The 144179-nt window shown below is 41.5% G+C and overlaps 5 protein-coding genes across 13 annotated transcripts in view; 3 read left to right on the top strand and 2 right to left on the bottom strand.

Annotated features, from left to right (window-relative positions):
* LOC136699394 (uncharacterized) overlaps positions 1-4956 on the bottom strand; it is an 18701-nt gene extending 13745 nt beyond the window's left edge. The window contains exons 1-5 of the mRNA XM_066674089.1: positions 4944-4956; positions 4717-4805; positions 2354-2444; positions 885-992; positions 318-414 (exon numbers count right to left, since the gene is read on the bottom strand). Coding sequence (XP_066530186.1) covers positions 318-414; positions 885-992; positions 2354-2444; positions 4717-4805; positions 4944-4956 — 398 coding nt within the window. The remainder of the gene's footprint in view (positions 1-317; positions 415-884; positions 993-2353; positions 2445-4716; positions 4806-4943) is intronic.
* A 26030-nt stretch (positions 4957-30986) lies between these two features.
* LOC136699355 (meiosis inhibitor protein 1-like) lies at positions 30987-86127 on the top strand. The gene is given in 32 exon segments (XM_066674019.1): positions 30987-31369; positions 32008-32128; positions 32432-32482; positions 33371-33444; positions 33852-33954; positions 34264-34467; positions 34898-35034; positions 36077-36191; positions 36473-36589; positions 38023-38122; positions 39008-39142; positions 40070-40178; positions 40423-40514; positions 42906-43041; positions 45928-46039; positions 47905-47965; positions 48150-48192; positions 48195-48258; positions 50858-51017; positions 51701-51848; positions 53435-53713; positions 55751-55925; positions 57750-57845; positions 58128-58238; positions 58649-58803; positions 60534-60618; positions 60723-60901; positions 61038-61119; positions 62315-62421; positions 65590-65721; positions 84906-85009; positions 85292-86127. Coding segments are annotated over 32 exon segments (3771 nt in total). The 5' UTR covers positions 30987-31252; the 3' UTR covers positions 85359-86127.
* On the top strand, positions 66989-69820 carry LOC136699350 (uncharacterized). Its single transcript, XM_066674008.1, has 5 exons — positions 66989-68462; positions 68559-68624; positions 68705-68740; positions 68827-69129; positions 69220-69820. Exons 1-5 carry the CDS (start codon positions 68444-68446, stop codon positions 69810-69812), a joined length of 1017 nt encoding a protein of 338 aa, XP_066530105.1. The 5' UTR covers positions 66989-68443; the 3' UTR covers positions 69813-69820.
* A 1644-nt stretch (positions 86128-87771) lies between the features above and the next one.
* On the top strand, positions 87772-116691 carry LOC136699351 (coiled-coil domain-containing protein 134-like). Of its 6 annotated transcripts, none has more exons than XM_066674012.1 (7): positions 87772-87853; positions 109985-110128; positions 111953-112074; positions 112478-112562; positions 113197-113378; positions 114468-114539; positions 115656-116691. In XM_066674012.1, exons 2-7 carry the CDS (start codon positions 110020-110022, stop codon positions 115779-115781), a joined length of 696 nt encoding a protein of 231 aa, XP_066530109.1. In that variant the 5' UTR covers positions 87772-87853; positions 109985-110019; the 3' UTR covers positions 115782-116691. The 6 variants fall into 6 exon arrangements, with proteins under 6 accessions (XP_066530109.1, XP_066530112.1, XP_066530108.1 ...); XM_066674015.1 differs by having other exon boundaries at positions 87806-87849; XM_066674011.1 differs by having other exon boundaries at positions 87823-87951.
* A 681-nt stretch (positions 116692-117372) lies between these two features.
* LOC136699343 (GTPase IMAP family member 8) lies at positions 117373-128749 on the bottom strand. Of its 4 annotated transcripts, none has more exons than XM_066673991.1 (5): positions 128634-128749; positions 126768-126881; positions 125408-125460; positions 121373-121990; positions 117373-119527 (listed from the first exon to the last, which is right to left on the bottom strand). In XM_066673991.1, the coding sequence occupies exons 2-5, from the start codon at positions 126857-126859 to the stop codon at positions 118590-118592; spliced, it is 1701 nt and encodes a 566-aa protein (XP_066530088.1). In that variant the 5' UTR covers positions 126860-126881; positions 128634-128749; the 3' UTR covers positions 117373-118589. The 4 variants fall into 4 exon arrangements, with proteins under 4 accessions (XP_066530088.1, XP_066530091.1, XP_066530089.1 ...); XM_066673992.1 differs by lacking the exon at positions 128634-128749 and adding an exon at positions 128360-128464 and having other exon boundaries at positions 118065-119527; XM_066673993.1 differs by lacking the exon at positions 128634-128749 and adding an exon at positions 128191-128324 and having other exon boundaries at positions 118065-119527.
* Between the last annotated feature and the right edge of the window lie 15430 nt (positions 128750-144179).

The raw sequence follows: 144179 nt of genomic DNA, 5'->3' as shown, positions 1-144179 counted from the left end.
TTTAGCTCTCCGTGTTCTAGTTTAGCCTGTTTAGCACTCCTTGTCAAAGTTTTTTGCTTAGCTCCCTTAGTCTATGTCTCTGTTAGCTCCCTGTTTATTGTCTTTCTGTCAAAGTCTCTTTGTTTTGATATTTTTTTGTAAATAAATTTCACTGTGTTTTTAGCGAGTGCATCCGCGATACTGACATAAGGTTAGCGTAAAGCTGTGAGAATCATTCATTAGCAACCACTGGTCAGTGGAATGACGAAGAAATTAATTTATTTAAATTGTCTTCAGCTTGTTATCAAATCGTGTGAAAGATGTTATGGATGTCAAACCTCTGCAGGAGACGCACAAACTTGGTGGTAGAATGGAAGAACTGTTTGAGTCCTCGGGACATGGACATACGCTTGGAGTTCAGCTGCCTTGAGTTTTCTAAACACACACAGGCACCCATGCACACACAGAGAGTACAATTACAGCACATAAACTCAGGTGGAACGTGAGGGTTCTAGAGTGATGTTCATTGGCAACCCCAGTTGTACTGGAAACATAAGTATTTTGCCACCTGTGCAGTGCCCTCTGTTGAAATATGATCTAATGTGCCTGTGCAGGTGTGTGTGTGTTGTGTCATCTGTGCAGCTGTGTGTCTGTTGCATTATAAATGTGCAGTTTTTTAGTATGCGCCTGTTAATGTGTTATTTCATCTGTGTAGGAGTGTGTGTGTTTCACTACCAGTTTGACTGTGTATGTGTGTTTAAAGTATTGATGAATATGTGTTGCGTAACCTGTGCAAGTGCGAGAGTCTGCTGGGTCACCTGTGCAGATATGTGTTTGTGGCACTACTAGTTTAAAAGTGTGTTTGTGTTGTGTTACCTATGGAGGGGTGTGTGTGTGTGTGTTACCTGTGCAGTAGGCCTTGTGGGTGGGTTCTCCAACGTGTTCCAGTAATTTCTGCAATGCTTCCTCCTGACTGTGTCCTCTGATTTTTACGCTGGTGCACTGCCTCCAGCCTGCAGGGGTCACAGGGCAGAGTCGGCCTGTTTATGTGTGGCTGAGACAGTGGGTGGATCTCATTTCTTAAACTGTTCTTCCCTGCTTCCTTTCCTAGCTTCTTTCACTCAGTTATTAATTATTGGCAATGGGCAGGTTTGACTGGGGGAGTGTGTGATGCTCTGTAATGGACTTGCACCCCGTACAGAGCGCGTTCCTGTCTTGCACCCAGAGATTCTAGGTAAGTTCCAGACGCAGGATCAGAATGAAGTGAATACAGAAAACGTTTTTAATTCCTAATGTCTTAGTTTTTAAGTCCTTTAATTTTTCTACTATTACAGAGCCAGATATTTGTCTTTGCTGACACACAACACAGTATAAGGCAGGTGTGTGATGTTAAAATTTTGCAATTAGCGCAATGTTAAAATGTGGGGTAAAAACTTCTAAAATTACTTTACTGGGCGGCACGGTGGCACAGCAGGTAGTGTCGCAGTCACACAGCTCCAGGGGCCGCTCTGGGTGACTGTCTGTGAGGAGTGTGGTGTGTTCTCTCTGTGTCTGCGTGGGTTTCCTCTGGGTGACTGTCTGTGAGGAGCGTGGTGTGTTCTCTCTGTGTCTGCGTGGGTTTCCTCCGGGTGACTTTCTGTGAGGAGTGTGGTGTGTTCTCCCTGTGTCTGCGTGGGTTTCCTCTGGGTGATTGTCTGTGAGGAGCGTGGTGTTTTCTCTCTGTGTCTGCGTGGGTTTCCTCTGCGTGACTGTCTGTGTGGAGCGTGGTGTGTTCTCCCTGTGTCTGTGTGGGTTTCCTCTGGGTGACTGTCTGTGAGGAGCGTGGTGTGTTCTCTCTGTGTCTGCGTGGGTTTCCTCCGGGTGACTGTCTGTGAGGAGTGTTTTGTGTTCTCTCTGTGTCTGCGTGGGTTTCCTCCGGGTGACTGTCTGTGAGGAGTGTGGTGTGTTCTCCCTGTGTCTGCGTGGGTTTCCTCTGGGTGACTGTCTGTGAGGAGTGTGGTGTGTTCTCTCTGTGTCTGCTTGGGTTTCCTCCGGGTGACTGTCTGCGAGGAGTGTGGTGTGTTCTCTCTGTGTCTGCTTGGTTTTCCTCCGGGTGACTGTCTGTGAGGAGTGTGGTGTGTTCTCTCTGTGTCTCTGTGGGTTTCCTCCCTTCCTCACTGTGTTGCCCTGTGAAGGACTGGCGCCCCCTCCAGGGTGTATTTTCGCGTAGGCTCTGGACCCACCACGACCCTGAACTGGATAACCGGTTACAGAGAATGAATTCCTTTTGCTCAAAACAGAACTAAAGAAGCATCTCCTCAGACTCTAATCATGCCTTAGCTCATGTTCTGCAATTTAGCAAAAAATGCTGCCAGGTGTAGTTCCACGTACTTACTGGAAGGAGCAGTGCTGCGGGGGGTGCTGTTTCGTGGTGGTCCCCAGCCCTTTATATTGTAGGCACTAACTCTCACATAATATTGCACTCCCTATAGACACAAACAACACAAACAAACATTGTTATTCATTCACACATATAACACTGCTAATTCAATACACCAAACATTGGTATTATTATTATTATTATTATTATTACAGTTTTAAGGCCAGTGATGTGGAACACAGGGGTTTTAGTGTCACTAACAAATCCACAGCCAGTCAGAGGAATAAAACACGAATGCATACTCCACTCCACTAGAGAGAGAGAGAGAGAGAGAGACTGATTATCATTAGTGCTGTGCATATGTAGTAACATAAATCACAATGTTAACTTTTGTACTTGTATTATAAATCTGAATTACATGAAGAAAAATAGGGATTCATATATAATTTGTGTTATTTTTTATACATATCTAATTTCACTGTTAGTCTTGGAGATGAAACACTAGGCATACTTTAGTAGACATAAGAAATATATATTCCTGCAAGGGGCAAATATATATTCTGTTTATGAATTGCGAATTGAAGGTTTGCATCAGCTTTTGACAATAAATCTATAGGCGTTCAAAATGAAAAGTGAATTACTGATTGTTTTCTTCTTCTTTGTATTCAGTTCCTTTTTCAGATCTCCAGATTTGCATTTTGTCTAAAGGTTGAACGGTTCATTCACTTTGTACAATTCAGTCTTTCCATTTTAACACCTGACACTATTTACACATAGTTTCACATATCCACTTGATTATAGTTGATTATATCTGGATAGAGGTGATCCACGTAAAATTAACGCTGTAAACGCACCCACGCCTTTTAAACAGATTTGCCCAATCCAATTCATTTTGTGGTCTGCAATGTACTCATACACATACAAGACATTACATTCCAAAATTATAATTTAAAATGATAACTGGATTTCAGGGCGGCACGGTGGCTCAGCAGGTAGGTGTCGCAGTCACACAGCTCCAGGGACCTGGAGGTTGTGGGTTCGATTCCGACTGTCTGTGAGGAGTGTGGTGTGTTCTCCCTGTGTCTGTGTGGGTTTCCTCCGGGTGACTGTCTGTGACGAGTGTGGTGTGTTCTCTCTGTGTCTGCGTGGGTTTCCTCCGGGTGACTGTCTGTGAGGAGTGTGGTGTGTTCTCCCTGTGTCTGTGTGGGTTTCCTCCGGGTGACTGTCTGTGACGAGTGTGGTGTGTTCTCTCTGTGTCTGCGTGGGTTTCCTCCGGGTGACTGTCTGTGAGGATTGTGGTGTGTTCTCTCTGTGTCTGCGAGGGTTTCCTCCGGGTGACTGTCTGTGACGAGTGTGGTGTGTTCTCTCTGTGTCTGCGTGGGTTTCCTCCGGGTGACTGTCTGTGAGAAGTTTGGTGTGTTCTCCCTGTGTCTGCGTGGGTTTCCTCCGGGTGACTGTCTGTGAGGAGTGTGGTGTGTTCTCCCTGTGTCCGCGTGGGTTTCCTCCGGGTGACTGTCTGTGAGGAGTTTGGTGTGTTCTCCCTGTGTCTGCGTGGGTTTCCTCCGGGTGACTGTCTGTGAGGAGTTTGGTGTGTTCTCCCTGTGTCCGCGTGGGTTTCCTCCGAGTGACTGTCTGTGAGGAGTTGGTGTGTTCTCCCTGTGTCTGCGTGGGTTTCCTCCGGGTGACTGTCTGTGAGGAGTGTGGTCTCCCTGTGTCACACGTTGGTAGGTGGATTGGCGACTCAAAAGGGTCCTTAGGTGTGAGTGTGTGAGTGAATGTGTGTTGCTCTGTGAAGGACTGGCGCCCCCTCCAGGGTGTATTCCCGCCTTGCGCCCATTGATTCCAGGCTCTGGACCCACCGCGACCCTGAACTGAATAAGCGCTTACAGATAATGAATGAATGAACTGGATTTCAAAATAAGTAATCAAAGAATTTTGATTACTATGAATAATGCATTTGTTTAAAATCTTATAAATTTCAATCTACAAACTAACCTCCTGAAATGAACAGGTGTGACTGATGTCATATTTAAAGTAGTTTTGTAATGTACACAGAAACGATTTTCAGTGTTTTCAATGACAAACCTAACTATACTTCAAAAAAACAACAAACAAGAAAAAAAACCCAAACAAACACAAAAAATTGCTTGCAACAGGAAACCAAATGCATATTGGATTATGTCAGTTTTGGGCCTCATTTTCCAAATATATTCCAAATGTAGTTGTACTTTGTACTTTTTTCTTCTTCTCCACCTTAAATATTGTTTAAAAAATGACACCATGCCACTCACTCTTATTGACTTGAAATTTTACGCAAAATTAAAGTGCTCACACAACAGTAACAGAAACTAACCCTTATAGGAGGTAATAAGGCTAACGTTGTGGTCTTGTGGCGGCGTAATGGACACACAGAGGTCAGTTTCACTAAGCACCAGCAGAGAGGCAGCACTCGGAGGCCCTGGGGTTTCTGGACAAGAAATAGATACAAAGGAGAATTAATTTATGCCACATTACACCTATTTTCAGGTTTTGTGATCCTGCTCTTGGTAATATAATGCAGTTTTAGGCAGATAAATAGCTGTTGAAAATTTAAACACACCTTTACCCGATATGGCCATGCATTTACGGCTAAGATCAACACGATGTTAAATTTGTGTCTGCTCATTTTGCCATGGACATCCCAGTAAACAAGGAACGTCCCTGGACGTTCAAAATAGGTCTAAAAGTAGTCTGTCCGTCAAGGACATATTTTAAACGTCAATGGACGTCCAAAATCCATCTTAATAAGTTAGTTAAGTGGTGACCAATCGATAACGTCAGTGGACGTCCAAAACACGTTTTATACACATAATGTATTTCGGGACCAATTAATAACGTCAATGGACGTCCAAAATACGTCTAACAGTCGTCTTTTCAATGTCTGTGTTTGGACGTGTTTTCAACTTTCATTTTCAACCTTAAGAGTACGTTGATTTGACGGCAGTCATTACGTTATTTCAACGTTGATTCAACGGCTAAATGTTTACTGGGATATCTGTACAGAACACTGATGGATAAGGGCTAATTAGCAGTAGTTTTAACCTATAACACGGTTAAACATTTAATATATATATTTAATGTATTCTGTATGGCAGTTTTATACTGTAAGTAAATGTGTGTATATGATGTGAGTGTGTGTGTGTGTTGTGTGTACCAGTTAGATGGAATCTCTCTCTCATCTGTGTGTACAGCTCCTGCCGTAGTCTCCACAGATGTAACTCTCTATGACTTTCACTCTGTGCTGATATCCCCGCTCCATGTGCATTTAGCTCGGCCTTCTTTTCATCAACCTTCTGTTCAGTCAGAGAAACCAGTTCATCCAATTTTGTTGACCAGTCACATGGCCTACTCACTTGGGCGGGATGAAAACCAGATGTAAACAGATTCCATGGAAGTTATACATTTAAAACTAAAAATATAAATGTATTAAACAGTTATTACAGAAGCATTTACTGACATGTGGCTTTACATAAGAAGTGTATAAGTAGAAGGTCAATCACGGTAAACAATTCTATATCAATGTGAGTATTAATGGTATTTGTGAGTGTATCCATTGACTGCAATCCATGCAATTTATTTGTTTGAGGAGGTGGCAATTATCTGGTTTCTGAGCACAGCACTAATGTAAACAGATGGAAACTCCCCTCCCTGCGCTAGAGTCTCAGAACACTCAGAAGCAAAGACGATAACAACCTCCTTGTGTCAGGGGGGTAAAGAATCCCACTGTATTGCATAATGAAGAGAAAAAGCCTGTCTTTTGCTAACCATATTAGCATTTTCTTCATAGGAGATGAATGGAAAACTGTTAGCTTTTATCTGCTCTTGTGACCGAATCTGTGGGAGTATTCATACACAGATCATATAAAAGCTTCAGTAATTGTGTTATTTCACTCATGTTTTGTATTAGTGTGTATAAGACTACAGACATACGCCACATATTCTTTTCCCCCTATTTACTGTGTGGCGCAGCAGGTAGGTGTCGCTTTCACACAGCTCCAGGGACCTGGAGGTTGTGGGTTCGATTCCCGCTCCGGGTGACTGTCTGTGAGGAGTGTGGTGTGTTCTCCCTGTGTCTGCCTGGGTTTCCTCCGGGTGACTGTCTGTGAGGAGTGTGGTGTGTTCTCCCTGTGTCTGCCTGGGTTTCCTCCGGGTGACTGTCTGTGAGGAGTGTGGTGTGTTCTCCCTGTGTCTGCGTGGGTTTCCTCCGGGTGACTGTCTGTGAGGAGTGTGGTGTGTTCTCCCTGTGTCTGCCTGGGTTTCCTCCGGGTGACTGTCTGTGAGGAGTGTGGTGTGTTCTCCCTGTGTCTGCCTGGGTTTCCTCCGGGTGACTGTCTGTGAGGAGTGTGGTGTGTTCTCCCTGTGTCTGCGTGGGTTTCCTTCGGGTGACTGTCTGTGAGGAGTGTGGTGTGTTCTCCCTGTGTCTGCCTGGGTTTCCTCCGGGTGACTGTCTGTGAGGAGTGTAGTGTGTTCTTCCTGTGTCTGTGTGGTTTTCCTCTGAGTGACTGTCTGTGAGGAGTGTGGTGTGTTCTCTCTGTGTCTGTGTGGTTTTCCTCTGAGTGACTGCCTGTGAGGAGTGTGGTGTGTTCTCCCTGCGTCTACCGAATTTGAGCAACTTCGAAATGTATTGTTGGAATTTTTTTTAGCTTGAATATTTTTTATCTGAATTTATTAACCTTGAATAATAACAGCGAAAACATGTTCTTGAAAATTCACAAGTTCTATTCAAGAGCAATTATATTCAGATGCATAATTTCAGTGCAAAAAATAAAAAATAATTCAGTGCTACAAACTCAAAGGTGGTAATATTTCAAAGTCTGATGAGACAGATTTGCTTCCATAGTCTGGTTCCTAAAGTTAGTGTTTTATAAAGCCCTGCTCTGGGCTTGTGGTCAGTAACGAGAGCACAACAGATAGCAACAGAGAGCGGTCAATTACAGTTATGAAAGCGGCTTTTATATAACGTCTTGTTAGGATTACAAGATATCAATCTGACTCAGACTCTCAGGCAAAGAGAAATGCTTTATTAAACTTTAAGCCAAACTAGAGAAATAATTCACTCAGATCCAGACAGAAGAGCAGAGAACCGCATTAGAGACTGAAATGCTAGTTAGCTAGCTAACAGTTTCCCATTAGATCCAATGATGAAAATGCTAGCTAATGTGGCTTAGCTAGCATTTTCGTCATTGTGTGTGTATATATATATATATATATATATATATATATATATATATATATATATATATATATATATATATATATATATATATAATTATAAATAAACAATTAATTCAATAATTAAATAAAAAAATAATGCTATAATTAATTATATATAAATATAAGTATTATTATTATTATTATTATTATTATTATTATTATTATTATGCACTATAAAGTACATAGCCCAGTATTAAAATAATGTACTAGTAGTACGTAAGGACTTTGTATAAGAGCAAACAGAATATAGGTTAAAAGTTAAAATAATAATAATAATTAAAACACAGCTGTAACTCACATTTTGGGTTGTTTTTGGCTCCAGACTTCAGAAGCATGTGTAACATTGGGGAATTGTGGGTTAAGATGGCTACATCCAGAGGAACTAATCCTTGTTCATTCATGCTGTTCACGGCTCTTTCTTTCTCCTCTGCCCCATCTCTGTTCCTCTGCATTTCTCTCTCTCCTCCGTTACTCCATTGCTCCTTACAAAGCAGCATCTGCACTGCCAGAGCATCTCCATTCTCTACAGCTTCCCACAGAGATGAATACTAGGGAGAGAGGAAGAGGTGGTGGAGCAGGTTAATGGAAATGTCTTAAGTTTTAAGATTTAAAATGCAGGTTTTCTGGGGCTAATTGTCTGATAAAGTTAAAACTACTACAGTCAATTCATGGAACTAGTTTACCACAGTGTTAAATTGTTTTTTCGTTTTTTGTTAATTATATTTTTTAGCCCACAGGGAACTGAGCATAACAAATTGTTGCAGTTTTGTAGATGAATTTTTGACCATTCTTGCTTTTGCAAGGACTGAGCCTTTTGTAACTGCTACATTTTTTAAATTTTATATTCACCTGCGTGAGTGGAATGTATGAAAATAGTCTTTACAATTTTGACCCTGCCCCTATCTATTTATCTGTCTGTCTATCTACTGTACTTATTTTTTGAGTGTAATGCAGACATCAAATTCTATTTTTTTATATTTATAAAATAAAATCCAAGTAGGTCACTAAAACAATGGGAATGTTGGTTGTATGTTTGTTTGTCTTATCATCGTTTGTCTTACATTGGCTGGCACTTTGCTGTGGTGATTGATGTCCTCAGGCCCCTCCCCCTCGGATGTAGTGTCCCTGCCCCTCAGTCTGACAGACAGGTTCCTGTAAATCCGCTTTGGGGAAACAGGGCCCAGAGAGCGCCTCCTCTGGGGAGGATCCCTCACCGACTCAGACATTATTCAGGGAGCTGAAGAGGTTACACCATGTAGGCAGAATCAGGGAGAAGTGCAGACTTAAACCTACAAAAATCCAAAATGATTGAGAATGTGATTTCCTGTGTAACTGTGTTTAATTAAGCAATTATTGATTCTTACTAGTCCGAATTATATTTAAGAGCTCTCTATTTATGGAACTTCTCAGAATTTTGCATCCTATCGTGCTTATAACGCCTCCATTAAAAAAAGTAAACAATGTCTAAAATAAAATAAGTTCACACACTATTCACTAGTTTACTAACTAGCAGCGACCCAACGTTCACCCTGCTACACAGAGCAGGTCAGGAACAAAATTATACACATATATAAAGGAGCCAGTACACGATACTGTACCCACTAAATAATAATTTTTGACACGCCATGAGTGACTCTTAAATTGAAATGTAGTCTAAGGAAAGCACCAGATAGAATGAAGAGGTGTGCTAGCTGGTGTAAATTAGCATGTGTTGAATATGAGATTTGACTAGCAAGAATTGGGTCATAAAGCTCTCAAACTGCATTTATTGCTATTCACAACTCCATTTTTATGAGTAATAATTATTTTTCAATGAGTAACGATTTCATAATGGAGCTCTGTAATGTTCATTTTCACTAGTAAAAATGTAATTAATTTCTTTACCTTAGCGAGCTCTCAAAGTCTATTCTTACTAGTGAAAATATCTTTTTTACTACTAGTAAAAACTGAACTAAATTTTATTGTGTCATTTTTGACTAAAACGGCTTGCCATAGTGCACAATTTTCAGTGCACTTTAACAATCCAACAATGCACTGCAATAACTAATATACATACGATATACACTAGCGGATACCCAGTATAACACATGTTTGACAAAAACATGCATGAGGTTGTGTCCAAAGTCATTCACTACCCTCCTAAATTTAGTGCACTACATAGTGAGTAATGTATGCAACAGTGCAACCCGGTCTCACACTTACTTGTGATATAGTCACATATATAGGAGACTGCAATTTGTGACAATATCACAATCATAAGTGAATGGGTAATTACCATAGAAACACTATGTGACAGTAACACGAAAACTCTTCCTCATTACAGGCGTCATTACTCACAACATAGAAAAAGGCATAAAGCGAATTACATATTATAGGTTGTTATTCCAACAAAGGCATAAAGTATTTTATTATAATATTTCTCCTAAGCGATGTTTATTATTGGTGTAATCTAACGAGAACATTTCTTTCACTTAACGTTATTTTGACTATTTAAATTCAAAAGGTTAACACTGAAAAGGGCATTTCTCTAGCCATTATTTACTTCAATATTTTAGCAAATAATGAATTAGAAGGTTATATTTTCTGTAAATAAAAATAAGACAGTGGTATTAACGGATGGTAAAGGCCCCTTAATGAGGAGGAGTTTTCGTGTTACTGTCACATAACACGGGGCACTGGTACGAGTGTTTCTATGGTAATTACCCATACACTTATAATTGTGATATTGTCGCATAAAATGTGGAAAATATGCGCCTATGTCCCGAGTTGCAGTCTCCTGTATATGTGACTATATCAGGAGTAAGCGTGAGACCGGGTTGAATAGTGAGTAGGAAGTCAATTTCGAACACAGCTGAGAGATGATGCTACAAACCTTGCAGGGCATAGTTCAGATTAAAAATACACAGTGTGTGTCTGAACACTGTCTAATAATGTAGTATTTATAGGGTGTTAGACACACGTTTTGTCTGAACTGAATGACTGTATAAAAGGCTGTTTTGCCTCAGTATCTTCAAAGCGCACCAATGCCATTAAATGTGACTCAGTTACAAAAACCTTTGTTATAAAAAAATACTGACATGTGAGAAAGCAAGGCACGGAGGTGACTGCCTTTGGTTTCAGACAGAGCAACTGTGTAAAATCTTCAATGAATTATAAGCCAGTAAATTATATCCACATTCTAAATCTATGCCATTAAATGGACTAAACTGCATAACATGGGCTATGGCATTGTAACGACTGGCTGGTGAGCGTTCAACTGAATGCTGTGCTACGTTCTTCAGTAGAAGTCTCATTTGTTTCCCATTTATCCACTGCTAGGGCAGGAGCAATTAAAAAAAAGATTCTGGACACGAACACTGTCATTGTCTGAAGGTCTGAATAGCACCTCTTGTGGTTAGCTTTGTTAAATGTGAGTGAGTATGGTACATAAAATACCAATGCTCCACAAGATAACACAGCTCCCTGGTGTTTTAATGAAACACGTCATGCACCATTCTGCTTTTTCAACGTATTTAATTAGTACCGTCTTTGCCCTCAACGCGGTCCCAGTGGTCTGAGGAGGCAGGGCAGTTCTAAAGCGGCCGCACTTTATGTAGGAAGCAGTACACAATCAAAACAGCTCATTTTATCTCATGTTTACTGACTAGACCACAAAAGAAAAAAAAACTAAGAAAAAAATTTCACAGTTTGTGGGTTGCTAGGCCACAAATCACCAATGAAATCTTGTTTACATATATACATATTATATCGCCTTAAATATCAACTTGTTCTGTGGACCCTGAATGAATGAACCTGTATGTGTTTATTTTATTTAGTTTATTTTGTAGGCCACAGCAGGGTTTGGCCATGTCCTCTGTAAAACCAACACATTACACACCCTGATTCCCACACTGAACACGTATTGCCGTCTGTACGCTGGGAAATGTAATCCCTTAATGCCATTCTCATACACACAGAAAACTCCCACTGGCTGCACATAGCTATTTCTCACACTCATCCTTTTCAGCCATCTCTCATTGTCTTTCATACTCAGTGATGTATTCTGATGTAAAGGTTGTGTGAGTTACTGTTAGTAAGACTAGCTTCAAAATAAAACCCGTCAGTAATGCAGTGTGATTCCTTAAACAAGCAATGTTTGTGCAGCTGAGAGCAGGTCTGTAAAATGGCTACCGCAGTCACAATTCAAAACACTGGAAAGAGATGTCTACTCTGTTCCGTTTCTATTCCTGGTTAAAAAGGTGAATATTAGAGGCTGAATTTAGTTTTTAAACAGTTATTCCTCACTTCCTTCATATAAACACATACACCATGGAGTTTAAACACTTTTAACCCATACATACTCACACACATCAACCTTTGAAGGTTTTCGTAATTGATTTATTAATAAAATGGATCTTAAAATGGATCGCTGAGTTTCGGGTGAATAACTATAATGGAACAACAGAAGTAAAATACATACATTTTACATCAAACACTACTTTATTTTGTGTTAATTTTACTTAGGATTAACTTTCATCTTCGGAATAGGACTATTCTGTTTATTACATCAATATACAGATATTTTGTCTTAATTTAATGTTGTATCACATAAAATTTAATAGACGTATGGCTAAATTTTTCTAATTTTAACGTGTTGACATCCGAAAAGAATTTGCGCCCACATCTAGGTACCACTAATGTACTATTCCCTCTGTTTCCTTTTCTCCTGACACCCATCAGCTTTTAATGGTGTTCTGCTTGTGGATTTGTGGGAACCTCGACAGTCAGAGCTCATGAATTCTGTGTTTTGCCACAAGATCCACAGCAGTTTCAGCACCAGGTTCACTCACTGGATCTTTTACAGATGCCTTTTCTCTGTCTCTTTCACTTTAATTCTTTCTCAAGATTTCTTTTTGCATCTCTACCTTCCTGTTTACATCTTTCTATCTTTGGACCACTATCTTTAACTCTCTCTCATTTTGTTTTTCTCTTTTTGTAATTTTGCTTCACAATCTTCTGCACAAATACATATTCACAAACCTTCATGCTCAATCCTCTAACTGTGTGTGTGTGTGTGTGTGTGAGAGAGAGAGAGAATAGGAAATGTTGTCTAAGACTGTGCACAATTGGTATTGTTTCTTCTTGTATTGTTGTTTTTTCTTATTTAATTTGGTGCATGTGTTGGTTTGTACTTGTTGAGGCAGGGTTTAAATGTAATGCTGTAGATAAAACTATTCAAGTTAAGAAAAATAAAACTTAGACAACACATTTTCAACTGAACTGTGTGTGTGTGTGTGTGTGAGAGAGAGAGAGAGAGAGACAGAGAGAGTAGAGTAGAATAGTGATATCTTACCTTGCACTCTTTGCTCTGAAAATACATGAAAACAACTAAGTCACTCCAGTCTCTCTATCTCTGTGTGATCCTTTCCTTCAGCGGTGTAAAACTGTGTTAGTCCACACCCTTTCATTGTTTCACTTACTGGCCACACACACACACACACAGACAGGAGTGCAGGAAAACGTCAGATGTAACATAGCTACTTTGTAACATATTTATTGTAAATTTGGCATTAAATTTCTGGGAGCACTTAAAAATATGAAGAAAAATAACATCTATTGGACAAAGCATGTGCTCATTGCTAGCACTGGGTGATGAAGAGCTGAGCTAGTGTTTACAAATGATTATGAAATATTTGTTAAAAATGCCACCCTCAATCAAATAAAGTACATATATAATGCCACAGAGCAACAAAATACTTTGTGCTTGTCAACAATCCCTGTGAATTAGGCTTTAAAATATAAGAATGTTTGTGGTTATGGTCAATGATCAAGTAAAACTAAACACAAAGAGGAACAGAGTCTTAATACCAACAAGAAGGGTTTAATAATAGAACCACTGCCTTAACTGGTATCTGTCTCTTACATTTATAAAGCAGATACATCTTTTTATAGAAAATGACACATAATGGATCTGCTATTTCTTTTAAAATAGTACATAATTAATGCTAAGTAGTCTACAATTGTGTGTTCTCCCTGTGTCTGCGTGGGTTTCCTCCGGGTGACTGTCTGTGAGGAGTGTGGTGTGTTCTCCCTGTGTCCGCATGGGTTTCCTCCGGGTGACTGTCTGTGAGGAGTGTGGTGTGTTCTCCCTGTGTCTGCGTGGGTTTCCTCCGGGTGACTGTCTGTGAGGAGTGTGGTGTGTTCTCCCTGTGTCTGCGTGGGTTTCCTCTGGGTGACTGTCTGTGAGGAGTGTGGTGTGTTCTCTCTGTGTCTGCGTGGGTTTCCTCCGGGTGCTCCAGTTTCCTTCCACAGTTCTAAAACACACGTTGGTAGGTGGATTGGCGACTCATAGTGTCCATAGGTGTGTGTGTCTGTTTTGCCCTGTGAAGAACTGGTGCCCCCTCCAGGGTGTATTCCCGCCTTGCGCCCAATGATTCCAGGTAGACTCTGGACCCACCGTGACTCTGAACTGGATAAAGGTTACAGATAATGAATGAATGAATGAGTCTACAATTGTGGGTAATCACAGTTCCCTCTGGTTGGTTACATTCAGAAGCTAAGCGTGTTTTAAAGTGGAACATTTTGTTTGAGAGGGGAAAACCAGACTGTTTCTTGTACGTGGATGATGTTTAACTTGTCTGTAAGTTTCTATTCACTGTTTGAACTACCACATAAACTCATTTTTAAATTGTTAGTTAGTTTTATAGCACTTTCCGTAATGCAGTTAGCCATCTCCCGAGTTTGGAGGCATTTCCTCTTTAAGTGACCCCAAAACAGCAAAAATATGTGTTATTTTAATATTACCCACATTTGCAGCAGTCGTGAGGAATAATCCTCATTTTGGTGCATGCTTTTCAACATTTGGAGTTCTCTCTGATGTTTAAAAACAGTCCAGATGCCTCTGCCATGAGCAGAGAGAGAGAGAGAGAGAGAGAGAGAGAGAGAGAGAGACAGAGAGAGAGAAAAAGCCTAGCATACTCATTTTCAGACACTGGAGCTTCATAAACATCTCAGACTAGTTTCCCACACGCAAACAGAGTAAAGAACTCGCAAATGGTTATGTAATATCTTCTAAATGTTATCAAATTTATTTTTCATTACAATTCTGAACGTGGCCTTTGAAGTAGAAAATGAATGTAAAAGACTTTAGTGGTTCTTTTTGTTTTAAGACTGTGTGTATGTGTGTGTTTCAGCTTGTCTGCAGTGTTTTGGTGTGTCTTTGAAGAACTACATTTGTGGTAGGGGGAACAAATAGCCCACACATGCAGACACATACACGTCCCATGTCACACCGAGCGTGCTGGAAACATTTGGTCTGACTGGTTTAATCTTACACCTACTAAGCAGAACACACATACGCATAGCCCTCTGCTGCAAATGTGTCTCAGTGAGGTGAGAGGAGAGCAGGAAGTGGTTTCAATAGCTGTCTCTTGAGCGTACACACACACACACACACACACACACACACAGGCTTGCACTGCAATGTTGGATTGAGACATTACACATCCATACTATATAATAAAGGTTTAGATATTTCATAATGACAAACACAGACGATTCTGACATTTTATTCATCCGCCACCACTCATGCCAAGGTTAGTCCAGATCCAGACAATACCAACAATTGTTATTGGACTGTGAGAGGAACGTGTTATACCCGTAGGAAACGTACGCAGACACAGGGAAAATACCATTTTGACTGGATATTCTTACCTTAAACCTTCTGAAACATCACTGTTCCTTCGCAAGTAATGGTTGAACGAAGTGTAATCTTTTTAGGGACCGTGACTAGGTCAGGAACCACATTCTGCCACGAGGCAATTGTTATGGCTCCGTATCAGAAGTATTCAATTACGTATTCAAGTTACACTTATTCAAACTCTGTAGTGAAACCAAGAAATGTTTTAAATCTGCTCCAGTTTATTAGTGTGTACTCATTTAAAGTTAATCTACAGAGATATTTGTCATTGACCACTGACATTTACCCTCCCATTAGCAGGAACTCATAAAATCCCCTTCTTTGAGACGTCTATTGATGAGTCCCCACAAGTACAAAATGTATAATATTAATAATAATGTTGTTAATAAATTAATAATAATGTTGTGATATTGTGTACCCTGAAAATGTCTTCAGATTTCTTGCTGAAATGAGTTTTATTGCTCACACTGACAATGTTCACAGGGACTCTCCACTCTAGAACGTTGTTTCTTGTGTACAATATGATGTATTTCCCTGCTTCTTGGTTTATCTTACATTTGCAGTGTGTATGTGTGTGTGTGTGTCTGTGTGTGTGTGTGTGTGTGTGTGTGTGTGTGTAAATGTGGTTTACATTAAATTAGACTAGTCTCCATAGAGTTATTTTTATTACATGCTAAACACAGCTAAACACATTACATGACTAATTATTTTAAGAGATGAGTAAGAAAAGAAGACCCTTGGGGCAAGATGGAGTCATGCGGGAGATGAACACCTGCACTGGTGATCGGAGGAGTGGGGAGGGTGTGTAAATAGTTATACATCCATAAGCATGCAACCATGCTGTTGAACTTTAATACACAAAGAGCTGCCCTTTAACAAGACATCTAACACACTTTTCCATCCATCCATCCATCCATCCATTATCCACCGCTTATCCGGGTCCGGGTCGCGGGGGAAGCAGTCGGAGCAAAGAAACCCAGACCTCCCTCTCCCCAGCCACCGACGCCAGCTCCTCCGGGGGTATACCGAGGCGTTCCCAGGCCAGTCGAGACATATAGTCTCTCCAGCGTGTTCTTGGTCTGCCCCGGGGCCTCCTCCCCGTTGGACATGCCCGGAACACCTCTCCAGGAAGGCGTCCAGGAGGCATCCGAACCAGATGCCCGAACCATCTCAACTGGCTCCTCTCGACGTGGAGGAGCAGCGGCTCCACTCCGAGTCTCTCCCGGATGTCCGAGCTCCTAACCCTGTCTCTAAGGGAGAGTCCAGACATCCTGCGGAGAAAACTCATTTCAGCCGCTTGTACCCGCGATCTCGTTCTTTCGGTCACTACCCAAAGCTCGTGACCATAGGTGAGGGTTGGGACGTAGATTGACCGGTAAATCGAGAGCTTTGCTTTTCTGCTCAGCTCTTTCTTCACCACAACGGACCGGTACAAAGCCCGCATTACTGCTGACGCTGCACCGATCCGCCTGTCAATCTCACGCTCCATCTTTCCCTCACTCGTGAACAAGACCCCGAGGTATTTAAACTCCTCCACTTGAGGCAGGATCTCACTTCCAACCTGGAGAGAGCACTCCACCCTTTTCCGACTGAGTACCATGGACTCGGACTTGGAGGTACTGATCCTCATCCCTACCGCTTCACACTCGGCTGCAAACTGGTCCAGCAAGAGCTGGAGTTCCCGGCTCGATGAAGCCAACAAGACCACATCATCTGCAAAAAGCAGACATGGGATCCTGAGACCACCAAACCGGACACCCTCCGCCACTTGGCTACGCCGAGAAATTCTGTCCATAAAAATTGTGAACAGAACCGGTGACAACGGGCAGCCCTGACGGAGTCCAACTCCGACTGGAAACCAGTCGGACTTACTGCCAGCCATACGAACCAGACTCCTGCTCTGTTTGTACAGGGACTGGATAGCTTGTAACAAAGAGCCCAGTACCCCATACTCCCTGAGCACCCCCCACAGAATACCCCGAGGGACACGGTCGAATGCCTTCTCCAGATCCACAAAACACATGTAGACTGGTTGAGCAAACTCCCATGCACCCTCCAGGATCCTAGCGAGGGTAAAGAGCTGGTCCTGTGTTCCACGACCGGGGCGGAATCCGCATTGTTCCTCCTGGATCCGAGGTTCAACTATCGGTCGGACTCTCTTCTCCAGTACCCCCGCATAGACCTTACCGGGGAGGCTGAGGAGTGTGATCCCCCTATAGTTGGAACACACCCTCCGATCCCCCTTTTTAAAAAGGGGAACCACCACCCCAGTCTGCCAGTCCAGAGGCACTGCCCCCGATGTCCACGCGATGTTGCAAAGACGTGTCAACCAGGACAGCCCCACAACATCCAGAGCCTTGAGGAACCCGGGGTGAACCTCATCCACCCCCGGGGCCCTACCGCCAAGGAGTTTCCCTACCACCTTGGCCACTTCAGCCCCAGTGATAGACGAGCCCCCCCCGGGGTCCCCAAGCTCTGCTTCCTCTGCGGAAGACGTGCCGGTGGGATTGAGAAGATCCTCGAAGTATTCCTTCCACCGTCTGGTGACGTCCCCAGTCGAGGTCAACAGTTCCCCACCCCCACCATATACAGTGTTGGTGGAAAACTGCTTTCCCCTCCTGAGTCGCCTGACGGTTTGCCAGAAACTTCTCGGAGCCGACCGAAAGTCGTTTTCCATGTTCTCACCGAACTCCTCCCACACCCGAGTTTTTGCCTCAGCGACCGCCGAGGCTGCAAGCCGCTTGGCTCCTCGGTATCTGTCGGCTGCCTCCGGAGTCCCCTGAGCCAACCAGGCTCGATAGGACTCTTTCTTCAGCTTGACAGCCCCCCTCACCCGGGGTGTCCACCACCGAGTGCGGGGATTGCCACCCCGACAGGCACCGACAACCTTGCAGCCACAGCTCCGTTCAGCCGCCTCAACAATGGAGGTCCGGAACATGGCCCACTCAGACTCAATGTTACCAGCCTCCCCCGGGATGCAGTCGAAGCTCTGCCGGATGTGGGAGTTGAAGATCTTTCTGACAGGTTCCTCTGCCAAACGTTCCCAGCAAACCCTCAACACACGTTTGGGCCTGCCAGGTCTGTCCGGCATCCTCCCCCGCCATCTGATCCAACACACCACAAGGTAGTGATCAGTTGACAGCTCAGCGCCTCTCTTCACCCGAGTGTCCAGAACATATGGCCGCAGGTCAGATGATACGACTATAAAATCGATCATCGAAATGCGGCCTAGGGTGTCCTGATGCCAGGTGTACTTGTGGACACCCTTATGTTCGAACATGGTGTTCGTAATGGACAAACTGTGACGAGCACAGAAATCCAATAACTGAACACCACTCGGGTTCAGATCAGCGGGGCCGTTCCTCCCAATCACGCCCCTCCAGGTCTCACTGTCATTACCCACGTCAGCATTGAAGTCCCCCAGCAGAACAATGGAGTCCCCAGAATGAGTGTTCTCCAGCACTCCATCTAGGGTCCCCAAGAAGGCATGGTACTCTGAACTGCTGTTCGGTGCATAAGCACAAACAACAGTCAGAGCCCTTTCCCCAACCCGAAGGCGCAGGGAAATTACCCTCTCGTCCACTGGGGTAAACCCCAACGTACAGGCGCTAAGCCGGGGGGCTATGAGTAAGCCCACACCTGCCTTACGCCTCTCACCCTGGGCAACTCCAGAGTGAAAGAGCATCCAGCCCCTCTCGAGGAGATTGGTTCCAGAGCCCATACTGTGTGTCGAGGTGAGCCCAACTATATCTAGTCGGTACCTCTCAACCTCGCGCACCAGCTCAGGCTCTTTTCCCACCAGAGAGGTTACGTTCCATGTTCCAAAAGCCAGTTTCAGTAACCGAGGATCAGAATGCCAGGGCCCCCGACCCCGACCACCACCCGATCCACAATGCACCAGACCCGGATTACTACCTCTCCCACAGGTGGTGGGCCCATGGGAGAGTGGACCCATGTATCCCCTTCAGGCTAAGCCCGGCCGGACTCCATAGGTGAAAGTCCGGCCACCAGGCGCTCGCCAAGGAGCCCCTCCCCCAGGCCTGGCTCCAGGGTGAGGCCCCGGTAACCCTGCTCCGGGCAAGGGAGGCTGTGTCCTCGTTGTCTTTTTCATCTGTGTCTTTATGGATCACTCTTTGTCTGGCCCATCACCTAGGACCAATTTGCCTTGGGAGACCCTACCAGGGGCTATTGCCCCCGACAACATAGCTCCTAGGCTCACGCAGGCACGCAAACCCCTCCACCACGTTAAGGTGGTGATCCAAGGAGGAGTTTTATAACACACTTTTATGAGCAGATTATCTTATTTCTTTCCTGTCAAGGTTGTCAATAAATATATGAAAACACATAAATTAGAGACTAACCAGACATTTATGTAGGAATACTTATATTTCTTTATACATATCTAAGTGAAAAAAGACCAGGCATGATTGGCTGGAGCTTTAACTGCTGCATAGTGTTGGTCATACAACTGTCTTCTGGCATTTCAACAATCGGAAGGTAGGGTCCAAAATATATAGCTACTAAATGTCCTTGAGAAGCTTACTATTGCTTAATATCAATATCTTTGTTTATATGTGGTTTTTATGTGATTAGTGCAAGAAAGGTGATGGCAGAGCTAAAAAGAAATATGTAGGAATGAACAAAGTATCCATTATAATTCTAATTAGGGCTGGGCAGTATGGCCAAAAAGGTGTATCGCAAAGTCTGGTGGTTATCATATTTTTAATCCTAATTTTTATTTATTGATTTGTTTGTACAGGGTGGGCCATTTATATGGATACAACGTAATAAAATGGGAATGGTTGGTGATATTAACTTCCTGTTTGTGGCACATTAGTATATGGGAGGGGGGAAACTTTTCAAGATGGGTGGAGACCATGGCGGCCATTTTGGATTTTTCCGAACTTTTGTTTTTTCAATGGGAAGAGGGTCATGTGATATATCAAACTTATTGGGAATTTCACAAGAAAAACAATGGTGTGCTTAATTTCAGTCCAGTGGCATTGAGGTTTCCATTGATGAAGAACGGCCCCACTATCTTTGTACCCCATATACCACACCATACCATCAAGATGTGCAGCACCTGAAACTATGGCTACTGGAAGCCTGTGCTAGCATTTCTCCTGCGGTGTTGCTATCAGTGTGTGAAGAGTGGGAGAAGAGGGTTGCATTGATAATCCAACACAATGGGCAGCATTTGAACACATTTTATAAGTGGTCAGAAACTTGTAAATAACTTATGAAAGAGTAAAGTAACGTTAAAACCAATTGTATTTCTTCCACACCATTGTATTTCTTGTGAAATTCCCAATAAGTTTGATGTGTCACATGACCCTCTTCCCATTGAAAAAACAAAAGTTGGATCCAAAATGGCCGCCATGGTCACCACCCATCTTGAAAAGTTTCCCCCCTCCCATATACTAATGTGCCACAAACAGGAAGTTAATATCACCAACCATTCCCATTTTATTAAGGTGTATCCATAGAAATGGCCCACCCTGTATAATAATATATTTTATTTATAAAGAACACAAAGCGCTGACAACACTAGGACACAGAACAAAAAACATCTAAGGACAAAAGAAGGCAAAGTGACACAAAAGGCACAAACAAAATAAAACGAGAGTACATAGAGGCCAGCACCAAGCCACCTAGGTCCTGAGATGGACAGTCATTGTAAATAGTAGCAGGTTTAGTGGCCTGTAGCTGGAAATGGACCACCATTGACACAGCAACAGAGGTCGCAGTTCACAAGCCATAGCCGCAGATACTGAGTATGTGCTTCTTGGCCATATCAATAGCTGCTATCGTCAATGTTAGCATACACACCCCTGGTAGACATCTGCCAAAGCCAGCAAAAGCCACAGCAGGACACCAAGCATGTGTGAAGGAAGCAGACTCCTTGGCCTACAGTCCCAGTGGACAGTCGCAGTGAAGAGAGGCAAGCAACTGCCAAACAGTAGCGATGGAGTCAGCTCCCCAGGTCAGCAGGCCCAGCCGCTAGCATCGCAGACAGCAAACAACTAAAACAGCACCCCCAGATCAAATTTCATCACATATATGATTAATTCTTTGGGTGCTATAAAGTTTGATTTGCTGCATCCAGGCGGGACATCCAGGTGTTTCCACCAGTGTGAGTCTATAGAGCAGGCCCCCAGGATTTGTCTTCCAATGCGTGCCACAGGAACTGAGAGCAGAGCTATGAGAGGACCATTCAAGTGTAGCTCTCCATTCCCTCCCATTCATTTCGGAATGACATTGAACCAATAATAAATGTACAGTATCTCCAAGCTGTTTTTGATTCTGAATTAGCCCCGGTTCTCTTCTACAGAGAATAGACTTTCTGTAACTTGATCCACAAGCTTAACAAACTCTTCATAGTTTAAAAACGAATGTTTATCCACAGCAATGCTTAAGATGATGTGATAAAGCTGTGAATAAAAACACTGAGCTGTAATGGTTGAAGAAGAAGCTGAGTATAATCCATAAGCACAGAGATTTCCTCAGAGCTGCTCAAAACGATTTGACGGGCTTGTGGCAATGAAAAGTATAATCTCTTAATGGTGATGAAAACACACCTGTAAAACAGCTGTTCAAGGAATGAAAATGATTATATGGCAGACATCTGCTGCTGTTCATTTCATGAATCCTTGTAAGATGTCTTATATCCCATAATCTTTGATTTACTTGTGATTATGCCTTGTTCTGTGACATTCAAATCCATCTGGTTCTTCACTGAACTTCACTGAAGATTATATATATATGTATATATATATACCAGTTCATATTTTAGAATTAATATATGCTTGAAATTTTCATAATCAGTGATGGCCGTGTCATCTGCTGGTGTTGGTCCACTTTATTACCCACAGTATCCCTGTGCTTGACTGGCCAGCAAACTCGCTTCACCTAAATCCCATTGAGAATCTATGGGGTATTGTCAAGAAGAAGATGAGACCCCAGACCCAACAATGCAGACGAGCTGAAGGCCGCTATCAAAGCAACCTGGGCTTCCATAACAGCTCAATAGTGCCACAGGCTGATCACCTCCATGCCACACTGTGTTGATCCAGTAATTCATGCAAAAGGAGCCCCGACCTAGTATTGAGTGCATATACTGTACATACATTTCAGTAGGCCAATATTTCTGTATTAAAAATCTTTTTCTAAATTGGTCTTATATAATATTCAAATAATCTACTTAGTGAAAGTGAAACACCTGGTTTTAGACCACAGTAATTTATTAGTGTGGTGTAGGGCCTCCTTTTGCGGCCGATACAGCGTCAGTTGGTCTTGGGAATGACATACACAAGTCCTGCACAGTGGTCAGAGGGATTTGAAGCCATTCTTCTTGCAGGATAGTGGCCAGGTCTCTACGTGATGCTGGTGGAGGAAAACGTTTCCTGACTCGCTCCTCCAAAACACCCCAAAGTGGCTCAATAATATTTAGATCTGGTGACTGTGCAGGCCATGGGAGATGTTCAACTTCACTTTCATGTTCATCAAACCAGTCTTTCACCAGTCTCGCTGTGTGTATTGGTGCGTTGTTGTCCTGATACACGGCACCGCCTTCAGGACACAGTGTTTGAACCATTGGATGCACATGGTCTTACTGGTGCAGTGTGGAGTTAATGAAGATTGTCCACCAGGCTGCTCCAATTTAGCCACGAAACCTCCCACACTACAATGACAGGTGTTTCTCTTTCATTGTCTAACCCCTGTATATATATGTAAAACAAAAAGTGAGAACGCGAACACAAAACTGAGAAAGCAGGCGCAAAAGAGAAAGCAAATGCAAAAAAGTGACAATGCAAACCTAAAATACAACACATACAAAAGACAGAACGCAAACGCAAAAGTGAGAACACACACAAAAAAAGACAGAAAGTAAACACACAACACAAGTGAGAAGACAAGCACAAAAGTGATCCATTGGTATGGCTTTCCCATTGATTCTTTATATTGTTAAAATGTACAAGGCTTGTCTGTTCCTGGGATATTTTTTAATTCAGTGCCATCAGAAAATAACATGATATATGGGCCACCTTATATGTCCTCAGAAACAGAAGCTGTTCATTAGACCAAGAGGCAGGGACTTCTCTCTAACAGCTTATAGACAGTCTGCTTGCCACATAATTCCAACATTAATCTAAAGTGAAATAATATTGTAACAGGACGGCAGTGAGCATGCTGCTAAACTGTTACCTGGGACTTTGAATCAGGTCCTTCTTTGGAAAGAATGGTTTTCTTTCTTCCTCTTTCAAAACTCTAAACTTCATGAATGTATCAAGGATTTTTTTCTCCTGAAGTTTCTTTAAAAAATAAACAAACAAACACATGTAAACATCATTTACTAATTATATAAACACAGACAACACACACAGTGTCTGCTTTCATTTGTACCAGCACTGGTGCTAGCCTAGCATTAATCAGAGGTGTTTCCTGCGGAATCTTTAAAAAAAATTGATGTTTTCACGCACTACAATACGTATGGCTTTGGTCTTTTATCTTGAACCCACAAAAGGGACAGTAACAATAAATTAAATAAAATTAAATGAGTTTAATACAACTGCTAGTTCCATCCATGAGTCCAACCTGGCCGGCTAGCTAAGCTAACACTGCAGACAGCTTAAAATGGCTAATCACAGCTAGCTTATGTACTGTAAAAATAATGTTCAATTTGCGACATATAACGGTTCAAAGCCCATACTTGATATGACTGTATTCTACAAATGGGTTGCGGAGGCGGGGTAAATTTACTGGCAAGTGCTTATTCCACGGCTGAATGATCTTCAATATACATGTCCTACATGTGACAGTCAGTCCCTAGTGGTGCGAGCAACCATCAAATGCAGCATTTATTAAAAGCTTTTCGTTTCAGTTAATGCGGTTGTGTCCTGGCTTAAAGGGAACATCTATGATTGTGGGCATATGCAGCTCTAAGCTCTGTGTCTTTTAAAGTGTAACGGAATGGTGAACTTGTCTGCAAGTTTATATTCAATGTTTGAATTACCACAGAAACTCTTTTGTATCTCGAGTTTAGCTTTGTAGCAGTGTCTGTAACGTAATTAGCCATCTCCCAAGTTTGGAGACATTTCCACCTTTAGTGAAACAGCAAAAATAAGTAAATATTAAACACCTATACAGAGCAGGACCTGCTTCGTTTCAGTCAGTGTTTTTCAATGTTTGTAGTTCTCTCTGATGTGTAAAACATCTCTAGATGTATTTGCTATGAGCACAGAAAACTTTCATTAATATACAGACAATGGCTTTATAAACACATTAGACCAGTTTGGAGCACGCAAACAGACCTGAGAGCTAAGGGGGTTTTGTGTTGTGGGTGTGTATTTTTGGGTGGGGAGATTTGGACCTTTCCAGCTTGTGTGTGGCAGCTTCCAGTTTGAGTGTTAATCACTTGCCAGGAGTTTGGGGTGGAGGACGGAAAAGAGCTTTCAAGTCTGCCATAAACCAAGCCCAAGTTGCTGCTTGTACACTTGCTCCTTTCTGACCAGTGCCTTTGTAATGGCTCAGTCTCAATTTCCTGCCTCTGGTGATGTCACAATATATCATGCAGGCATACATATTAATCAGAACTGACCATTTAGAATTTATTATCGAATTATAAAATGTACTTATGCTGTTATTAAAGGGTATAAAAAACTTAAAATATTAAGCAGACATTGAGATGTACATTGTAAATACATTAAATGTGAAATTCAAGGTTATAAAAAAAAAAAAGAAAAAGAAAAAATGTATAAATGCCACGCCCTTGTCCTGTCGTGTCTGTTTTCCCTGCCATGTGCTCTGTTTGTTGTTGTTCATGTCTCCGCCCTTGTCCCGCCTCCTCGTCAGTGTCATTTGTAGTCCTGCCCTCTCGTTAGCTGTCCCAGGTGTTCCTTGTCTGTGGTGTGCATTTATGTTCCTCTCTCTCTCTCTCTCTCTGTGTTTGTTGGACATTCCACATTCGCTTGTCTGTTTGTCTCATCTCTCAGCCTCCTTCCTATCAAGTTGGTTTGTGGCTCTCTAGTTTGTTTCTCTGGTCTGTTAGTGTTTCCTTTCCTGTGCTTTGTGTACTTTTGTGGTTTCTGTCTGTAGTCTATTAGCTCTCTCTGTTCAGGTTTATCATTAGCTATCTCTGTCTGTCTAGTTCCCTCTGTTTAGGTTTAGTCTGTTTCTGTCTCTTTAGTCTAGGTCTCTGTTTAAGTCTCTGTCCAAGTCTCCCTGTCTAGGTCTTTCTTTGTCTAAGTATCCTGTCATGTGATCCAAGTCTGTCTGTCTTTGTTTTGTTATCTTTTGTTTAAATAAAAGTATTCTGTGTTTTAGGATCCTGACAATTCTGAGGATGCTTTCTCACCATCTGCTAACTTTCCAGTCTGTTTGCATGCTTGAATCTCTAATGCATTTATGAAGCCCCTGTGTCTGTTAAGAGAACTCTGGAGCTTTTTTTAAACAATGAAGAGAACTCTAAAGCACAAACCAAGGTGAGGATATTACTCTATTCCTGCTCCATCGGTTGGTAATATTGACTAACTTTTGCTGTTTTGGATTTCTACAGATGGAAAGGTCTCCAAATTCAGGAGACAGTTAACTGTGTTACAGAAACTACTACAGCACGAAACAACACAATTTACAAATCGGATTCTTTGGTAATTAAAACAGTGAATACAACTTATAGAAAAGTTAAACCTCAACCATGTGCAAACAGTCTTTTTTTTATTTTTTTGCCTCAAACATTCCACTTAAACGACACAGAGCTTCTGAATGCAAACAAAACAAATTTCCAAAACGAGCCTTGGGAAATGCCTTTTGGTGTCATGTGCTGCACCAATGCTTCTTTAATCCAATACCACATCAGCAGGTATAACGATGGTATACTGCAACTTGTCCAAGTTCTCTTTGGAGTACATGATTTTTTTTTTTTTCACTGAAACTGCACAGATGTCCGTGACCGTTGTAACTGGCTCCACCATTGTGTAACAGTGCTGCCTTTGAACATTTTCTCAGACACTTTGGGCTGTGAAAGTGCCATTTTTACCTTTCTCAGAAACATAAGCATTTTCACACACACTTTATATATAAATATACACACATAACACTGCCCCAAAAAATAAAGGGAACACTAAAATAACACATCCTAGATCTCAATGAATGAAATATTCCAGTTGACAATCTTTATTCGTTACATAGTGGAATGCACTGAGAACAAATTAACACAAAAATAAACAATGTAAATCAATTATTCCATGGAGGTCTGGATTTGGAATCCCACTCAAAATAAAAGTGAAAAATCAAATTACAGGCTGATCCAGCTTCAGTGGAAATTCCTCAAGATCAGTTCAAATGAGGCTCAGTGTGTGTGTGTGTGTGTGTGTGGCCTCCATGTGCCGTATGACCTTCCTACAAAGCCTGGGCATGCTCCTGATGAGGTGGCGGATGTTCTCCTGAGTGGTTTTCTCCCAGACCTGGATTAAAGCATCAGTCAAGTCCTGGACAGTCTGTGGTGCAACGTGCCGTTGATATCTCAGATTGGATTCAGGTCTGAGGAAGGGGCAGGCCAGTCCATAGCATCAGTGCCTTCATCATGCAGGAACTGCTGACACACATGAGGCCTAGCATTGTCATGCATCAGAAGGAATCCAGGGCCCACTGCACCAGCATATGGTCTCACAATGTGTCTGAGGATCTCATCTCAGTACCTAATGGCAGTCAGTGTACCTCTGGATAGCACATGGAGGGCTGTGCGGCCCTCCAAAGAAATGCCTCCGCACACCATTACTGACCCACTGCCAAACCGGTCACTGCTGGAGGACATTAGTGGCTTGCTGCAGGTCATTTTGCAGGGCTCTGCCACTGTTCCTCCTGTTCCTCCTTGCACAAAGGAGGAGGTAGCGGTCCTGCTGCTGGGTTGTTGCCCTCCTACAGACCCCTCCTCATCTCCCGGTATCTCCTCCATGCTCTGGACACTGTGCTGACAGACACAGTAAACCGTCTTGCCACAGCTCGCATTGATGTGCCATCCTGGATGAGCTCACTGCCTGAGCAACTTCTGTGGGTTGTAGACACCGCCTCATGCTTCCTCTATGGGTGAGAGCACTGACATCAGCCAGAAAGGATGAGAACAGAGAAATGGTCTGTGGTCACCACCTACAGAACCACTCCTTTAAAGGGGTTGTCTTGCTAATTGTCTCTCATTTCTACCAGTTGTCTGTTCCATTTGCATAAAAGCAGGTGAAATTGATTCACAATCCGTGTTGCTTCCTAACAGGACAGGTTGATTTCCCAGAAGTGTGATTGACTTGGAGTATATTTATGTCTGACAATACACCTGCTGTCAAGGATGGAGATGGTCATGGCCACTGTGGTATCTTCTTCAACACTTCAAATGATGTTTTCTAATGATTCATATTCACTATATATTTTTTTAAACAAATCCTACATTTTTGTCAGTTATAAGAATACATGACATATATAATTTACAGGGAATCAAAGACAGTGTACAGATGCAGTCACATAAATGAAAGAAGAGTGCAAAAAGTGCCATCCAAATATGGACAACCTGAGGGAGAAAATGAAGAATGCGTATGCTGAGAGTTTGCTTTGTTCAAATCCACTCCACTAGTGACATTCTTCAGGAATTCCTAGCTTTAAACCCCTGAAAGGGGTTAATGTGCAGATGTTTCACTTTTATTAGATTACTTTTTTAGTTTGTAATGTATAGAATATATGACAGCATGGTGGCGCAGCAGGTAGAGTCGCAGTCACACAGCTTCAGGGGCCTGGAGGTTGTGGGTTCGATTCCTGCTCCAGGTGACTGTCTGTGAAGAGTGTGGTGTGTTCTCCCTGTGTCTGCGTGGGTTTCCTCTGGGTGACTGTCTGTGAGGAGGGTCCAGAGCCTACCTGGGCGCAAGGAGGGAATACACCCTGGAGGGCATTGTGATTGTGATTCAAAACTCAGGTGACACGGAGCGCACAAAAGAGTTCCCATTGGTTGATGGAGTCATGTGACTGCCTGCTGAACCATGGGAATTTAAGTCGCCAGAGCAAGCCACAGACTCGAGTGGTAATGTGGTGTGAAGTGAGGGAGGAAGTGAGGCGTCCACAGAGATAGGTGTGACATTGTTCGTGTCTCAAAAATCTGAAAAGCTTAAAATATAATGTAACAGACAATCAAAATCCTGACGATGAAGACATTTTATTTATTTATTTTTATTATGACTCTGTGAACATAGCATGTGATTTGATAGAATGAGTGGAAGATGTAAAGATACCTTTGTATCTTTGCATTAGTGGCATGGCATTGCTATTTCTCTGCTGCAATTTATTAGTATAAACAGACATGGCTAAAGTCCAGGATAACGGTAAGTGAATTGATCATTAACTGGCGTTACCTAAGGGGATGGCTTGTGAATACCCAACACTATACAATTTGTGAGGTGTTATCTTGCGAGTGAAGTTGAATACCACAACACTAGACACATCGCCTCACCTGGGCTTTATGTTTTTGCAGGTTCAGTGTCTTTGGGAAGGTACAGTTTTCGTTCATTCATTAATTCATTGTCTTAAACAGCTTATCTAGTTCAGGGTCGCGGTGGGACTGGAGCCTACCCGGAATCATTGGGAGCAAGGCAGAAATACACCCTGGAGGGGGCGCCAGTCCTTCACAGGGCAACACACAACCACACATTCATTTACATCTACAGTCACTTTTGAGTCGCCAGTCCAGTCCACCTACCAACGTGTGTTTTTGGACCATGGGAGGAACCAACCAGAGCAATCTGAGGAAACCCACCCAGACAAGTCTAACTGTACCTAACAACAGGTGACTTCAGAAGATAAACAAAGAAACATAGAGATAGAGAGGATATTTTAATTATCAGACATGTATATTTAATGAGGGCGGCATGGTGGCGCAGCAGGTAGGTGTCGCAGTCACACAGCTCCAGGGACCGATTCCCGCTCCGGGCGACTGTCTGTGAGGAGTGTGGTGTGTTCTCCCTGTGTCTGCGTGGGTTTCCTCTGGGTGACTGTCTGTGAGGAGTGTGGTGTGTTCTCCCTGTGTCTGCGTGGGTTTCCTCCGGGTGACTGTCTGTGAGGAGTGTGGTGTGTTCTCCCTGTGTCTGCGTGGGTTTCCTCCGAGTGATTGTCTGTGAGGAGTGTGGTGTGTTCTCCCTGTGTCTGCGTGGGTTTCCTCCGGGTGACTGTCTGTGAGGAGTGTGGTGTGTTCTCTCTGTGTCTGCGTGGGTTTCCTCCGGGTGACTGTCTGTGAGGAGTTTGGTGTGTTCTCCCTGTGTCTGCGTGGGTTTCCTCCGGGTGACTGTCTGTGAGGAGTTTGGTGTGTTCTCCCTGTGTCTGCGTGGGTTTCCACCGGGTGACAGTCTGTGAGGAGTTTGGTGTGTTCTCCCTGTGTCTGCGTGGGTTTCCTCTGAGTGACTGTCTGTGAGGAGTGTGGTGTGTTCTCCCTGTGTCTGCGTGGGTTTCCTCCGGGTGACTGTCTGTGAGGAGTGTGGTGTGTTCTCCCTGTGTCTGCGTGGGTTTCCTCCGGGTGACTGTCTGTGTGGAGTGTGGTGTGTTCTCCCTGTGTCTGCGTGGGTTTCCTCCGGGTGACTGTCTGTGTGGAGTGTGGTGTGTTCTCCCTGTGTCCGCGTGGGTTTCCTCCGGGTGCTCCGGTTTCCTCCCACAGTCCAAAAACACACGTTGGTAGGTGGATTGGCAACTCAAAAGTGTTCAAAGGTGTGAATGTGTGTGTGTTGCCCTGTGAAGAACTGGCGCCCCCTCCAGGGTGTATTCCCGCCTTGCGCCCAATGATTCCAGGTAGGCTCTGGACTCACCGCGACCCTGAACTGGATAAGGGTTACAGATAATGAATGAATGAATGAATGAATCCCGTGTATGACCCATTCTTACCTTTCTCCTGACTAGTGTTTGGTGCTTTGTGTGTCTGACCCTCTGGTTTTGACTGCATGACGGTGTGTTTTGGACTTAATTGTACTTTAAACGTCAGTAAAGTAAACCTGTTCCTGCTGAAAACCCGCGAGCGTCTATTCTGTTTGCATATCCTGACAGAGAATAATACCTAGGATTTAAGCCAAATTTACAGGCACTGAAAAGATGTCATGTTCATATGATCACAACAAACAATTCCACAATAAAAAAGGTACATTATGCACTCGTTGCAGTGGTTCATAATAAAGAATATTCATCATCACTGTCCAGTGAAAAACATGTATCTCCCAAAAGAGTAACTTTACAGGAGTGGGAAATAAACTGTCAATATAAAAAGATGTAATAAAGTATTTTTGGAGCATTTCTGTTGGTCCATTCATCGTGAAATGTTCACAAGAATGTGAAGCACAGCTGCTGTGTTTAACTGATGTAGTAAAATGGACATACATGTTTTTCTTTTGAACGTGACAATATATTTGCATTTTCTCCTAGATTTTATTTATTTTTTTTGCCTAGTTTACATTTCTTGATTCATGTGTTATGTATTTATTACAATTATTTTATTTATATAAATTTATATCATTTTAAGACATGTACTTAAATTATTTATATATATATATATTGTTTATTTCACTATTCATTTTGTAAAATCGTCTTAGTTTTCTAAAAAAAACCGTTTTGTTGATTTCCCTTGATTTTTGTCCCCCCCCTTTGTTCTGATTGGCTGTGGGCTTTTATCACTTAACAAATAAAGTTTTCTGAGAGACACTTTAAACATTGAAAATGATAAATTTGAACCTTGACTGCGTACAGCTAACGGATTTTTTTTGCTTCAGCGTTTAAGATTATAGCTGAACTCATCTTATTTCAAGTTATGTACTGATATGTTACCTTAGCATAACATATCACCCTGTGAACCTAGTTAGCATGCTAGCCAGTTAGCCGTTTTACAATTTTTACACTGAAAACTCTGCATTGTCTTCAAGACACTGACTTTCTGTGGTACATTTTCGGGCAACGACGGTGAAATACGGTACAAAATGTCGAATTTGGGCGTTATTTTGGACGCGGCTCACCAAAAACACGACCCCCGCTGGTGCGCGCGCGGAGTGTGTGTGGCTTGTGTGGTGGAGCTCATGGATAGAGAAGACGCATCGGTAAAAATACAACTTGTAGATTTAATACTCTATTACCTGTTAAACACATCAATTCATAAACCACACGAGACTGAGCAAACAGTGATTTGACCTCCTGTAAGCTGGTTAAATTATGAACAGCTGTAATAATGCATCATTTTATGAAAAAACAGCGTGACTATTTTAACATATTTTCATATAGAAAAAGGCGCATCCTAGCTAACAGGAAACGTTCCCGGAACGTTTTTGTAACTTGAGAAAAACGTTCTTAGAACGTTAAAAAAAAACTGGACAAATTCACGTTGAGGGAACATTCCAGTGCAACGTTCCCACAACCAAAACTGGAACGTTGGGGGAACGTTCTGAGAACGTAATTTTGTTATAATATTCACTGAACATTTTGTAAATTCTAACTTGTACTAACTGGCCACTTCATTATTAATCCCACTTCATGAGGGCTGTCCCTTGCATATACTGGGTGTACAATGACAGATTGTGCAGCTTATTCCTTGCTGCACATTTTACCAGCTCCTTTGTAATTATGCATCTATTTTCAGTTTCTGACAGTACCAGAAAACATACTTTAGCATTCATGATCTGCTTTTAGGTTCCTTGTTTAGTGCTTGCTGTTTTATAACACTGTCCTCTTGTTTATGCAGACCGTGCGCAAGTCTGCAGCACTGGCAGGAGTTTTAGACTTGCTGAAGACCGCAGGTGTGGTAAGGGACATCTTCCAACAGGACGAGAGAGTGTGTCTGCATTTCAGCTCTGCACTGTTGAGTAAGACGTGCACACACACATGCATACAAACAACGTTATCCATTACACTTCAAATGAGCAAAAGTTACATTCTGGCACACAAGCTTCTTATTTGAAATTTTTGTTCCAAATTCAAATGATGCAGCAGTTGCATTCTATTTAATTAAATTCTGCAGTTTCTAAGTTGAAAAAATCAATTAAAACGATGACTAATATAAAGCCAGTGTCACACTTTTTGAAATTTTTTTTTAAAGCTGTCATTTGACTGCGCAATGTATATTTTAACGTACAATACTAATATGTTCTACATTTCCTCCACTGTAGAGATGCTGATATCTGTTGAAGATTCAGCTGTATTGGACCGGATAATTCAGGGTCAGCTTGAAATTATTTTCTGTCCCACTCTTTTCTCTAATTCATTCATTCATTCATTCATTCATTATCTGTAAGCGCTTATCCAGTTCAGGGTAGCGGTGGGTCCAGAGCCTACCTGGAATCATTGGGCACAAGGCGGAAGATCCTTCACAGGGCAACAGACACACACACACACACATTCACATCTACGGACACTTTTGAGTCGCCAATCCACCTACCAACGTGTGTTTTTGGACTGTGGGTGGAAACCGGAGGAAACCCACACAGACACAGAGAGAACACACCAACTCCTCACAGACAGTCACCCGGAGGAAACCCACGCAGACACAGGGAGAACACACCACACTCCTCACAGACAGTCACCCGGAGGAAACCCACGCAGACACAGGGAGAACACACCACACTCCTCACAGACAGTCACCCAAAGCGGGAATCGAACCCACAACCTCCAAGCCCTTGGAACTGTGTGACTGCGACACTACCTGCTGCGCCACCGTGCCGCCCTACTATAATTTATTGTCTCCTTTATTTTCTTTTTTTTTTCTGTGTGATACAGCAAACATATTGGGTTATAAGGTTACAATTCTAAGTTATATTGCATTTTAGAGTACACATAATAAGTTTAAAGAGAAAATCACTATGGAACACTGTTTAGAAAAATCCATTAGAAAATACATTAATTTTTATTTGCATGTTATATTGTTGTGTAATGTATCACAATAATGGCAAATTAACATTACATTACCTGCCCACTCTGTTTCTCTTGGTTTTTGTTTTCTTTCTCTAGGAACACTAATTGATATATGCTGTATCCCTGCAGCTGCAGCTATATACAATTGGATTAATTATGTCTAAAGTATGTCTACAATGTGTATGTTTGTGTTTCAGTGCTGGTTCAGCTCCTTCTGGATCTGAAAGATGAACAGTTTTTGCATTATATTCTGGAAGAGCTCCATACACAGGTAAGACACACACATACGTAAACAATGGGCATAGGTATCCACACAGATCACAGGGACAGCGCTCCTTGTTGGCCCCACAAATAACACTTTCAGCACCCACACAAGCAATTCTAAAAGGTCTCCCATCCTGGAGTCATTGGGCGCAAGGCGGGAATACACCCTGGAGGGGGCGCCAGTCCTTCACAGGGCAACACACACACATTCACTCACACACTCACACCTACGGACACTTTTGAGTCGCCAATCCACCTACCAAACCGGAGCACTATATAATCTATATTGGTAGATTGCAATAATAAATGATTGTGGAATATTTAATTGTGCAGCTGAGAGTCTTACGTTTCAGTAAAGTGCAAACTTACCTGACTTTATCTCACATATTTTTCTTGCAATACTTGGTCTCGCAGCTGTGTGAGGGACGTGGTGGAAAATTTCTCCCTCACGTCACGTTTCTGGGGAAGCTGGTGGATACTGTGCCTTTTTTGCCACAAATTTTGACAACAGTCCACTGTAAGAAACACACACACATGTTTGCAATAAAAAAGTGTGTATTGTTGCCTAAGTGGCTATATTCTTGGAAGTTATTATTCCATATCATGTCAGTTATTGTAGGTTAAATTCATGCCTCAAAATAACTCCTGATATTTTGTCTTTTCTGACAAAATAACAAAATGTTGTTGACGTCATTGTGTTAATCAGGATCATTTATTCTTAAAATGTTCTATGCATTTGCATAAAATGATATGCACAGAGCACAATATTTACACATTACATGTAGAATGCCTCTCTCTTTCTCTCTCTACCTCTTCCTCCTCTCAGTGAATGTTCTGGAGTGCATAATCCTGTGTATACTGAACCCTGATGAAGAGCTGAAGGCTGCAATGTGTTACGTGTTCCGTGGTGTTTGGGCATCGGAGGCAGCATTGCAGTCTCTGCCACACAAACTAAAGGAAAGCCTGTGTGTGTTACTGTTACACACACTCACACACGCCTGCTCAATACATCTAACTATCAACGGTCTTGGTAAGAGACACAGAGGGATGAAAAATATAACGACACCCAGGGTGTATTTTTGAAATGTGTGTGTGATGTGCACGCAAGTAAACTCAAATTCAACTTGACTCTCAATCCATTTAAATATAACCAAGGAATCACAAGACACTACAGGTGTAAAAACGCAGATTTGTCTTAGGTGAGATTCCAAGTGTTAATACTGTAAGTATCTGACAGAACAGCAGTCAAAAATCTGTCTGTTTATTTTACATGAAGATCATTATAAAATTTAAGGCAGTCCAGTTACTACATTTAGATTAAAACATGTAAAATGTTGCAGTGCTTTTGAAAATATCTGAGCAGCAAGTGACAGATGTGTATATTATCAAATTTATTACCATATAGACAGGGAGTTAATTTAGTTAAAATGGTACATGTTTGTGTGTGTGTGTGTGTGTAGGACTGCTGGTGCTGATGCTGCGAGAAGGAGATCTGGTGTGCTGGCTGATGAATCAAAGTCAGATTCCAAAAAATGAGGAGGAAGAGGGTACTGAACTGTCTATTCAAACATGTTCACTACCACTCATTTTAAAAGGGGTGAGTACTGAAGAAAAAAAAAGAGAAAGACGGCATATAAATGTGTAGAACAGTGGCATTCAGTGTTGAAATACATTCATTCATTCATTATCTGCAACCCTTATCCAGTTCAGGGTCGCAGTGGGTCCAGGGCCTACCAGGAATCATTGGGTGCAAGGCGGGAATACACCCTGGAGGGGGCGCCAGTCCTTCACAGGGCAACACACACTCACACATTCACTCACACACTCACACCTACGGACACTTTTGAGTCACCAATCCACCTACCAACGTGTGTTTTTGGACTGTGGGAGGAAACTGGAGCACCCGGAGGAAACCCACGCGGACACGGGGAGAACACACCACACTCCTCACAGATAGTCACCCGGAGGAAACCCACGCAGACACAGGGAGAACACACCACACTCCTCACAGACAGTCACCCGGAGGAAACCCACGCAGACACAGGGAGAACACACCACACTCCTCACAGACAGTCACCCGGAGGAAACCCACGCAGACACAGGGAGAACACACCACACTCCTCACAGACAGTCACCTGGAGGAAACCCACGCGGACACAGGGAGAACACACCACACTCCTCACAGACAGTCACCTGGAGGAAACCCACGCAGACACAGGGAGAACACACCACACTCCTCACAGACAGTCACCTGGAGGAAACCCACGCGGACACAGGGAGAACACACCAAACCCCTCTGTTGAAATACAATAAGATAATAATATAATTTGATTGATAGTAGATATGATTTTGCATAATTGCTGCTGCTCAGTTAAAGTTTATTATTAAAATAGGCCTTTTGGAAATTTCAATTAAAAAAAATTTTTTTTGACTAGTTTATGACTGCAATTATGTTTGCATCAGTAAGATCCTGTATTTTCTTACCTTCTTCCGTTTAGCTTGAGCCAAATGTGAAATCATTTACCTAAAATATATCTTTATTGATAGCTGTAATGTTGGATGGGTTTTGATTTTGAAGTAAAATAAACAATTTCTCTCAACATCCCCCACCCCTCCCTCACTTCTCCCTCTCTGTATAGCTGTTGCTGCATAGTGATGAATGCGTGCAGGTGGTGAGTGTTCAGTGTGTTTCTGCAGCACTAATACACTGTCCAAGCCAGTACTGCGCTCCATTCATACAGGCAGATTTGCCAGGTCAGAAACCATACACACTGTACTCTACATTCTGCTCAGATTACTCAGCTACTGTATATGTAAATGTTCTTGAACCCTATATTATTTCTCATAGACCATATGCAATAAATGGTCGTATTGCATGGTGGGTGTATGCTGTACTGGGAAATAGCTCTGTTCTTGTGTTGGGAGGCATGTTGTTTTTATAATTACATTTTTTTGCTGTTGTAAACATATGATTTCAAATCTCTCCATTTCTCTCTCAATCCCTCTTTCTCCATCTAACTCTCTGACTGTATTAGAGTTCCTGTTCGAGCGAATGAGCAGTAATAATGACGTTCTGCTCTGGTCAGTGTATGACTGTCTGCTGTTGCTGTGTGAGGATGCTGCATTCTTCTCACAGTGTCACTCCGTTTATGGTCAGGCTATGTGTCTGTGTCTCTGTCTGTGTGATTGTGTGGAACTCAGATAAAATGTCTGCATTTTCATCTGTAATATTGGGCTTATGCTGGGTTCTGGTTTGTTGCCTAATTTTTAAATACAGAGGACTTCATACTCTCATCCATTTCCTTTCTACAAATGCACTCGCATGGTCCCTATTTCCCAACCGCTCTCTTTATCTCTATATAAATGTTTAGTCTAAAGCTGTATTTGTAATAACCCCAGAATATGTGGAGGGATCGATTGTATCATTAGAGGCTCAGGATACAATATAATGGATATATTTAAGACAGGATAGAAGTGATGTGCAAGTACCATGTTAAAACATAATGCATAGTAGTATATTGTAGTTTAGTAGTAATAAACTACAATATGAAGCTCCAAAGAATATGGAGCTCTATAAGGGTCAAAAGTTTTGTTCATTTAAAAAAAATATCTCAAACTGAAAGTTCAAATCTTGGGATTAAACTTTGAAAAATACAACAATGTATGTATAGGATGATTTTTTCAGTTTAAATAGAATTTTGATTCAATTGTTAAATTTTTTAAAAATAAATCATTTATTTCAATTTTTCACTTTCCTATATTTTTGATATTTGAAGTTTTTATATTTTTCAGTTGCAGATTTTATGTTTTCAGATTCAGATCTTATTTTATTTTTAGTTTCATATCTTTTTTTTCAGTTGCAGATATTACTTTCACGTTCAGATCCTTTTTTTCAGTTTCTGACTTGACCCTTTTCTCGTGTGGGAGGCGGGACATCAGCAGAGAGGGGCGTGGTATAATGACTGGCAGCATAGCAATGAAGGCGGAGGAGCTTCCTCACTGTTGACTATGAGAAATATCACTGAACACTCACGTTATACTTACTTTTTAATACATTGTTGTATTTTTCAAAGTTCATTCTCAAGACTTGAACTTTCAGTTTCAGATTTTTTCAAATAAAGAAACTTTTGACCCTAATATCACTCCATATATTTACAGTTACCTCTAATGCAGTGCAGCATTGTGAAGTGGACAAAGTAATATTCTGTATTTTAAAAACATTTAAGCCTAACAAGATGAAAGCCTTGATCCCAGCCAGTCTTACGATTTTGAAACAATGTTGTTCTTTTGTTATCCTAACAGTGGGCATAATTCACTTTTAAATTAATATTTAAATAAAACATACACAGTGTAGTTAATATAACACCTCCTGCATGTGGAGCAGTTCTAAAAAATGTTCTCCTGTGCCTCTTGATATTATTTTCATATATTCACATATTGATTGCATCACTTTGCTGTATATTTATTCTAAAGTGGGACGTTTCTGTCACCTACTGGACATTTTAGCACATACATTTTGTCCACTTTGATAAGCAGGAGCAGAAATGTGCTCAGTAAATTGTGTGTGTGTGTGTGTGTGTTTTAGGTATTGAGTCTCTGGTGCGCAGTCTGAGGATAGTACTAAGTTTGACTAATGTTGAGGTTAAAATAAAAGGCTTGCAGCTGCTTACAACTATATTGGAGAGGTACAAATCTCAAACACATAAGCACAGTGTAAATGTTTTAATGTAATTCTAGAACTACTTTGACAATATTTAGACTAAAATACCATAGCCTTCCTGGAATCACTGGGCACAAGGTGCGAACACACCCTGGAGGGGGTGCCAGTCCTACAACATACACTCACACCTATGGACACCTTTGAGTAGTCAATCCACCTACTGACGTGTTTTTGCACCATGGGAGGAAATGGAGCACCCAGAGGACACCCATGCTGACATGGGGAGAACACAACACATACATACCAGCTCTCAAATACTTGATATACCCACATATTAACAGCAGGATGTTCACATTTAGGGACTGCTCCAAAAAATGATGCTATCAGGCTGGCTTCGTTATCTATGACACTTTATGTATTTGTTAATGTTTATGAGCACTGATACAGTATGAGAAGTAATTCTTAACCGTGAGTAAGTGAGAATGTATGTGAGTGAATGAATGAGGCACAACCCATATCCATGAGGTCCTTTGCCTCAAAAAAAAAAGCGCATGTAGTTTTTCCTCCTTGCCTGGAAGCTGGGGCCAGGCAGTAGTTCGTATAGGAATTAAACTGTTTTAAACATGCACTAAATTATAACCAGACTTCTGGGGCTGATAATAATTATGTGTTTATGAATATAGGAAGAGGTTGAGGAAAAGACATCTGAGACTAGTTTTTTTTAGCCAACGTTAAACGTGTAAAACGTGTTCAACAACTTTTAGCTGCATAATTAAAGTAGGCTTTTGTAAGTTTTAATAGGCCCAAGTAGCCACAAAACTTCTTCCTTCGGCTGCTTCCATCAGGGGTCGCCACAGCAGATCAACCGACCCGGTATTTTTCTTTCATGAGTGTGTGTTTGTGTGAACAGGCAGCCCTCCGCTGTGCGTCTATTCCCCACTGTTCCTGGGTTTGCGTATGTTGCTGAAGTTCTGCAGAGAGGCATAGCTTTATCCTGCTTCAGGGCAGCTACTCAGGCAGCATGTGCAGCTTCTGCACTGTTTAGGTAAACACACACACACACACATCATAGGTCTGTTTAACATCTCTGTATGTGTGCAAGTAAGTTATATGCAGTAATTGTTTGTCCTGTATTTCATGGTCTGAACAAAAATCTGTGTGTGTCCAATTATTCATTCATTCATTCATTCATTCATTATCTGTAACCCTTATCCAGTTCTGGGTCGCGGTGGGTCCAGAGCCTACCTGGAATCATTGGACGCAAGGCGGGAATACACCCTGGAGGGGGCACCAGTCCTTCACAGGGCAACACACACACATTCACTCCCACACTCACACCTACAGACACTTTTGAGTCACCAATCCACCTACCAATGTGTGTTTTGGACTGTGGGAGGAAACCCACGCAGACACGGGGAGAACACACCACACTCCTCACAGACAGTCACTCGGAGGAAACCCACGCAGACACAAGGAGAACACACCACACTCCTCACAGACATTCACTCGGAGGAAACCCACGCGGACACAGGGAGAACACACCACACTCCTCACAGACAGTCACCCGGAGGAAACCCACACAGACACAGAAAAAACACAGGAAAACAGGAATCGAACCCACAGCCTCCAGGTCCCTGGAGCTGTGTGACTGCGACACCTACCTGCTGCACCACCGCCTGTGTCTAATTAAAAATTTTTAAATTTATGACACAAACCTGCTTTCTTTTACACTGTGTTAATGTTTCATGATGAATGGACCAAAAGAAATGGAAATTAGTTCATATAATGATTAGTAAAGTTATTGTCCTTGTGTCACTGCGACTCTGAACTAGATTAAATGTTACAGACAGTGAATGAATTAATGTGCTAATCTTTAGTTGTGACAGAAGGAAGTATGTCAGGAAGAAGTTCATTCTACAACAAAATAATATCTCTGTAATATACAAATTCTGGTGATGGGTCTAATGTTTAGGCTCAATCATCAGTCCAGTCCAGTTCATTATGGGGAACTGAAGAAGATTGTTGAGGCTTTAACCTCAAGATGTGATGAGCTTCCTTCACACTTCATTTCACAACAGAGGGTGAGCAACAAACCAAATATATGGAGATTATAAGATACAGAATTGGATGCTCTGTACACATTTCTAATACACATACATATTTCTGTTTCTCTACATGCATAAATGCCATATATATATATATATATATATATATATATATATATATATATATATATATATATATATATATACACACATACCTTATTCTTTATATTATGTGTAATATATAAATGTTTAAAATATTTCTTTTGTGTGTGTGTTTAAGAGGTGTTTTTCAAATTCAGATTCTGGCAGCCAGTCATTTAGAGCAGGAGTGTTTTTAATCCAGGCCCTCGCCAGCTTTCAGGAAGTTAGCAGGTCAGTATTTTTACATAAAAGGGACTAAAACACAATATGTAAACATTGCAGAGTGCTGATTGGCCAGAGAGATTTGTCTACACAGCAAACTGCAGACCTCCTGGACAAACTAGCTGCTTGTAAAATCTCCAGTCTACAGTAACGAGCACATTTGATTTTATCTGACTCACGATGGCAGCTCATAAAAGTGTGCAGTGAGTTTTGCCAAAGAGCCATTTTCACTTACTGACTGACTGACTCCCACTGTTGAAACGCCTATGCACGAGTAGGAACTACCGTATTTTCCGCACTATAAGGCGCACCTAAAAAACTCAAATTATCTCAAAAGCCGACAGTGCGCCTTATAATCCTGTGCGCCTTATATATGGACCAATATTGAGCCACAACAGGTCTCGCAACTACGGTAAGCAGCCGCCTACTTCATTTTCTTCCGCGCGCGGTGCATGCTGGATATATACCAGTATATTTCATTTCCATTTGTTTTTTATGTAAAGACCCCAAAATGGCTCCTATTAAGAGACACGCATATGACGCAGAGTTTAAACTCAAGGCGATCAGTCACGCAGAAGAACACGGGAATAGAGGAATAAATTAGTAAAGTGAGCTTTACGTGTTTATTTTGTGTGTTGTGTGATTTTAACGTTTGAGCAACGTTGAGTTATTGATATATTGTTATCGCTTTGCACTATTTCGAGTGTTACTATATTGTGATTGTTATTATTATTGAATCGAGGAAAAGTCCCCCCCCCCACTATGTGGGGTATATTAACATTGCACTACATGTTTTACCTTAAACTACGCTGGGTTGTAATCTATTAATAAAGTTGAACTGACCTATCTGACTGTTTTGTTGACATTCCCTTTAGCGCAGCTCCATCTAATTGATGCATAACGTAACCCCCAGCCTCTACTGTAGCGTCTATTGTATGCGCCTTATAATCCGGTGCGCCTTATAGTGCGGAAAATACGGTACTAGTTCAGCCGTATTTCACAAAGAAAACATAAGGTGGCACTACTACACCGTCTGTTGTTAGTTCAGCCATATTTCGCATTCCATACGACTCAGACTGAGGATTTGGACAGAATCGACTTTTGGCTCCGATTTTAAAGCAGCAGCTCATTAGAAGATGAAGAAAAAAAGCAGTACGAGCACATCCAGATGTCATGGACAAATGTTATGGACCAGAATTATCCTGCTAATAGTTTAATAAACAAGGCTTGGGTTTAAATATTTTTTATATATAAAATTGCTATGGGTAGTGTCACATGGTTAAATATAAAGATGGATATTTTGCAGGGGATGGTGTCATGAAATGAATCACATTATCTGTAAGCGCACAGTTCGCGGTGGGTCCAGAGCCTACCTGGAATCATTGGGCGCAAGGCGGGAACACACCCTGGAGGGGGCGCCAGTCCTTCACAGGGCAACACACACACACACACACTCACACCTACGGACACTTTTGAGTCGCCAATCCACCTACCAGTGTGTGTTTTTTGGACTGTGGGAGGAAACCGGAGCACCCGGAGGAAACCCATGCGAACTCAGAGAGAACACACCACACTCCTCACAGACAGTCACCCGGAGGAATCCCACACAGACACAGAGAGAACACACCACACTCCTCACAGACAGTCACCCAAAGGAAACCCACGCGAACTCAGAGAGAACACACCACACTCCTCACAGACAGTTACCCAAAGGAAACCCATGCAGACACGGAGAGAACACACCACACTCCTCACAGACAGTCACCCAAAGGAAACCCATGCAGACACAGAGAGAACACACCACACTCCTCACAGACAGTCATGCGGAGGAAACCCACACAGACACAGAGAGAACACACCACACTCCTCACAGACAGTCACCCGGAGGAAACCCACACAGACACAGAGAGAACACACCACACTCCTCACAGACAGTCATCCAGAGGAAACCCACACAGACACAGAGAGAACACACCACACTCCTCACAGACAGTCATCCGGAGGAAACCCACACAGACACAGAGAGAACACACCACACTCCTCACAGACAGTCATCCGGAGGAAACCCACACAGACACAGAGAGAACACACCACACTCCTCACAGACAGTCATCCGGAGGAAACCCACACAGACACAGAGAGAACACACCACACTCCTCACAGACAGTCATCCGGAGGAAACCCACACAGACACAGAGAGAACACACCACACTCCTCACAGAGCGGGAATCAAACCCACTACCTCCGGGTCCCTGGAGCTGTGTGACCGTGACAACACCTGCTGGATTTGCACAGTATATTGTGCATAATTTACTTGGATGTAAATGTATACAACATTAGTTTGGGTTTATTTCAGTGATTGTTTTATAGCACACTGTAAATGTATGTGCGTTTCTCCAGACTGATGGTAGGGTTGGCAAGTGAGGCCAGTATGAAGGAAAACACACTTGATGAAAAGAATGAGGACGACACTCTTGAGTCTGTTTGTGTGTGTCTGCTGCACTGCTGTGACAGAGTATACATCCCCACAGTCACTGTGAGTAGTCACTCAAACACTCACTCACATATGGCTCTGCCATTGATTCTAATGTCTGAAAGTCGTATAAATTCTTGTATGTATAAAATTGGTTTCTAGAAAGAAATAACCTCATAATGAATCCAGAATGAGGATATGGTATAAATTAATATCCAAAATGGAGTTCTAAGTTTAGGAATAAACTTCTTATTGTCTTTAACGTATTTTGTAATTTATCCATGTGAACCACTGACACTTTTAAGCTTTTAAACTGAAACCAGGGATTCTCTGCTGAAGCACAATGCAAGATGCTGAAAAATATGTACAGTTTAAGGAGCAAAGTGCCGCCATTCCTACACATCCCTGTGTTTTTTTTATGGAAGGCTCATATTAGCAAGACAATGCTAATCCACGTTCTGCATGTATTACATTACCATTGTCCCATAGTAAAAGAGAGGTGTTAAACTAGTACAGAGCTTATAAAAACATTTGGGGTATTACATAATGAAAAATACAGTTTTAATGATTTGCACAACATTGAATTTTGTTAATATATATACAGAGAGAGAGAGAGAGAGTGAGTCATACTTATGAGTGGGGTTCATCAGAAAGGATTTACGGCCTGTCTAGGAAAACTGTTAAAGCTTCTGTCTGATTAAAATATGCAAAGACACCTTTTGGTGGATTTTTGGCAGCAGAATCAGAAGTGCTATAACAGCCATGTGCATACACTCACTTTTATGTAGGCCAGACATTTTGGGAACAGACACTCAAGGGAAAATGCCACATGAATATTATATGAGATAAAGAAATGTCACCTTAAATTTGCTTTTGAGCAGCTATAACTCTATACATTTGGTACTAGTAATTCTGTTTAAAAGCTGACCGGATCCTAATATAAATCACTGTTGCTATCATGGTGTAGCATCTTAGTGCCTTTTTCTGTTAGCATGTAAGTGTTATTCAAAAAACTATATTATGCAATGCAACATTCTCAATGATATTATCAGTGCTTATATGTGGGATTTCCAGCACAAGCAAGAGTTACTGAGGTGAAATTTCCATGCTGTTGTGTTTTCTTACTAGATGTCTGAAAATGCTTTGGTATTGTTTTATTATGTGTTATTGGACAAATAATTACATCAAAACTAAAAACCTAATCCTATTTTGAACAGTGATATATGTATACGAATACATTAACTAATTTTGTCTAACTGCTTATCTAGTTCAGGGTTGCAGTGTGTCCAGAGCCTAACCAGAATCATTGGGTTCAAAGCAGGAACACACCCTGGAAGGGGCATCAGTTCACACATTCACTCACACACTCACACTTACGGACACATTTGAGTCACCAATCCACCTACCAGCGTGTGGGAGGAAACCAGAGCACCCAGAGGAAACCCATACAGACACAGGGAGAACACACCACACTCCTCACAGACAGTCACCCGGAGGAAACCCACGCAGACACAGAGAGAACACACCACACTCCTCACAGACAGTCACAGGGAGGAAACCCACACAGACACAGAGAGAACACACCACACTCCTCACAGACAGTCACAGGGAGGAAACCCACACAGACACAGAGAGAACACACCACACTCCTCACAGACAGTCACCCGGAGAAAACCCATACAGACACAGGGAGAACACACCACACTCCTCACAGACAGTCACCCGGAGAAAACCCATACAGACACAGGGAGAACACACCACACTCCTCACAGACAGTCATCCGGAGGAAACCCATACAGACACAGGGAGAACACACCACACTCCTCACAGAGAGTCACAGGGAGGAAACCCACACAGACACAGAGAGAAAACACCACACTCCTCACAGACAGTCACCCGGAGAAAACCCATACAGACACAGGGAGAACACACCACACTCCTCACAGACAGTCACAGGGAGGAAACCCACACAGACACAGAGAGAACACACCACACTCCTCACAGACAGTCACCCGGAGGAAACCCATGCAGACACAGGGAGAACACACCACACTCCTCACAGACAATCACAGGGAGGAAACCCACACAGACACAGAGAGAACACACCACACTCCTCAGAGACAGTCACCCGGAGAAAACCCATACAGACACAGGGAGAACACACCACACTCCTCACAGACAATCACAGGGAGGAAACCCACACAGACACAGAGAGAACACACCACACTCCTCACAGACAGTCACCCGGAGGAAACCCATACAGACACAGGGAGAACACACCACACTCCTCACAGACAATCACAGGGAGGAAACCCACACAGACACAGAGAGAACACACCACACTCCTCACAGACAGTCACCCGGAGGAAACCCATACAGACACAGGGAGAACACACCACACTCCTCACAGACAATCACAGGGAGGAAACCCACACAGACACAGAGAGAACACACCACACTCCTCACAGACAGTCACCCGGAGGAAACCCATACAGACACAGGGAGAACACACCACACTCCTCACAGACAGTCACAGGGAGGAAACCCACACAGACACAGAGAGAACACACCACACTCCTCACAGACAGTCACCCGGAGAAAACCCATACAGACACAGGGAGAACACACCACACTCCTCACAGACAGTCACAGGGAGGAAACCCACGCAGACACAGAGAGAACACACCACACTCCTCACAGACACCCGGAGGAAATCCACGCAGACACAGGGAGAACACACCACACCCCTCACAGACAGTCACCTGGAGGAAACCCACGCAGACACAGAGAGAACACACTACACTCCTCACAGACAATCACCCGGAGCGGGACTTGAACCCACAACCTCCAGGTCCCTGGAGCTGTGTGACTGTGACATTACCTGCTGTGCCACCATATACAAATACACATATATGTATTCATTCTGTGTGTTTGTGTGTGTGAGTGTAGAAGGTGTGTGAACGTTTCCCTAGTCCGCAGTTGCTGGAGCCATTTTTCTCAGGTCTCACACTGCAGTTTATTCTCTCTCCATCACTCATGCCTGCCTTCGCTGCTAAACTAGGTGAGAACACACATAGGCAAACCTGAAAAGGTCATTTTCATTGCTGCAATGACACTGACATAGTGTTGGATTGTGTGATGCTGATACGTGTGGATCAGACAGTTTTAAAAGCCTTCAGTGTCATTGCTGGACTGAGAATAGTCCACCAGCCAAAGTCCATATCCAGCCAACAGCGTCCTGTAGAAACTGAAGAAGGACTAGATCACGAGCCACACTTATTATGCAGCATCAGATGAGGTACTGTCTATGACTTTAAATCTAAAAGGTGGACCAATGAGGTAGGTGTGTCTAACAGAGTGGAGAGTGAGTGGACACTAAAAACTCAAGCAGCACTGCTGTGTCTGATCCACTCATAACAGCGTAACACACACTAACCATGTCTGTGTCACTGCAGCACTGAGAATGGTCCACACCCTAATCAAACCTCTGTGGTGGTCCTGACATTTGAAGAACATTGTGAAATTGAGATAGAAGAACACATGCAGAGAATCATTTGATCAATAGCTGTAGAACTACAGAGTGCTGTATGGTCAGTGGAGCTGAAAATGGACAATGAGTTTAGATCGTTTAGTGTGGTTTCTTTCATATATATATATATATATATAATATGTGTATATACAGGGGTTGGACAATGAAAGTGAAACACCAGGTTTTAGACCACAGTAATTTATTAGTGTGGTGTAGGGCCTCCTTTTGCGGCCGATACAGCGTCAGTTGGTCTTGGGAATGACATACACAAGTCCTGCACAGTGGTCAGAGGGATTTGAAGCCATTCTTCTTGCAGGATAGTGGCCAGGTCTCTACGTGATGCTGGTGGAGGAAAACGTTTCCTGACTCGCTCCTCCAAAACACCCCAAAGTGGCTCAATAATATTTAGATCTGGTGACTGTGCAGGCCATGGGAGATGTTCAACTTCACTTTCATGTTCATTGTATCATTCAGGACACAATGTTTGAACCATTGGATGCACATGGTCCTCTAGAATGGTTCCGTAGTCCTTGGCAGTGACGCGCCCATCTAACACAAGTATTGGGCCAAGGGAATGCCATGATACGGCAGCCCAAACCATCACTGATCCACCTCCATGCTTCACTCTGGGCATGCAACAGTCTGGTGGTACGCTTCTTTGGGGCTTCTCCACACCGTGACTCTCCCGGATGTGGGGAAAACAGCAAGGTGGACTCATCAGAGAACAGTACATGTTTCACATTGTCCACAGCCCAAGATTTGCGCTCCTTGCACCATTGAAACCAACTTTGTCATTGGCATGAGTGACCTAAGGTTTGTCTACAGCAGCCCGGCCGTGTGTATTGACCCTGTGGAGCTCCCCACGGACAGTTCTGGTGGAAACAGGAGAGTTGAGGTGCACATTTCTGGATATTTTTGGATACAATCCGGGTCAGCACCTGAACATCCCTCTCAGACAGCTTCCTCCTGCGTCCACAGTGAATCCTGTTGGATGTGTTTGGTTCTTCTTGGTGGTACGCTGACATTACCCTGGATACCGTGGCTCTTGATACATCACAAAGACTCGCTGTCTTGGTCACAGAGGCGCCAGCAAGACGTGCACCAACAATCTGTCCTCTTTTGAACTCTGGTGTGTCCCCCATAATGTTGTGTGCTTTGCAATATTTTGAGTAAAACTCTGCTCTTACCCTCTACTAATTAACCCTTCACACTCTGCTCTTACTGGTGCAGTGTGCAGTTAATGAAGATTGTCCACCAGACTGCTCCAATTTAGCCATGAAACCTCCCACACTACAATGACAGGTGTTTCAGTTTCATTGTCTAACCCCTGTAAATAAACAATGGCAAAATAGACATGGTCTATTATCTTTAATTGGCTCTGTCTTTCTCCCTCTAAGCCTCTTCTGGTTTCATTAGACTGACTCTAGAACTCAAGGCTCGTCTGTGTTCAAGATACAGGTACAGCAGTCACACTCATGGCAGGTTTGGTAAGATATTTGAAGCTCTAACAGACACTGCACTCTAAAGAAATATATATTAAATCTGTCTAAAAGGTGATGTGAGTGTGGAGGACTTTACTAACTGAGATGTCATATTGCTTTTCTTGGTTGAATGGTTCTGTCTGTCTGTCTCTCACTTTCAGACACTCGTCTTTAAATGCAGCTTGCTGTAGTTTCATTCTGAAACTAAACTGTGTGTGTGTCTTCTGTCCCAGCCAGACCCTGTGACTGGCAAACACATGCAAGGTATGTGTGCGTGTTGCTATTATTCTGCCTGGTCTTATTACAGATATCCTGTGGTTGTATTACAGTAAATGATTAGTTTATATTGAACTAGTATACATCCTGATATTAAACCTATCGGTAGTCAGTAAAACCCTACACTGTAAACTCGAATAACTTTGCAGAAGTTACCACTCACATTTATGGACATTTATGCACAGCCAGTCCACCTACCAACGTGTGTTTCCGCACTGTGGTGGAACACACCAAACTCCTCGGGGCAGTGACCTGATGCAGGACTCGAACCCACGACTCTAGAGCTAAGTGAGAGTGATTCTCCCTCACACTGAAATAAACATACGAACCTGTCCATATTCACTAAAAGCAGCGACCCCCAGACCCCATCCACCATCTCGGCTGAAAATTGCTGCACTGTTCTGTCTGTGGCTGATGCATAAACTCATAACATTTAAGTTCAGTTAAATCGCTCATATCCAGCTTTTTTTTATTTAAAACCACAAACAGGACTCTGGCGACACGGTGGCACAGCAGATAGTGTCGCAGTCACACAGCTCCAGGGGCCTGGAGGTTGTGGGTTCGATTCCCGCTCCGGGTGACTGTCTGTGAGGAGTGTGGTGTGTTCTCCCTGTGTCTGCGTGGGTTTCCTCCGGGTGACTGTCTGTGAGGAGTGTGGTGTGTTCTCCCCGTGTCCGCGTGGGTTTCCTCCGGGTGACTGTCTGTGAGGAGTGTGGTGTGTTCTCTCTGTGTCTGTGTGGGTTTCCTCCGGGTGACTGTCTGTGAGGAGTGTGGTGTGTTCTCCCCGTGTCCGCGTGGGTTTCCTCCGGGTGACTGTCTGTGAGGAGTGTGGTGTGTTCTCCCTGTGTCCGCGTGGGTTTCCTCCGGGTGACTGTCTGTGAGGAGTGTGGTGTGTTCTTTCTGTGTCTGCGTGGGTTTCCTCCGGGTGCTCCGGTTTCCTCCCACAGTCCAAAAACACACGTTGCAGGTGAACTGGCGACTCAAAAGTGTCCGTGTGTGTGAGTGAATGTGTGTGTGTCTGTGTTGCCCTGTGAAGGACTGGCGCCCCCTCCAGGGTGTATTTCCGCCTTGCGCCCAATGATTTCAGGTAGGCTCTGGATCCACCGCGACCCTGAACTGGATAAGCGCTTACAGATAATGAATGAATGAATGAATGAAAACAGGACTCTGTTCTGATCATTCGGTCAGAATAGGGCTGTTTTTGACAGGGTGAGAAAGGTGCTTTGTTGTTTGGTTCTTGTGATATTTTGACCAAAGCCATAACATACTTTTCATTAAGACCACAAGGAACTCTGTTACGTTTTGTAAAAGTAATTTGTCTCTTTTGGCGACAGGGACATGGAGGTTGTGGGTTCTAGTCCTGCTCCGGGTGACTGTCTGTGAGGAGTGTGGTGTGTTCTCTCTGTGTCTGCGTGGGTTTCCTCCGGGTGACTGTCTGTGAGGAGTGTGGTGTGTTCTCTCTGTGTCTGTGTGGGTTTCCTCCGGGTGACTGTCTGTGAGGAGTGTGGTGTGTTCTCTCTGTGTCTGTGTGGGTTTCCTCCGGGTGACTGTCTGTGAGGAGTGTGGTGTGTTCTCCCTGTGTCTGCGTGGGTTTCCTCCCACAGTCCAAAATCACACGTTGGTAGGTGGATTGGCGGCTCAAAAGTGTCCGTAGGTGTGAGTGTGTGAGTGAATGTGTGGGTGTGTGTGTTGCCCTGTGAAGGACTGGCGCCCCCTCCAGGGTGTATTCCCGCCTTGCACCCAATGATTCCAGGTAGGCTCTGGACCCACCGCGACCCTGAACTGGATAAGCGCTTACAGATAATGAATGAATGAATGAATAACCAGACTTGTCATGTTGTCAGTAATTAATAGAATGTTGGACAGATTACAAAGTAATGTCAAATCACATATATATATATATATATATATATATATATTTCCTTCCTTACATTTATAAAACAATTGCTATAATATAATATACTATAATATAGTTATATAATATAATATAGTTTTTGGCAGTCAGGCAATTTATATTACACCAATTTATATGAAATAAATCTAAATAACACATTTTGCCCAAAGAATGAAGAGCATGTATTTTTATAGAAATATATAAGAATAGCTTTAATAGTTTTTTAACCATCACTGTGACTTGGACTGTCCGCTGTATGACTTTGTAAAATGGCACCCTGTGGCTCAGCTGGCTAAGCACTGACCATATAATTGGGAGATCTATCCCAGTGCTGCCAGTGCCATACATGTCCTGGAGTCATAGAGAGACCATATTACCTTCAAGTGCAGTGCCAGCCAATTTTGTCTTCTCCTCTAAATGTGTTGAGCCATCCAGTAATTTTGATTTCCTTGACTTTCTCTCTCTCTCTCTCTCTCTCTCTCTCTCTCTCTCTCTCTCTCTCTCTCTTTCTCTCTCTCTCTCTCTCTCTCTCTCTCTCTCTCTCTCTCTTCTCTCTCTCTCTCTCTCTCTCTCTCTCTCTCTCTCTCTCTCTCTCTCTCTCTCTTTCTCTCTCTCTCTCTCTCTCTCTCTCTCTCTCTCTCTCTCTCTCTCTTTCTCTCTCTCTCTCTCTCTATGTCTCAATTTGGCCATCTTTCTCAGATGAAGAGGAGGTGGAATATGTTTTGCGGGAGTGTCTGCCATCTCTGTGCTGTCATGTATGTGACTGGCCTTCATTGTTAGTGGAAGTTCCAACAGAAAGTCAAAACACACAGTTCTGTTTACTCCACTTGTTGTACCTCTCACTGCAGCACAATGACAGGTCTGTTTGAGTTGCTTCTGCTCATCTGTCTATCAGTTCTGTTAAATGTTTAACCACATTCACTCAGGAGGGTTTTCCTTACTTTCGCTAGTTTGAACATTAAAAAAAATAATGGTGAAAAAGTACTTAGCAACCAAGAAGAAATATATATGACATTCTTATTATTGATTTCTTAGTAGCACCTCCGTACTTTGTCATGTTGAATCTTTACACACAATTTCATGAAGGACCATCTGGGATGATGTTAGTTAGTGGCAGTGAGGAATTAAACAGTAGTTAGCTTCATATGTTTCAGCTTGCCCTCCTCCTACCAGTTTGGTGGGGTTGTGGGCCCTAGCTAAAGGTTAGAACTGTGGAGAAGTAAATTGAGGAGAATATCAAGTTTACAAAAATTATTGAAAATCCAAATTCAGTCGGTTGGTCCTAATTAATACTAAATGTGTATTCCTTGGGAAAGAAATGTGTTATTTAAGAAGTGTAATCCTATGCAGTGCAGTTTGTCAGGGAGATTAACACAAAAGAAATTTAACCGTGAACTTGTCACACGTTTCCTTTAGAATAGAATAGGCCTTTGAGGATTTTACCTTGACGTATTTTGGAAGTCACACACCTCTTTCCGTCAAAACAGCAGTAATTAATTTATTCACTTTGTTTCTGTTTGTTTGTGTGTGTTTGTTTTGCAGGTTGCTGCCTGATGCTACAGTTTTTCCCGCTGTGGTCCGGTTTGTGTGTATGATGCAGGAACAGCACGATTCCCTTCCTCCATCTATCTTACTCCCAGTGTTTTATCTTTTGGCAGTGACACAAGAAAGCAACCCTGATCTAGATGGGGTAATTTAATGCATCATATTAATTAATTGTAAATTTAAGGTTTCATAATGCAATTATGGGAGGCATGGTGGCGCAGCAGGTAGGTGTCGCAGTCACACAGCTCCAGGGGTTTGGAGGTTGTGGGTTCGATTCCCCTCTGGGTGACTGTCTGTGAGGAGTGTGGTGTGTTCTCCCTGTGTCCGCGTGGGTTTCCTCCGGGTGACTGTCTGTGAGGAGTGTGGTGTGTTCTCTCTGTGTCTGCGTGGGTTTCCTCCGGGTGACTGTCTGTGAGGAGTGTGGTGTGTTCTCCCTGTGTCTGCGTGGGTTTCCTCCGGGTGACTGTCTGTGAGGAGTGTGGTGTGTTCTCCCTGTGTCTGCGTGGGTTTCCTCCGGGTGACTGTCTGTGAGGAGTGTGGTGTGTTCTCTCTGTGTCTGCGTGGGTTTCCTCCGGGTGACTGTCTGTGAGGAGTGTAGTGTGTTCTCCCTGTGTCTGCGTGGGTTTCCTCCGGGTGACTGTCTGTGAGGAGTGTGGTGTGTTCTCCCTGTGTCTGCGTGGGTTTCCTCCGGGTGACTGTCTGTGAGGAGTGTGGTGTGTTCTCCCTGTGTCTGCGTGGGTTTCCTCCGGGTGACTGTCTGTGAGGAGTGTGGTGTGTTCTCCCTGTGTCTGCGTGGGTTTCCTCCGGGTGACTGTCTGTGAGGAGTGTGGTGTGTTCTCCCTGTGTCCGCGTGGGTTTCCTCCGGGTGACTGTCTGTGAGGAGTGTGGTGTGTTCTCTCTGTGTCTGCGTGGGTTTCCTCCGGGTGACTGTCTGTGAGGAGTGTGGTGTGTTCTCCCTGTGTCTGCGTGGGTTTCCTCCGGGTGACTGTCTGTGAGGAGTGTGGTGTGTTCTCCCTGTGTCTGCGTGGGTTTCCTCCGGGTGACTGTCTGTGAGGAGTGTAGTGTGTTCTCCCTGTGTCTGCGTGGGTTTCCTCCGGGTGACTGTCTGTGAGGAGTGTGGTGTGTTCTCCCTGTGTCTGCGTGGGTTTCCTCCGGGTGACTGTCTGTGAGGAGTGTGGTGTGTTCTCCCTGTGTCTGCGTGGGTTTCCTCCGGGTGACTGTCTGTGAGGAGTGTGGTGTGTTCTCCCTGTGTCTGCGTGGGTTTCCTCCGGGTGCTCCGGTTTCCTCCCACAGTCCAAAAACACACGTTGGTAGGTGGATTGGCGACTCAAAAGTGTGTGTGTGTGTGTCTGGGTTGCCCTGTGAAGGACTGTCGCCCCCTCCAGGGTGTATTCCTGCCTTGCGCCCAGTGATTCCAGGTAGGCTCTGGACCCACCACGACACTGAACTGGATAAGAGTTACAGATGAATGAATGAATGAATGAATGAATAATGCAATTACGAATTTTATTGGAATGTACACAGATCAACCATTAATTTATGACCACGTCCTAAGTCCTGTTTCTACACTCACAGTCTATGGTCATTGAGGCTGAGAGAATGGACAATGAATGTAGAAACAAAGGAAGCCATCATAATGGTCAGAGATATGCGTACTGTTAATAATTATTATTGTGATATTTTTATTATTTATTAATGTTAATTAAAGGCACATTTTCTTCTCTCTTACAGATTGCTTTAAACAATATTGCTAAAGCTCTCTCCTCTGGTCCTCTCTCTTTCTCTCTTCTATCCTCACCTCATCCTTCTCTCCTGCGCTTCGTCTTCCGATACCCTGCACTAAGCGAGAGATTTGGGGTGAGGGTTTTGTCTGGCTGGCTGGCAGGTGGGTTAGAACTGCTTGTGTGTGGAGAGAAAGAACAGAGTGTCCCAGATCTCAGCAAGAACTTAGAGTCATCAGTGCTCCTGGAGCTGATGGAGAAAACACCCTCTATTATACTGACACTGCTGGTGAGATTAACCTTTTCTTTGTGTAGCCTAAATAACGTGATCTAACAAAGCTGGATGCTGCATGATCAGCTAAACTGATAATAAAACATATTACCACATACACTTACATTTAATTCTTTTCTTTAATGATTCTAACTAAATATAAACATTTCATTAGCCACGTGAATTGTGTTCTGAAGGAGTACAAAAAAACATGATTCTCCTTGACCAAGTTGTATGTTGTTGTGGATAGTCTCAACCTTCTTTCAGAAAACAGTCATTGGACAAGATAATGCACACACACCGTTCTCTGAGATCAGACTTTAAAGGCTAAGCAGCAGCTCTATGAAAGAGTCAAACAAATAAATACAGTGGAGTTTGAGTTCCTAACTTGTGTTTATTGAGAGTCAGAAAACATGTTATTTCTTACTAATTGAAGGAACAAGGTTTAAAAGACCGTTGCCCCCCCCCCCCCCAACGGTGTTGGGAAACTCTAATAGGCGTCTTGCCTGTGACGTAGATGGTGGACAACACTCTAGAAGCTGCACTTAATTTAATGCAAAATGAGGAAAAGGTGTGTTGTTTTTGGCTGCAATCATTCAATGTACAGTGGGACATCTGTGAACAAATGACCCAAAGATCCCAAAATATCCAGAAAATGGACTACATTTGTCCACTTTAAACGGGCACTTTGGAAAGGACCCTCCGCTCACTCCGTTATCTGTAGCTCATTTCACTGGCGCTTTTCCAACAATATGGGCATGTAAGGACACCAACGAAAGGTGTTGAAGAGCCTCTGTAACATGGAGGTAAACAGGGTAAGGACACTCACTTCGCCTGTTTTAGTTGGTGTTAGTTAACGTTAGCTTGACTCGCTAAACTCGGTGCTCAGATTATACTCGGCTACGTAGCTGCATTACGGAGGTTTATAGTGTCGGATGAATTCGAGTTCGACTTCGATCACATTTACAAGAATAACGGTGCCTCTACATTTGAGTTTAGCTTATTGCTAGGCTATTGTCATGAATAATGTTGGTTATTTAGCTAGATACTGTCATAACAGTCAGTCATAACGGTGTTTTACCGCGGCGTTGTTCAGCCGTTGTCCACCAGTGACGTCACGGTCGTGTTCGAGAATTTCTGTAGCGAGCTCGGGTTTTTCTGTCAATTTAATAAAATTGTCAGTTTTAAAGCAAATTAAGCTGCTATTTTCATTTTAATTCATACTTATATCTGTCAGTAACTACAATAATGTGGAATATTCATGGAGGTCCATTAAGTGGTGCTTAGCCTTTAATCAGAGGAGACAAACTCTTAATTCATCCCTGATAGGACATACATTTTCATAGGCGTAACTGGTGTGGTTTATTGGTTCATGTTCTGGTTCTGGTAGCCCAACATTTTTGTGTGTTGGCACTCGGTCAGATTTTAGCATAATAAACATTTGATATTTTCAGCCTTATTCTGGATGTAATCTCGTAGTGTTTACTGGTCAATAACTCAAATCCGAACAGGTCTTTTTTCAAATCCCAACAGCCAGTGAAAGTCAAGAGAAAATTGAACACCAAGTTGATAAAAATGATTGAAGTGAACCTCTATAATTGATCATACCAACCAAGTATTCTGTGCAGTACATCCTCAAGACGATTTCCACATTTCTACTCTTTTGGATTAACTCGGTTATAACATCAGGAATCCGCTTGTTTTCGTCACCCAGCACAGCTGATAGCAGACACATTTGGGCGTAATTTCTGCTACTTTTGTCATTTATGGCAGTTATGTTGGCTACTTCACTGATACTGAAGGATCAATGCCCTTGTGTGGTATTATTAACAAGCATTACATACAAATAACACATACAAATATTAAGAATTTTTCATAATTTAGTTTATTTGTGTGTGTAGTGATAAGTGACTTGTGACGGGACCCCTTACAATATTTAATAGTTACAAATTACAGTGAATAAAATGAGATGTTGATATTTTGTCTCTTACAAAAATATTTGTCAATAAAATTCCGCTTTGCATCTGTCTCTCTTTTTGTTCTGTTTCTCTTAAGGGTGTTTTGTGTGAAGATAATGTGTTAGTAGCTGCTCTGGCTTCTCAGGTGTTGCAGTATTGCCTACAGTCTGGGCACACCTGTAGCTCTGCCCACACTCACCTGTTCAAACCGGCTCTCCTGAAGCTCCTGCAGAGAGTCACCTGTGACAGCGACAGTACAGGTGAAAGAAAAGGTGTTTTTCAATCTGTTTGACTCAGTCTCAGCTCAACTGCCCTGTCCAGGCTCCACCTAGAAATATTTCTTTGTGAATTGTTTTGAGTGTGAGTGATGGCAAAATTCCCATTCTAATTTCTTGGAGTACAATCAAGGGTTTTTTAAAGTAATCTTTCTCTGTAGCACTTTCCCACAACCAGCTCCTGAATTACAATTATTATGGCCTTTATTTAGCCCAGAAATAGGTGCTGAAAATTGGGCCCTGTTTGGTTCTTCTGGTTTGGCCTTTTATCAGATAATTTACCACATCTGGTCCCATTTATATTTTAATTCTATGTTAGCTGCATGGCTTTAAATTCTGGTCACTGACATGCCATCAATATTCGACTTACTAAATGTCACTAGTCCGGCTGTTTGGAGTGAGCTCTGTTGAGTGTAGCATATCGAAGCTTTATCACTTACAGTGTGTATTTTAAACAAAATTTCTTCTTCTAGAGTTTTAAGTAAACAGTGATTAAAGCTGTCCTATAACATGAGCTGCATGTATAATTGGACTCATTTGCATATTATGCAAATTGAGTGTATTTCCCTAGGGTAATATATGTCTCCTCCAGCAGTTCCACACAACTGATTGAATGCATGTGTTTCATACTCGTACAGACATTTTGATCCAATGGCTTATGCTTTAAAGGCTTGAAATTTAAACACATGCTGCGTTACTTTACCTCTGAGAGATGGATTGGATATTTATGTTGGGGGAACTGCAGTAAACATTCAGTTCTTATTTTGGATAATACTAGGATTCAGGGTTCATTTCACTACATAAATGAGTTGTTATTAACATAATTTTCCTTACAGTAAATACAGTATATACTATAAGTAGAAGTATTCTTTAAATAAAATATACAAAATGCAGTTCTTGACTGATTTTACAATGTCATGATGTGCATGTTCTGTAGGCTAGTAAATGTGATTCATTGTTGTAAAAGACATCTAACTTTCATTCATTCATTCATTGTCTGTAACCCTTATCCAGTTCAGGGTCGCGGTGGGTCCAGAGCCTACCTGGAGTCATTGGGCGCAAGGCAGGAATACACCCTGGAGGGGGCGCCAGTCCTTCCACATTCACTCACACACTCACACCTACGGACACTTTTAAGTCGCCAATCAACCTACCAACGTGTGTTTTTGGACTGTGGGAGGGAAACCCAAGCACCCAGAGGAAACCCACTCATATACAGAGAGAACACACCACACTCCTCACAGACAGCCACCCCGAGGAAACCCACGCAGACACAGGGAGAACACACCACACTCCTCACAGACAGTCACCCGGACCAGGAATCGAACCCACAACGTCCAGGTTCCTGGAGCTGTGTGACTGCGACACTAACCTGCTGCACCACTGTGCCGCCCCTAACTATAAAACTAACTTTCCAAATGAATTAATTAAATTTTCTAATAACATTTTCAGCATTACTTTTTTGATGTACACAATTTTCTGCATTTTAATTATAAGTTATTTTAAAGTTAAAAAGTGTGAGTGAATGTGTGTGTGTGTCTCAGTTGCCCTGTGAAGGACTGGCGCCCCCTCCAGGGTGTATTCCCACCTTGCGCCAAATGATTCCAGGTAGGCTCTGGACCCACCGCGACCCGGAACTGGATAAGGGTTACAGATAATGGATGGATGGATGGACTGTGTCACAGATGATATTTCACTGTTAGCTCAATAAGTTAAAATGTGAATAAAGCTTGATGACGACAAGCTGATACTTGTTGTTTATTTTATGATCCAGTTTTAGACAGAAATTCCTAAATAAATTTTTAATTTCTATTCCTGCAGTGCCAGGCTGGATACTGGAGGTTTTGTGCTTAGTGCAGAATATTTTACCAGCTCACAGCGATATGGACAACACAGACTTTAAACTAGTCTATCACGGTAAGAGCACACTTGGATCTTCAGAAAGCATATGGATTGTATGAACGGTAATGTTAAGATGATGCTTTATGTATTTTCATATATGATGTACCAGTACTGAATGTGGTCAACAGTACAAGAAAGCTTCTACATTTAAAATGGTCTAATTCCAACTATCCTCAATAGCTTTCATTTATTATTACCAACATAAACCCAGAGGGCCGTCATGTCTCTCTTCATCATCATGTGTATATTCATCCTTAATCTGAGCATGTAATATTTATGTGGTGTGTGTGTGTGTAGTGAGTAATCTTGTAGGAAAGGTGAAGAACAGTAATTCAGAGTTCCTGCTCCCAGCCTTGAAGTACCTCTACAGCTGTCTGGCCCTGTGTCCAACACACACCGCCGAAAGAGGTAACACACAAGAACTCAATATTAAAGGCTGTCAAAAACCATTCACATACAACTGTATCCATACACATATGAACACAAACAGACCCTGATGTGCATAGCTTCAGGGGCTAATTGTATTGTGCGTTCATGTACCAAATTCAGGTTTTCGTACCTCATGCTTGTGCATATGTACAACTAAACAGGGACACAAACAAAACACTATTTAAACACAGAATCCCAATGTAGATCTGTGACAAAATACAGTGTAAAATGTTCTTCAATACGATCATTTGCAATGCCCCATTTACTCCCTGGAACTCATGAGTGGGTTCATTCTAAAACTTCACAGATGTAATAATGGACATGAACAAAGCTTCTAGCAGTCTTGTCTTTGTGCAAAGCTTTTTACCATCCTTCCCTTTTATTCCCAGTGGTCTCCATGCTGCTGGGCAACACAGGTGTGATGGAGTTGCTGCAGGTTCAAATGTCGTCCTTGTCTTCTTTCTTAAATACGTCTCCAATCATTTGCTGCTCTCTCCTTCTGCTGAGCTCACTCATCACGCTACAGCACACACTGTCTGCAAAGGTATAAATAACAGAGGTTTCAGAACAGTATTCCCACCTGACTGTCTCTCTCTCTCTCTCTCTCTGTGTGTGTGTGTGTGTGTGTGTGTGAGAGAGAGAGAGTTTGATAATCATAGGTTTCTGATTAGCTTGCAGGATTTCCAGTGACCTTTGAAATCTCTGACTGGGTGAAAATTCAGTGAAAGTTCTTTGTCTTTTATTTTTTTACTGGAGAAGAGTGTCAGTTTCGCCTAGTTTTTAATCTCTGCTCAAAGATGACTGTCAAATAATAAATACACAGAGAACCTTTACGTTTTCCTGTATTGTTCTCGGGTGGCACGGTGGCGCAGCAGGTAGGTGTCGCAGTCACACAGCTCCAGGGGCCTGGAGGTTGTGGGTTCGATTCCCGCTCCGGGTAACTGTCTGTGAGGAGTGTGGTGTGTTCTCCCTGTGTCTGCGTGGGTTTCCTCCGGGTGACTGTCTGTGAGGAGTTGGTGTGTTCTCCCTGTGTCTGCGTGGGTTTCCTCCGGGTGACTGTCTGTGAGGAGTTGGTGTGTTCTCTCTGTGTCTGCGTGGGTTTCCTCCGGGTGCTCCGGTTTCCTCCCACAGTCCAAAAACACACGTTGGTAGGTGGATTGGCGACTCAAAAGTGTCCGTAGGTGTGAGTGTGTGTGTCTGTGTTGCCCTGTGAAGGACTGGCGCCCCCTCCAGGGTGTATTCCCGCCTTGTGCCCAATGATTCCAGGTAGGCTCTGGACCCACCGCGACCCTGAACTGGAAAGCGCTTACAGATAATGAATGAATGTATTGTTCTCAACATTATATTGTTCTCCCCTTTCTCAGTACTCACACTTGCACCCTCTATCCCCCTCAATAAGTTTGATGTGTCACATGACCCTCTTCCCATTGAAAAAACAAAAGTTGGATCCAAAATGTCCGACTTTAAAATGGCCGCCATAGTCACCACCCATCTTGAAAAGTTTCCCCCCTCCCATATACTAATGTGCCACAAACAGGAAGTTAATATCACCAACCATTCCCATTTTATTAAGGTGTTTACAGATAAATGACTCACCCTGTAGATTATAAAGACTGATGAAATGATTTGTTAGTTTTGTAAAAGAGAAGAAAATTAAAAGCTTGTGAGTCACAGCCTCCAATCCTTCATAAGATATTATTAAAAAATATTTCAGCAACCTTCAAACTATTTACGTTTAAGCGTCTTATAAAATGCAACAATATTAACCCCAGTGTGGCCAACGTGTTTCACATTTAAACTGTAGTGATGTAAACACCTGGAGGGTGCAACTGTGTCCCATTCTGCTGTTATCACACCAACCCCCCGTCAACACATGAACCCTCACGACCACTTGTTCACCATTCGACAAAGTCATCAAAATGCTCATTTCGAGGAAGGGCTTCGGGCAAGACTTGAAACACGGATTGTGTCTGAAGATAAATGGATATTGATGATATTGAAGGGCTTCATTATCAGACTGTTTTTATTCATCTCCATCATGCAGTCATCTGAAAAAGGAGAATCTATATGCACCACATACTGATATAGAAGGAAATATGGTTATTGTTGGTGTTCATTAGTGAGTGTGTACTACAAAATACAGTAGCATAAGTACATGTTCAATAAAAACACACGTGGAAAACACACCCACATGCAGCAGACCTTTTTTTTGTTGTGTGTTGTAATATCTTTAAGTAAGAAAACATTTTGAGTGTGTCCATATGTGAGTTTCAGGTACATAAGATTGTGTCTTTAGATCTAGAGGACATGGTGAAAGCACTAACCTTCTATAAAAGGCATACTGACAGCTTGGAACTGGGTAAGACTAGACCCCCACTCGAACATATCTATTAATAGGTATCAAATACTCAGTGTGTTTTTTGAAGACTCTCTATGTCTTTATCTCTCTCTCTCTGTCTCTAGTGTGTACAGTGCGGCTGATGCAGGCTGTCCTGGATGTTGATCTGTCCTCTCCTGTAGTGTGTATATCAGAGTGTGCAGGGCTGCAGCACCCCCTGCAACCTTCAGATGGAGCTCTCTATCCTTTGAGTTATAGAGGAGCTACCAGCCTAATGACAGCATTACAGAATCTACTGCTGCAGGTACACACATACATATGCACTGAATCAGTGTGTCTGTAGCAGCTGTCTGCACTACTTTGATATTGAGTTCTGCTCATTGGGACTGCTCTTGGAGACTCATGTATTATTCATATCTGTGTGTGTGTGTGTTTTACAGAAGGAGGAGATATTGCTCATTGCATCGGTGAATTGTCTGAGGTCACTGATAGGCTTTTTGCATAGAAGGAAGCCTGCTATAGGTACAAAGAGGTGTACATTGTTGTTTATGCTTATGCATTTATTGTACTCTCAAAATGTCAGAGACCACTCTTCATCTGTTGGATTTTCAGTCGGGTTAATTAAGTTCATAATAATGTTATATAACATGATATTATAGTAGGGCTGCACAGTGGGGCAGCAGGTAGTGTCGCAGTCACACAGCTCCAGGGATCTGGAGGTTGTGGGTTCAATTCCCGCTCTGGGTGACTGTCTGTGAGGAGTGTGGTGTGTTCTCCCTGTGTCCGTGTTCTCCCTGTGTCCACATGGGTTTCCTCCGGGTGACTGTCTGTGAGGAGTGTGGTGTGTTCTCCCTGTGTCTGCATGGGTTTCCTCCGGGTGACTGTCTGTGAGGAGTGTGGTGTGTTCTCTTTGTGTCCGCGTGGGTTTCCTCCGGGTGACTGTCTGTGAGGAGTGCGGTGTGTTCTCCCTGTGTCTGGGTGAGTTTCCTCCAGGTGACTGTCTGTGAGGAGTGTGGTGTGTTCTCCCTGTGTCTGCATGGGTTTCCTCCGGGTGACTGTCTGTGAGGAGTGCGGTGTGTTCTCTCTGTGTCTGCGTGGGTTTCCTCCGGGTGACTGTCTGTGAGGAGTGCAGTGTGTTCTGCCTGTGTCTGCGTGGGTTTCCTCCGGGTGACTGTCTGTGAGGAGTTGGTGTGTTCTCCCAGTGTCCGCGTGGGTTTCCTCCGGGTGCTCTGGTTTTCTTCCCACGCTCCAAAAACACACGTTGGTAGGTGGATTGGCGACTCAAAAGTGTTCATAGGTGTAAATGTGTGAGTGAATGTTTGAGTGTGTGTTGCCCTCTGAAGGACTGGCGCCTCCTCCAGGGTGTATTCCCGTCTTGCACCCAATGATTCCAGGTAGGCTCTGGACCCACGCAGACACAGGGAGAACACACCATCTCCTCACAGACAGTCACCCGGAGCGGGAATCGAACCCACAACCTCCAGGTCCCTGGAGCTGTGTGACTGCGCCACTACCTGCTGCCCATGTACTTAACTTAATATTGCTTTATAGACAGGCATCTGTGTAATAATTTGTTATGTTTTTTTCTTTTTTCCCTGCTGTATTTGCAAAGCTAAAGAAATTAATGTCTGTTAATATCTATGACATTTGTAGAGAACTGTATACGAGTGTGTTACTGCTGATCAAATGTTTTTTTTTTCATACTTTGTGTGTGTAGCGCAGTATTTAGTTTGTCAGCCATGGAATCGTTTCTTGCTGTACTCTCTGCTAAACTCAGGAGCGAACCTGACACTACACCCAGCTACACTCGGCCTACTCACTCTGGTGAGAATCACACACTCCCACTATCTCTTTTTTTAAAGACACACACACACACACACACAGAGTTCAGGCTTGTTTCCACTGGAGGGAGAAAATGAAATGTCCAAAAATCTGGAAAGCAGCAACATTTCTGCATCTATTTTTAAATAATGACAAGGCATCTTAAAAAAGACATATACATATAATGGGATTTGTTTAACAACCCCAGGATCATTAGTGGGCAATACCACTTCAATGGCCTTAATATGAATATAATCATTAGCATTAACAAGAATACAATTAACATAATCACTACTGCTGTTGACTGCTTTCTTTGGTGTTTTTCCTACAGTCTTTTATTTGCTGGTAATTGTCAATGGAGTAATTTTCCTAGCCGCCTCAGGCTTGTAACTCTAGCTTCCTGTGTGACGTTAGGAGAGTAAATGTCAAAAAACAGCTTTCGTTTCAAACTGACATGACAAGTATTGTTTATACGTCTTAGTAGCTTTGCCAAGTTTATTGACATGCGGCGATGGGCTGTAATGCTGCCTTTATTATGTTATGAATATGAGGCATCTTTAGAAAAAACAGTGAAGAACAGCTGCTGTGTCTGTTTCCATTGTTTTGGAAAGTTTCCCAGCAGCAGGTCATTGAGAAAATAACACAGTTTAAAACTCGTAGGTCCTAGAAGATATTTTGTTGCCTAAACATTAAATTGAACAGAATACAATTGCTGTCAAAACAAAACATTGTATCGAACAATAACCTTATAAAAGAAGGGAGACGTCTTAGTTTTGGACCATGTTTAATTGGTCTGACTCTTTTGAAAGTGCAACCCAATATAAAGAACAGATGGTGCTTATTTTCGTTAATATATAGTCATCCACACACCCAAACTCTCAGCCCGTTTTCTGTATTTTCTGTGACTCTTTACCAGTTGTAGGAGTGTGATTCAGAGAATTGCATTATGATGATTTTTCCCCCATGTAAAGGGCACATAAACAGTGAGTGCAGGCTTCTGTGCCATTTTCATACACAACACACAGGCAGAAATGACAAGTTAGTTTGTGAAACTGATCAGTACATCAAGCCCTCTCTCTTTCTTTTTATACACACACACCCACACACACACACACACACATCTACTTGCATCTATGTTGTCTTTTTTCTTCCTCTGATTCTTTTACTCACACTTCAGCCTTCAGGGTATGTAAGTGTGTGTGTGCGTGTGTGTTTTCTACAGCAGGTTGATGATTTATTCACAGTGCTGTCAGGACAGAGAGAATCTGGAGTGTGACAGGAGGAGAAGATTCATCCCTCATTCATTCCCAGCATCAGACACACTCACAAGTGTTTACCATCATTTGTCCCTTTTTTTTAAACTCAAAAAAGGACATTTTACCCAAACACTGGTGCTGATTTAACCCTTTAATTTGATATTTAAAGTGACCTATAATAATGTGAGCCATCAAAGCTGAAAATTCTCAAATATGTATTTAGTTTGTGAACAAATAGAAAAATTAATGTCACACATCGCAAGGCTGAATGTCAGACACAGTGGTCTATATTCGTCAAAGATGCATATGGTTGAACTGTAAAAATTCTGTGGGGAGTGTGGTGTGTTCTCTCTGCGTCTGCGTGGGTTTCCTCCAGGTGACTGTCTGTGAGGAGTGTGGTGTGTTCTCTCTGTGTCTGCGTGGGTTTCCTCTGAGTGACTGTCTGTGAGGAGTGTGGTGAGTTCTCCCTGTGTCCGCGTGGGTTTCCTCCGGGTGACTGTCTGTGAGGAGTGTGGTGTGTTCTCCCTGTGTCTGCGTGGGTTGCCTCCGGGTGACTGTCTGTGAGGACTGTGGTGTGTTCTCCCTGTGTCCGCGTGGGTTTCCTCCGGGTGACTGTCTGTGAGGAATGTGGTGTGTTCTCCCTGCGTCTGCGTGGGTTTCCTCCAGGTGACTGTCTGTGAGGAGTGTGGTGTGTTCTCCCTGTGTCTGCGTGGGTTTCCTCTGAGTGACTGTCTGTGAGGAGTGTGGTGAGTTCTCCCTGTGTCCGCGTGGGTTTCCTCCGGGTGACTGTCTGTGAGGAGTGTGGTGTGTTCTCCCTGTGTCTGCGTGGGTTTCCTCCGGGTGACTGTCTGTGAGGAATGTGGTGTGTTCTCCCTGCGTCTGCGTGGGTTTCCTCCAGGTGACTGTCTGTGAGGAGTTAGTGTGTTCTCTCTGTGTCTGCATGGGTTTCCTCCGGGTGACTGTCTGTGAGGAGTTAGTGTGTTCTCCCTGTGTCTGCGTGGGTTTCCTCCGGGTGCTCCGGTTTCCTCCCACAGTCCAAAAACACACGTTGGTAGGTGGATTGGAGACTCAAAAGTGTCCGTAGGTGTGTGTGTGAGTGAATGTGTGAGTGTGTGTTGCCCTGCGAAGGACTGGTGCCCTCTCCAGGGTGTGTTCCCACCTTGCGTCCAATGATTCCAGGTAGGCTCTGGACCCACCGCGACCCTGAACTGGATAAGGGTTACAGATAATGAATGAATTTTCATCAGTTTCATCTTTGGGGTTCCTCTTTGATGATACTATGAATGGATGAGGGATTAATTTATTCTTCCTCCTGTTACACTGCAGAATCTGTCCTGCCAGCATGTCTGGTATGAGTTGAACCTAATAGTTTAAAATGCTTGATTTGCAGTTGCATGATCAAAAATATCAGTGTGATCTTAATGTAATATTAATTTGAGCACATGGCAAGCCTTTAAAAGTTAATGACATTATATTTTAAATGTACACTGAAATAATCTAACGCAGTGCCTATTCCATGTTCCTTTTAAAGAAACATCACACTGCAATAATATGTTTTTTATATATATTAGTTTTTAGGATTATAATCCCACTTCTCCATTACACAGTCACGTCATGCTCTCGTCCTAAATCTAAGAATTTTTGTTTCACGTTTTATTTTTAAATAGAACACATTTTAAAATTCATGATCATTTGTACATTTTTGTTGGTTGTTTAGGCCCAGACAAAGTTTTGGCCGTTTAAGGCCTGCATCATCACACAGTTGCTTCAAAAGCTGTCTAGCTGTTAAATCATTTTTTATGCTTGTTGTATATTTTATATATGGCTTTGTGTAAATATTTAAGCCTGAATTTTGTCATTCAATTAAGAATTCACAGATATGTCTTTTAGTTTATATTTTCGTGTGTGTGTTCAGCTGGTCCACTGGTCTGAAGGCATAACTCAGTGGGTCTCTGATATTGAGTGTGTGTGTGAAGCTGCAGAGAGCAAAGGAGTGAAGGAGCTAGGAGAAAACAGCACACACACTCTGAAACTACTGCTCACTGAGGTAATACACACACACACACACAGGTGCATCTCAGTAAATTAAAATATCATCAAAAATAGTTCAGTTCAAAATGTGAAACTTATATAGATTTATTAAAAACAGAGTGATATATTTCAAGAGTTTATTTATTTTTAATGTTGATGATTATGGCTTACAGCCAATGAAATCCCAAAAGTCTATATTTCAGAAAATGGGAATAATGAACACATGCAAAGCCTACCTAAGCCTTTAAAATGGTCCCTTAGTCTGGTTCAGTAGGCTGCACAATCATGGGGAAGACTGCCGACTCGACAGATGTCCAGAAGGCAGTCATTGTCACCCTCCTGCTGTATCCAAGCATATTAAAGTTGACTGGAAGGAAAGAGTGTGGTAGAAAAAGGTTCACAAGCACCAAACATAACCGCAGCCTTTAAAGGATGGTCAAGAAAAGGCCATTCAAAAATTTGGGCGAGATTCACAAGGAGTGGACCGCTGTACTTCATTTGGAAATCAATGTCCCAGAGTCTGGAGGAAGAGTGGAGAGGCACACAATCCAAGCTGCTTGAGTCTAGTGTGAAGTTTCCACAGTCAGTGATGGTTTGGGGAGCCGTGTCATCTGCTGGTGTTGGCCCACTGTGTTAAATCAAGTCCAAAGTCAGCGCAGCCTTCTACCAGGAAACTTTAGAGGACTTCCTGCTTCCCTCTGCTGACAAACTTTATAGAGATGCGGATTTTATTTTCCAGTAGAATTTGGCACCTGTCCACATTGCCAAAGGTACCAATACCTGGTTTAATAACCACAGGATCACTGCTTGATTGGCCAGCAAACTCGCCTCACCTAAACCCCATAAAGAATCTATGGTTTATTGTCAAGAGGAAGATGAGAGACACCAGACCAAACAATGCAGACGAGCTGAAAGCCTCTATGACATACAGCATTGATGCAGTAATTCATGCAAAAGGAGCCCAGACCAAGTATCGAGTGCATATACTCTACGTACTTTTCAGTAGACCAACATTTCTGTATTAAAAATAATTTTTTTTTAATTGGTTTTATATAATATTTTAATTTCCTGAGATAATGACTTTTGGGTTTTCACTGTCTGTGAGCCATAATCACCAACATTAAAAAAAATAAATGCTTGAAATTGTCAGGACTGGGCGGACTGACGGAGGCGGACGCACTTGCTAAAACACAGTGACTAATTTTATTGAACAATTGATAACAAAACAGGAATAGACAGACTTGGATAACGCGACGGGAAACTAAGATAAAGAAAGACAGAGAGAGAGATTTGGACAGAAAGACTTTGACAGAGAGAGAAACAGACATAACCTAGACAGAGTCAAAACAGAGACCTAGACATGAGAGGCTTAGACAGAGAGAGAAACGGACTAAACCAAACAAGTACATGAAGCACAAGGGAAAAACAGACAGATATACACAGGGTGGTGAATCAAATCAAGGATAAGACAGACACGCAAACGTGGAATATCCAACAAACATACACAGAGACAAAGGGACTTATATACACACAAGGACACCTGAGACTGATAATGAGGGGGCAGGGTTACAAATGAGACACTGACGAGGAGGAGGGACTAAGGCGGAGACAGGAACAATAACAAACAGAACCATGTGCAAGAGCACATGGCTGGGAAAACACACGACAGGACCAGGGCGGGACAGAAATAGACTCTGTGTGTAATGAATCTATATTATATGATGATATTCTAATTTATTGCGATGCACCTGTATATCCCTTTTATGCAAAATGTGTTGTTATGAATGCTGAACATGCTTACACATAATTCTACAAGAGTTCTAAAGTCCCCCCCTCCAAACACCACAACAGCCGTTAATATACTATTCTTTTCCAGCAGAAATGCACTATGTACTGGGCACAATGTTAAAGTCATGTTTAAGTTTTAGTTTTCATCTGTAATTGATGTAGGCTATGATTTATGTGAACATGCCTAAGTGCTGTTGGGGCACATTGATGGTAAAAAATTACAGTTGACAGTCGTTAGTATCCAAGGACTTGTGCCATTTTGGATCCAGAAGAATGTCAATAATGGTCTAGATTTGTACGGTTTGTGAGGTTTCAGAAGATGCCAAATTCTGTATACATTTGTAACCAAACTTAAGTTTATTGGAAGAATTTACAAAAGTAGTATATATCCTACACCTTCTGTCAAACACCTCTGTGAATGATTTATGACCCCTTGATTTATGACCCCTGATTTATGACCCAGGTGACAGGTCAGTACAGGATGTCCTTATATGGGCTTCCCCTCACACCTACACCCCACCCCTGACACCCTCACCCCCCAACATATTGGGGGTGTGTTGTGTTTGCATGTGTTATTTAAAATGACCCTGTGGATTTCTATGGCTAAACGCTTTTTAAAATGTCTACAGTGTGTGTAAATCAGTCTCTTTTAAGAGAATCTGCAGTTACACCAACTATTAGTTCTGAAACCAACGTTGCTTTTGCGCCAAGGAAGAAACGGCGTGGTAAAGCATTTGGTAGCAGCCCTCGCGAATATTTTAGGGATGTTAAAATTAAACTGTTTGATTCTCGGGCTTATGACTGACAGGTCAGTACAGGATGCCCTTATACGGGTTTCCCCTCACACCCACACCACACCCCTGACACACCCACAGCCCCCCATGTATATATAGTTAGCTTGAATCCTGTGTTTGTGAGAAAGCCTATACCGACACTATTTGGAAGTCGCAATGGAGTCCTACATTTTCGGTAAGTGTTTAAACTACAGATTTCTACCTAATTTTTTGTCAGAATTTCGGTGATATAATATTTTCTTACCCACTTAACAGGGTTTATCTTGTCTAGGTACATCTGAGTTAGAAACCATCCGTGCCATTAGGAGCATTGAAGGTTTATCACAACTTTGTGAAGGTATGACTCTGCTCTTTATTATTTTATGTGTCTTTTTTGATTTTAGTTGTTATTCATGAGATTATTTTTCATTTCTTCAGAAACTGTGGATGCTACGGGGTATTTAAATCCTCTTGGTAGGTTGTCTGATACATCTTATAACTCATGGTGTTATATTTTGATTGTGTGTCGCAATAGTGTGTAATTTATATGTTCTCTGTAGTAGGGTTGACACGTTTGGTTGAAGAAACAAATCTCTTAACACCGCCAGGGTTTGAAGTTGTTCCCGGCACCTCTGCTGTTGTTGAACCATTGGATGCTACGTACGCCAACAACGACCAAGCGCCGCAAACATTTACGCCGTGTTTAACAAGCAGTCCTACCCGATCCAATCAAAGCGTCCCAAGGGACATCAGGGTGCCTGTTCCACAAGGAAAACGTGGTAGTTTTGGATCTGGTGGTGCTCAAACATCGCGCTCAAGTAGTGGTAAACGTCTTAGATTGGACGATATCCACAAAACAAACGGTAATAAAAACACAATTAAATATTATTTGTATTATTTATAACATGAGGTTTGTGTGTTAACGAGTGTTTCATTATTTGATCTGTTCATAGATTTGGACATTTTCGATCTGTCGGTGTATGAGGACTGTGTTGATCCTGGTCTGTGCGCCGCTGGATGGTCTGATGAGTTATTTAAAACATGGAATGATAACAGCTTTACAGTAAAGGAGGACAACGGTGCTGCTGTTGTGCCGAATGATGTGTTAAATGATGCTCTGATCGAACCTGGGGACTCTGTTACGGATGAAATAAAATCCAATCAAGATCACGAACAACAACAACAACAACAACAACAACAACAACAAAACCAGGTGGGGGGTTGTAATTGTGCTAACAACCCTGTTGAGCTAATAACGTTGATGAGACAGATGTCACAGGAGATCGCTAAAATCTCTATTGAACAGCGTAGGCAGGCTGCTTTAAACCGCAGGCGTGACAATATTATTCAGAAACAGGTTGAACGTATTGAAGCCTTGTGTAAAGAACAAACAGCTAATGCCAATTTAGTTAAGGATATTCATGGTTTGTGTAAGAAACAGGTTGCGCACAGTGAAACAGCGTTAGAATTGTTGTATAAATTAAACAGACTTTTGCAGTTAAAAAAATCAACACGGATCCCTGTTGCAGGGCCGTCTTGTAGATAATAATAGTTAATATTATAATTGTTATTATTATTATTATTGTGTTAATAATATACTGTGGTTTTTTTTTTCAAGTATGTGTTAAATAAATCAAATCATTAACGTACATTCAAAAGTAATAGCATTATTTTAAACCATTGACATTTAAAAACCAACAATTTGTGTATCGAAAACCAAATAGGTCTAAACAGTCATGGCATCTACAGATTTTGCGCGTGATGACCCCGAGTGAAAAAATGCTTTGTCTTATGGACGAATATGATATGGGTATTGAATCGCTTAGCAACCAGCAAGACGTAGACATACAAGACAGCGATAACAGTAACGCACATGGCTTATTACAAATTACACTGGACGAATGGTTAACAAACACAAGACAAGCATCACATACACAACCGGTTAAGCGTTGTAGATATGATAGTAGTGGCGAACAATCAACAGATTTTGCATGTGATGACACAACATATGATGCTTGGGGGCGGTTGTCTCCAAGTGAAAAACTACACTGTCTTATCGAAGAATGTGACATGGCTATAGCAGACCTAGAAAATGATATTCAAAATAATACACAACACATAAACAATGAACAAACAGGTAGCGGTGTGACAACACCTGGACATTCAGCATTTGACCCAACAGCTCCTAACTTTGGTTTATCTGACGGTCATATAGCAGAATTGGTGAGAAATGGTGGTGTTGTAGACGATTATACCATAGTGTCTAGGAATCGGTTTAACAGCGTTGTGCTTCACCGGATGCTGAATTTACATGATGCGCCATCCACAGACATAGCTTCATACACGTCCTATATACACGATGTGTTGTCAGAAATTGTGTCATTCTCCAGGGTCTTGGCTGGTGATGGCGGTGTTGTCGACATCACCCTAAGAGGTAGTAGTTTAACATCTGATGTAAACACGGTGTTGTCTTCAAGGGACGGTTACAGTGTGGACAGATTTTCAGACGCTATTGAAAGGGTTATGCAGAGCAATAACAGTATTAAAACGGATGAGAGTTTGGCTCTGACTGTCTCGATAGTCGTGGGTAAAAATGGTGGTGTTCGTCGTAAGGTGCGTGACCTAGCACACGATCAGGTGATCAAAAGGAACAGACTGAATCTTTTCTGCCCAACAAACATCTCAAACAATCTGTGTTTTGCAATCTGCATTGCTCTTTTTCTGAATCCGCATGTACCACATAACACATTAGAACCTATAGCCGAACAGATACAGATAAACATTGGCTACACACGTGACCATAGAGTAGGTTTTAATGATATTGGTCGTTTTGAATATAAGTATGGTATTAAAATAGTTGTGTTCCACAAGAGTCGTTCGGGTAAATTAGAAAAGTACCAAACCAAAGACAAACCACATACCAAGACTGCGTTTCTGTACCTCCATGACGGTCATTATTATTTGGTAAAAAATTTGAAAGCGTTCATGGGGGTGCCGCATGTTTGCACGTTTTGTTATACGGGCTACACTAACGCCAGAGATCATAGCTGTAAATATAGTTGCGATGTGTGTCAAGATGCGATGTGTCACAAACACCCCAGGCGTGTGAAATATTGTGATGACTGTTCGCGTTACTGCAAGTCTGTCTATTGCTATGAGCAGCATAAGAAACAAAAACAACAGTCTATTACAGGGGTGATAGCATCCTCATGCAATCTAACTAAGTATTGCAAAAAATGTGGCCATCGTTATCACGTAAGTTTAATAAAACCAAAACCCCACAAGTGTATGTCGGGTCGTTGTGTTCATTGTGGTGAAGATTTAATATCGGACACCACACATGAATGTTACATACAGCCGATCAAAATAAAAGAACCCAGTAATTCCTACATCTTTTTCGACTTTGAGACACGCTTTGAAAATGGAAAGCATGAAGCTAATTTTGTCTGCGCTATTACATATGATGGTACAGAATTCACTGCAGAAGGGTCTGACTGCATAGAAAGGCTTATGAGAAAGTTTAGACAGCTCAAATATCAAGGGTACACATGGTTAGCACACAATGCGGCCGGTTTTGACAATTTTCTATTATTGGAATATTTTTCTAGTGTGGGTGTCGCTGTCAAAATCACCATGATGGGGTGTAGACTGATCTCCATGTATGATGAAACATACAAACAACGTTACATAGACTCATATTCATTCATTCCAATGCGTTTGGCTAAAACAACATCAGCCTTAAATCTAACATGCTCCGAGAAAGGACATTTCCCACACAAATTCAATTTAAAACAAAATGAGAACTATGTGGGGCCATACCCTGAAAAGGGTTTTTATGGTTATGACACTATGAACGACAAAGACAAAAAAGAGTTTGACGAATGGTACGACACAGTCTCAAACGGTGTTTTTGACTTCCAAAAGGAGTTGTATGTTTACGGCAGGAACGACGTTGTTTTACTGCGCGAAGCATGTATCAAGTATCGCGAAGAATTCATTCAGTGCACAAAGCTAGACCCGTTTAATTATACGACATTAGCATCATGTTGTATGGCAGTATACAAAACACATTTTCTACCAAAAGACACGCTGGCGCTGACACACAACAACGCATACATTAACCAGCACAAGACATTCTCTAACGTCTCTATTGAATGGCTTGAGTATGTTAAGCATGTAAGAGATGTTGATGTGCACCACGCTTTAACTCACGGGGAAATGAAGTTTGGCGCATATTATGTGGATGGTTATTATGAAAAAGATGGTGTGCGAAAAGCTTTAGAATTTAATGGTTGCATGCATCATGGTCATGAATGTCGTTACAACCCGAACCAGTGCCATCCTATGTCAAAGGTCTTGTATGGTGATTTGCGAATGCGGTTTGATACCAAGGTGGAGACGCTTGTTCGTGCATATGGTCTAGAAGTTGAAGTGATGTGGGAATGTCAGTGGGCATCTGCTAAGAGGGATGATTTGGATGTTGCCACGTTCATTTCTAATTACACAGCTCCTGAAAGGCTCAAACCAAGAGACGCACTTTTTGGTGGTCGAACAAATGCGTATAATTTGTATTACAAAGCAAAGGAGGGTGAGAAGATTAGATATTTGGACTTCACTAGCTTGTACCCATTCTGCCAGGCCCGGAAGAAATACCCGGTAGGGCACCCCCAAATATTTTTCAAAGACTTTCAACCTCTTGAGGATTACTATGGTCTAGTCAAGGCAACAGTATATCCGCCAAGAAAACTCCTCCACCCTGTTTTACCATATCGTTGTAATGGAAAGTTAATGTTCCCGCTGTGCCGCACATGTGCCGGGCACGAAAACCAGTTGCGTTCGTGTATGCATAGTGATGAAGAGAGATCTATAACGGGGTCATGGGTCAGTATTGAACTAGTGAAGGCTGTTGAGAAAGGGTATGTAGTTGCAAAAATCCACGAAGTTTGGCATTTCCCAGACAGTTCAGAGACGTTGTTCTGCGAGTATGTAAAGACGTTTTTACAGTACAAGCAGGAGGCCAGTGGTTATCCAGCACATGCTGTCACAGAGGAAGAGAGGGCCGAATACATCAGGGATTATTTTGAAAAGGAAAATATCCAACTGAATCCTGACAAGATATGCCTTAACCAGGCGCGTCGTTCTATTAACAAATTGTTGTTAAACAGTTTGTGGGGGCGTTTTTCAATGAGGGAAAACCTGCCCGTGTCTGAAGTGTTAACGGACCCTGAACAGTTTTCACAACACATCTTTGGTGACGGCTATGAGGTTAAACACTTTTCATTTGTGTCCGACACCGCAGCATTGATTCAGTGGTGCTATTCGGCTGGAGACAGCTGTCCAACACGCGATATTAATGTATTCCTCGGCGCATTTACAACAGCTCACGCTCGTTTAGAATTGTATAATCTAATGGATAAATTGGGAGACAGGTTGTTGTATAGCGACACTGACAGTGTTATTTTTGTTTCTCGTGAAGGTGATTGGGAACCCCCTCTGGGGCCTTATTTAGGCGATTTGACAGATGAAATTGGTGGTGGTGATTACATTACAGAGTTCTGCTCGGGAGGTCCTAAGACGTACGGTTATCTTACAGCTGGCGGTAAAACATGCATGAAAGCAAAGGGCATTACGCTAAATTCTGAAAACTCAAAAGTTATTAGACTCGACACACTTATTGACCTTGTTGATAATTATGTGACAAATCGCGATACTAGCCGACACATACTTGCTCGCGCTGACGGCATTGTGAGAAATAAAAAGAACCTCACGCTGAAAAACAAATCAGTAGTGAAGCGGTTTAAAGTTGTGTACAACAAACGTGTCCTGTTGCCTGATTTTTCAACACTTCCTTATGGGTACTAAAGACGGTCGAGGTGTGATAGATGTTGACGGGTTTGATTTTAGATTACAACACCCATTTTCGTGTGTAATAAGCGGACCATCAAATTCCGGAAAAACTTTTTTTGTAAAACAGTTGATTGAGCGTTCTGATGAGTTGATTTCAAATAAAATAGAAAATATAGTATACATTTATGACTGCTGGCAACCCCTTTATGATGAAATGTTAAAGATAAGAAATATTATTTTTGTTCAAGGGATACCAACGTCGCTATGTGACGACACACTTTTACCGCTTAACAGAAATAATTTGTTAATAATTGATGATGTTATGAAAGATGCCAGCAATAATGCCGAAGTGGAAAAGGTGTTTACACAGTATGTACATCACAGAAATTTAAGTGCCATTTACTTAATGCAAAATTTGTTTTTTCAAGGAAAGTCTAGTAGGACAATTAGTTTGAACACAAACTATCTCATATTATTTAAAAATCCTAGAGACAACAATCAGGTTTGTGTGTTAGGTAGACAGATGTACCCCGGCAACACCAAATTTTTCATGGAATGTTTTCAAAACGCTGTTAGCAAGTCCTTCGGTCACCTTTTAATTGATTATAAAGCTAAGACTCCTGAAAATTTTCGTCTCAGAACAGATCTGCTTTCAAACACGCCTGTTGTTTACATTCCGAAAATACGCAGATAGATCAGTATGTCGGACAGACTATATAGAAACCTGCCGCTTCTTAAACTTTTATTTAAAGCCACACCAGCACAGAGACGTGTTATTTTACAAACGGCGTCTAATGAACTTATCTTAACTCTGTGCGAGGTTGCCCTTAATGTTCTTAATGGCACCGTGCCTCTCACATCAACACAATATCGTGAGTTAAAGAAGAAGAAGTCTGAAATTAAATTTATCGCAAATAAAAAGGTTGGTGTTTCACGGAAAAAGAAAATAATTAATCAGAAAGGCGGCTTTCTTTTACCATTGTTAAGCGTTGCTTTACCATTTATAGCAAGCTTGATAGCAGGGAGATAAACTGAAGACATGGAGTACGCTGAAAAATTATTTTTGGTACCTCAGCACCAGTTGGATAAGTTAAAGAGTGATAACAGTCGGGGCGCTGTCAGACAAATTGTAGAAAATGATTTGGACGTGTCGATCAGAGATATTTTGGCCAGGAGGGATCTCGACCCCCACGAGAAGGCCAAACTTTATACATCCGTGTTACAGAGATATTTAACCATCGCTAAACATGGTGATATGGAGACCAATACTTTAACATTGTCATTGCCGCCTGCGGATACTGTTAATAAGGAAATAAATGTTGTCGATCAGACTGGTAACAAACATTCCATAACCGATGATGTTCTTAGAAATGTATCTTCGCGAAGCAGACAGAATGTTCAGTATGTTTTAGATACAATGTCTAAATCAAAAGATGTGTCTTCCTGGAATGAATTAGGAGAATTTGTCTTAAATGGACGTACGATCCCAGGGTCACATATTCTGGACTTGGTGAAAAGCATCACCACCGCACACCGTGTTAGCGATGATCGTAGACCTCGGGGGTGGAGCGAGTTTCTAGAGGCTTTTGCTGTTTTAAACATACCTCTTTCTACCATACCAAATAAGTTTGTCAGACAAAAAATTAATTTGTTAAAAAATAAAAAGTCTGCTGATTATGCTACACCAGTGAAAGACACTTTGCAATCGTCTGTTAAGAGTGTTGAACACCCCAGATTTCTCTCCCCCGTTTTAGACAGAAGTGTTTGGTTAAACTTCTAACTGTTATATATTTTATTTTTATTTTATCTGATGTGTGATTGTTTTGTTTACTTGATTGTTTTGAATATTTTTCACAATGTTTGAAAAACTGTCATTTGTTGTTTTATTATTGTTACATGTATATTTGTAAATAAACGAACCAGAGTTGAAAATCTTTTTGAAAATCAGTGTTTTTATTCGTCAGCTTTACACTACACAGGGTTATACAATAAACATCTCTCCTTTTTGAACATGTTGTATACAAATAAACGACCTGTTCTTACAAACACACGGATACAAATGTTTCACAAAGGTTGAAACCATATTGTCATTTTTAGTTAAATTAAAACCATATTTTGACATCACTTCTTCATAATTACACAGTCTAACCATGTGGTATAGAAAAAACACACAATGTTGACCGCATGTGGTTGATGTAAAATCTTGAACTTGTCTGGTAGAATACCTCAAAGTCGTGCATGTTGTTTTAAGGAAATCACTAATAATTTTAGGGAACTTGTCATAGGTAGGTGCATTTCCAAAACTGTCAAAAAAACACCCGACACGGTCTTCACTTATGTAGATAGCAAGCCAATGTTCGCCAGGAAGATCAGATGAGTGTGTATTGACAATAGCCGTCACAGGTAATTTCCATATACCATTTGTTGGTAATTGGTCACATGCTAACACACCGAGAAAATGTGTGTTAACAGCCACTTTGTCCATTACAGCAGACAGCTCCAACGTATTCATTAGTAATAATCCACTAAAACTTGTCTTCGGTTAGAGATTTCAATGATGCTGTCAAAAACAGCATACACAACCAAATTTACAGTATGCGGGAGCGGCTGTCTGAAACGGACCTCCAGTCTAATATTACCTGATTTGACCAAAGACACGTGTTGACCGCATTCTTCATCAGGTGTGAGGTTAAACGCATACAGAGTGTAGCCCTGTAGGAAATCCTGCCTATCAATTGGCAATGCCTGGTTTTTCAGATGTCTTCCAGATGCAAGCGCTAACTGGAAGAATTCGCGCACGGCGGAACCAGTGTGGAAATCGGGTTGGTGTGGTTTGGCTGGAAATTGTTGGCCGTCTAAATAGACCGCAAGAAACTCCAAGTTGTAATGTTTAAACGCGAAGGGGTTTTTATTATACGCGCCTGTGAATGCATCATTATCAACCATGGCTATTATCATAGACTTGGGTAGAGTCCCCAAGAACAAATTTTCTTGGTTAGAAACACGTGTTCCAGCGGGTATGGAAAAGTTTTTTAGACACACTCTGTCAATGGGGTATTTAGCCGTTGTTGACAACAATGTCTGGGCATGACCCAACCTTACAGCTGGTGACACAGATACTTTTTTGACAAATAACGATGCAGAGAGAATATTCACTTTGTATGCTAACGCGTCATGCCGCATTAGACAGAAATCATCCTTATTACGTGTCATGCGAATTTTTATATCAACACCGTTAAGCATCAATTTCTCCTGAAAAAATATGTCGCTATGAATCGGGGTCAGCAGTTCTACCACATTACTAGCGTTTGTAAATGCGGCCCTCTTTGCCAAACCGCTATTGTTCCTTGCGGGGTTTGTTTCATCCATATGCCCTGCAGTGTCCAGATAAAAGAGGCCTGCAGAGAAGACAGTTTCCAGGGTGTCCCGACCATAGTTGGCGAGACATTCTATCATGCTACGGTATGGGTAGGTACTTGAACTCTGTGATACCAGCCTGTCTCCTAGGGACACGTCGACCTGTGAAAATATTGTGGCTCCAGGATAGTTTATCAACCCCACAGCGGCTCCGTCATCAATGTCGCTTCCGTCAGGTTTTGTGATTTTAAGACGAAGGTATAATAGTGTGTTATTTAGATCCATATAATCTTCACCATGGCCGGCTATGAAAAACTCCAGTGGGGCAGTGTCGGATATTGCTGACAGCGGCGGAATTTCGACATAAGTGTTTTTCTCAATAGCGGTTTGTGTTAAAGGTACTGTAAACAAGTCCAGTTCTGATTTAATACACTCCTCAGACATGCGATGAAGTAGAGCCATGATCAGAAAATGGTTTTAATAGGTTTCCTACAGGTCGAGGTTGTTGTCTGCTTCCCCTTACGCTTTCTTTTTGACACTATGTGTTTTTTCATCTCAAGCTTGGTTTTCTTAGCAGGACGGCCACGCCTCTTACCAGGGGGTCGTTTCACAGATTTTCGAGCCATCACCAACATACCCGACCCATCTTGATTGTGTGCCATCATACGCGTCAGACCGTTACTGACAACATCGCTTACAATGTTTTTAGCAGCTGTTTTTAGATGTGGTTTGGCTATATTAAAACCCTTCTTGAACAACGGTATAGCCATTCTGAATAAATTTCTAAAAATCCCACCAAATCCCGCACCATACATTGTTGGGCTACCTGTATAGCCGGGCATGTGGCCTCCGGCCTGACTTTGATAGTAAGAAACGTAACGTTCAGGATCCATGGCCTGTCTGTTGAAAGATTCCATTTTCAAAACCTAATTCCTTGTTTTACAGGTCTAAAGTGTAGCTTTACAACCACTTTCCCATAAGAAAAATTTACGTGCTGGTTCTGATCGGTTTTCACTTCTATAGCGATATCGTTTATCTGTGATTTTGTTGTCGACACGTAGTGTGGCTTACTGTATCTAACTGTGACAATATCATGGTTGTTCCCTGATATATGTACACATCTGAACAGAGGTACAAAACTGTCACCAATTAATTGGTAATCAACAATGTCTGTGTAAACAAACATTGAGTAGAAACCACCATAGATGTCGACAGGGTGTGGCGCGTACTCTTTTTGTACGACATCCGGGTCATTTGTTTTAACTACACACTCTAGTATCACACCCGGTTTAAAACCCAAGATGATGGCTAGTTTACCATTAAATATCAAACCGATATCAGATAACGTCTTAATAAATAACCTGTGACTTATTTGGTCATAAACAAGACCTATTGAATGGTCTGCTAGATGGATATTAATCTCAGCAACTAATGCCGGTATATGGTTATAATACCCTGTAGGTAGTGTTATTTGTGTTGTTTTGCCCGATTTTTTATCAATTACGCTAAATGTGGCATCTAGCTCACAAAAGGTTGTCCACGTTCGTGGGTATTGAAACTCTATCACCCCTACTTCCCAGTCACCTTTTAGATCGATTGGTTTCGCTAGTTTTGTTCTATAATTAGAAATTTGATTATCGGGGTATACCGACATAGACGAATTGCTCGGCAGTGTGACGCAAAAACCATTGTCCCCCATATTTGTCCTTTGATGTAAATGAACTAGTTCACAAAGTACAACACCTTTTAAGGCCTTTGTATGTCCACAACATCATTTTCAGGAACCCAGCTGTTAAATTTTGACGGCCAACCTAACCATTTCACTAAAACCATTGTTTTTTTACCCTGTTTTTTTTTATCCAAAATTTTTTCAACTTTGAATGCTTTTTCTGTAGACATGCGTATTTTTTGCAACTCTTCTTCATAGAAACGGCCGTGTATAATGTCACCGTCATAATCTTTCAATTTATAAACGGGTGGTTGTCGTCGGATACATTCTGATATAGTGAAAAACTCCTGTGTATAGTTCTCCTCATACCCCTTTGTAAACGGACCCCTGACTTTAGAAATACGCACAACGTCACCAGTCTTGTACTTAAATATGGTTTTCTTGTCTAATTTGTTTCTCACACCATACAGCGTTTTAAACACGCTAGATTCGTTTTCTTTCGTCACATCAGCTGGCTTGGTTTTGATACTACGGTGGTAACTATTATTGTAACCGCTCATAATATCTTGTAAAACATCAATGTACCTTTTGGAGTTTACAGCTGTTAGATAACGCCACATACGACTTTTTAGCGTTCTATTAAACCGCTCTATGACACTGGCTTTTAGCTCACTACCTGTAGCAAAATGTGTGATTTTGTTTTTTGATACTAAATTTTGAAAATGTTTGTTGAAAAACTCTTTACCCCTGTCAGTCTGTAACTTTTGAGGAACTCTGCCTTCTTCTAATATGTTCGCAAATGCCTTTGAGACTTCTATACCAGACTTATTTTTTAACAGTCGAGCCCACGCATATTTGCTGAACACGTCAATACATGTCAACATATATTTATATCCGTCATTTTCCCTAGAATACGCACTCATATCAACAAGATCAGCTTGGAATTGAGCGTCAATGCCATATACTATAACCCGGTTTCTTTTGTAATTATGTCGTATGGGTTTGTGGAGTGTGTATGCATCCTCTCCAGATAACCAGTCTGAAACCTGTTGATCAGACAGACACAATCCTGTATTCTCTAAAACACCCCGTTTCAAACGATTTTTACCGCCTAATGAACCAGAATTAGACGGCGTGTAATATACCGTTCTCATAAGATTTGATGTGTCGATAGATGACATTGTTGAAAATAATGACCCCAGATTTGTTTGTTTGACTGTTTTATTCACAATGCATCGATGAAATCTAAAAAGTTTGCACACACATCTACATTTTTCTCAACTAGATATTCAACAAATGTTTCAATCACTTTACGAACATCAATTGGTTTCTTTGTTGAAAGTTTTATCACACAAATGTCTATTATATATGTACATAGACAAAGCACATAACCAATTTTTACCACATTTTCACTCTTAGGCATGAGAGACAGTAATTTACTAATAGTCACAAGGGTTGTTTCATCAGAATCTATACATAACTGTGTCAAATGACACCAATCATGCGATGTTGATTTAACAATATTCATTTGGTTCTTGAAATTTTGTAAACGTTTAACATTGACATCATACACACTATTAACGAGTGTAAAATCATCCACACTATCGTCAATACATTTATACAACAAACGTGTCAATTCGCAGTTCACACGGTGTTTCAGCACACGCTTTGACAGACTTTGGTGTCCGCAAACTATCCCCATTTTCACTTAAACAGCTCTGCAAGTCTTTGAATCACCTTCCCAACAGTCAACGGCATCGCTGACAAACCGTTCAGAGGTTTGATCAATCAGGCTTTCTCTTAGTTCCTGCAGCTTTTCCACAATGTACGGCTCGCATTGTAATTCACAGACGACTGTTTCAACACATCCTTGAATTTTTAGAAGGGGTAGTTCTATTCCAAAACACTTTAGAAGCCCAGCTATGGCCTGTTTTAAGGCAGGCGTGAACAATGTCCTTGTTATATCTTTATAGTATTTTTCAAAAAAGAAGATATCAGGTTCAAACAGACACGAATGTCGAAGTTGACTAGGGTGATCCACTTCACAACCAAGACATGTTTCCTTCAGCTTGTTGTTTATGATGTGTTGTAGGATTACAACGACAGTGGACTTTATCAGTTTTAGCGCCGTAGAGCTTACTTGCCCGTCCACCACATCAATCGGAGCAGATATAGCGTTGTCTTCAGGAGCTTCAGCGATTGTCAGTTGTCTAGCCATCAACGTTGCCAAATCATCCACCGGGTCTTGTCGAAAAACATGCGGGTTCGCAATGTCCACACAACTGAGATCATCACCATATTGACCCAACAAACTGTTGTCTGATACCGCTTTGGCAACCGCCGTCGATTCACCATAGCTGTAGTTTACAAGCCCATGACCCGTGTCAATCGGCGTATATTCAATGTCTGACAGTCGATAATTTCCACACCACATAGGTCCACGGGTGTCGGGATAGTCTGCTGGAAGAATGTCCTCAAACATGATGGCTTGCGTGTTGTTCGTTTCTTGACTTCGTGTGGTTTCAGTGTCGGCTTATGTTTCTTTTAACAGACATCACTGGAAGGCGTTGATCCACTTTTGACCATCCCACAAACGTCATAAGCCCGAGAATCAAACAGGTTAATTTTAACATCCCTAAAATATTCGCGAGGGCTGCTACCAAATGCTTTACCACGCCGTTTCTTCCTTGGCGCAAAAGCAACGTTGGTTTCAGAACTAATAGTTGGTGTAACTGCAGATTCTCTTAAAAGAGACTGATTTACACACACTGTAGACATTTTAAAAAGCGTTTAGCCATAGAAATCCACAGGGTCATTTTAAATAACACATGCAAACACAACACACCCCCAATATGTTGGGGGGTGAGGGTGTCAGGGGTGGGGTGTAGGTGTGAGGGGAAGCCCATATAAGGACATCCTGTACTGACCTGTCACCTGGGTCATAAATCAGGGGTCATAAATCAAGGGGTCATAAATCATTCACAGAGGTGTTTGACAGAAGGTGTAGGATATATACTACTTACAAATATTCACATTTTTTTGCAATAAACCAGTGAAACAACCATTTAATACCTCAACACAGCTAATATAACAAGCGTTTTCTCCACATTCAACACCAAATGCCACTTTAAATGACTTCTGCTCTCATAATTATACAACCACCTGAATAAAATCCCTCATAACAGTACACATTAGCAAATCAGATGTTGTCTCAAGGGCATCATTAGTTGCATCAGGTGTGCTTGTCCTTAAACATATTCCATACCTGGACTGGCTAGGGGTTTGATGACATAACACAAAAAAAAGCTTACAAAAAGATGGAAGGAGATGGAAACATAGTTTGCAAGTTCAAATTTTTAAGAAACGCTGGCTACACTACTTGGATGTGGAAGTAGGAGGAAGCTATAACCAGCTGCCACCAGATTTCTGAGGAAGCAGGTGGTCGAAACCCGAGTGACTGCAAAGGACCTGCAGCAAGATTTGCTGGCACAGGCACTGTGGTTTGTGTTTGCACAGTAAGCTGCATACTAACCACTGAAGGTCACCATGCCCAAACTCCAAGACATAAACTTATACTGACACAAAAGGTCAATGGAATTTGGCTTCGGTGTACTCAAAACCATATAAATATGCCACAGAACTTTTCACATTATATTCTGTGAACGAAAACTGGAACTTTTCAGGCCTTTGGCTCTAAGTTATATCTGGAGGGGAGAGAATAAAACATATGCTGAAAAGAACCCCCTGCCTACAGTGAATCAGGCTCTGGGGCTGCTTTGCTGCTTCTGGCACTGGAAACTTGTAGTGTGTGGAGGGAAAAATCTCCAATCAAAAACCAGTAAATCCTGGGAGAAAACATGATGCCTTCTGTGAGTAGGCTGAAGCTTGGGTATCGGTGGATTTTCCAACAGGACAGTGATCCCATGTGTACCTGAAAGTCCACCAAGGCTTGGCTTTAGAAGAAGTCCTGGAAGATTCTGGAGAGACTGTCACAATCATATGACTTGAACTGCATAAAAATTGTTTGGTGGGATTTGAAGAAGGTTTACAGCACACAAACCCAACAGTATCAGTGAACTGGTGGCCATTACCCATGATGAATTGGCCAAGATTTTTCAGGAACACTGCCTGAAGCCGGTGTCTGGCTATTCTTCACACTTGCAGCAGGTCAAAACAGTAAATGTGTTCAGTATTAAAGATGTCATCCATCCATCCATTATCTGTAACCGCTTATCCAACTTAGGGTCGCGGGGGGTCCAGAGCCTACCTGGAATCATCGGGCGCAAGGCGGGAATACACCCTGGAGGGGACGCCAGTCCTTCACAGGGCAACACAGACACACACACATTCACTCACACACTCACACCTACGGACACTTTCGAGTCTAAAGATGTCATGAAAGTGTTAAATAATTCTGAGACTGCAGTAGTCATTGAAAGTGGCATTGTGTGGTGAATTTGGAGAAACCACTTCTGCAAACATAATTGCAATGGGGGTTGACCTTTTGACTTTAATATGTTAAGCTTAACAACAAAAGCTTACACTCAAAAACATTTTGTATCTTCATAGATTTTGAAAATAATGAATTAATTCAACAGCATTTTTGTTTAAGTCTCAGAAATCACACACATTTACATGTTAATATTATATAGGCCAGTGTACTTTTTATGCAGGAGCGTACTGTCAGGATCGCGGACCAGACTGACGGAGGCGGACGCACTCGCTAAAACACAGTATACTTTTTATTTAAACAAGATACAACAAAACAGAGAGACTTCGACAGAAAAACAACAAATAAGGAGCTAACAGAGACTAAACTTGGGCACGGAGCACTAAACAGACTAAACCTAAACACAGAGAGCTAAACAGACTAACACAGGACAGAGAGCTAAACAGACTAAAGAGGGATACAGACAGACTGAAGGGAGCGAAACGACAATGACAGTGGAAACGAGAAACAGCAAAGACAGACAAACTAATCCTAAACAAAGAGAACTAAAGCAAACAGGACAGACAGACTAGCGGGCTAAACAACATGACATGGGAAAGGAAATGAATGACCCACAAACAGGAAGCAAGACAAGGGAACTTAAATACATTACATAGACAAGAGACACCTGCGACAGATAACGAGGGGGATGGATTACAAACCACACTGACAAGGACACTGATGAGGAGGAGGAACCAAGGCGGGACACGGGCGGAGACCTGGACAATAACAAACAGACACGACAGGACAAGGGCGTGACACCTACAATCATATGTCGTCACGCTAGAGACACATTTAACTAAAAATGTAAATGGAATCTGGCTAAAGTTCATTCAGATCTGACCGGTTATTAAACACATATTAATGAAAGCTTGGAAAAGTCTGCAGTATACCGACATATGTCAGAACAGAGACACAGACAAAAAGACATTAATAACCAAATTGGGTGATTAATAAAATAAGAAACAGAATATATTTTTCTTGCACTCTTTCTTCCCTTCATTCAGTCTGTGTTTAATTTACAATTCACACAGAAGCACAAATGCAACAGATCCTAATTCAGACTTCAAAGCAAATCATTTTCAACCACAAAGAAACCTCTCTCTCTCTCTCTCTCTCTCTCTCTCTCACTCCCCAAAATAAACACATTCTCTCCCCTCATTTAGTTTCAAATTCAGGTTCAAGTGAATGTATTAGCTTAATTATAATGAACAGCTTTCACAAATTAAGAAAAGCTTTCTTTTCTCTCTCTCTCTCTCTCTCTCTCTCTCTCACAGTGTTGTGTATTCTCTCTGTCTAATGAATTGAGGGCGAGAGTACATAGTTTGTTGGAATCTCTCAATGAGGTACCTCCCTCTGAGACCAACACCAGAGCTTTAGTGTATCCTTCAGTCATGTGCGGAGGTGTGTATTTGTGTGTACACAGTTCTGAAGCTGAAGAAAGTGGATGGTAACTGTAAGTACTGGATTCTCTCAAGGAGACCTTTGAAACACATCAGAGCTTTGTCCTCCAAAACATCAAAGTACAGTGTATTATTTATTTGTATGTACCTGAATGCTAGTGTTTTAGAAACAAATACACATTTCCTGGAAAGAAAACCTTTTACACTTCATTTTCTCTTTAAAAGAATTTTGCCGTGTTGGATCCTTAATTCTTTTTCAGACAGATTGGGTCTCTGTCCGTCTGCCTTCTCGATTTTACAGTAAACACACACCCCTTCACTGAGTGAATGCACACATACTTCTTCTAAATCTGTCAAGTACATGCATTCACATAAGGTCCTGGATTAAAATAGTACACTCTCTGTTACAGGAACGGCTTTATTTCGGCTTGTTATTAGTCATGGCATTAATTTTTGTAAAATTATTAGTTAAAATTTGTGTGCATTTTTATATTATGAGGTTAATACTGTTACTGTTGAATTATTAAATGGCGATATAACTAAATTTACACTGCTATTAGGCTGCACATTCACAACACATTCATGTAATACCTGTCTGATATCATTTTTTAGATCAATTCAACTTCAAATTTTTGGTTCCTGTCACCAGTGCTGCAAACAACTTAATGCAATTTGTTCTTTTATTAAAATACTGCTCCTTCAAACATACACCCAATGGTTTTAGTTCAACCTCCAACAAGTTCATGTTCAGAACGTTTGACACTAAAATGCTTCTGTTTTTAAATCGTTAAAATTACAGGTAAATGTACATTTTGCAAAAAGCGCCAGAGCATCTCTGTTCATGTGTCTGGCACATCGTCTGTTGGGTCATTGACAGTGATTTGGGGTTTTGCTTTGCCCAACTGACCTGGTTTAACATGCTTTATTTTCTGACCTTGCCTCAAATTGATTGTTCTTTAGACTGCAAATTACAACCAGAAAGTTGTTTTCCTTTTTGCTTTGTAAGAGTAATTCATCTTCAGTTTCAGTTCCTCAGTTGGCCTCTAAAATGAGCTGAGTCTTAGCACATCACATACGTTTAAAGAGTAACAATTTATAAGGCTGTGTACACCCCACTTGAATAAATAAGATAACACTACTGGATCCACTGAAAGCATGTCCAAACTATTTTTAACAAAATATTTAATAAAGAAAAACATAGGATGGGCTTTTTGTGATGCAACTGTCAATGCACTTGCTTTATCATTGAGAGATTATGAATTTAATGCTTTGTAATGTAAATGCCAGTCATGGTCAGGGGTCCAAAGGAACATAATTGGCCACGCTTTCTGGCTGTATACAGTGTTAGTCAATGTGGATGTGTGTAGTTAATATCACACTGTTAGTTGTTATCAGCTGTCCGGTACAGGAAGGAAAACATTACTTCAGAGAACAGTTCCACTGCTCCATAGCCCAGTGATATAGGGCTTTATACCCGTCTAGCTCACACCTGGCAAATTTCATTCATCCATACATTGTCTGTAAGCACTTATCAAGTTCAGGGTCACGGTGGGTCCGGAGCCTACCCGGAATCACTGGAAGCAAGGCGGGAACACACCCTACAGGTGGCACCAGTCCTTCGCTGAGTATGAACTGAGACTCATAGTTTCTAAAGTAGTTCATGTGCACTTTAATGTAATTGTAGCAAGTCATTGTGAAGAAGCCTATGATCAAAATCAAGTTTTAAACCCTGTCCATGTGGTGTTTGTTAAGGCTATAAGGTATATCATAGCAATATAAGCAGTTAATACCTTGGCAGAGCACATTGGCTTTAAAACTACAGTGTTTCAAACTGGCAAATTCAGGTAGGGTTTGTTACATAATAAACCTTTGGAACCAATCCAATCAAGTACAAGGGCAGGGTTTTGGGCAGCAGACGAATAGTAGAAGGGTAACAGGTGTTAGAAATATAGACTTATTCATTCATTATCTGTAAGCGCTTATCCAGTTCAGGGTCGCAGTGGGTCCAGAGCCTACCTGGAATCATTGAGCGCAAGGCGGGAATACACCCTGGAGGGGGCGCCAGTCCTTCACAGGGCAACACACACACACACACCTATGGACACTGAGTCGCCAATCCACCTACTAAAGTGTGTGTTTGGACTGTTGGAGGAAACCGGAGCACCCGGAGGAAACCCACACAGGCACAGGGAGAACACACCACACTCCTCACAGACAGTCACCCGAAGGAAACCCACGCAGACACAGGGAGAACACACCACACTCCTCACAGACAGTCACCCGGAGGAAACCCACGCAGACACAGAGAGAACACACCACACTCCTCACAGTCACCCGGAGTCACCATGTCCCTGGAGCTGTGTGACTGCGACACTACCTGCTGCGCCACCATATAGACTTATTGTATTCCATAATTCTTTGTATTTTCACTGAAGACAATGGTAGTTGCTTTATTTATTTATGAAATACCTTAATAAACAATGAAAACCGTTTTTATACGTTTGCTCGGTGGCCAGAGAGGGACTTTTTTGTGTGTTGTCTGTAGTGTAATAAAAATGTGGAGAAAACTACAGCCTTAAAGCTATGGTTTTAAACCCCTCATCAAAATACTGTGTAACTCGTTATTGATAAGATGTTTAAAGAATACATATTTCGAACATTGTATTAAGGTTAAATGAAGCGGGTAAATCCTGTCTTTATTTAAATTACCCCTCGTTTGAACTGGAGGCGGAGCTGCGGTGCGCTGTTGTAATCGCTCCGTGCGGAAACCGAGGCGGTGTGGCTGTGTGACCGGAGAGAGCCGGGCTCGGAGCGTGGAGTAGGTGTGTTTCAATTGGCTTTCAGAATTGTCTGGGTTTTTTTTTTTTTTTTAATCTGAGGTATCGTGGCTGCTGCAGCTGCTTTTGCGTGTGTATGTTGGGTGAGTAGAAGCAGTGCTTTATTGTGCGTTTGTGTATATATATATGTGTGTGTGTGTGTGTACACGGCAACGTTACAGACTTTATCCCCGCGCTGTGTGTGGAATGCGATGCTGTCACCGGGCTTCGGTTCGCTTTCCTCCACATGGCTGCCCTGCGGGGATTCGACATCGGGCGCTTTAATGAAGCGGTGTCAGCGGTGGTCATCTCTGAAACGGTGAGATGTGGTCATTCCCGTTACAGCGAGCAACAGGAGGGACGTCAGACCATGACCACAGTTCAGTTCTATCAGCTTGGCTCTTAAATTCGTGGAAACTTTTCAGGTTTGTGGTGTTAGACGTGTTTGTGGTTCGGCTGAAGGGCTGTTAAGGAACTTTCAGCCCTGTGAGATGTTGAACCAAGGCGGTGGAACGCAGACAGTGATGGTTGGAGGTTTCTGTTTCTGAAGACGTGTATGTATCCGTGCATCTGTCCGTGATTCCATCGCGTTCACTGGAGGTAGAGTCTCTTCAGATATACGAGGCTTTAACATGTGGATACCTGCTTCCATCAGCTTAAATGGTCTGTTACGCATCTCTCCATTCGGTGAGACACAGCAGTGACTCGGTTTTGTGTGTGTTATCACGATGGTTTAAGTTTAAACGCGCATTGAAAGAAGATAATGAAGAAAAACCCAGCTTTAGATATCTATCTATCTATATCCAACCATTAACATGCTCCTCCTGTCGTCGGGTTAAACACTGTGTTCATCAGAATGACATGTTTAGGATTTATTTAAATAAAAAAAACTGGTATATTTCCAAACTTTAATTCTCCGTGTACAGAACTGTGCCCTTTTTACTACATAGTGCACTGATTGGTGGTTTTAGTGTCCAAAAACGTGGACAATTTCAGTGCACTCAAACAATCCCACAAGGCACTGCAAAATTAGAGTATAGCCCATGTACAGGGGTTGGACAATGAAAGTGAAACACCTGGTTTTAGACCACAGTAATCTATTAGTGCGGTGTAGGGCCTCCTTTTGCGGCCGATATAGCGTCGGTTCGTCTTGGGAATGACATACACAAGTCCTGCACAGTGGTCAGAGGGATTTGAAGCCATTCTTCTTGCAGGATAGTGGCCAGGTCTCTACGTGATGCTGGTGGAGGAAAACGTTTCCTGACTCGCTCCTCCAAAACACCCCAAAGTGGCTCAATAATATTTAGATCTGGTGACTGTGCAGGCCATGGGAGATGTTCAACTTCACTTTCATGTTCATCAAACCAGTCTTTCACCAGTCTCGCTGTGTGTATTGGTGCGTTGTCGTCCTGATACACGGCACCGCCTTCAGGACACAATGTTTGAACCATTGGATGCACATGGTCCTCCAGAATGGTTCGGTAGTCCTTGGCAGTGGTAGGTAAGTCTTGCTGTCTTGGTCACAGATGCGCCGGCAAGACGTGCACCAACAATTTGTCCTCTTTTGAACTCTGGTGTGTCACCCATAATGTTGTGCTCTTACCCTCTGCTAATTAACCCTTCACACTCTGCTCTTACTGGTGCAATGTGTAGTTAATGAAGATTGTCCACCAGGTTGCTCCAATTTAGCCATGAAACCTCCCACACTACAATGACTGGTGTTTCAGTTTCATTGTCCGACATCTGTATATTAGTGGATAGTGGATATGCATAATGTACTGCATTGTTTGTTTAAAAAAAAATCCATATGAGGTAGTGTCTGAAATCGACATTTCTCAATTCAGTTCCCTATAAGTGCACTGTATAGTGAGTAATATAGTGAATGTGCAATTAGTCCCCACCTCTATCTCCACGTAACACTTTGTCATTCACATTCAGTTCGAACTTAAATGAATCCTTAGGTTTATAACATAAGCAACCTTAGCTGTCTGTATTGCCCTTTTAAGGCTTTGGAACACTGCAATTTCAAAGCAGAAATCCTAAGTTACGGTGTTACCTGTTTATTTCTCCCATGCTGCATCTTCAAGCACATGAAAAGATCCTGACGTGGACATGTTAACAAGGTGAAAAACCTGATTTTCACAGTAGGGGGAGGTTTAAGAAATAGATTTCTCTTTCATCATAAAGTTCCAGCCAAGATGTCAACATGTTTGGAAACTCAAACCAGAGAAGAACATCTTAAAGGGGTTTTTATCGTGTTTATAAACGTAAATGTTCATCTTACGCACCATGGTTCGGCTATTTCTCCACTAGAGATGTAAAAGTAGTCATATTTGATAATGGTTGAGGTTTCTATCTTTCATCCATTTAAGAAGACCAAAGCAATGAGGCACAGAGTAATGGTTGGAGATTTCCACCGCTTCATCCATTTAGCATGATCAAAGCACTGACACACACCCACACTGGTAGCTGCAGGTTTTTTTATGCTGTATATGTATGCTGATTCCATAACCTCCAATATGTGGTGTTAGTGGTCCGTGATATATATATATATATATATATATATATATATATTATACGTGTAGACATTTTCACTATGCCTTTATATTAGGAACAACTAATTATGCCCACGGTGGAGCAGCAGGTAGCGTCGCAGTCACACAGCTCCAGGGACCTGGAGGTTGTGGGTTCGATTCCCGCTCCAGGTGACTGTCTGTGAGGAGTGTGGTGTGTTCTCCCTGTGTCTGCGTGGGTTTCCTCCGGGTGACTGTCTGTGAGGAGTGTGGTGTGTTCTCCCTGTGTCTGCGTGGGTTTCCTCCGGGTGAATGTCTGTGAGGAGTGTGGTGTGTTTTCCCTGTGTCTGTGTGGGTTTCCTCCCACGGTCCAAAAACACACGTTGGTAGGTGGATTGGCGACTCAAAAGTGTCCATAAGTGTGTGTGTCGCCCTGTGAAGGACTGGCGCCCCCTCCAGGGTGTATTCCTACCTTGCGCCCAATGATTCCAGGTAGGCTCTGGACCCACCGCGACCCTGAACTGGATAAGGATTACAGATAATGAATGAATGAATAATTATGCTCCAGGGATTCTTGGTAGGCTCCGGCCCTACTGTGACCTAGAACTAATAAGTGACTAATAGAACTGAACTAGATAAGTTTCAGACAATGAATGAATGAGTAAATAATCATGATCTTCTGATGTCACTGTCAAAATATGCTCAATATGTTTCATTTGGATAAATATCATTATAATGTCTACCCTTATTAGGATCCTTGCTTCTATATTTTTTGGTGTTTCTGATGCTCAAGTAGTTTTAGAGATAAACTATGGTCAAATGTTTGGGGACACCTTGTCAGTGTTTCTTTTGAAGTTAACAAAATTGTCCACATTTGCTTTGGAAGCATTGTACGTTATTGTGCAAAAAGCTTTAACCTAGATGTTGGAACATACTGGTGATGGTTATTTCTGGTTTACCAATGCTACTCCCACTCATTCCAAAGATACTGTGGCTCTGTTTCTCCAAAAACAGTGTTCCCAAGCTCCACAGTCCAGTGCTTAAGGAATTTAACCTTCTCACAGTCATATGGCATTAAACATGACTTTAACCTCGTGCAGCTACAGAGCCTCTTTTTTTACGTTCTTTTTAATGGACATTTTAAAAAGCTGTGTGGGCACAGTTGAATGTCTCTGTCTACAATGGGCACACCTTTAAGTAGCCTTGAAGGCATTGACAAGCCACATGGAGGTTGAGATTTCCTTTCCCCAGATATGTAAATCTTCTTTCATCAAACTATATCAGCATCACTGGCTATCAACATTTGGCTGCAGTGTTACAGTATTAGTCTTGACATGTCTGCTCCGTGTGGTGGCTCATTGAAGAAACTCGTTCCGGTAACTAACTCTCAGTTGCATTCTGACAGTTAAATGTTCCTTGTTGAGGCCACCAGGTTTTGAACGGTATCCTGTGAAGTTTTTGCAGATGTACAGCTTTAACCTGGCGTAAAGGTTCATGAAAAATTCTTAAATGTTTTGTTAATCACTTATTAAAGTCTTAGATTGGTTTAAATAATTAAAAATGTGAGGGCTGTGGATTTCAGAATCAGTAAAATATCATGTGAAGACAAGTCAAGTGTTTGTTTTCATTCCTAATCAAAGCCAAGTGTAAAGTTAGGAATAAAATATAGTTCCCTTGCAAGATATTTTAGCCACATCACAATAATTACATCAAACCTAACCCTAATTACCGTTAACTTATTGTACAATATATGTACCTCTAATTTTTGGAGACTTATGTAATGCCCATTTTGTTTACCTGGGTTTTGTTTACATAAGAATGAACCTCACCAATACTTTAGCCACTCACTCTATTTGGTTCTGTCAGTTGAGTGTATTGGCCTTATAAAGATAAAAATATGATTTGTCACAATTATTCCTAAGAAAATGTGTCAATCATAAAATGGCAATTGTGACATGCCTTCCAAATTCATCTCATTGCCTTACTCTAATTAAAACTGGTCTGGTGTCCCCCCACAGGAGGCGCTCCCTCAGAAACCTGTTCCTAGCTAGCGTAGTTACCCCAAGTTCCAGCCACTTTAATTAAAATATTGGAGATCTTAGCTAACTCTAAATAAATAGAAGTACTTTAATCTACACATATTTGACTCCTGAAAATGGTTGATTTGAGTGAGTAATGTCCAAGACTTGCTTGACTTTAAAAGAAAATATGTTTTTATATAAAAACGTTTTTGTTTAAGTAGGTGCCAACACTGCTAAGATTATTAGCGCCCCCTAACTTCGGCCACCTCCCCTGCTTGTGACAGTCAAATGAGACAGTTACTACCACATTCAGTGGTTTTGAGAGGTTCACAATGGGATTATGTTTGTCCTGTGTTGGTATCCGTACTCTACATGTAAGGATTACAATGGCGGTAGATTTTCCCCTCAGAGAAAAGGAAGCTAACCGCTAAGCTAACTTTTACACTGAGGGAAATATCTGTCGCGAAATGGAAATGTGTTGTGTTTTACATGCAGTTTTGCACACAAAGAATTACAACACTGTTAGAGACACTTAAATATTGTTTAGATATGTGATTTCTTGCGAGACTGATGTTTAAATGCCCTACTAAGGCTTGAACTTATGTTTTATTGTTTTACCCAATGCGATTGGCGGAGAGAGGGCGGAATTGCGCCATATACGGCAGAGGCCGGAAATAGGGGACGGCCGGAGTTAGGGGAAAGACTTGTATATAATTACTTGGAATTTTTTAATAATAGGTCTCTAGTAAAGTATTCCTATACATTGACTGATCACTGGATTAGGAACACCTATGTTGTATCAACACATTGTGCACTATCAGCTCTACTGACCACGTCAGAGCAATTTATAGTTCTAAAGGTTGTCCACATGTTTCTCTTTTATTAAAAAAAGCCACCTTCTGATTTCTGAGCTATAGTAAACAACACATTGCTGGTTATGAATTACTCCAAATTATAATTTAATTATTAGACATCTCTTCTAAACGCCTAGTCTGTAAACAATTAGGAAGTATCTGATTCAAACTTTATTCAGCACAGAGCAAGGCCCTTATTAACCACTAATATTTAAAATTAGTATGTTATATTTAAAATTTTCCATTACTGAGGAATACAAATATAAATTTCATTAAATCTGAGGTACAGAGCCGTATTTGGAAAATACTGTGATACTGAATTTCATCGGCCTTCCCACTCCTCCAGCTGAGGATGTTGGACTACTCTTAAAGCAGGGTGGTGGATTTCTTGAAATAGAGTTGGACACATCCAGATTAGGCTATTGCAGCTTCTCAGTCTCCCTAATTGCATCCTTACGATGCACTCTGCCAGGTTTTGAATACGAAATGCTTCCCTATTCTCCCTATAGTGCACTGCACATAATATAAGAGCTAGTGGCCTTGCTGACCTCCTATAGTGTGCGGTATGATGAAGAGTAGGCCATTTCTAATTCAGCCACAGATGGCAAGCTTAACAGTAGCATGTTTTGGTGCAAGTATTTGATCATTTCACCTGGCAGTTTACAAAGTTCTCATTAATGGAGTAGAATACTGGGTTTGTATTTGGCATTTACATCTGACGAACGTTATCATGGTGAGTGGATCATAATCCTGTCAAGACATAGCATGTTTTCAGACGTGGAGACGTGGTCGCAGTACATATACACACACAGATCATGTTGCACTATGCTTATACAAAACACACAGATCCAATCACATTGCATGCTCTGCTACCATTGGCTCAGCATCTAGATCCCAACATCTTTCAGACACCAATTGTATAATAGTCTGCCATCAATCCAGGCTAAAGACAAGTCATCAGAAATGACTGATTGGTAGTGTGTGTTGCATGGAATGTATTATATCAGAGAGACTACTCTAGTTGATTAAACATGGAAAATGAGAATCATCCAAGTTTTAATGTTGTATCAAGCAGTAAACTGTAGTCTAGTTTATTTGATGTTGCATGTCTTGATGTGATTATTACACATGCTCACATTTGGATGACAGTTCTGAAAAGACAGACTGTGTTGCCTTTTTCAAATCCTTGCCACACTCTTCAGAATTTGACCATTATTTTTATATTTGTATTAGAGCCGTGTAAATTTTAAAGTGTGCAGGATGTGGTCCCCAGTGTTGAGATTGTATACGCCTCCTTGTTTCTACACTCACTGATCAGCTCCACTGATCACTAAGCAGCTGTACAATTATAGACTGTAGTCTGTCTGTTGCTCTGCATATTTTTTACCTACTTTCACCCTGTTCTTCAATAGTCACGACCACAACAGAGTATGATTTGGCTGGTAGACCATTAGCAGCACTGCAGTGACACTGACGTTGTGGGTATGTGTCTGTGTGTGTTGTGCTGGTACAACTGGATCAGACACAGCAGTGTTGCTGGAATTTTTAAACTCTTCAGTGTCACTGCTGGAGAATAGTCCAACTGTGTCCTGTGGGCAGCGTCCTGTGTCCGCGGATGAAGGATTAGAGGAAGACCAACACAAACTGTGTAGCAACAGATGAACTACTGTCTCTGGCTTTACATTTACAAGGATTACCAACAATGTAGGTGTGCCTATGTAGGAATGGACAGTGCCTGAAAGTGGGCAAAGTATGCAGAGAAACAGATGGACTACAGTCTGTAGAACTACATAGTGCTCCTGGATGGTCAGTGGATATGTGAAAATGGACTCAGTATAAAAACAAGGAGGTGGTAATAATGCTACAGTAGATGTGTGTGTGTGTGTGTGTGTGTGTGTGTGTGTGTGTGTGTGTGTGTGTGTGTGTGTGTGTGTGTGTTTCACCTCATGTCCCTATCTAGTCTCTAATGGACTCCCCATAAGTGAGCAGTTGCTGACAACAGCTGTAGTTCATCTCTTGACATCCCACACACTTTGATTGGGCCTACATGCTCAGAGAAGATCGATCACTGCCATTGTCCACTGATTGGTCCTCCGGGATCTTTTAGGCAGGTTGTGCAGGAAGCTGATTGCTATGGCAGATGTGGAGAAGAAAGACTGATGATGCTTTTTCACAGATTATTGGAAATGTGCTGTTAGAGAGGCCTAGCAGTTGCCCAGCAATTTCTCATATAGATATACCTTTGTACAGCCCTTAAAAGCAAGTAGTGCAGAAAGGAGCAAGGAAATAGGCTGTATTGAGGCTTGGTGTGTGACAAGATTCACCAGGTGCCACATTCAGTTCTCAGCATAGGCTGAAGGTAACACCCCCCCACCCCCCGTCTCATCACACCCCAACCCCACCCCAGAAACATACCCAAGTACACAAAATGACCCCCTGACGCCAACCCAACACAAGAAGCCATTTTCACCACGGACAACCCGGAATAACACCTGAAAAGCACAGGAAAGTGTGAGCCGCAGTGCATGTTGGGAGCTCCCCCATGAGTCGCAGCTCCTCTCTGTCCTTAGACGCTTGCCCATAAAGAGTAGTGTATTGTGTAGATTTGTTTAGCAGTGACACAATGTATATTTGCAAAAAAGATATATATATTCTGTATATTACAGAATATTTCCATTAAACGCAGTGCAAAAGTGTTTATTCATTCATCCATTCATTATCTGTAACCCTTACCCAGTTCAGGGTCGCGGTGGGTTCAGAGTCTACCTGGAATCATTGGGCGCAAGGCGGGAATACACCCTGGAGGGGGCGCCAGTCCTTCACAGGGCAAAAGTGTTTAATAATAGAATAATATTTTTGTTTGTTTGGCTTTTGATTTTTTTTGTCCCCCACCCCCAGAAAAGAGATGTAAATATTAATGTTGTGGCTGATAAATGTATTTATACTATTTCACTACAGTCTTTAACTGTATATAAGCTTTTTAGAGATTACACTTTTTTCTGACATGGATTGACAATTTTCAGCATTAATATAATATATATATATATATATATATATATATATATATATATATATATATATATATATATATATATATATATATATATATAATGTGTGTGTGTGTGTGTGTGTAACCCATATTTTGTAACCCAGAGATGTCAAATTACCCAAGGAACCTAGGCTAAGGGAAGTGTGTCAGCTTTCTTGTCCAAAAACAAATGCTACACTATTAGAAACTGTCCTGTGAGCTGCATTAATACTCATTAGTGCAGCATAGACGACAGTGTACGGTATCAGTGATGGGTTTGCTTTGTGTGCTTGAGAAACTTATGCCATATTCAGCTGCCCCTGGAGGCCCTAAAGCAGGAACTTTTATTAGGCTAAAGTCTTACACAGCATAAAGCTGTGAATAACAGATCCCTGTGGGGAGGGTAGTTCTGTTATGAAAAGGCTGCAGTAAAAACAAACTGGATTTAACTGGGGCTTCATCTTGTGTGAGTTCAGCTCCGTCAATGAGCATTTTATCTGCTGCTAAAAGCTCTTGGGTCAGGAGTGTAGAACAAGAATGAAGTAAAAACGAGCTAGCCACATTTGACTAGCCAAAATCAGCTAGACAACACACATTAGCCACATTCATCTATTCGCTGGCTAAAAGATACAAACCAGATAACTAGCATAATAAACTATTTCTTTACCTCACGGGGAATGAAATGCTTGTCAAAAAATCATTTAAACACTTATAAAATTAAACATTGTGTCATTTTACAATGATTTAATTAAAATTTTGGACTACATACCCATTATCAAACTATAACCTCCAAGTACCATCTATATCACAGAAACACGCACCACACACACACACAACTTGTATACTGTAGACATTACATACACAGTTACTGCTTACCTTTTTTATTGAAAGGGCTGAACTTAAAGGCTAAGCACCACTTAATGGACCTCCATGAATATTTCACACTATTTTAGTTACTGACAGATATAAGTATGAATTAAAATGAAAATAGCAGCTTAATTTGCTTTAAAACTGACAATTTTATTAAATTGACGGAAAAACCCGAGCTCGCTACGGAAATTCTTGAACGAAACCGTGACGTCACTGGTGGACAACAGCTGAACAACGCTGCCGTAAAACACCGTTATGACTGACTGTTATGACAGTATCTAGCTAAATAACCAACATTATTCACGACAATAGCCTAGCAATAAGCTAAACTCAAATTTAGAGGTACCGTTATTCTTGTAAATGTGATCGAAGTCGAACTCCAATTCATCCGACACTATAAACCTCCGTAATGCAGCTACGTAGCCGAGTATAATCTGAGTCACCGAGTTTAGCGAGTCAAGCTAACGTTAACTAACACCAACTAAAACAGGCGAAGTGAGTGTCCTTACCCTGTTTACCTCCATGTTACAGAGGCTCTTGAACACCTTTCGTTGGTGTCCTTACATGCCCATATTGTTGGAAAAGCGCCAGTGAAATGAGCTACAGATAACGGAGTGAGCGGAGGGTCCTTTCCAAAGTGCCCGTTTAAAGTGGACAAATTTAGTCCATTTTCTGGATATTTTGGGATCTTTGGGCCATTTGTGCACAGATGTCCCACTGTACATTGAATGATTGCAGCCAAAAACAACACACCTTTTCCTCATTTTGCATTAAATTAAGTGCAGCTTCTAGAGTGTTGTCCACCATCTACGTCACAGGCAAGACACCTATTAGAGTTTCCCAACACCGTTGGGGGACCAACGGTCTTTTCCACTGTATTTATTTGTTTGACACTTTCATAGAGCTGGTGCTTAGCCTTTAACCATGCATTAGAAATTACTTGTTTAGTTCTTTGGCAGTGTCCTTAATTATTTTTTTATGGCTTACCTGCTTTTGCAATCCACAAGCATGGCAAAACATTATTTTCTTGTGATGTTTACATATGTCCTCCATTTTGGATCAAGAGTACTGATGTACAAAGCCTTCAGGTCATCACAGTCAAATTAGCAGCACTGTTGGTCAAGGCGAATTCCATTAAAATGAATCACTGACTAAAGTCTAGTGTGACCAAAGCTTGAGGTCACCGTGCTTGTTGTAAAGTATTGGCTAGAGGGGTATAATGGCATGTGGAACAATGGAACTCAAGTAATGAAGCACCATTCAGTTCCTTTGGGATCAGTTGGAGTGGCGTTTGTGATCCAGAACTAATCATCCAAAATTAGTACCTCATTGTGGCTAGTGGCTGAAAGCAATAAAATTATTGGATGAATAAATTAATGACAGTTTCATTTATACAGCAGATTTATAGACACCCAAATTGCTTTACACTTCAGGAGTCATCTCAACCACCAGCAGTGTGCAGCCTCCAATATAAAAGCAGCCAGTCTGCATGAGTATGTTCACCACACACAAGCTGTTATATTGAGAGGATGAATAGGATGCCATTCGTGGCCACATTGGCAGATTTTGCCTAGGGATCTTTTATGCCCACAGAAAGTCAGCACCTTGGTTTTACATCTCATTCGAAGGATGGTGCCATTTGTTCAGTACAATGTCTTTGCACTCGGGCATTGGGATACACACAGACAACATGGACATCACCTCTGTTGGCCCAACTACCACCCTCTCCAGTAGAGTACTGGGATATAAATATCTTGATTTGTTTTAGTGTAAAGTTTTGCTTGATAATGATAATTTTGGGCAATATATTTCAATATACGTTCATTGCGATTCCCCGTCAGTACCTCAACAGAAGCAGCTGATCATGCTGCACACTTTAAGGTGCATTTACTCACACTATTATGATAAATGAGCGTACGAGAGTGTATGAAATAGAGAAAAATAGAATGTAATATTAATGTTATAGCCTCCTGTGTGTTCGGGGTGTATTTTTGGCGGCACATGCATTTTAATGAATGAATGAATGACTGAATGATACTTAAACATTTTTATATTCTAAGTTTTGCTTAAAGGTAATTGCTCTTTAAAGGAACACTATGTAGTATTTCTACCTTACAATTATAGCTTCTAAATGGTGGTAATGTTCCACAGAGCCTTAATAGGGAGAATAGAGCTTCTTCTGTGGCTACGCCGGGTCCTCTGCTGGTTTACTGCACTAAGCCACTTCTGAATCACGGAGTGGAGGACTCTTGTGAGAAATGGGTAACGCTTAACGGAACATAGCTCACAGGTGGATGGTTGCCGAGCTACAAGAGGAATCTAGCTTGGTATTCCCTGTAGGGACATTATATTGACCAGAAAAATGGCTCTTGTGACAGGCTTAGAAACTTACCTCACGTTCAGGGAAAATCCAAGGTCATTTCCTCACGCAAGGTGGATTTTTCTTAACACAATTTATATCTTTCCTTGGCACAATGTTTTTACTCATTCACAAGAGCACTTTTCACAATGCGGAGTGGTTTTGTTTGATTGTTTGTTTTGTTTTCTCCTCTGACCATAGATCTGACTTATTCATTTTGGGATTGACAAATTTATCTTGTTAACATTTATGGTCATATTGCATAACTACTCCAGCAGCCACCCAAAATCCCCTAGAAGGTCTCCCATCCAAGTACTTGCCTAAGCCTTCTTAGCATCTTTGGATTTGCATGTTCTGATATTTACACATTATATCTGCTGCCAAATCCACACAGCAATGTTCCATCATCTAGTTTTCCCTGAAAAGCAGAGGCTGTTACTGCAGTAAAGAAACACAAACTACCTGTTAATATATTTAATTTATGAAATGTTGGATGAATAACTGGCTGTGTATATATATATATATATTCTAGTGCATTTTAATTATTCCAAAAAGACTTACCCTAGTATAACTTAGGGCATGGAAAATGGAAATTACTGCAGTAAAGTTTATTGCAACAAATATAATTTCAAAGGAGAAGCCTCTGTGCTGAATTAAACAGGATCTGCAAGATATATCAAAGTATATTTTGACCGTTTTTACATTTACAGTTACAATAATAATGTACAACATTAACCATTAATACATAATTCTAGATAGAAGTACAAGTACTCTTCTATTTCACTGCTTTCTCTGTCCAGTATACATGCCTCAACACATCAGCTAATTAAACAGCCGTTCAGTTCAGAATATGTAGAGTGAGTGTACATAAATTATGCAAGTGCAAGATTGCGAGAACCTATACTGAGTTTCAGTAAACCAGATTTAACCCTTTGAAAAGTGACAGGGTATCAGACAGAGAGGGTTGTGGAAAAAAAAGTCAAAAGTGCCTGTCAGTGTGGAATGAAAATCACATAAATATATATTTAAGGGGTAACACAGTGGCACAACCGGTAATGTCACTGTCACACGACTCCAGGGTCCTGGGGTCATGGGTCCAAACATAATCTTATGTGCTGATGTCACCATTCCAAAAAAAATGGCCGTTACTGTGTTATTTTCATGATAGCAGTTAAATGACTTTGCAATCGAAATTAAATATGAAGCAAACTCACTATAATAATAACTGTCAGAAACAAGATAGAATGGATTAACCAGGCTAGTTAGATTACTGAAGGTGGGGCTAGTAACACAACTGGTTCCTTGTTGGTTAAGTGCACTGTTGGCCTTAAAACAACCCACAATCACTTCATCAATTTTCTGGCACAGTAAAATTTGTAGTTATATTTCTGGGTTTGTTTGTTTGTGTGTGTTTCTTCCAACAAACCCTAGAAATGAAAATGCCTTTAAATGTCAATAAGGCCTAAATATGGGCGGCACGGTGGCGCAGCAGGTAGTGTCGCAGTCACACAGTTCCAGGGACCTGGAGGTTGTGTGTTCAATTCCCGCTCCGGGTGACTGTCTGTGAGGAGTGTGGTGTGTTCTCTCTGTTTCTGCGTGGGTTTTCTCCGGGTGACTGACTGTGAGGAGTGTGGTGTGTTCTCCCTGTGTCTGCGTGGGTTTCCTCCGGGTGCTCCGGTTTCCTCCCACAGTCCAAAAACACACGTTGGTAGGTGGATTGGCGACTCAAGTGTCCGTAGGTGTGAATGAATGTGTGTGTGTATGTCTGTGTTGCCCTGTGAAGGACTGGTGCCCCCTCCAGGGTGTATTCCTGCCTTGCGCCCAATGATTCCAGGTAGACTCTGGACCCACCGCGACCCTGAACTGGATAAGGGTTACAGACAATGAATGAATGAATAAGGCCTAAATATTGTGATAATTGTTGTGAAAATGACCACCTCCCTGCACTCACACTTCACTTCTATATCATTGTGTCAACACATTTTTACTTAAAAGCTGAAATTCTACTCTTTTTGTTTTAGTATTTATATATTTAAAGAAACATTATGAAGTGTATTTGCATCAAAATTACAGCTTCAAAATCATTCTGATGCTCCACTGACTTGTAGTAGGGATAATGGAGCCTTCTATCATGTGCTCAGAACTGCAGAAACTGCACTATGTAACTTTTGGGGGAGTGTAGGAGACTACTGCCCCTCCACCTCCCCCTTCATTTCAAGACCATGCTGTAAAAGTGAATTAAACTCTGCAGGAGGAGCCCAGGAGCAAAAATACCAAACCTTATCCTTGTGTTCCTTTAACTAGATCAGTGTATTTCTTTTAGATTTAGATTTCTTTTAGATTTCTTAATGAAATAACTTTGTCATCTAGGTACATATTTTGTAATTCACTCCGAGTCCCTCAGAGAAGGATTATGGATTTGTGGGGTTGGGTGGTGCATGTTTGCATGGTATCTAAGTGCATGCATTGAGTTTTATAGTTTCCATTTGGTAGGACTCTAGGGGCTGAACAGAAAGCCTTTTTCTGTCTTGCATCTGGATCAATTTTGCTTTTCAAATGTGCAATGCAAAAATGTCTTAACTGACAGCTGGCCAGCGTCTTCAGTTCCACACTTGGACGTGTTTACATGAAGCAACCTGCACATTCCTGAGCTTACAGCTTATTTTGGCATGACTAACACTGAAAGACATTTTCATGTGGCGCATTAACTGTGCTCGATTGCTTCAGCTATACGTACACTGCACTGATCGCCTTTAACCTCTCTCATTCTGAAGTACCTTTTATAACATCATAAATGTTTTTGGACGTGTGTATTGTGAAATGGCTTTCACTGCACAAACCATAACAAATCATATCGAACACACTTTACTGCAGTTATTCACGATTAAATCACAATGTTGTAAATAAAGTCATTAAGAGTGATTTGATTGAGTGAGAATTGTTCAAGGTGATGGTGATATGAATCATGCCTCTGGAGTGTTTAATGGCTCTAAAAGTATCCTCACAGAAATCTCTTATATTAAATGGTTACAAGTACAGTGAGGAATAATTTGACAATAAAAAAACAATGTAGGAAAATGTACTGTAAGAAAACATGAAAATTATTTAGATATTAATAAATAAATCTCTTGATATCCCTGAGTTTAACAAGTGAAGAGTGCTGTTTAGAATATTCATTCATTCATTGTCTGTAACCACTTGGCCAACTCAGGGTCAAAGTGGGTCTGGAGCCTACTCGGAATCACTGAGTGCAAGGTGGGAACACACCATGTTTAGAATATTCATTAATTATCTGTAAGCGCTTATCCAGTTCAGGGTCGCGCTGGGTCCAGAGCCTACCTGGAATCATTGGGTACAAGGCAGGAATACACCCTGGAGGGGGCGCCAGTCCTTCACAGGGCAACACACACACTCACACATTCACACCTACGGACACTTTTGAGGAAACCAGAGCACCCAGAGGAAACCCATGCATACACAGGGAGAACATACTACACTCCTCACAGACAGTCACCCGGAGGAAACCAACACAGACACAGGGAGAACACACCACACTCCTCACAGACAGTCACCCGGAGGAAACCAACACAGACACAGGGAGAACACACCATACTCCTCACAGTCACCCGGAGGAAACCCACGCAGACACAGAGAGAACACACCGCACTCCTCACAGACAGTCACCCAGAGCGGGAATTGAAGGTCCCTGGAGCTGTGTGACTGTGACACATACCTGCTGCGCCACCGTGCCGCCCACATGTTTAGAATATCAGCTTCAAAAATAAAAAGAAAATTCTTCCCAAAATATTGACCTCAGTGTTAAAATAAGTGTGTGTGTGTGTATATGCGCACCGTAAAACACTGTCATTAGTAATTTTGCCTATTGCAGTGTACAGATTGTTAGAGATTTAAGTACTCATTTTAAAAACTTGGCGTAGAATTAAATAAAGCCTGCAGTATAGTCGTAACTCCTGCTGTGAATTTGAAAGGAAAACAGTTGTAGATTTGTAGCCTTTAGATATTCCTGCTGAGCTGGTTGGAGAACATTTTCTCTGGAGCTCAAGCACTTACTTTAGATCAGAAAAATGGCTTAATATTAACCTTAATGAGGATGACATTAATCCTGTGCCTCTGGCTCAATAAACTTCGGCATTGTTTCCATCTCTAAATTCTTGTTTTATTAAATTTTATGAAATCAGCAGTGTGCAAAGTGGACTAAACCTTTTATTGCAGGAATTGTTTTGTTACCACAGTGAAATATAAAATAAGTAAGTAATTAGAGGTAAAAGTATCTTTGCAAACAGCAACTTGAGTAGGCTTTCAAAAGTTGCAGCTTATAAAATTACTTAAGCACTTAGAAAAGTCTAGAACTGCAGCAGAACCTCTTAATACATCCAGCACCTGTCAACACAGGAACTTAAGTTGATTAGACTGTAGTCTTCTATTTTTAGATTCTTTATGTCTGAAGTAATATGCTAAAGCTTCAGAGGGAGGGACGTGAACAGCAGTAGAACAGGTCAGGTATTAACTCCACACAAGGAAATGAAGAAAATGAATGTAAAATACTATGATGCAACTGAGAAAATGTAGATTTCCACATTTAGGTAAATTACATATTGAACTAAACTAAAAATACTATTCATTCATTCATTCATCCATTATCTGTAAGTGCTTATCCAGTTCAGGGTCGCGGTGGGTCCAGAGCCTACCTGGAATCATTGGGCACAAGGCCTTCACATTGCAACAAAGACACACACACATTCACTCACACACTCACACCTACGGATACTTTTGAGTCGCCAATCCATCTACCGACGTGTGTTTTTGGACTGTGGGAGGAAACCCACACAGACACAGAGAGAACACACCACACTCCTCACAGACTGTCACCCGGAGGAAACCCACGCAGACACAGGGAGAACACACCAAACTCCTCACAGACAGTCACCCGGAGGAAACCCACGCAGACACCGAGAGAACACACCACACTCCTCACAGACAGTCACCCGGAGGAAACCCACGCAGACACAGGGAGAACACACCACACTCCTCACAGACAGTCACCCGGAGGAAACCCACGCAGACACAGAGAGAACACACCACACTCCTCATAGACAGTCACCCGGAGGAAACCCACGCAGACAAAGAGAGAACACACCACACTCCTCACAGACAGTCACCTGGAGGAAACCCACGCAGACACAGAGAGAACACACCACACTCCTCACAAACAGTCACCTGGAGGAAACCCACGCAGACACAGGGAGAACACACCACACTCCTCACAGTCACCCGGAGGAAACCCACGCAGACACAGAGAGAACACACCACACTCCTCACAGACAGTCACCCGGAGGAAACCCACGCAGACACAGAGAGAACACACCACACTCCTCACAGACAGTCACCCGGAGGAAACCCACGCAGACACAGGGAGAACACACCTCACTCCTCACAGACAGTCACCCGGAGCGGGAATCGAACCCACAACCTCCAGGTCCCTGGAGCTGTGTGACTGCGACACTACCTGCTGCGTCACTGTACCTCCCAGTGTACCATCATTTAAGATCAATTTCATCACCATAGGTTTGGTCTATAACACACAGTACTGGAAATCTCACCAATAGAATAATCATAATTATTTTAAGAAGACGTATTACTCCATATTGCAGGTAGTTTGAGCCAAACAAACAGAAGTGAAGGGTGGTAATAACTTACCAATTTGAATTTTGGTTATTAAACAGGAGACAGATTTCAACTGTGATCCAAGTCCAGTGCTTATAGTTGTTAGATAGATTTACAGCCATTTATGCGTGTTTATTTTGGAAGGTATAGCTATGGTGCATTTAAGAAAAAAAAAAACAGATCTGTGTTTGGGTTCTTATTCAGTGTGATTACCCTATCTCTCTTGATAAGTGGTTGCAATATGCTGTTAATTAAGTTGAACATCGTGTTGTCTTTTTCCCTGAAGCCTATTCTGCTTAAAATACCTTTTCAAGGATCTCCTGACTATTTAGCGCTGAGCTTCATAAACAGACGCATTTTCAGAAGTGGTGCTAGGTTAGTACTGTAACCAATCAGCATGCAACCGACCAAATCTTAGTAGATGCAAATCAGATGGTCTCTTTCACTTTCTCCCCTCCTCCCACTGCTTCTCTCCAGTCGATCATCTCTCCTTCTGTCGCTCTGCCACTGGAATGAAATATTAAGCAGAAAGTCTGTCTCCTTCTAGTTTTCTTTTAATACATCTCTTATCTCATGTTTCCCTCTCTAATGGCTCTGCTGTGCACTCATTCTGTTTGTGTCCTTACATCTCTCTCTCTCTCTCTCTCTCTCTCTCCTTACATCTCTCTCTCTCTCTCCTTACATCTCTCTCTCTCTCACACACTCCTTAAATCTCTTTCTCTCTCTCCTTACATCTCTCTCTCCTTACATTTCCCTCTCTCTCTCCTTAAATCTCTCTCTCTCTCTCTCTCTCTCTCTCCTTACATCTCTCTCACATTATCTGACTTTATATCACTCTCCCCGTACATCTCTCACTCACTCTCTTAAATCTCTATCCCATTTCTCTCTCTCTCTCTCACACATCTCTCTCTCTCTCTCTTCTTACATCTCTATGCCATTCTCTCTCTCTCTCTCTTTCTCTCTCTTTAAGCACCTCTGTTGTTGTTTGTCTTTTTAGCTTTTGTAAAAACCAACAAGCATTTAACATTTTTCAGACTGACTTTTACACTTTTATTTTAGCACTGTTTATCTCTGCCATTACTACAGGGAGAGAAGAGCGTGTGTGTGTGTGTGTGTGGTAGATGGAGGGTGAGAAGGAGTGAGAAGTAGAAACTGCTCAGAAACAAAGAGGATGAAAAACTGAAATAGCTGGAGACTCAAGTGATGGGAAGAGAGAGTGAGATAATAATAATCAGACACCCAGACCGGTTCTTCACTGGGTTGTTCCTGCTGTGTTTATTCATTGTTTCCATGGAAACTACCTCCATGTTTGGCAGATGAGAGTAAAACTGGTAAAGCATCAGTGACCATATCCATTCGTCCATGAGCTGGAAAATCAAAACTCTTCCTCCAGTGCAGTCTGAAGTGAGATGACATGTCCATCATTTCCTGTCAGCGTGAGGTAGGTTCACGGACTTAACAGTGACAGTTCAGCTGCTGTGATTTTAAATCAATCAAATGGATTAAATGGATTTTTATTTTTAAAGCACTTTTAAGAATGGACATTGTCACAGACTATTTATTATAATGTTATTTCATTTTTTTGTGTGCTCAAAATAAAATACATTTTTATTAATTTTGTATTGAATAGTTCTTCTGTAGTGTTATGAATTATTGACATATGTCATGAACAGTTATCATCATCATCATCAGATTGTTTCTTTGTGTGAACAGATTGAAAAAGTAGTTTGTTTATACAGTACTCTTTGTACAAAATGGCAATTAAAAGTGCTTTACAAAAAAAATGTAAAGGTGATTAAAATATTTCAAAAAGACATTAAAATATGAATTAAAAACTGAAAGGAAAATAAAGTAGCAAAATAAAAGACGTGATTAAAATGATTCAAATTTATTATAAAACAAACAAATAAACAATTAAAATAGGATTAAAAGACAGATTTAAAAAAAGGTGTTTTCCTGCACCCTAAATGAGGAAGAGCTCCTCTAAGCTATTAACCTATTGTTGAGATACTCATTCATTGTCTGTAATTGCATATCCTGTTGAGGGTCCAGAGCCTACCCGGATTCATTGGGCTCAAGGCAGGAACACACCCTGGAGGGGGCATCAGTCCTTTGCAGGGCGACAAACTCTCACACATTCACTCACACGCTTACATCTATGAGTCGCCAAACCACCTATCAACGTGTGTTTTTGGACCGTGGGAGGATACCAGAGGGCATTGGGAGAACACACCAAACTCTTCACAGACAGTCACCCGCAGGAATCCCACGCAGACACAGAGAGAACACACCACACTCCTCACAGACAGTCACCCGGAGGAAACCAACACAGACACAGAGAGAACACACCACACTCCTCACAGACAGTCACCCGGAGAAAACCCACGCAGACACAGAGAGAACACACCACACTCCTCACAGACAGTCACCCGGAGAAAACCCACGCAGACACAGGGAGAACACACCACACTCCTCACAGACAGTCACCCGGAGGAAACCCACGCAGACACAGAGTGAAGACACCACGCTCCTCACAGTCACCCGGAGGAAACCCACGCAGACACAGGGAGAACACACCACGCTCCTCGCAGACAGTCACCCGGAGGAAACCCACGCAGACACAGGGAGAACACACCACGCTCCTCGCAGACAGTCACCCGGAGGAAACCCACGCAGACACAGGGAGAACACACCACGCTCCTCGCAGACAGTCACCCGGAGGAAACCCACGCAGACACAGGGAGAACACACCACGCTCCTCGCAGACAGTCACCCGGAGGAAACCCACGCAGACACAGGGAGAACACACCACGCTCCTCGCAGACAGTCACCCGGAGGAAACCCACGCAGACACAGGGAGAACACACCACGCTCCTCGCAGACAGTCACCCGGAGGAAACCCACGCAGACACAGGGAGAACACACCACGCTCCTCGCAGACAGTCACCCGGAGGAAACCCACGCAGACACAGGGAGAACACACCACGCTCCTCGCAGACAGTCACCCGGAGGAAACCCACGCAGACACAGGGAGAAGACACCACGCTCCTCGCAGACAGTCACCCGGAGGAAACCCACGCAGACACAGGGAGAAGACACCACGCTCCTCGCAGACAGTCACCCGGAGGAAACCCACGCAGACACAGGGAGAAGACACCACGCTCCTCGCAGACAGTCACCCGGAGGAAACCCACGCAGACACAGGGAGAAGACACCACGCTCCTCGCAGACAGTCACCCGGAGGAAACCCACGCAGACACAGGGAGAACACACCACGCTCCTCGCAGACAGTCACCCGGAGGAAACCCACGCAGACACAGGGAGAAGACACCACGCTCCTCGCAGACAGTCACCCGGAGGAAACCCACGCAGACACAGGGAGAAGACACCACGCTCCTCGCAGACAGTCACCCGGAGCGGGACTTGAAACCACAACAGCTCCCTGTGTGAGCTGTGTGACTGCTTTAAAACCTCCAAGAGTTCATAAAGCTTAGGATAACATTGACTTTAAGTCTTTTCCAGCACCCTTAGTGAAGAAAAGCACAAGATTGTACCGCTTTTAAATAATGAACATCAGCCCTAACTGAATAATATCTCACTTTGGAGTAATATCAATGTCTAAGTTGTTAAATAGGACTGAAGTATGTTGATCAAAATGGCATATTTCACTTAATAAATATATAGATATATAAAACAATTGGAATAATTACATTTAATATACTTTTGGTCACTGTAGCCATTACCCTTCAATATAATTTACCCAAATAATAGTGTTTTCAGTTATATACACTTGTGTGTTTATGATTGGTTCTGTAGTAGGGTGGTTAAAATAGCTCTCTTTGTATTCAAGAGACTGGATATTCCGGTTGTGTCATCCACCAACAGCACAGTCAGCCTTAAGAAGCCTACCTCTCCTTCTTCCCTTCTTTCTCTCTCTCCCTCAACTTTGATAATCGTCAAAAGAATCTGAGGCAAAAAAATAAATAGACTTGTTCAAACTGGAGTTCAAGGTCATTATTAAAGATACAGGGAGAATGGGACTCTACTGAACTTTGCCGTCTGCAAGACTCCGTATCCTGCTAAAATCATCACCATCAGGTAAACAGTAGCTATGGCAAGCTTGAACCCTTTTAAGAGACAGAAGAAACGCTTATGGGTCTGAAAGGTTGTGGTGGGGATGCCTGGGGTGACTTGGGTGGTGAGAAACGGAACATTTCTATTACTTTTTAAACAAAAATGTTTCTTTAAAAATATATATATTGTTATTAAAATGTTTGTAATTTTCCATGAAATAACTTTTCTTATTTTTCTGATTGTGAAAATAACAGCTTTTTATTGACTGATATTTGCCTGGCAAATGTATAAGGGAAAGGTGGTCTCTGACTTTCTCATAGCTCTGTGTCTATGATCACGACTTTGTGAATAGGCTATTGACTCCAACTCTGTGAACATGCTGTAATGCAGTTTTTATAACTTCTATGCAAAATTAATGATGTTCTGACGTATACTGCCAAGTGAGAATAGCCCAAACACACTGTTATTCTGTTTATGTATAATCATAATAATAATAATAATAATAATAATAAGCTTGAAAATACCATAAACACATTTTTATGAATAGCCATAATGTAACTATGGCAACTGAATTAAGAATAGATCAGATTCCATGCTGAAGATATTGTTGAAATCAGAGCTGAGCAGAAATGTTTGTGTAATAAGGCAATGTGACCCAACTCTAATAGCCTTTATGGAGTGAGTGCTATAGATAAATTATTGAGTGGATTTTCTTTCTAATTGTGTATTCCAGGCACATTGAAGAGTGTGTGTCGTCCCCTGCTGGCCATGCTGAGTGTGTGCACGGTGCTGCTGGTGGTTGTAAATACTGCTGTGTACTCCACAGACTCAGATTCTCATACACACCGGCACAGACATGACACCAATCTGGAAATCTGTATCCTTACTGTGTGTGTGAGTGGGTGACTGACTGACTGACTGACTTAGTTAGTTAGTTAGTTACTTAATTACTTTTTTAATTAGTTACTTTGTTACGTACTTAGTTACTTTGTTAGTTATGTACTTAGTTATTTTGTTAGTTACTTACTCAGTTGGTTACTTAGTTACTTTGTTTGTTAGTTAATTAGCTACTTGGTTAGTTACTTGGTTACTTATTTACTTACTTAGTTACTTGGTTAGTTAGTTAATTGGTTACTTAGTTACATGGTTACTTTTTTAGTTACTTGGTTAGTTAGTTACTTGGTTACTTAGTTAATTAGTTACTTGATTATTTAGTTACTTGGTTACTTAGTTACTTTGTTAGTTACTTGGTTACTCACTTAGTTACTTGGTTAGTTAATTGGTTACTTAGTTACGTGGTTACTTAGTTACTTTGTTAGTTACTTAGTTACTTGGTTAGTTAGTTAGTTACTTGGTTATTTAGTTACTTAGTTACTTGGTTACTTTCTTAGTTACTTGGTTACTTACTTAGTTACTTACTTACTTAGTTTTATGAGTGAATAGTCCAGTTAAGCATCTTTGCTTGCAGGTACCTGATATAGGAGTTTATAAATACTCATTATAGTTACTAAATTGTCCACCCATTGTGAAACCAGGCATTCGGCGTTAAACACATCTTTTGTAATCTCTGTGGAAAAGCATGAATTGAAAATGACATACAGCAATTATTTAATGCAATGAATGGATGTTTTAATAGGCTCACGTTTATCTATAAATAGCATGAAATAACTTAATAAAATAGGATACTTTTATACAGCACCTATTAGAGGAGGAGATGAAATTTAGAATGTCATTAATGCACCGTAACACATTGCTTACAGATTTCATGTTTATGGGATAGTGTTTTTAATACATAACTATGTAGTGTACTACGACATTCACAGATATCTGTGACTCTTTCTAGAGACAATAGGGAGATTGAGGGATAATTTGATAGTAACATGCATCACTAATGTCTGGTAAATCACTTTTATTTACCATTATATATTGTTATGCTGATAAAGGTGAGCTGTTTTGTTTGTAGCCACCATCAAGAGTAAAACTGAAGTACTGGAGGACTTTGTAGTTCTACAATTACAGAGTCCATCTGTTGCTCTGTACACATTTTTGCCCCCTTTCACCCTGTTGTTCAATGGTAGAAACAAAAGAACTGGGGAAAACCTGAAAATAAATTACACAGAGCAACAAATGCAAATATAGTCTGTAATTATAAAAGCACTGGCGCTATTATAGAGTCAGAGGAGCTCTGAGAACTGACAGTGAGTGTAGAAACAAGGAGGTGGTTATAATCTTACAGTTGATCAGTGTAGATGTGTGGGGTAGGGGTGGGTGATATGGCCCTGAATTAATATCACGATATTTCAGTGTATGTTGGCGATAAGAAAAATACTGTATTCACTATTGCAACAAAATCAATGTTATATTAATATGAATGCTGTTCAATTAAATATATTTAATATATATTTATAATATCAAAGGCTTCTTTCATTTCTAACATAGTACCATGGTTTATTCCTCCACCTCAGAGCCACTTTCCACTGTACTTCACTGTGGCTAAATGACTCATGTAATGAATGCATGCCGTATTATGGGTAACTGCATGATATCATTACGAATAACAGTAATGTCACTATTGATTTTATCGTTTTAGAATTGTGATGAAGTTATTGTGAATGCTGGGATACGGCACAGCCCTAGTGTTGAGTAAATGTGTGTAATAAGTAGAGGTGTGTGTTATTTTTCCTGAGCGTGTGCACATCAGACAAGCGTCTGTTTGAGACGAAGAGGAAGGATCAGCTGAACGCTCTGAAGAACCTGGTGGAACTCAGTGATATCAACCAGCAGTACAAGATCATAGACATCATGCTGAAAGGACTTTTCAAAGTAAAATTCACTGTCCTCCTTCACTCGTCGCCTTATTGTGGCTCTCTTTTATGAACAGAGCAATAAAGTAGGACAAAAGATGAATAGTGGTTATATCACAATCACAGATTTAAAAAAGAACACAGGAGCTGCGATTATAAACATTAACTGACACTACGTGCATGAGGCTGGAGAAATGGTTTTGTTTCTTTACAAAAATACAGGGCTAAATCCTAATTAATCAGGTTTAAATATTTAGTTAAATAATTAATTTCAGATTAATATATAATCACTATATCGGTCTGAAAATGTACATGCTTTAGACAGACCAGCAATGAGGGGGTTAAACAAGAACTCACTGTCTTAGTCCTCTCAAGGACAGTAAAAAAAAAAATCATCTGTGTGTGTGTGTGTGTGTAATCAGGTATTAGAGGATTCCAGAGCTGTTCTGGTAGCTGCTAACTTGCAGCCAGATGATCCTTTCCCTTTGGACGACAAAATTAAGGAGGGTGAGTCTCCATCAGATCTTTGATGTTGTATAAGCCGAAGTTTATTTTAAGGGTTGAGAAGTAGGTGAGATGTAGATTTGTGTCCAGCTAGTTTATAAGTAAAACTCTTTTTCAGTTAATATAACCCCCCACTCCTCTCTCTCTTTCTTTATTTGTCTCTCTTTCTCTTTCTCTTCTCACTCTCTCTTCTCCCTCCCTCTCTCTCTTCCTCTCTTCTCCCTCTCTCTCTCTCTCTCCTTTCTCCCTCTCTCTCTTCTCCCCCTCCCTCCCTCTCTCTCTCCTCTCTTCTCCCTCTCTCTCTCTCTCTCCTTTCTCCCTCTCTCTCTTCTCCCCCTCCCTCCCTCTCTCTCTCCTCTCTTTTCTCTCCCTCTCTCTCTCTCTTCCTCCCTCCCTCCCTCTCTCTCTCTCTTCTCCTTCCCTCTCTCTTCTCCCTCTCTTCTCTCTCTCTCTCTCTCTTTTTCTCTCTTCTCCCTCCCTCTTCTCTCTCCCTCCCTCTCTTCTCTCTCTCTCTCTCTCTTCTCTCTCTCTTTTCCCTCCCTCTCTCTCTTCTCTCGTCTCCCTCTCTCTCTCTTTTCTCTCTCTCTCTCTCTCTTCTCCCTCCCTGTCTCTTCTCTCTCTCTCTCTCTCTCTCTAGCTTATTCCCATGTTGTGGAGAACACAGCATTTTTTGGAGATGTTGCATTACGGTTTCCACGGATTGTCCATCATTATTATGACCGCAACCCAGAGTGGGGTGGCCTTCTGCGCTGGGGGCTGAGGTTCTGTAACTTAACTGGAGTGTTCACAGAGGGACCTCACCAACATGTCCTCACTCTGGTGGGTGTGTATTTGTGTGTATATGTGTGAGTGTGAGATACACCTACCATGTATCTACCCTCATTGTCCATTTTATCAGATCCATTGACTCTATGAAAGCACTTTGTAGTTCAACGATTAGAGGAGCAGGTTTGATTTGGGCGGTGGATCATTCTCAGCAGGGCGGCATGGTGGCTCAGCCAGTAGTGTCGCTGTCACACAGCTCCAGTTTCCTGGGGTTGTGGGTTCGAGCCCTGCTCTGGGTGACTGTCCATGTGGGTTTCCTCACACAGTCCAAAGAACACACGTCAGTAGGTGGATTGGCGACTTAAAATTGTCCATCTGTGGGAGTGAGTGTGTGTCACACTGCGAAAGACTGGCGCCCCCTCCAGGGTGATTTCCTGCCTTGTGCCGTTGATTCCGGATAGGCTCCAGACCCACCATGACTCTGAAATGGATGAGCAGTTGCAGACAATGAATGAATGAATCATTCTCTTCACTGTAGTGACACTGACATGGCGGTGGTGTGCACTGGTATGAGAGGATCAGACACAGCAGTGCTCCTAGAGTTTTAACCATTGTGTCCACTCGCTGTCCACTGTCGGTCCAGCAGTGACACTGAGGGGAAGCAGCATTGCTGTGTTTGATCCACTCGCACCAACACGACACACCACCACGATGTCAGTGTCACTGCAACACTGAGAATGACCCACCCACCAGTGGGTGTCCTGTAAGAGTCTTGAACATTTAAAAACAGTGGGGCCAACAAAGAGAAATAGATGGACTATAGTCTGTAATTGCAGAATCTACAGAGTGCTCCTATGTGGTCAGTCGAGATAAAGAAATGGACAGTGTTTGTAGATACAATGTGTTTGTTCTTAATCCAGTGACCATTGTATAATAATGAATTTAATAGTAAAAGTGCAACAAACTGGATGCAAATTAAAACAGTAACATGGCTAGGGTCTACATTAATACAAACCATGTTTCAGCTGGTAGCAGCTCAGATTGTTTTCTCTCTTTGCTCTCACTCAGTTTTTTCTGTGTAATAAGTGCTTTATTTTTTACATGACAAGAAAACCATAGAAAATCTGTTTTTTTTTTTTTCAGATGTCTCAAGAGCTAGGCATAATAGAAAAATCTGCAGATTTCACCAACCCCTACCGCACAGAGAGAGATGATGTGAGTCCTACACACACACACCCAAACACCCACACACACAAATACACAGGGTATGAACATTAAGGCTATCTGACATTTTAAATATAAAAGCCGTGGCCGAATAACGGGGACCTCTGAGGGCCTCTTGCGTGGCAGGCGCTCTGCTCCATATGTTCATAGTGTGCACTTCCCTGCCGAGTGTTTATTCAGAACCTGCTTTTTCTTCTAGAAGCAGCTCTTGCCTCTGAAACACACCGGCAGTCCCTGTTTTATTAAAGAATTTCCTGTAAACTGGGATTGTTTTTGCCACTGCTGGTCGACCCACATGACCTGACAATTCAGCTACTTCCTTCACACTGGGCTTTGGCAAAAAGGAGTGATTGCATTCGGGCACCAATCATTAACACCTGCTTTGTGACCCATTTTCCACATATCACTCATTCACTGCACTGTACCACCTCTTCTCAATCGATGAATCCCTGTGGGAATTTATAGCCAGATCATCCTTATGCAACACCATCTGCAGGAACCTGAATTTATTACCACCTTAAACATGTCCAGTGAACTTGTGTACATAGTGTGTTCCAGAAAATTGCAAGACGTTTTGATGTTTGCCAAAGAATATTAACAATTAATTGGTTAATAAATGAATCGGTTTGCCCCTGCAGCATTTAGTATAATCCATGTCACAGTTAGACAGTTAGCCAACTCCGTGCTCCATAGCTCTGTGCTTTCCCCTTGACCCAGAGCTATCAAGAGTTTTCTGCAGTGGGGCTCAGTTTCATCAGCTCTGTTCTTGCCTCGAGAGTTTAGTTCAAATTGAGTTACTGCTGCAGGGTTAAATGCACCAAGACATTTCAGCTGGTGCAAGTGCAAATAAAAACAAAGTAAAATAATCTCAAATATCACGATACTGAACACTGTGCTGTCCAGGCTCTACTCGACACACACCATTACACTCATTCAGTATCGCATTTGGCTTCAGCATACACCAATTACAGTTCATTTGCATGTTTTTGAGTAATCTATAGCTGTTTTTTAATTTATTGACACTCCTCAATAATTCATCGTCCATACAGAATACGTTCATACATTTTAAACATGTTTATTTTTTGTCTCTACCCCTCTCTCACTCAGATGCTTCACACTGCAGAGGCCTTCCAGAAGCTTCTACGAGAGGAGCAGAAGAGAAGGCGGAAAGAGGACAAGAGGAAAGAGATGAGGAAAGGGCCACGCATTTCCCGCTCTCGCACAGAACTATAGCACCACCATCTGTTCAGTTCCTGAGATTCAGACAGAGAAAGAAAGAAAGAAAGATACCGGGAGATCACACAAGAGGTCTCTCAGATTGAACTACAGGGTTCAAAAGTCATGAGCAAGAGGTCAGCTAAGGCTCAGCAGGTGACAGTAAATAATAAAAAATAAAAAAAGGTAAAATGGGTAATGATGGACTTCCATCTTAAAGACAAACACACACGTCTGCTGCTCCAGGAGCATTCCAAAAAACGGACTTCTGCTTCTGCAGGGTGCCATTCCAACACTCGTTTAGCTACGGTGACGACTCCTCGCATTTTTTATACGAATTCTCATTAATATTAATATTGGAAGAATATAATAACTGTAAAACAAACACTCAGACTTTACTAAATCACAGAAATAATAATAGAATTTAATGATTTAATGTTGATCGCTGTTTTTTTACAGCGGGTCCTGTTCATTTTGATGGTTATGACTTGATTAGTGTCTTTGTTGTTCGATAGGATGTAAAATTTACATTGTTTGAAAAGGGGTTAGTGTGTTTAAAAGCGACTTTAAGTAAATCTTTAACATTTGTAAATGGGCTCATGTGTATTGTGAACAAGCAAATTGTGTGTGTGTGTGTGTGCGCGCGCGTGCCTCTTCCATAAACTGCTTTTGCACTGTGGTGCATTGCTGCTGTTCAGGCAGGGTGTGTGTTTGTGTGGGTGTGTTTCTGAAGGCAGGATTGTTGATTCCTGGCAACGTTTGAAGGCATTTCATTGTATAATCGATACAGTATCAGTGATGGATAAACTGGGAAAATTAATCGGAATAAAGACTTTTTTTTGTTGAATTTCTTTTAATGTCCACAGGTGGCACCATTTTTCACTTTTCATTGGATAGGAACTGTATTTATGGTCGAGTTATTTTACTGCAGTACAGTGAAAATGGGCAGGAAATTGATTTTATTAGTGTGTGGTATCAGTTATGGTTTCCCTCTATTTAGTAGTTGGGTCATATGGAGTTTAAAAACCTCTAAGAAAGAAACAGCCTGTGTGCTTTAAAGACGTCATTATCTATAGAGTTTATAGTTTTCAGACAAGCGTCAAGAAACAGACTGAAATAAAAGTAATAGTTATTTACGTCCTCAAATGAACCATGATTTTGCTTTTAACAAACAAACAATGGTTTTCCAAATATTTTGCCTTTTTAAAAACACATTCTGATATTTGTTATAATGCCCTTGGTGGGATAAAAATATTAAAGGCTAAGCACCACCTCATGGACCTCCATGAATATTTCACATTATTGTAGTTACTGACATATATAAGTATGAATTAAAATGAAAATAGCAGCTTAATTTGCTTTAAAAAGCGCCAGTGAAATGAGCTACAGATAACGGAGTGAGCGGATGGTCCTTTCCAAAGTGCCCGTTTAAAGTTGACAAATTTAGTCCATTTTCTGGATATTTTGGGATCTTTGGGCCATTTGTGCACAGATGTCCCACTGTACATTGAATGATTGCAGCCAAAAACAACACACCTTTTCGTCATTTCTCATTAAATTAAGTGCAACTTCTAGAGTTGTTGTCCACCATCTACGTCACAGACAAGACGCCTGTGCCTTTAAGCATTAATGTGCTTGATCACCATTTTTCTTAGAAATATGACACAGTGTTGAAGGAAAGTGAAACTGAAGGACTGAAAGATTTGAATGCAGTCATATCCACTCTTTAAAATGTAGCTTTGGACAAATGCTTTAATGAATTTTAGAGTGTAAATTGCATTTTTAGTAAAGTCCTTCACTGGTCTTCAGTTCAAAAACACCCACATTTGTTAACATTTTGCAGAATATCAATGTCTGTTGGCATAACCAGGAACTAGACTGGCAGTCTCAAGGTTTCAGGTCAAAACTTGTTTTCATAATGTTTATTAAATACATAAATGCATTACATTACATTAAACACAATAATTATACAACTTTTTGCAAAATAAATCCAGCATTGCCTGTTCTGAGCTGTGATTTTTGGATGCATCTCTAACATTTTTATAGTTAAACTGTGTTATATGTCCTGCAACACCCAATTGACGAAGTAAAAAAAAAAAAAAAAACTTTTAAGACCCTCCCTGTGCTGTTAACAACCCACCCTTTGCATTAAACAGTCATTCTCTAATGTTTTTCAGCTGGAACTACATGTGATATCCTACCAGTTTCTTTAATAGAGTCATTCCTAAGCTGTGATTTAGCGTCAGTAAATTTCACTCGGATGTGGACATGAACAATACATGTACTGTACGTAAGAAACACTTGTAAATGATATATTTTGTCACCTACAGGACTAGTCTAATACATGTAAATAATAAAAAAGCCCCCTTGAAAAAACCTGTGAAGTAGCGAATCTGCGAAAAATGAACCGCGAAGTAGCGAGGGATTACTGTAATGTATTATTTTAAATTGCTCATCAATTACAATAAGATCTGAAGTGAAAGAATATTAATTGTCTAAGAGTCTAAAAGACAGTCTTGTCCTCATTACGTTATCGTATGTCCAGTCAAAATGTCATAGACTTAATTGCTTTATTAGGACTTTTGTATTTGTCTTACACTCTAGTAATAGTTCGTTATTGTTACAATATGCACTCTTTGCTGAGGGTGTTTATTTTGCGATAACAGCACAGTTTGTTCATAACCACTGTATCACACCGCTGAGCCTCTGCGAAGAACTCTTTATGCTGCAGCTATCCTTATCATACTTTTCACCTGTAAAGCTTGTTTCACACCAATAAACTCTCTTCAGTTTATTCGAGAGTAACTACTGATACTAATACAGATTTCACTGAACTTTACATACTTTCTGAACAGCCAATTTGCGAGTGGCTTTCACTGCTAAGCGCAAAGCTTCACTTCTGCTGATTCCTTTGCCCTCAGTGGCTTTAATAGCTTTTTCTTTCTCCTCCTCAGTTACTTTTAACTTTCCTGATATTTTTGCAAGAGCTAAAGCACAGAACTCAGTAAAAATATTTTCCTGTGCTTCATTTCTTGATTCTTCCACTAATTTAAAGTAGATTTTCTGCCACTCAGTCGGGGAAATTTTAGGGTTGTCTTCTTTGCTTTGCATAACCTTTCTGCTTAGCTTTTCTTTTTGTACTTTTTGAATTTCATTTTCAACCTCTTGCAACAGCTCATTTTGGAAGAACATGTTACCGTTTGTAGACACCATGGTGTCTATTTTGGCCAAAAACTCTGTGAATTCACTATAGTTCTGAGAGTTGTTGTCAAATCCATGGTACCTGTCATCACAATCTTTTATCAGCTGTTTCAGGTCTGCATCGCCACTGTTCAAGAACTCCTCAATGGTTTTCTCATGTAAAGAGTCTTTATGTGTAAAGAGAACCATTGTATATTTTCCTGCACTTTCACCAAATATGTCCTGAATTGCCTTCACTATGCTCTTTTCCTCTGGAGTGAATCGCCCCAAACTTACCACAATGAGGAATGCATGTGGTCCTGGAGACGCTAAAGTCAAACATTTCATAATTTCTTGAATAATCTCGTCATTGCTGAGGGAATTATCAAAAAGTCCAGGAGTATCAATTACAGATATTACTTTCCCTTCTCTTTCAATTTTCTGTATGGAGCATTGTTTTGTCTGTGAGGCTGAGCTGATTTCAGACTTAAATACACATCTTCCCAGAATGGTGTTTCCAGAAGCACTCTTCCCCACTCCAGTCTTTCCGAGCAGCACCATCCTTAGCTGAGACTTTTCTGAAACTGAGAAAGTGCAAAGGGTTTATGAAGGTTTATAAATCAGAACGTATATACAGGTGCAGGTCATAAAATTAAAATGTCAAGAAAACGTAGATTTTTTTCAGTAATTCCATTCAAAAATTGAAACTTGTATATTATACTCATTCATTACACACAGACTGATATATTTCAAGTGTTTATTTCTTTTAATTTGAAGATAATAACTGAAAACTAATGAAAACCCCACATTCAGTATCTCAGAAAGAGTTACCTTTTCTATGCAAGACATCATCAAATCTTGGATCTGACAATAAAGTATTATCTATCTATACACACACACACATGTGTTTTTGGACTGAGGGTGTGGAAACTAGAGCACACAGAGGAAACCTACAAGGACACAAGGGTTCTCCTTGTGAACACACCAAACTTCTCACAGACAATCGCTCAGAGCAGGACTTGAACCCACAATCTCCAGGTCCCTGGACCTGTGTGATTGCGACACTACCTGCTGCACCACCGTGCCACCCGTAATGAGAAATTAAACTGGGAAAAAGTATTGAACACACGAAAGCGGTGCAAAAAACCATGGAAAGTCATGACACCAGCTGAAATCTTTCAGGCCGTGAAACGTAGAAAACTCAATCAGTTCCTTTCAACAACATAATCAATATTTAATCAGCCTCAGATGATAACAGCAACACCTCAGATCTAAAGCTTTAGTTACTCAATATAAGACCACTAAACTTAAAAGCAATCAGCACAAATGAAATCATAAGTGATCATAAATTCGAAGTTTTCTGTCTCACAGAAACTTGGATTAGACCGGATGAATATTCAGCACTAAATAAAACCACACCTGTAGGCACAGCCCAAGGTTATCAGGCAAATGAGGTGGAGCATTGAGCATGAGAGACACGCATTTTACAAGTTCACACACTCACATGTCACAAACAGCATTTCTCATGCTGAGAAATTATTAATTTTGCTGCACAGAAATTAATCCTTCAAATGAGTCAAAGGCAGATTACTCCGCGTCCCTACAGCTGTCTTGAATTAGCAACCTATCGGCCGTTCAGAAAATAAATGTGTGTGTATATTATCTATACTTAAGATCTTTTTTAAATATTTTGTAATGCTTTTATATTCAGCACGCCCACACTTGAAAGCTTGAGAACCCTGAGGTGGAGTATGTGTGATCTACCAAAATACGCTATATTTCACAAACAATATATACACACGCCGAGATAATCCATCCACCTCACAGGTGTGGCACATCATGATGCTGATTAGATGCCACAATAAAAGGCCACTCTAAAACGTGCAGTTTTATCAAACAGCACACAGTTTACTATAGAGTTGGACTGTAATGTGGTTTGACAGAAGGTGGGAGCTCAGGCTGAAACTCCAAAAGAGCTCTAGAGTGTCATCAGAGACTGCAAAAACAGCCTTGTCTCTGACAGCAGTTCTGCAGCAGTATATTCTCTTTGAGGTGGTCCATTCGGGAACAGAACTCTATCTGTGTTTCAGCCTTTGTTCCCGCTCACTGTCCAATCACAGTAAAGTTACCACAGTCTAGGCTTAAAGTACAGACACCTATGTATGAATTAAAGCAGTAAACATTGTGGTTTGTGTGTTTTGTTAATAAAGAGGAATGTGGACATGATTGAAAGGTGTTAAAACAGTGTTTTTTTTTGTTTTTAAAAAATGTTATAATTGGTTAATTGCAACCTAATGATCATTAGCAGTACTTTGATTTAAAATGTGTATTCTACTACTCGATATACTGGTGAATTCACTACACAATATTAAGTACATACAAGCTCACTGGAATTTATCTGCAAACAAACAAACAAAAAAACAACTCACAGTGTATGCCAATGTCAAGGCTTTTCTTACTCTTGAATATTCCTCTATTACTGGTGACCATGTCATTTATTTTATTAAGTAGCTCTGTGACTTGATTTTGGTTTTTATCCATATTGTTGAAAACGTGGATTCGGTCGCCACACTTTCTCACGAGCAACTGTAGCTCCTTTTCTTTGTTTTTAACATAATCCTCCAGAGTCTCATCATCCTCCAGTTTGTCTCCCATGGAGAACAGTACTAACACATAGTTAAGCATCTCGTGGCCCAGTAATACTTTAGTTAACTCCAGTATCTCCTCTTCATTCTTCAGTTCTTCATCAATAGCAACCACAAGTAGCACAGCATGTAGACCAGCCTGACAGAGAGAGACTAGTTTTTCTTTTTCTTGCTTGAGCTGATCTTCAGTGATATGTGGATCCAGCATGTCTGAAGTATCAATCACACACACTTCCCTTCCAGCGACCCGTGAGGTTTGTTCTTCACATGTTTCAGTAACTTTTGTAAATTTGGGCCGTTTTTTTGGACTGCTGAACAGCTTTCGTCCCAGGATTGTATTTCCTGTGGCACTTTTTCCAGATCCCGTTCGTCCCAGCAGTAGAATTCTGAGAGGAAGCGTTTCTGGGGAGACAGACATGACATGGTAAGTAAAGAAAACGTTAAGTTAATTATATTCTTTTGTGCATATAAGACATGAACTGTATTTTCCCCGTTCCTTGTACAGATTCACTGGCCACTTTGAGTTCTACCTCGACCATTAAGCTGCATTGTCTTTCTATCCCAGTGGTTCTTAAACTGTGGTAAGCAGCAAGAGGTTGTATGCTTAATTACCTCAAAAAACTATTTACTACTAAAGAATTTCTACTTAATTAAGGAATTTACTCACAGCTGAAAATCTAAAGTATTCATGTGTGAATTACATAATGTTTTACAGTTTTCAAATGTATGCCCCAATGAAATTCATTTGAATTAAAAATAAATAAATAAATAAATAATACTATGTGCTATGCATACACTGTAGTTGACTTACGTCAATAAGGGAATGGGAGGGACCCCCAGATTTTTTTTTTTTTGTAAGAAATCCATGTTACTGGATGTAAGCAAAGGCTAGAGACAAACATGAGCCCTTAGGACTTACAAAATGGGCAAAGCAGAAACAAGAAAAACAAGTTGAGAGCAAGCCTGAGAAATACTCTGGAGCCCAGAAAGACAAAATCCAGAGGCAAAAAGAGGGAAACAAAAGAAGAACCATATGTGGTACTTGGAGCTTTTGGTTTGATAATGGGTGGTACATGGTGTAGAATTTTGAGAACCACTGTTCTACCCCATTTAACATTCAGACAGCAAAATTCATAAGCAGAGAAATATTTGGCAAGTCTGTATCTCTGTGTCAGTATCAATCCTAGGGGAAATATTGTGATTTAAATGTGAAATTTAGTGCATTTTGACACAAATTTCCAGTGGCAACTGCTGTGGAATTAACTGAATTTCTTCAACATTTATGTAAATAATAATCTTTCTTGGATTACTATGCTTAATCATTATTCCAGGTTCAAGTTTGACTAGTAGAGATTCCTAAATTCATATCATGTATCCCCTGCTGCGAGTACTAACAGTAATCTGTCCAGTTATTTTGCGATTCACCACAGTACAAGACAGAGATGCTTCGTATCACCACTTATATTTGCTTTTGCAACAGAGCCATTTGCTCTCGCCCTGAGGCAAAACACAGATGTCAGTGTAATTGTGCACATGGGGCTGGAAACAAATCTCACTTTATGCAGGAGATATGCTTTTATATATTGAATCTTTTTAAGCATCTGCTAGCTAATGGTTTTACTTACTTAATTTGGGGGGAAAAGCCTGGTTACAAAGTAAATTTTCAGAAAAGTCATTTGATGCGTATTTATACTGGGGAGGGACTTGACGTCTCTATCTTCTCTCCCTTTCAGAATCAGCCCTAACAAATGTAAGCACCTTGGGATATGGGTTACACGTAATGACTTGTACACAGCTCCTTAGTGCCAGAATCAGACTGCATCATATTTGTGTCTTTCACTGCCTTCACCATGTCAGATTAGTGCTATAAATTCATGCAGTGTCTTGGTCAGGAAACTGGCAACACTACACATTTGACACGGACCAACTAAGTATTAATCATGGCTACAGAAACGCTGTGTGATGCTGCCGGTTTTGTTTAAAAAAAAAACAATTAAAATAAAAATGAAAATACGATTGTGGACTCGTTCCTGGGTATTGTTTTCACGTACAAATAAGAAGAAATCTAAAGCACTGTGGTTCTATTAATTACAAATAGAGGTATGTAAAGAGTAGGAGCTCTACAACAGTTTTCAGATAAACAGAGCCACAGTTATGAAGGGATAAATGATATAAGGGAAAAATATGTTGATTCAAAATTTCATGGTGTCAACAAATCCCAAAAAAGTTGGGACAAGGCCATTTTTTTACCACTGTGTGGCATCCCCCCCTTCTTCTTACAACACTGAACAGACATCTGGGGACAGAGTAGACCAGTTTCTCAAGTTTAGAAACAGGAATGCTCTCCCATTCATGTCTAATACAGGCCTCTAGCTGTTCAATCGTCTTGAGCCTCCTTTGTCACACATTCCTCTTTATGATGTGCCAAATGTTCTCTATAGGTGAAAGATCTGGACTGCAGGCTGGCCATTTCAGTACCCGGATCCTTCTCCTACGTAGCCATGATGTTGTGATTGCTGCAGAATGTGGTCTGGCATTATCTTGTTAAAAAATGCAGGGTCTTCCCTGAAAGAGATGACGTCTAGATGGGAGCATATGTTGTTCTAGAACCTGAACATAGTTCTCTGCAATAATGGTGCCTTTCCAGACATGCAAGCTGCCCATGCCACAAGCACTCATGCAACCCCATACCATCAGTGATGCAGGCTTCTGAAAGGAGCGTTGATAACAACTTGGGTTGTCCTTGTCCTCTCTGGTCCGGATGACATGGCGTCCCATTGTTCCATAAAGAACTTCAAATCGTGACTCATCTGACCACAGAACAGTCTTCCATTTTGCCACACTCCATTTTAAAAGACCCCTGGCCCAGTGCAATCGTCTGAGCTTGTGGAGCTTGCTTAGAAATGGCTTCCTCTTTGCACTGTAGAGTTTCAGCTGGTAACGGCGGACGGCACGGTGGATTGTGTTCACTGACAATGCTTTCTGGAAGTACTCCTGAGCCCATTCTGTTATTTCCTTGACAGAGGCATTCCTGTTTGAGTTGCAGTGACGTTTAAGGGCCCGGAGATCACGAGCATCCAGTAGAGTTTTACGACCTTGACCCTTAACGCACAGCAATTGTTCCAGATTCTCTGAATCTTTTGATGATGTTATGCACGGTTGATGATGATAACCTAAAAGTCTTTGCTATTTTAGGCTGGGTAACACCATTCTGGTATTGCTGCACTATCTTTCTGCCCAACAATGGTGGAATTGGTGATCCTCTTACCATCCTGGCTTCAGAGAGACACTGACACTCTGAGAAGCTCTTTTTATACCCAATCATGTTGTCAATTGACCTAATTAGTGTTAATTGATCTTCCAGCTGTTCGTTATATGCTCAATTTCCTTTTTCCAGCCACTTATTGCTACTTGTCCCAACTTTTTTGGGATTTGTTGACACTGTGAAATTTTGAATCAACATATTTTTCCTTTAAAATGTTACATTTACTCAGATTAAACTTTTGATTTGTCATCTATGTTCTATTAAGAATAAAATATTGACATTTACAATCTCCACATCATTGCATTCAGTTTTTATTCACAATTTGTTTGTCCAAACAACGGTTTTGACCAAAGAATCACTATTGACATTTTATTTAGGTGGTGAAGAGTAACAGGGCTAGACGATGGCAAAAACAGATGCATTAACAGAGGTGCCACAGTGTCGAACAGACCACAGAAAGATACTCAAGTTACAGTTAAGACAAAAAAAGCTACAGTTGTGTTTGATTTTTCAGAATAATAAAACTCTCGAAGAGTAAAATGTTTGAGACTCGCCATGAGCACACAATCCCACTGAAATGTCCTGATCTTTTTCGATCTCAGATATTCTGGGGAAAAAAACAGCTTTGTCAGAATATGTCTCATTCCTCAAACAGAATTTCAACTTTCAGACGTACACACGGCCACCACCAAATCACCCACTAAAATGGAAAGCCATATTTCACCACATGTGCTAACAGCAAACATGTTTAAAGCGATTCACAATGGGGAAACTGGCTGAACTTGGTGAAGGGTCTTAATCACAGCAGCCAGAAGTCACAAAAATGGCTTGAGGTCATTTAAAATGAGGAAACCTTGTTCAGAATGCACATGCTTTCTCTTGATCCAATATGGCAGCTTTCAGGATGTTCCGGACATAGTATATTACTTGCTGAGGTATTCAGATATGTCATTTTCCAATTCGTTTATGAAATAAAAGGGTGTCCTGTGACTTTGCCTCACCCTGACTCTATCGACATGGTTTGTTTGCCCCCGAAAGTATAAAAATGCTCCTGTATGGTTATTAGAGTTGAGAGAATGAACAATGAGTACAGAAAGAAGTGGTGATCATAATGTTATGACTGACTGGTGCATGCTCACTAAAATTCCATTAACATGCCGTCTTCACAGATTCATTTGCTAATTATTCATTCATTCATTATCTGTACCCCTTATCCAATTCAGGGTCGCGGTGGGTCCAGAGCCTACCTGGAATCATTGGGCGCAAGGCGGGAACACACCCTGGAGGGGGCGCCAGACCTTCACAGGGCAACACACACATTCACTCACACACACGGACACGTTTGAGTCACCAATCCACCTACCAACGTGTGTTTTTGGACTGTGGGAGGAAACCGGAGCACCTAGAGGAAACCCAGGCAGACACAGAGAGAACACACCACACTCCTCACAGACAGTCACCCGGAGGAAACCCATGCAGACACATGGAGAACATACCACACCCCTCACAGACAGTCACCCGGAGGAAACCCACGCAGACACAGAGAGAACACACCACACTCCTCACAGACAGTCACCCGGAGGAAACCCACGCAGACACAGGGAGAACACACCACACTCCTCACAGACAGTCACCCGGAGCGGGAATCGAACCCACAACCTCCAGGACCCTGGAGCTGTGTGACTGCGTCACCTACAGCAGGTGCCACCGTGCCGCCCTTGCTAATTATTGCATAATTATTATTATTATTTTTTTTTAAATTGACTTGATTTACACTGGAGATTAATGTCTCAAATTTGGCACAGAATATTTGATGAAGTATGTCACACTGTTCCACGTAGTTTAAACATTTTTTTTTTTATTTTAAAATAAATTACACAAATCATTAAACATTTAAAATCAAGTCTGGCAAACCTCTCCTTAGCAGAGAACCCTGGACGTTTTCCTTGATTGCTGTCATCACTGTCAGTGTCGTCCTGTGCTGCCTGAGCTTCTTTTGTTGCCATGATTTAGTTTGAATGAAAGATGCTGAGAAGGGAGCATTATTCATAAAATCAAGACAATAACATTGACATTAACATCAATCAACACACTATGATATCTTACAAGTTGCATGTAGTCAAAGATATTAAACTGTTCCTAAACATAACCTTATATATTGGCTTCCTGTAAAATTCCTACAAAACAGATATTAGGATTAAAACCCACAATCTTGATCTGATGGTGGCATCAGTCCCATCTAGAGCCACAGATGTTGAGCAGCACACACTGAGCCATGTGTTTTAGGGAGAAAAAGGTAAGCTGTGGGTTACAGCAGATTGAGTGTGATGTGTAGTTTCCATGCATCATTTTCACCCAGTTGTGTTATCCACCAGAATTTTGTTCAATATTCCACCATTTTATTTACCATAATACGCCTTGTAGTATGTAAGGAATAAGTATCTGTATTTTCTAAGTTGGCTTTACATCATTAAATGCATTAATGAGAGACTTTGATAGATTTATTTTTAATTTAACACATTACTTCACTATTTAAAAATCTGAAAGCTGAAATCTTCAATGAGCCTTTCAGATTTTTGAGACACTTTGAAAATAAATACATAATGACCAATTAATTAAGTCAAAAACGCGATTTCCCCACACATTATATTATGTCAAAAGCTATATTCACAAGGTCATTTCACTTTGTAAATAAACAGATAATATCCAATGAATTCAGCCAAAACCTTGCAATTTTCCACGGCATGGAAGTCATTTTCACGTTGCCATCTAGTGGCGATAGAATGTAATTACTGCACAATTTAAAGTGGAAACGAAAATCCGAATTTTTGTCAACAACGAGTAGTGAAGAGGAGGATTTTACGGGCAGACAAGCTTCAAAAGTTGATTTTGAAGTGGTAAAAGTGGATTTTGATATTCACGAAGATATGCCCAACAAAAAACAAGACTTGGGTCCAGGGCGGGAATGCTAATAGCTAGTACCGGTGTTACACCGAATTCTGTGACCGTCGAATTCTGTGACCCTAGAGGGCGCTACTTCATAGCTTTGGCATGGGGTGGGTTCACAATTTCTGAGAACTTCCGTCAGAATTAGTGACCCCACTGAATTTTAGTTACATAAATGTACTTAAACCTGAATGTTTATAAGGTTTATATTGAAATTCAGTAGGGGTCACAAAGTCTGACGGCAGCTGTCAGAAATTGTGAACCCACCCCATGCCAAAGCTATGAAGTAGCGCCCTCTAGGGTCACAGAATTCGACGGTCACACAATTTGGTGTAACACCGGTCCCGTGCTGCCTGCTTTATGTATAATAAGCAAGAAAACGGACAAGTACATCACCGTTGAAGGCAAACGCTAGAAGGAGCTTTTTCCAAAAGCAGAAACATTTTCAGCAGGTGGTAAAAACAAAAACATTTGAACTTGTAAAAACTGAAATTGTAAAACAACGTATTAATTTGCGAATGCACCTATGTGGAGGGTTAAGATGGAAATGAATTACTCACGTGACCGTATATGTTAAACAGTGCATGGAACATTCTGGACTTACAACTTTATTTAAAGGCCTGTTGCTAAAAGCTGCTGAAAATGGTAAGGATTTTACAACTTCAGTTTAGCTGAAGTACGCATGCGCTGTACTGGTTTCCAACTATATCCTGGAGAAAAGCTTGATCCCCCCCCAACTGTCATTGTATAACTCGCACCCTGCGTACAAATGTTATTATTTAATCTAATATCTAATGTTTGTTGTAAACAGAACGATGCACAAATATCATTTACCAAATGTAGATCATTGTCAGGACCAAGTCATCTCTCTGTTTCCAAAGGGAACAGGCGAATTCACTCCTGTTATTTCCTCATTGGTGTGAAAGGAGATACGCAGGCGCCAGCGTGACGCGCATCTCGAGGAAGGGACTCCGGGAAAGTTACTCTCATATTCGATATTCAGATTTACTTCTTCAATACTCTCAAACGGTGCAAGCAAATAAGTTAATACTTGCATAGTGTTGTTTTTGGGATCCAAGAAAAGCAAATACAACTCAAGTTTATGCCAGAAATGTTTGCCTTAAAGTTGATTTAAATAAACAATTTATTACATTACATCATCCATTCATTCATTATCTGTAACCCTTATCCAGTTCAGGGTCGCGGTGGGTCAAGAGCCTACCTGGAATCATTGGGCGCAAGGCGGGAATACACCCTGGAGGGGGCGCCAGTCCTACACAGGGCAACACACACACACACACACACTCACACCTACGGACACTTTTGAGTCGCCAATCCACCTACCAATGTGTGTTTTTTGGACTGTGGGAGGAAACTGGAGCATCCGGAGGAAACCCACACAGACACAGGGAGAACACACCACACTCCTCACAGACAGTCACCCAGAGGAAACCCACGCAGACACAGGGAAAACAACTGCTACTACAGGAATAGGAAACTGACTGACATGCAAGACGACCAATCACAAGTCTACTATTTTGGCATAACGCGTAGAAGGTGGCAGTTTTCATGATTCATGCTGGACAAGTAGAAGAGCAAGTACAAAACGATACACAGAAGTGCATATACAGGGGTTGGACAATGAAAGTGAAACCTGGTTTTAGACCACAATAATATATTAGTGTGGTGTAGGGCCTCCTTTTGCGGCCGATACAGCGTCAGTTGGTCTTGGGAATGACATACACAAGTCCTGCACAGTGGTCAGAGGGATTTGAAGCCATTCTTCTTGCAGGATAGTGGCCAGGTCTCTACGTGATGCTGGTGGAGGAAAACGTTTCCTGACTCGCTCCTCCAAAACACCCCAAAGTGGCTCAATAATATTTAGTTCAGGGCGAGCAACGAAGCCCAGACGTCTCTGTCCCTCGCAACATCCACCAATTCCTCCTGGGGGATCCCAAGGTGTTCCCAGGCCAGTCAGGATATAATCCCTCCTGCGTGTCCTGGGTCTACCCCGGGGCCTCCTTCCAGTTGCATATAAAATTTCTTGAAGATGTTAAATCATTACGATAAATTATAAAATTATCAAATAAAATGTTAACATAAATTTCATGCATAAGAAGTTTTGAATTCTATAAATAACATTATATTTATAAAAGTTCTGTAGATTTCTTAGATCTCAGTGACTCTGGAAAGTTTAATTTTAATGTATTGAGACAATTATAATATTTGTTAATTTATTTAATAACTTACAGGTTCGACTGACAGTCTGCATGCTACATCACAATGTATTTATTAGATGTACATGTGTTTTAAAGGTTTATTGTGTAGTGTATCACTGTAAATCAAAACTCAAACATTCTCCTGCCCTTTCGTCATTTTCTGTTGACTGTTACCTGAAGAATTTATTGGTGAATGCAGTCGTTATGAGCTCTATCAAGGAAAAGCACTGCAAAAGATGTGATCCATTGGTTCTGTTCTTGGGGATATTGTATCCAAAAGGATGCAGAGAGACAGTTTGAATTTTGAATTACAACTTATATGTTGCACAAATAATGCTTCAAAACCTATTGGTATATTCATTCAGTCATTATCTGTAACCCTTATCCAGTTCAGGGTCGCGGTGGGTCCAGAGCCTACCTGGAATCATTGGGTGCAAGGCGGGAATACACCCTGGAGGGGGCGCCAGTCCTTCACAGGGCAACACGCAAACACACCTATGGACTATTTTGAGTTGCCAATCCACCTACCAACGTGTGTTTTTGGACTGTCGGGGGAAACCAGAGCACCCGGAGGAACGGGAATCGAACCCCTGGAGCTGTACTATGGGAAGAAACTGGAGCACCCTGTGGAAACCCATGCAAACACAGGGAGAACACACCACACTCCTTACAGTGGCCCAAGGTGAGGATTGAACACACAACCCCAGAAAACACTGAAGCTGTTTGAAAAGAGAGGACAGGGATATATAAAACAGGGAGCCTATGTGGAATCATTGGGTGCAAGGCGGGAACACACCCTGCAGGGGGCGCCAGTCCTTCACATTGAAACAATGTTAAATTTAAACCTGAAAAAAAAAAACATGAAGCATTGCTTTAGGATAGTGAGTCCACTAGAGTGGCCATTTCTATGATCTCAAAAAGAACATTCTCCACTTGAAGTTTGCAAGTTTTACGTGAAATTATTGTAAAATAACAAGTTCACACCGAGAACAACAGTGAGTCTAAATGAATGAGGTTTAAGCCTCGTCCTGGTTGTGTTCCTGGAGCCACCGTGACCTTAAACTGGAAAAAGCGGTTAGAGACAATGAATAAACAATTGTTTTAAACACAATTATACATTTAAAGGGTGTGGCTCTCTTTATAGCGGGATTCTTTCACATTGACAAAGGATGAACATAGTTTTATTTGTGTACTGTCTAAACAACACATTGTGTGAACACAAACCCGTAGTTAAATGAAATCTCCAGTGCTTCCTGCATGAAACATTCAGTTATATATCAAACAAGCGTCACTGCACATGCAGGAGTCTCCAGCTCTGGGTGTGACACAGCGCAGTTCATTCACATTGATTAAGGATGCACATCATACATCCTTAAATTAATTAACTGTAATTAATTAACTGACTCAATTAAATCAATATGAATTAATTGTGCTGTAATTTGTGTCAGACCCAAAGTATGAAAGACTCCTACGTGGGCGGTGACGCTTGTTTTTTATTTCACTCAAAAAGGAGTTCTATTAAGTGTTTTTCCAGACATTGTGCTGGAGGGAGAATAGGGAGCTGAAAACACAGACTCTCTTACAACTACAGTATATTCCCAGATGCGCAGAGTTTACTGTTTACTACAGAGTTTAATTTTTCAGTATTATTAAAACCATCAGCAGAGGAAATAAAGAAAAAAAATACTGTAGTTTTAAATACAAACTTGAAAACCCCTGGACAGAGTGTGTACTGCTCACATAGGCTTTGTGTTGTATAATCATTTTGGTTGAAATTCATCTCTTTGTACTTCATTCATTCATTCATTATCTGTAAGTGATTCTGATCCAGTTCAGGGTCCTACCTGGAATCATTGGGCGCAAGACGGGAATACACCGTGGAGGGGGCGCCAGTCCTTCACAGGGCAACACAGACACTCACACCTATGGACACTTTTGAGTTGCCAATCCACCTAACGTGTGTTTTTGGACTGTGGGAGGAAATCAGAGCACCCGGAGGAAACCCACGCAGACACAAGGAGAACACACCACACTCCTCACAGACAGTCACCCGGAGGAAACCCACGTGGACACAGGGAGAACACACCACACTCCTCACAGACAGTCACCCGGAGGAAACCAACGCAGACACAGAGAGAACACACCACACTCCTCACAGACAGTCACCCGGAGGAAACCCACGCAGACACAGGAAGAACACACCACACTCCTCACAGACAGTCACCCAGAGGAAACCCACGCAGACACAGGGAGAACACACCACACTCCTCACAGACAGTCACCTGGAGGAAACCCACGCAGACACAGGGAGAACACACCACACTCCTCACAGACAGTCACCCGGAGCGGGAATCGAACCTACAACCTCCAGGCCCCTGGAGCTGTGTGACTGCGACATCTACCTGCTGCGCAACCGCGTCGTCCTCTCTTTGTACTTTTATGAGAAAATAAATCACGAGAATTAATAAAACCCAGATTATTTTATGCCATTAAAAAAAAACCTCCCAATTTAGAGGCTTCACCGCGGCTGTTAAATATCATTTAAAAAACAACCAAACTATATCTTGAAAAGTGAAACTGGGCCAAGTTCACAAGTGGTTTATAAATGTTTGGAATTCCTCACTTGATAACAGAGAAAACTGAGATGGCTGATGAGGCATATATTTTTAGAAAAGTAGGAACAAGTTTGTCTAACCTGTTGCATATATTTAGCCACACAATGAGTCCAAGAAATACCTACTACAGGAAATGAAATCTGACCTACAAACAAAATAACACAAGTTATTATTCGGCATGACATTTAGAAGTAGGCACACGGCCAGTCAGAATGCAGTCAGCAGAATTCTGACCTTGATTCCAACTGAACACACTGAAGGTGTGAGACTCAACTTGTGGGCGAAACATCTGTGGCTGAGAGGGTTAATGAATTACTCCATTATTAATTTTTTTTTAATATCTTTGTGTTTTTTTATCTCACTAGATTTATATCCTTGTCCTCTCTTTTCAAACAGCTTCAGTGTTTTCTGTGGTTGTGGGTTCAATCCTCACCTTGGGCCACTGTAAGGAGTGTGGTGTGTTCTCCCTGTGTCTGCGTGGGTTTCCTCTGGGTGCTCCGGTTTCCTCACACAGTCCAAAAACACACGTTGGTAGGTGGATTGGCGACTCAAAATTGTCCATAGGTGTGTTTGTGTGTGTGTGTTGCCATGTGAAGGATTGGCACCCCCTCCAGGGTGTATTCCCGCCTTGCGCCCAATGATTCCAGGTAGGCTCTGGACCCACCGCGACCCTGAACTGGATAAGGGTTACAGATAATGAATGAATGAATGAATTTCTACATTAGATATCCATAGGGGTGAGTGTGTGAAGCCCTGCAATGGACTGTTGCCCAGTCTACATTGTGCTCCTGCCTTTTGCCCAATGAGACTTCTGGGTAGGTTCTGCAAACCTCGTGACCCCCAACAGGATGAAGTGGTTACAAAATATGAATGAATATATGAATTACAAGATACACATATTTCTTCTGCTATTTAATCGTTTTAATAGGGCCTTTGTCACCCTTTGCTGTAGTAATACCTTCTTCCTCTGGAAATTATGTAAATCAATGAGACTTATGCTGATGTTAGATCATTAGTTCTCAGTAATACAAGCCACTCAAAGACATCCTAAAGTTACTGGATCATGCTCAGTCTCTCCAGAGAATAGCAGTGTAGTGCTGGGGCCTTTTTACTCTTGCGCAAATTGATGAAATTCATCTGTGCAGATGTTTATAAGCATCCCAGTGCTTTTCTTTTGAGAGCATGTAAACTACGGACCCCTGAACCCCTGGATAAAAGCTGCTGGATCCACTCATTAGAAGGGTTTGTCTGCTACTTTGAGACATATATTGTATCTGTTTAGAGGTCTGGTAGCATTCACTTACCTTTAAATTAGTTTCAGATTTTAAATACACACCCAGTTCCAGTGAAGTTGGGACATTGTGTAAAACATGTATTCAATTGAATACACTACAAAGACATGATATTTAATGTTCAAACGGATAAACTTTATTGTTTTTTCGCAAATATTCACTCATTTTGAATTTGAGGCCTGCAACACGTTCCAAAAGAGTTGAGACAGGGGTGTGTTCACCACTGTGTTACATCACCTTTCCTTTTAACAACACTCAGTAAGAGTTTGGGAACTGAGGAAACTAATTGTTCAACTTTGTGAACAAATCATCCAACAGTTTAAGAACAATGCTTCTCAACATACAATTGCAAGGAATTTAGGGTTTTAATCTTCTACAGTCCATAATATCATCAAAAGATTCAGAGAATCTGGAGAAATCTCTGCAAGTTAGCGGCATTGTATTAAAACCGGACATCTTTCTGTAACGGATATTATCACATGGACTCAGGAACACTTCAGAAAACCATTGTCGGTGAACACAGTTCGTCGCTCCATCTACAAGTGCAAGTTTAGCCTCTACCATGCAAAGTGAAAGCCATATATCAACACCACCCTGAAACCCGAGCTCATCCGAGACAAACTTACGCAAAGTGGAAAAATTTCCTGTGGTCTGACGAGTCACATTTCAAATTGTGTTTGGAAATCATGGACGTCGTGTCCTCCGGGCCAAAGAGGAAAAGGGCTGTCCGGATTGTTATCAACGCAAAGTTCAAAAGCCAGAATCTCTAATGGTATGGAGGTGTGTTAGTGCCCATGACATGGGTAACTTACACATCTGTGAAGGCACCATTAATGCTGAAAGGTACAGTACATACAGGTTTTGGAGCAACATATGCTGCCATCCAGGCAACGTCTTTTTCAGGGACGTCCTGCTTATTTCAATGCTAAAAAGACAATGCCAAGCCACATTCTGCACGTGTTACAACAGCGTGGCTTCATAGTAAGAGAGTGTAGGTATTAGACTGCAGTCAAGACCTGTCTCCCATTGAATTGAATATGTGTGATGCATTATGAAGCACAAAATACAAAAACGGAGTCCCTAGACTGTTGAGCAACTGAAGTTGTACATCAAGGAAGAATGGGAAAGAATTCTACCTACAAAGCTTCAACAATTAGTGTCCTCAGTTCCCAAACGCTTATTGAATGTTGTTAAAAGAAAAGGTGATGTAACACAGTGGTGAACACGCCCCTGTCCCAACTCTTTTGGAACGTGTTGCAGGCCTCAAATTCAATATAAGTGAATATTTGCAAAAAAACAATAAAGTTTATCCGTTTGAACAATAAATATCTTGTCTTTGTAGTGTATTCAATTGAATACAGGTCGAAAAGTATTTACAAATCATTGTATTCTGTTTTACACAATGTCCCAACTTCATTGGAATTGGGGTGTTATATTAAAGCTGTTCTGCCTGCTGACTGACATTTCTTGTTCAATGTCATTCTATAGTTAACATGGGGACTTCCAGATTTGGACTGCTGCATTCCTGCAGATCTGAAAACTTCCTTCTTAAATACATCCGAGTGAGCTTTATTGTTCTTAGCCACACTTAAACAAAAGAAGTTTATTCAAGAATGCTACTAGGCCTTTGCCCAATGCTTTCAGTTTACTTTTTATGAACCTATCAGCAATGGACTGAACAAAATAATAGTCTATTTACGTAGACTTGTATTTTTCTGAGTATACACAAAACTTATACTATATACATATATATATTCGGACTATACTTGTACTTATACTTTACTTCTAAAAAACATAAACAGACTGTTAAAAAACACTGAAACATTGTCATTTATATGTTGAAGACACTTTATGTATGATTCATTCATTCATTCATTCATTATCTGTAACCCTTATCCAATTCAGGGTCGCGGTGCGTCCAGAGCCTACCTGGAATCACTGGGCGAAAGGCGGGAATACACCCTGGAGGGGGCGCCAGTCCTTCACAGGGCAACAGACACACTCACACATTCACTCACACACTCACACCTACGGACACCTTTTTTGAGTCGCCAATCCACCTACCAACGTGTGTTTTTGGACTGTGGGAGGAAACCGGAGTACCCGGAGGAAACACACGCAGACACAGGGAGAACACACCACACTCCTCACAGACAGTCACCCGGAGGAAACCCACGCAGACACAAAGAGAACACACCACACTCCTCACAGACAGTCACCCAAAGGAAACCCACACAGACACAGGGAGAACACAACACACTCCTCACAGACAGTCACCCGGAGGAAACCCATGCAGACACAGAGAGAACACACCAACTCCTCACAGACAGTCACCCGGAGCGGGAGTCGAACCCACAACCTCCAGGCCTCAAAGTCAAATCAGTTAAATACCCAAAGGAGATTTATGAAGACCCCAGTTTGTTGTCAGTTACCAAACAAATCATTACCTAAACACTGCTGTTATAATTTTGTTGAATCTGCAGTTAAACCTTCAGGTTATGTTTTAGAGTTAGGTTTAGGCCGAGTTTTTAAAGTGGCTTTCGAGTTGTGGATTCAAAAATGACTGCTCTTACACCTAAAAATATAATTTTATAAATACAAAAAGTGGGCCATTTTTTACCAACACTTACTTAATAAAATGAACTTGAAATTATTTATTTATTTATTTATTTATTGTTTGTTTGTTTTAAGGGCAGGTGTAGGAGGTGTATTAAAATAGGGCAACCACTGTTATGCTGGAGTCTGACCTTAAGTACACCACACTGCACTATATTCATCTTAATTACTCTTTATCAGTGCAGTAAAAGAGAAAGTCGCATTTCGAGTGTGTACTAGCGTCAATTAGATATAGTGTGATTTAGTAGTGACATGCCAGGTACCATCTGAAATGCACAAAGCAGCCGTAATAAAAGCCTTTCAAGTGTCCAAGTGTTTTCAAGTGTAAAGTATCAGAGAATCTGAAGAACAAAGCTAATGCAACACCTTGCTTGCAGGCAGTTCTAGGTGAGTCAATATTGGACTCCAACATTAAACCACAGGGTTCCTGCAAATGTCCTTCTTAAAACACCTGAGTGAATTTTATTGATCTTTGCCAGATTCACAGAGTGTGTTAAACCGGTGTGATCACTACCTGACCTGAACTACACTTATCCTCAACTCAATGATTGTTTATTACTGCCTTGAAGAGAAGGAGTTTCCAAACTCTGGACTTGCGTCATGAAGTATGACTCCTTTCTTACTCAGATATCCCTCTTTGTTCATAACAACACCAGCCACATTCCATGGGACTCTATAAAAAAGCTGTCAAGAGTCCAAAAAGCCACTCACACCATTTGAACAACGAACGTAACACAACATTTAGTACTTTACAGGAGCTTTGCTTGGGGCTGAGTGGCTAAACTCGTGGACGAATCTAACAGGAAAACACATTCCTCTCATGGGCCTCACCTTGCTGTGGACTGATGCAGGGTTTCTGGATTTATTTCATTCAGAAAACCAGCATTACTTACAGCTGGCTTTAATGCAGAGTCATCTGGAGGATTATGAGAATATTTGTGGGATTCACAGAGCTACTACTAAACGAATAAAGCTCCGGTGTAAGGAAGCAACATCTCCAAATCCGTCAGATTTGGAGTGGAAGATCACAGTGATGATGGATACAATGAGTCTCCTGTCAGTCAAAGGCGGTGCACTGTTTTGCATGGCTCTGAAAAGAAAAATGAGCAAGCACATCGAGTTCACCTGTAAGTACTGTACATCCTACACAGCACTGCACTTTTATGATTCAATTGAATCAATTCAATTTAGTTTAAATCAACAAGGTCACTACAAACACATAATAGTTGTTTTTTTAGTTTCAGAATCTTCTGGAATCCAGAAACAGCCTCTTCAGGAGGAGCATGACATTAAAACCTGATACACCCTTTTCCAAACAAAGATGTTTATTGAATTACACATTGATCCTGTTTCATTTACGAAGTCGGTCTGAAGCAGGAATGAGGACAGCTTCTTCAGGTTGGAGACAAACTCCTGGAGAAAGCTATGGCGAATAAAGATGGATACTGCAACAAATACAGGACGAAGAGGGAAGAAATGAAAGAAATTATTGATTATTAATGTTTAATGTATTTTTTTATTTTTTTTATTTTTATTTTTTTTGTACTTTGGGAGCCATTTGTCACTGAAAATTGTTAAAGTAATTTACATTTGATGAAAGAGCAATCTGTAATACTGACACCTAGCGTTTAAAGTCGGAGCTATAATACAGTTTTAAAACAGTGGAGAGAGCTGTCTGCCTCCTCCCCCTCTTCCTCAGACGTGAATGAGGCCGGGTTGCCAAGTACGACACATATTTAAGCATTTTAGACTGTAAAACACCAGTGCTTCAGCTTTGACTGTTTCCGTAATCTATGATCACGTGCCCTGGACATTTTATGACCGTAATTATCTTACAGATTGCTCCGTTAAGGAATGTCAATGACATCAGAGACTGGCAGTAAACCAGTGCACAACACTCCTGTAGTCAAAAACAAATCATGTTCCGCTGAACAGTTAAGTCATCTACTTCATTCATTCAGTACTTCAGTTCTTTAAAAATGTATTACTTTGTATTACACTAGGGGGCGCCCCAGAAAAAAAAAATCTTACCTAGTATTCCGTTAATTTTTTTTCTGTTACTGTTTTACTATTTACATATATTTTATATTTTAATCTCATGACATCAAGAAGATTAAGCAGTCACACAGCTCCAGGGTCCTGCAGGTTGTGGGTTCGGTCACTGTCTGTGAGGAGCGTGGTGTGTTCTCCCTGTGTCTGGGTGGGTTTCCTCCCGGTGACAGTCCGTGATGAGTGTGGTGTGTTCTCTCTGTGTCTGCGTGGGTTTCCTCCGGGTGACAGTCTGTGAGGAGTGTGGTGTGTTCTCTCTGTGTCTGCGTGGGTTTCCTCCGGGTGACAGTCTGTGAGGAGTGTGGTGTGTTCTTCATGTGTCTGCGTGGGTTTCCTCCGGGTGACAGTCTGTGAGGAGTGTGGTGTGTTCTCTCTGTGTCTCCGTGGGTTTCCTCCGGGTGACAGTCTGTGAGGAGTGTGGTGTGTTCTCCATGTGTCTGTGTGGGTTTCCTCCGGGTGACTGTCTGTGAGGAGTGTGGTGTGTTCTCTCTGTGTCTGCGTGGGTTTCCTCCGGGTGACAGTCTGTGAGGAGTGTGGTGTGTTCTCTCTGTGTCTGCGTGGGTTTCCTCCGGGTGACAGTCTGTGAGGAGTGTGGTGTGTTCTCTCTGTGTCTCCGTGGGTTTCCTCCGGGTGACAGTCTGTGAGGAGTGTGGTGTGTTCTCCATGTGTCTGTGTGGGTTTCCTCCGGGTGCTGAACGTATCTGCTCTGAATGAGTGAATGAATGAAAAAAGGGACAAAGTAGAGAGAGGATGCCTATTTCTGAAGAAAAACTATAAAATGTTAGATGTATAAAGTAATTGTAGAAGACTAATAATGCACAGTGGGTGTTTTAATGTAATGTTTTATTGACTAAACCTATTATCAGGTAATAAAACTTATTTCTATGAAATAAAATATTATGCATTTTAAAGCTACAATGCATTGTAGACAACACTTTTGATTAAATATAAATCTTGCACATATCTATGGAGTGAGAAACATTATACAGTGTATATATGAGTTATACAAATTAATTTACATTTACGGATTGTAAAATACAGTGTAAAATCTTAAATGGAATTTCACAGTTTATATCGAACTGACCATGAACATGAAATCAGATAACATTCATATCTTCTATGACTTTACATGTTTGGGTGAGTTTTCATGCCCTGTTCAATGAAGGGGTTTTTAACAAATTAACAGGAATGCATTAAAAATTATATTTAATTCCTTTCAGTTTAATTAAAAATAAAACAATCTTGGTTAAAAATATTGCATTAAGTGAAAAAGTGATGTATTAGTGCTTTAATAAAAAATGATTTCTTGAAATCTGCTAAAGAACAAACACTTCCAGGCTGTTAATGTGCAAAATATGGTATTGGAGAAGAATATGCATTAGATTTAAAAGGTTAAAATAAGACACGAGTACTTTATGTCCAGGGAAATTGATTTTTTTTTTTTTGGTAAAAGAACCCTGTGGTTTTCGACCTTAATAATGTTGCAATATGCTTTCAACTTACTGCTGAGTGTCAAAAAATTTAAATCCTCACTGTTTTTGTTTGTTTCTTTGCTTGTTTATTTCTTTACACTGTATATGACACGTTACATAAAAAGAGGACCACGTGTGGTGTCTCAAAGTGGGGTTTTGGGCATCTACAAGTGTTTTTTGTTTAAAAGAAATATACTGTATTTTTTAATGAATTACTATAAACAGACATCACATGACATATGTTTGGGCCATGACAAGTCACATCAATATTAGGCTCTAACAAACAATAATGGACTTACGAGGTTTGTAAATATTTGTAATTTTTGAAATCCTACGGTAATAAATCCTCAAAGTGTCAACAATTGTGTCAAAGTGCTTCATTAATTGGAATGAGGTGTTAAATGAAAGCTTGGGGTGCCCTCTTGTGGTCGTTATGAGGTATCGCATGATTGTGTAATTTTAGATGGGTTCAGCTGACTGTAAATATGAGGTCCCCATATATATGGGTCCATCCTGTATATATCTTATATAATGTGAAAGTTACAAGTCTGAAACCAGCAGCTGTTTACGAGAGCAGAACTGAAGCAGACCCTGTTATTATTCTCATTGAGTTCATTCTAAAGACGACACAATTTTCTTTGAAAATGACTGATCTCTTGGTCTACCGTCCAGAAAAAAGTGTGAAGTTGGAAACCTTCATCACAGACCTAGAGACTGCATTTCAAAAGGCATGTAATAATATAATTACCTTGCTTACAACTGCAACATACAACGTTTTGCACAGCAGCACCAGCCTTCAGTGATCTCCTGGAAACTGTGATAGCTGACACTAAAACACATCCATGGAGTGACGGAGACTGTATTCCTCTCCCATTTCAGGTCCCTAGAGATGCTGCTGCCTCCACTGTCAGAAAATGTGTCACTGTGGTGGTATTTTTTGCTGTCTCTGTGGTGGTAACCTTAAGGGTACATATTTGTACCTTTAATTGGGGAACACAATTGTAATTTATTTTGCTAAAATTGTAGATTTTAAAATTGTGTTGATTTCATATGCCCTGTTTCATCTCCAGTTGTGGGTTAGATTCCCGCTCCAGGTGACTGTCTGTGAGGAGTGTGGTGTGTTCTCCCTGTGTCTGCATGGGTTTCCTCCGGGTGACTGTCTGTGAGGAGTGTGGTGTGTTCTCCCTGTGTCCGCGTGGGTTTCCTCCGGGTGACTGTCTGTGAGGAGTGTGGTGTGTTCTCTCAGTGTCTGCATGGGTTTCCTCCGGGTGACTGTCTGTGAGGAGTGTGGTGTGTTCTCCGTGTGTCTGCATGGGTTTCCTCCGGGTGACTGTCTGTGAGGAGTATGGTGTGTTCTCCCTCTGTCTGCGTGGGTTTCCTCCAGGTGACTGTCTGTGAGGAGTGTGGTGTGTTCTCCCTGTGTCTGCGTGGGTTTCCTCCGGGTGACTGTCTGTGAGGAGTGTGGTGTGTTCTCTCTGTGTCTGCGTGGGTTTCCTCCGGGTGACTGTCTGTGAGGAGTGTGGTGTGTTCTCCCTCTGTCTGCGTGGGTTTCCTCCGGGTGCTCCGGTTTCCTCCCACAGTCCAAAAACACACGTTGGTAGGTGGATTGGCGACTCAAAAGTGTCCATGAGTGTGAGTGTGTGAGTGAATGTGAGTGTGTATGTTGCCCTGTGTAGGACTGGCTTCCCCTCCAGGGTGTATTCCCGCCTTGCACCCAATGATTCCAGGTAGACTCTGGACCCACTGTGACCCTGAACTGGATAAGGGTTACAGATAATGAATGAATGTATATATAGTTTTTGTGTGATCTGAATAAAGGTAAAGCAGAGTAAATCTAGTTACTCTGGCCAATGCCAAGGCAGTGACAAGTGGGGTATACAGTGTTTTTACATGTTGATTTATTTTCACTTGTTGTAGATGCTGCTAGCCACTGTTACTAATTCGTATTTAAATAAATATTTTCATATATATAAAAATGCACTGCTTCATCAGGCAAGAGATTTCCGTGGATGCAGGGTGAAGTTCCCTGTATGGTTCAGGCGGTGGCGATGGTTCCGTAGCTGTGGTATTCCAATAACAATGAAGTGTTTTGTTCTCTGAGAGAAATAGGGAATCTGTGAACTTGGGAGAGTCTGTTGTGAAGTTTGCTGCAGAGAAGTTTGAAGCGCACTGAATACAGAGAGCTGTGGAAGACTATTTCACATTGTGTTATTTTTTAGATCTTGAAAGAAGCTGTTGGAAAGATGTTTTCGTTTTGAAACCTGGAATACAGGTTTTAAAAGCCAACACGGCTGAATGCACCTAGCTGAGTAAGGTCCTTTATTTTGCCTGAGTAAGCGGTTTATGCTTTCCCGTTGTTTTGTTGTCTGTGTGGTCACCTATTCAATATTGACGAGGTATAAATCATTTGTGAATTTATTAATGTGATTTGGTAATTAATGGACTTATCAAGAGAATGTTTAAAATGTAGTTTGCTCAGTGTTTATGGCAGTCTCCTATATATATATATATATGTATGGGGCCTTATGGCATTTGACAGTCACATTAAAGATGTAAAGATTGAAACACTTTTTACAGATTTTTTTTTGCTAGAAAATGTTTCACACACAAAATAAGCAGAGAATGCCATGGTTCGGTATTTCACACTTAGAAATAGCAGTGCTCTACAATCACACAGAGCGGATTCTGACAGCTCCGGTTTCTTATGTCATATCCCTGAGGAACCAATCCGTAATCTTGACAGGTAGGACTGCAGGTGACTGATAAAGTGATAAAGAGAAATGAAGGCCATGATTATAGTCATATATCCATGTGTCCATGTGTATTTCATAAAATGTGAAGTAAGCCATTTTTAAGAATTTTTTAAAGAATTTTTAAACATTTTTTAAAAACGTGTTTTGATGAAAAGAGATGAGTTTTAGCAGTGCACTCAGTGGCTGTGGGAGGACATTTGGAAAGTGTCAGAATTTACAGAAATTAAAAATTTTGTTTAAATAATTGAACTGGTTATTATTATTAATCTATTTTTAAAAGTAGGGCGGCACGGTGGCGCCTGGAGGTTGTGGGTTCCATTCCCGCTCCAGGTGACTGTCTGTGAGGAGTGTGGTGTGTTCTCCCTGTGTCTGCGTGGGTTTCCTCCGAGTGACTGTCTGTGAGGAGTGTGGTGTGTTCTCCCTGTGTCTGCGTGGGTTTCCTCCGGGTGACTGTCTGTGAGGAGTGTGGTGTGTTCTCCCTGTGTCTGCGTGGGTTTCCTCCGGGTGACTGTCTGTGAGGAGTGTGGTGTGTTCTCCCTGTGGCTGCGTGGGTTTCCTCCGGGTGACTGTCTGTGAGGAGTGTGGTGTGTTCTCCCTGTGTCTGCGTGGGTTTCCTCTGGGTGCTACGGTTTCCTCCCACAGTCCAAAAAACACACGTTGGTAGGTAGACTGGCGACTCAAAAGTGTCCATGAGTGTGAGGGAATGTGTGTGTGTGTCTGTGTTGCCCTGTGAAGGACTGGCGCCCCCTCCAGGGTGTATTCCTGCCTTGCGCCCAATGATTCCAGGTAGGCTCTGGACCCCCGTGACCCTGAACTGGATAAGGGTTACAAATAATGAATGAATGAACGAATATTTATAAAAGTCTGTTTTTTATTTTTCATAAAATTTATTTTATGAATTATATTTTCAGCAAAAATATTTATGTTTTAATTTTTAAAAATGTAAGGCTTTCTCCAATGAGGGATTTTTACGTGTGCAAGGTTAGCTTTTACATATAGACATTAATAGTTAAACTAAAAAAACAAATAAGAACATCTCTTTATTTTTCATTAGTAAAATAACTGCTGAGAAGTTCTTGCTAGTGGTATATAATAATTTTTTTGTGTTAAATTTCTACTTAGCCAGCACACCTTATAATGGTGCTCACATCAGCTGAACATGGGCATGCTAGTTGAGTTGGTACAGAGGCTAGAAGTGGGATCCAGAATTAATTAACGTGGGCAGCTCACCCACGGTGGGTTGACTTAATTTATGGAGGTTTTACAGTTTTGATGGGCCATGCTAGTTCCATCAGTGATCCTGGGGGCTTACATATATTCAGACAAAACTCCCAGGTACACAGCTGTGCTGCAGTATAGGTCTC

Source organism: Hoplias malabaricus, chromosome 6 (genome assembly GCF_029633855.1).
Source record: "Hoplias malabaricus isolate fHopMal1 chromosome 6, fHopMal1.hap1, whole genome shotgun sequence".
In the NCBI taxonomy this organism is placed as follows: Eukaryota; Metazoa; Chordata; class Actinopteri; order Characiformes; family Erythrinidae; genus Hoplias; species Hoplias malabaricus.
Note: the sequence above shows the minus strand (reverse complement) of the source record. Positions and strands in the feature narration are given on the sequence as shown.

Excerpts from the sequence above, each read along its gene's own strand:
- LOC136699343 (XM_066673991.1), bottom strand. The coding sequence starts at position 126,859 with ATGGCAACAAAAGAAGCTCAGGCAGCACAGGACGACACTGACAGTGAT. Across the intron at positions 125,461-126,767 it reads GGGTTCTCTGCTAAGGAGAG|AATATCTGAGATCGAAAAAG; the intron begins GTTTGCCAGACT and ends TTTTTTCCCCAG. Across the intron at positions 119,528-121,372 it reads CCTTGACATTGGCATACACT|TTTCAGAAAAGTCTCAGCTA; the intron begins GTGAGTTGTTTT and ends GCACTTTCTCAG.
- LOC136699351 (XM_066674010.1), top strand. The coding sequence starts at position 88,480 with ATGTGGATACCTGCTTCCATCAGCTTAAATGGTCTGTTACGCATCTCT. Across the intron at positions 110,129-111,952 it reads TGACACCAATCTGGAAATCT|ACAAGCGTCTGTTTGAGACG; the intron begins GTATCCTTACTG and ends TGTGCACATCAG. Across the intron at positions 114,540-115,655 it reads ACCGCACAGAGAGAGATGAT|ATGCTTCACACTGCAGAGGC; the intron begins GTGAGTCCTACA and ends TCTCTCACTCAG.
- LOC136699350 (XM_066674008.1), top strand. Across the intron at positions 68,741-68,826 it reads GGGGTATTTAAATCCTCTTG|TAGGGTTGACACGTTTGGTT; the intron begins GTAGGTTGTCTG and ends TGTTCTCTGTAG. Across the intron at positions 69,130-69,219 it reads CGATATCCACAAAACAAACG|ATTTGGACATTTTCGATCTG; the intron begins GTAATAAAAACA and ends ATCTGTTCATAG.